General features: G+C 29.7%; 2 protein-coding genes and 1 long non-coding RNA gene across 3 annotated transcripts; 2 read left to right on the top strand and 1 right to left on the bottom strand.

Moving 5' to 3' along the window:
• Positions 1–61,588: 61,588 nt before the first annotated feature.
• On the bottom strand, positions 61,589–124,310 carry LOC136998798 (uncharacterized). Its single transcript, XR_010889335.1, has 2 exons — positions 122,059–124,310; positions 61,589–62,683 (listed from the first exon to the last, which is right to left on the bottom strand). It is a non-coding gene; the product is annotated as an uncharacterized lncRNA (long non-coding RNA).
• Positions 124,311–125,104: 794 nt separating this feature from the next.
• On the top strand, positions 125,105–128,193 carry LOC105670542 (A disintegrin and metalloproteinase with thrombospondin motifs 19-like). The gene is made up of 5 exons (XM_012364099.2): positions 125,105–125,504; positions 125,600–125,812; positions 125,937–126,664; positions 126,872–127,245; positions 127,304–128,193. Exons 1-5 carry the CDS (start codon positions 125,388–125,390, stop codon positions 127,480–127,482), a joined length of 1,611 nt encoding a protein of 536 aa, XP_012219522.2. The 5' UTR covers positions 125,105–125,387; the 3' UTR covers positions 127,483–128,193.
• An 829-nt stretch (positions 128,194–129,022) lies between these two features.
• Positions 129,023–134,474, top strand: LOC136998796 (uncharacterized). Its single transcript, XM_067351994.1, has 7 exons — positions 129,023–129,358; positions 129,446–129,658; positions 129,782–130,515; positions 130,754–131,440; positions 131,683–132,357; positions 132,566–132,939; positions 132,999–134,474. The coding sequence occupies exons 1-7, from the start codon at positions 129,242–129,244 to the stop codon at positions 133,598–133,600; spliced, it is 3,402 nt and encodes a 1,133-aa protein (XP_067208095.1). The 5' UTR covers positions 129,023–129,241; the 3' UTR covers positions 133,601–134,474.
• The last annotated feature ends 9,705 nt before the right edge of the window (positions 134,475–144,179 follow it).

Below are 144,179 nucleotides of genomic sequence, written 5' to 3'. Positions count from 1 at the left end.
CAACTAATTATAACGTTTATAATCCGCGCCGTATCAATCCGCGACGACAGTGTCGCTTCTCGATACTTTAAAACGAGCAACAAATTCATTTTCCTATATATTTCGATAGTACAGAGTCTGTAAATTAATTTGGTACCAAAAACATACAAGCAACAAATTTTTTTAACTAATTATAACGTTTTTAATTTGCGCCATATCAATCCGCGACGACAGTGTCGCTTCTCGATACTTTAAAACGAGCAACAAATTCAATTTCTTATATATTTCGATAGTACAGAGTCTGTAAATTAATTTGGTACCAATCACATACGAAAAACAAATTATTTCAATTAATTATAACGTTTTAATCCGCGCCGTATCAATCCGCTACGACAAAGTGTCGCTTCTCGATACTTTAAGACGAGCAAGAAATTCAGTTTCTTATTTTTTTAAATAGTATATTGTTCATAAATTAATTTGAGACCAGAAACATACGAAGAACAAATTATTTCAACTAATTATAACGTTTTTAATCCGCGCCGTATCAATCCGCGACGACAGTGTCGCTTCTCGATACTTTAAAACGAGCAACAAATTCATTTTCCTATATATTTCGATAGTACAGAGTCTGTAAATTAATTTGGTACCAAAAACATACGAGAAACAAATTATTTCAACTAATTATAACGTTTTTAATCCGCGCCGTATCAATCCGCGACGACAGTGTCGCTTCTCGATACTTTAAAACGAGCAACAAATTCAATTTCTTATATATTTCGATAGTACGAAGTCTGTAAATTAATTTGGTACCAATCACATACGAAAAACAAATTATTTCAATTAATTATAACGTTTTAATCCGCGCCGTATCAATCCGCTACGACAAAGTGTCGCTTCTCGATACTTTAAGACGAGCAAGAAATTCAGTTTCTTATTTTTTTGAATAGTATATTGTTCATAAATTAATTTGAGACCAGAAACATACGAAGAACAAATTATTTCAACTAATTATAACGTTTTTAATCCGCGCCGTATCAATCCGCGACACAGTGTCGCTTCTCGATACTTTAAAACGAGCAACAAATTCATTTTCCTATATATTTCGATAGTACAGAGTCTGTAAATTAATTTGGTACCAAAAACATACGAGCAACAAATTATTTCAACTAATTATAACGTTTCTAATCCGCGCCGTATCAATCCGCGACGACAGTGTCGCTTCTCGATACTTTAAAACGAGCAACAAATTCAATTTCTTATATATTTCGATAGTACAGAGTCTGTAAATTAATTTGGTACCAAGCACATACGAACAACAAATTATTTCAATTAATTATAACGTTTTAATCCGCGCCGTATCAATCCGCTACGACAAAGTGTCGCTTCTCGATACTTTAAGACGAGCAAGAAATTCAGTTTCTTATTTTTTTGAATAGTATATTGTTCATAAATTAATTTGAGATTAGAAACATACAAAGAACAAATTATTTCAACTAATTATAACGTTTTTAATCCGCGCCGTATCAATCCGCGACGACAGTGTCGCTTCTCGATACTTTAAAACGAGCAACAAATTCATTTTCCTATATATTTCGATAGTACAGAGTCTGTAAATTAATTTGGTACCAAAAACATACGAGCAACAAATTATTTCAACTAACTATAACGTTTTTAATCCGCGCCGTATCAATCCGCGACGACAGTGTCGCTTCTCGATACTTTAAAACGAGCAACAAATTCAATTTCTTATATATTTCGATAGTACACAGTCTGTAAATTAATTTGGTACCAAAAACATACAAGAAACAAATTATTTCAACTAATTATAACGTTTTTAATCCGCGCCGTATCAATCCGCGACGACAGTGTCGCTTCTCGATACTTTAAAACGAGCAACAAATTCATTTTCCTATATATTTCGATAGTACAGAGTCTGTAAATTAATTTGGTACCAAAAACATACGAGAAACAAATTATTTCAACTCATTATAACGTTTTTAATCCGCGCCGTATCAATCCGCGACGACAGTGTCGCTTCTCGATACTTTAAAACGAGCAACAAATTCAATTTCTTATATATTTCGATAGTACAGAGTCTGTAAATTAATTTGGTACCAAGCACATACGAACAACAAATTATTTCAATTAATTATAACGTTTTAATCCGCGCCGTATCAATCGGCGACGACAAAGTGTCGCTTCGCGATACTTTAAGACGAGCAAGAAATTCAGTTTCTTATTTTTTTGAATAGTATATTGTTCATAAATTAATTTGAGACCAGAAACATACGAAGAACAAATTATTTCAACTAATTATAACGTTTTTAATCCGCGCTGTATCAATCCGCGACGACAGTGTCGCTTCTCGATACTTTAAAACGAGCAACAAATTCAATTTCCTATATATTTCGATAATTCAGAGTCTGTAAATTAATTTGGTACCAAAAACATACGAGCAACAAATTATTTCAACTAATTATAACGTTTCTAATCCGCGCCGTATCAATCCGCGACGACAGTGTCGCTTCGCGATACTTTAAGACGAGCAACAAATTCAATTTCTTATTTTTTTGAATAGTATGTTGTTCATAAATTAATTTGAGACCAGAAACATACGAAGAAAAAATTATTTCAACTAATTATAACGTTTTTAATCCGCGCTGTATCAATCCGCGACGACAGTGTCGCTTCTCGATACTTTAAAACGAGCAACAAATTCATTTTCCTATATATTTCGATAGTACAGAGTCTGTAAATTAATTTGGTACCAAAAACATACGAGAAACAAATTATTTCAACTAATTATAACGTTTATAATCCGCGCCGTATCAATCCGCGACGACAGTGTCGCTTCTCGATACTTTAAAACGAGCAACAAATTCAATTTCTTATATATTTCGATAGTACAGAGCCTGTAAATTAATTTGGTACCAAAAACATACAAGCAACAAATTTTTTTAACTAATTATAACGTTTTTAATTAGCGCCATATCAATCCGCGACGACAGTGTCGCTTCTCGATACTTTAAAACGAGCAACAAATTCAATTTCTTATATATTTCGATAGTACAGAGTCTGTAAATTAATTTGGTACCAATCACATACGAAAAACAAATTATTTCAATAAATTATAACGTTTTAATCCGCGCCGTATCAATCCGCTACGACAAAGTGTCGCTTCTCGATACTTTAAGACGAGCAAGAAATTCAGTTTCTTATTTTTTTGAATAGTATATTGTTCATAAATTAATTTGAGACCAGAAACATACGAAGAACAAATTATTTCAACTAATTATAACGTTTTTAATCCGCGCCGTATCAATCCGCGACGACAGTGTCGTTTCTCGATACTTTAAAACGAGCAACAAATTCATTTTCCTATATATTTCGATAGTACAGAGTCTGTAAATTAATTTGGTACCAAAAACATACGAGAAACAAATTATTTCAACTAATTATAACGTTTATAATCCGCGCCGTATCAATCCGCGACGACAGTGTCGCTTCTCGATACTTTAAAACGAGCAACAAATTCAATTTCTTATATATTTCGATAGTACAGTGCCTGTAAATTAATTTGGTACCAAAAACATACAAGCAACAAATTTTTTTAACTAATTATAACGTTTTTAATTAGCGCCATATCATTCCGCGACGACAGTGTCGCTTCTCGATACTTTAAAACGAGCAACAAATTCAATTTCTTATATATTTCGATAGTACACAGTCTGTAAATTAATTTGGTACCAAAAACATACGAGAAACAAATTATTTCAACTAATTATAACGTTTTTAATCCGCGCCGTATCAATCCGCGACGACAGTGTCGCTTCTCGATACTTTAAAACGAGCAACAAATTCGATTTCTTATATATTTCGATAGTACAGAGTCTGTAAATTAATTTGGTACCAAAAACATACGAGAAACAAATTATTTCAACTCATTATAACGTTTTTAATCCGCGCCGTATCAATCCGCGACGACAGTGTCGCTTTTCGATACTTTAAAACGAGCAACAAATTCAATTTATTATATATTTCGATAGTACAGAGTCTGTAAATTAATTTGGTACCAATCACATACGAAAAACAAATTATTTCAATTAATTATAACGTTTTAATCGGCGCCGTATCAATCTGCTACGATAAAGTGTCGCTTCTCGATACTTTAAGACGAGCAAGAAATTCAGTTTCTTATTTTTTTGAATAGTATATTGTTCATAAATTAATTTGAGACCAGAAACATACGAAGAAAAAATTATTTCAACTAATTATAACGTTTTTAATCCGCGCCGTATCAATCCGCGACGACAGTGTCGCTTCTCGATACTTTAAAACGAGCAACAAATTCAATTTTTTATATATTTCGATAGTACAGAGTCTGTAAATTAATTTGGTACTAATCACATACGAAAAACAAATTATTTCAATTAATTATAACGTTTTAATCCGCGCCGTATCAATCCGCTACGACAAAGTGTCGCTTCTCGATACTTTAAAACGAGCAACAAATTCAATTTCTTATATATTTCGATAGTACAGAGTCTGTAAATTAATTTGGTACCAATCACATACGAAAAACAAATTATTTCAATTAATTATAACGTTTTAATCCGCGCCGTATCAATCCGCTACGACAAAGTGTCGCTTCTCGATACTTTAAGACGAGCAAGAAATTCAGTTTCTTATTTTTTTGAATAGTATATTGTTCATAAATTAATTTGAGATCAGAAACATACGAAGAACAAATTATTTCAACTAATTATAACGTTTTTAATCCGCGCCGTATCAATCCGCGACGACAGTGTCGCTTTTCGATACTTTAAAACGAGCAACAAATTCAATTTTTTATATATTTCGATAGTACAGAGTCTGTAAATTAATTTGGTACTAATCACATACGAAAAACAAATTATTTCAATTAATTATAACGTTTTAATCGGCGCCGTATCAATCCGCTACGATAAAGTGTCGCTTCTCGATACTTTAAGACGAGCAAGAAATTCAGTTTCATATTTTTTTGAATAGTATATTGTTCATAAATTAATTTGAGACCAGAAACATACGAAGAACAAATTATTTCAACTAATTATAACGTTTTTAATCCGCGCCGTATCAATCCGCGACGACAGTGTCGCTTCTCGATACTTTAAAACGAGCAACAAAATCAATTTCTTATATATTTCGATAGTACAAAGTCTGTAAATTAATTTGGTACCAAAAACATACAAGCAACAAATTTTTTTAACTAATTATAACGTTTTTAATTCGCGCCATATCAATCCGCGACGACAGTGTCGCTTCTCGATACTTTAAAACGAGCAACAAATTCAATTTCTTATATATTTCGATAGTACAAAGTCTGTAAATTAATTTGGTACCAAAAACATACAAGCAACAAATTTTTTTAACTAATTATAACGTTTTTAATTCGCGCCATATCAATCCGCGACGACAGTGTCGCTTCTCGATACTTTAAAACGAGCAACAAATTCAATTTCTTATATATTTCGATAGTACAGAGTCTGTAAATTAATTTGGTACCAATCACATACGAAAAACAAATTATTTCAATTAATTATAACGTTTTAATCCGCGCCGTATCAATCCGCTACGACAAAGTGTCGCTTCTCGATACTTTAAGACGAGCAAGAAATTCAGTTTCTTATTTTTTTGAATAGTATATTCTTCATAAATTAATTTGAGACCAGAAACATACGAAGAACAAATTATTTCAACTAATTATAACGTTTTTAATCCGCGCCGTATCAATCCGCGACGACAGTGTCGCTTCTCGATACTTTAAAACGAGCAACAAATTCATTTTCCTATATATTTCGATAGTACAGAGTCTGTAAATTAATTTGGTACCAAAAACATACGAGAAACAAATTATTTCAACTCATTATAACGTTTTTAATCCGCGCCGTATCAATCCGCGACGACAGTGTCGCTTCTCGATACTTTAAAACGAGCAACAAATTCAATTTCTTATATATTTCGATAGTACAGAGTCTGTAAATTAATTTGGTACCAATCACATACGAAAAACAAATTATTTCAATTAATTATAACGTTTTAATCCGCGCCGTATCAATCCGCTACGACAAAGTGTCGCTTCTCGATACTTTAAGACGAGCAAGAAATTCAGTTTCTTATTTTTTTGAATAGTATATTGTTCATAAATTAATTTGAGACCAGAAACATACAAAGAACAAATTATTTCAACTAATTATAACGTTTTTAATCCGCGCCGTATCAATCCGCGACGACAGTGTCGCTTTTCGATACTTTAAAACGAGCAACAAATTCATTTTCCTATATATTTCGATAGTACAGAGTCTGTAAATTAATTTGGTACCAAAAACATACGAGAAACAAATTATTTCAACTAATTATAACGTTTTTAATCCGCGCCGTATCAATCCGCGACGACAGTGTCGCTTCTCGATACTTTAAAACGAGCAACAAATTCAATTTCTTATATATTTCGATAGTACAGAGCCTGTAAATTAATTTGGTACCAAAAACATACAAGCAACAAATTTTTTTAACTAATTATAACGTTTTTAATTCGCGCCATATCAATCCGCGACGACAGTGTCGCTTCTCGATACTTTAAAACGAGCAACAAATTCAATTTCTTATATATTTCGATAGTACAGAGTCTGTAAATTAATTTGGTACCAAAAACATACGAGAAACAAATTATTTCAACTAATTATAACGTTTATAATCCGCGCCGTATCAATCCGCGACGACAGTGTCGCTTCTCGATACTTTAAAACGAGCAACAAATTCATTTTCCTATATATTTCGATAGTACAGAGTCTGTAAATTAATTTGGTACCAAAAACATACAAGCAACAAATTTTTTTAACTAATTATAACGTTTTTAATTTGCGCCATATCAATCCGCGACGACAGTGTCGCTTCTCGATACTTTAAAACGAGCAACAAATTCAATTTCTTATATATTTCGATAGTACAGAGTCTGTAAATTAATTTGGTACCAATCACATACGAAAAACAAATTATTTCAATTAATTATAACGTTTTAATCCGCGCCGTATCAATCCGCTACGACAAAGTGTCGCTTCTCGATACTTTAAGACGAGCAAGAAATTCAGTTTCTTATTTTTTTAAATAGTATATTGTTCATAAATTAATTTGAGACCAGAAACATACGAAGAACAAATTATTTCAACTAATTATAACGTTTTTAATCCGCGCCGTATCAATCCGCGACGACAGTGTCGCTTCTCGATACTTTAAAACGAGCAACAAATTCATTTTCCTATATATTTCGATAGTACAGAGTCTGTAAATTAATTTGGTACCAAAAACATACGAGAAACAAATTATTTCAACTAATTATAACGTTTTTAATCCGCGCCGTATCAATCCGCGACGACAGTGTCGCTTCTCGATACTTTAAAACGAGCAACAAATTCAATTTCTTATATATTTCGATAGTACGAAGTCTGTAAATTAATTTGGTACCAATCACATACGAAAAACAAATTATTTCAATTAATTATAACGTTTTAATCCGCGCCGTATCAATCCGCTACGACAAAGTGTCGCTTCTCGATACTTTAAGACGAGCAAGAAATTCAGTTTCTTATTTTTTTGAATAGTATATTGTTCATAAATTAATTTGAGACCAGAAACATACGAAGAACAAATTATTTCAACTAATTATAACGTTTTTAATCCGCGCCGTATCAATCCGCGACACAGTGTCGCTTCTCGATACTTTAAAACGAGCAACAAATTCATTTTCCTATATATTTCGATAGTACAGAGTCTGTAAATTAATTTGGTACCAAAAACATACGAGCAACAAATTATTTCAACTAATTATAACGTTTCTAATCCGCGCCGTATCAATCCGCGACGACAGTGTCGCTTCTCGATACTTTAAAACGAGCAACAAATTCAATTTCTTATATATTTCGATAGTACAGAGTCTGTAAATTAATTTGGTACCAAGCACATACGAACAACAAATTATTTCAATTAATTATAACGTTTTAATCCGCGCCGTATCAATCCGCTACGACAAAGTGTCGCTTCTCGATACTTTAAGACGAGCAAGAAATTCAGTTTCTTATTTTTTTGAATAGTATATTGTTCATAAATTAATTTGAGATTAGAAACATACAAAGAACAAATTATTTCAACTAATTATAACGTTTTTAATCCGCGCCGTATCAATCCGCGACGACAGTGTCGCTTCTCGATACTTTAAAACGAGCAACAAATTCATTTTCCTATATATTTCGATAGTACAGAGTCTGTCAATTAATTTGGTACCAAAAACATACGAGCAACAAATTATTTCAACTAACTATAACGTTTTTAATCCGCGCCGTATCAATCCGCGACGACAGTGTCGCTTCTCGATACTTTAAAACGAGCAACAAATTCAATTTCTTATATATTTCGATAGTACACAGTCTGTAAATTAATTTGGTACCAAAAACATACAAGAAACAAATTATTTCAACTAATTATAACGTTTTTAATCCGCGCCGTATCAATCCGCGACGACAGTGTCGCTTCTCGATACTTTAAAACGAGCAACAAATTCATTTTCCTATATATTTCGATAGTACAGAGTCTGTAAATTAATTTGGTACCAAAAACATACGAGAAACAAATTATTTCAACTCATTATAACGTTTTTAATCCGCGCCGTATCAATCCGCGACGACAGTGTCGCTTCTCGATACTTTAAAACGAGCAACAAATTCAATTTCTTATATATTTCGATAGTACAGAGTCTGTAAATTAATTTGGTACCAAGCACATACGAACAACAAATTATTTCAATTAATTATAACGTTTTAATCCGCGCCGTATCAATCGGCGACGACAAAGTGTCGCTTCGCGATACTTTAAGACGAGCAAGAAATTCAGTTTCTTATTTTTTTGAATAGTATATTGTTCATAAATTAATTTGAGACCAGAAACATACGAAGAACAAATTATTTCAACTAATTATAACGTTTTTAATCCGCGCCGTATCAATCCGCGACGACAGTGTCGCTTCTCGATACTTTAAAACGAGCAACAAATTCAATTTCTTATATATTTCGATAGTACAGAGCCTGTAAATTAATTTGGTACCAAAAACATACAAGCAACAAATTTTTTTAACTAATTATAACGTTTTTAATTCGCGCCATATCAATCCGCGACGACAGTGTCGCTTCTCGATACTTTAAAACGAGCAACAAATTCAATTTCTTATATATTTCGATAGTACAGAGTCTGTAAATTAATTTGGTACCAAGCACATACGAACAACAAATTATTTCAATTAATTATAACGTTTTAATCCGCGCCGTATCAATCGGCGACGACAAAGTGTCGCTTCGCGATACTTTAAGACGAGCAAGAAATTCAGTTTCTTATTTTTTTGAATAGTATATTGTTCATAAATTAATTTGAGACCAGAAACATACGAAGAACAAATTATTTCAACTAATTATAACGTTTTTAATCCGCGCTGTATCAATCCGCGACGACAGTGTCGCTTCTCGATACTTTAAAACGAGCAACAAATTCAATTTCCTATATATTTCGATAATTCAGAGTCTGTAAATTAATTTGGTACCAAAAACATACGAGCAACAAATTATTTCAACTAATTATAACGTTTCTAATCCGCGCCGTATCAATCCGCGACGACAGTGTCGCTTCGCGATACTTTAAGACGAGCAACAAATTCAATTTCTTATTTTTTTGAATAGTATGTTGTTCATAAATTAATTTGAGACCAGAAACATACGAAGAAAAAATTATTTCAACTAATTATAACGTTTTTAATCCGCGCTGTATCAATCCGCGACGACAGTGTCGCTTCTCGATACTTTAAAACGAGCAACAAATTCATTTTCCTATATATTTCGATAGTACAGAGTCTGTAAATTAATTTGGTACCAAAAACATACGAGAAACAAATTATTTCAACTAATTATAACGTTTATAATCCGCGCCGTATCAATCCGCGACGACAGTGTCGCTTCTCGATACTTTAAAACGAGCAACAAATTCAATTTCTTATATATTTCGATAGTACAGAGCCTGTAAATTAATTTGGTACCAAAAACATACAAGCAACAAATTTTTTTAACTAATTATAACGTTTTTAATTAGCGCCATATCAATCCGCGACGACAGTGTCGCTTCTCGATACTTTAAAACGAGCAACAAATTCAATTTCTTATATATTTCGATAGTACAGAGTCTGTAAATTAATTTGGTACCAATCACATACGAAAAACAAATTATTTCAATAAATTATAACGTTTTAATCCGCGCCGTATCAATCCGCTACGACAAAGTGTCGCTTCTCGATACTTTAAGACGAGCAAGAAATTCAGTTTCTTATTTTTTTGAATAGTATATTGTTCATAAATTAATTTGAGACCAGAAACATACGAAGAACAAATTATTTCAACTAATTATAACGTTTTTAATCCGCGCCGTATCAATCCGCGACGACAGTGTCGTTTCTCGATACTTTAAAACGAGCAACAAATTCATTTTCCTATATATTTCGATAGTACAGAGTCTGTAAATTAATTTGGTACCAAAAACATACGAGAAACAAATTATTTCAACTAATTATAACGTTTATAATCCGCGCCGTATCAATCCGCGACGACAGTGTCGCTTCTCGATACTTTAAAACGAGCAACAAATTCAATTTCTTATATATTTCGATAGTACAGAGCCTGTAAATTAATTTGGTACCAAAAACATACAAGCAACAAATTTTTTTAACTAATTATAACGTTTTTAATTAGCGCCATATCATTCCGCGACGACAGTGTCGCTTCTCGATACTTTAAAACGAGCAACAAATTCAATTTCTTATATATTTCGATAGTACACAGTCTGTAAATTAATTTGGTACCAAAAACATACGAGAAACAAATTATTTCAACTAATTATAACGTTTTTAATCCGCGCCGTATCAATCCGCGACGACAGTGTCGCTTCTCGATACTTTAAAACGAGCAACAAATTCGATTTCTTATATATTTCGATAGTACAGAGTCTGTAAATTAATTTGGTACCAAAAACATACGAGAAACAAATTATTTCAACTCATTATAACGTTTTTAATCCGCGCCGTATCAATCCGCGACGACAGTGTCGCTTTTCGATACTTTAAAACGAGCAACAAATTCAATTTATTATATATTTCGATAGTACAGAGTCTGTAAATTAATTTGGTACCAATCACATACGAAAAACAAATTATTTCAATTAATTATAACGTTTTAATCGGCGCCGTATCAATCTGCTACGATAAAGTGTCGCTTCTCGATACTTTAAGACGAGCAAGAAATTCAGTTTCTTATTTTTTTGAATAGTATATTGTTCATAAATTAATTTGAGACCAGAAACATACGAAGAAAAAATTATTTCAACTAATTATAACGTTTTTAATCCGCGCCGTATCAATCCGCGACGACAGTGTCGCTTCTCGATACTTTAAAACGAGCAACAAATTCAATTTCTTATATATTTCGATAGTACAGAGTCTGTAAATTAATTTGGTACCAATCACATACGAAAAACAAATTATTTCAATTAATTATAACGTTTTAATCCGCGCCGTATCAATCCGCTACGACAAAGTGTCGCTTCTCGATACTTTAAAACGAGCAACAAATTCAATTTCTTATATATTTCGATAGTACAGAGTCTGTAAATTAATTTGGTACCAATCACATACGAAAAACAAATTATTTCAATTAATTATAACGTTTTAATCCGCGCCGTATCAATCCGCTACGACAAAGTGTCGCTTCTCGATACTTTAAGACGAGCAAGAAATTCAGTTTCTTATTTTTTTGAATAGTATATTGTTCATAAATTAATTTGAGATCAGAAACATACGAAGAACAAATTATTTCAACTAATTATAACGTTTTTAATCCGCGCCGTATCAATCCGCGACGACAGTGTCGCTTCTCGATACTTTAAAACGAGCAACAAATTCATTTTTTTATATATTTCGATAGTACAGAGTCTGTAAATTAATTTATGGTACCAAAAACATACGAGCAACAAATTATTTCAACTAATTATAACGTTTTTAATCTGCGCCGTATCAATCCGCGACGACAGTGTCGCTTCTCGATACTTTAAAACGAGCAACAAATTCAATTTCTTATATATTTCGATAGTACACAGTCTGTAAATTAAATTTGGTACCAAAAACATACGAAAACAAATTATTTCAGCCTTCGACCATAACGTTTTAATCCGCGCCGTATCAATCCGCGACGACAGTGTCGCTTCTCGATACTTTAAAACGAGCAACAAATTCAATTTCTTATATATTTCGATAGTACAGAGTCTGTAAATTAATTTGGTACCAAAAACATACGAGAAACAAATTATTTCAACTCGTATAACGTTTTTAATCCGCGCCGTATCAATCCGCGACGACGGTGTCGCTTTTCGATACTTTAAAACGAGCAACAAATTCAATTTTTTATATATTTCGATAGTACAGAGTCTGCAAGTTAATTTGGTACTAATCACATACGAAAAACAAATTATTTCAATTAATTATAACGTTTTTAATCGGCGCCGTATCAATCCGCTACGATAAAAAGTGTCGCTTCTCGATACTTTAAGACGAGCAAAAAATTCAGTTTCTTATTTTTTTGAATAGTATATTGTTCATAAATTAATTTGAGACCAAGAAACATACGAAGAACAAATTATTTCAACTAATTATAACCTTTTTAATCCGCGCCGTATCAATCCGCGACGACAGTGTCGCTTCTCGATACTTTAAAACGAGCAACAAATTCATTTTCCTATATATTTCGATAGTACAGAGTCTGTAAATTAATTTGGTACCAAAAACATACGAGAAACAAATTATTTCAACTAATTATAACGTTTATAATCCGCGCCGTATCAATCCGCGACGACAGTGTCGCTTCTCGATACTTTAATTTAAAACGTGCAACAAATTCAATTTCTTATATATTTTGATAGTACAGAGCCTGTAAATTAATTTGGTACCAAAAACATACAAGCAACAAATTTTTTTAACTAATTATAACGTTTTTAATTTGCGCCATATCAATCCGCGACGACAGTGTCGCTTCTCGATACTTTAAAACGAGCAACAAATTCAATTTCTTATATATTTCGATAGTACAGAGTCTGTTAATTAATTTGGTACCAATCACATACGAAAAACAAATTATTTCAATTAATTATAACGTTTTAATCCGCGCCGTATCAATCCGCTACGACAAAGTGTCGCTTCTCGATACTTTAAGACGAGCAAGAAATTCAGTTTCTTATTTTTTTGAATAGTATATTGTTCATAAATTAATTTGAGACCAGAAACATACAAAGAACAAATTATTTCAACTAATTATAACGTTTTTAATCCGCGCCGTATCAATCCGCGACGACAGTGTCGCTTCTCGATACTTTAAAACGAGCAACAAATTCATTTTCCTATATATTTCGATAGTACAGAGTCTGTAAATTAATTTGGTACCAAAAACATACGAGAAACAAATTATTTCAACTAATTATAACGTTTTTAATTTGCGCCGTATCAATCCGCGACGACAGTGTCGCTTCTCGATACTTTAAAACGAGCAACAAATTCAATTTCTTATATATTTCGATAGTACAGAGCCTGTAAATTAATTTGGTACCAAAAACATACAAGCAACAAATTTTTTTAACTAATTATAACGTTTTTAATTCGCGCCATATCAATCCGCGACGACAGTGTCGCTTCTCGATACTTTAAAACGAGCAACAAATTCAATTTCTTATATATTTCGATAGTACAGAGTCTGTAAATTAATTTGGTACCAAGCACATACGAACAACAAATTATTTCAATTAATTATAACGTTTTAATCCGCGCCGTATCAATCGGCGACGACAAAGTGTCGCTTCGCGATACTTTAAGACGAGCAACAAATTCAGTTTTTTATTTTTTTGAATAGTATGTTGTTCATAAATTAATTTGAGACCAGAAACATACGAAGAACAAATTATTTCAACTAATTATAACGTTTTTAATCCGCGCCGTATCAATCCGCGACGACAGTGTCGCTTCTCGATACTTTAAAACGAGCAACAAATTCAATTTCTTATATATTTCGATAGTACAAAATCTGTAAATTAATTTGGTACCAAAAACATACGAGAAACGAATTATTTCAACTCATTATAACGTTTTTAATCCGCGCCGTATCAATCCGCGACGACAGTGTCGCTTCTCGATACTTTAAAACGAGCAACAAATTCAATTTCTTATATATTTCGATAGTACAGAGTCTGTAAATTAATTTGGTACCAATCACATACGAAAAACAAATTATTTCAATTAATTATAACGTTTTAAGCCGCGCCGTATCAATCCGCTACGACAAAGTGTCGCTTCTCGATACTTTAAGTCGAGCAAGAAATTTAGTTTCTTATTTTTTTGAATAGTATATTGTTCATAAATTAATTTGAGATCAGAAACATACAAAGAACAAATTATTTCAACTAATTATAACGTTTTTAATCCGCGCCGTATCAATCCGCGACGACAGTGTCGCTTCTCGATACTTTAAAACGAGCAACAAATTCATTTTCCTATATATTTCGATAGTACAGAGTCTGTAAATTAATTTGGTACCAAAAACATACGAGAAACAAATTATTTCAACTCATTATAACGTTTTTAATCCGCGCCGTATCAATCCGCGACGACAGTGTCGCTTCTCGATACTTTAAAACGAGCAACAAATTCAATTTCTTATATATTTCGATAGTACAAAATCTGTAAATTAATTTGGTACCAAAAACATACAAGCAACAAATTTTTTTAACTAATTATAACGTTTTTAATTCGCGCCATATCAATCCGCGACGACAGTGTCGCTTCTCGATACTTTAAAACGAGCAACAAATTCAATTTCTTATATATTTCGATAGTACAAAGTCTGTAAATTAATTTGGTACCAAAAACATACAAGCAACAAATTTTTTTAACTAATTATAACGTTTTTAATTCGCGCCATATCAATCCGCGACGACAGTGTCGCTTCTCGATACTTTAAAACGAGCAACAAATTCAATTTCTTATATATTTCGATAGTACAGAGTCTGTAAATTAATTTGGTACCAATCACATACGAAAAACAAATTATTTCAATTAATTATAACGTTTTAATTTGCGCCGTATCAATCCGCTACGACAAAGTGTCGCTTTTCGATACTTTAAGACGAGCAAAAAATTCAGTTTCTTATTTTTTTGAATAGTATATTGTTCATAAATTAATTTGAGACCAGAAACATACGAAGAACAAATTATTTCAACTAATTATAACGTTTTTAATCCGCGCCGTATCAATCCGCGACGACAGTGTCGCTTCTCGATACTTTAAAACGAGCAACAAATTCATTTTCCTATATATTTCGATAGTACAGAGTCTGTAAATTAATTTGGTACCAAAAACATACGAGCAACAAATTATTTCAACTAATTATAACGTTTCTAATCCGCGCCGTATCAATCCGCGACGACAGTGTCGCTTCGCGATACTTTAAGACGAGCAACAAATTCAATTTCTTATTTTTTTGAATAGTATGTTGTTCATAAATTAATTTGAGACCAGAAACATACGAAGAAAAAATTATTTCAACTAATTATAACGTTTTTAATCCGCGCCGTATCAATCCGCGACGACAGTGTCGCTTCTCGATACTTTAAAACGAGCAACAAATTCAATTTCTTATATATTTCAATAGTACAGAGTCTGTAAATTAATTTGGTACCAATCACATACGAAAAACAAATTATTTCAATTAATTATAACGTTTTAATCCGCGCCGTATCAATCCGCTACGACAAAGTGTCGCTTCTCGATACTTTAAGACGAGCAAAAAATTCAGTTTCTTATTTTTTTGAATAGTATATTGTTCATAAATTAATTTGAGACCAGAAACATACGAAGAACAAATTATTTCAACTAATTATAACGTTTTTAATCCGCGCCGTATCAATCCGCGACGACAGTGTCGCTTCTCGATACTTTAAAACGAGCAACAAATTCATTTTCCTATATATTTCGATAGTACAGAGTCTGTAAATTAATTTGGTACCAAAAACATACAAGAAACAAATTATTTCAACTAATTATAACGTTTATAATCCGCGCCGTATCAATCCGCGACGACAGTGTCGCTTCTCGATACTTTAAAACGAGCAACAAATTCAATTTCTTATATATTTCGATAGTACAGAGCCTGTAAATTAATTTGGTACCAAAAACATACAAGCAACAAATTTTTTTAACTAATTATAACGTTTTTAATTAGCGCCATATCAATCCGCGACGACAGTGTCGCTTCTCGATACTTTAAAACGAGCAACAAATTCAATTTCTTATATATTTCGATAGTACAGAGTCTGTAAATTAATTTGGTACCAATCACATACGAAAAACAAATTATTTCAATTAATTATAACGTTTTAATCCGCGCCGTATCAATCCGCTACGACAAAGTGTCGCTTCTCGATACTTTAAGACGAGCAAGAAATTCAGTTTCTTATTTTTTTGAATAGTATATTGTTCATAAATTAATTTGAGACCAGAAACATACGAAGAACAAATTATTTCAACTAATTATAACGTTTTTAATCCGCGCCGTATCAATCCGCGACGACAGTGTCGCTTCTCGATACTTTAAAACGAGCAACAAATTCATTTTCCTATATATTTCGATAGTACAGAGTCTGTAAATTAATTTGGTACCAAAAACATACGAGAAACAAATTATTTCAACTAATTATAACGTTTTTAATCCGCGCCGTATCAATCCGCGACGACAGTGTCGCTTCTCGATACTTTAAAACGAGCAACAAATTCAATTTCTTATATATTTCGATAGTACAGAGCCTGTAAATTAATTTGATACCAAAAACATACAAGCAACAAATTTTTTTAACTAATTATAACGTTTTTAATTCGCGCCATATCAATCCGCGACGACAGTGTCGCTTCTCGACACTTTAAAACGAGCAACAAATTTAATTTCTTATATATTTCGATAGTACAGAGTCTGTAAATTTATTTGGTACCAATCACATACGAAAAACAAATTATTTCAATTAATTATAACGTTTTAATCCGCGCCGTATCAATCCGCTACGACAAAGTGTCGCTTCTCGATACTTTAAGACGAGCAAGAAATTCAGTTTCTTATTTTTTTGAATAGTATATTGTTCATAAATTAATTTGAGACCAGAAACATACGAAGAACAAATTATTTCAACTAATTATAACGTTTTTAATCCGCGCCGTATCAATCCGCGACGACAGTGTCGCTTCTCGATACTTTAAAACGAGCAACAAATTCATTTTCCTATATATTTCGATAGTACAGAGTCTGTAAATTAATTTGGTACCAAAAACATACGAGAAACAAATTATTTCAACTAATTATAACGTTTTTAATCCGCGCCGTATCAATCCGCGACGACAGTGTCGCTTCTCGATACTTTAAAACGAGCAACAAATTCAATTTCTTATATATTTCGATAGTACAAAATCTGTAAATTAATTTGGTACCAAAAACATACGAGCAACAAATTATTTCAACTAATTATAACGTTTTTAATCCGCGCCATATCAATCCGCGACGACAGTGTCGCTTCTCGATATTTTAAAACGAGCAACAAATTCAATTTTTTATATATTTCGATAGTACAGAGTCTGTAAATTAATTTGGTACCAATCACATACGAAAAACTAAATATTTCAATTAATTATAACGTTTTAATCCGCGCCGTATCAATCCGCTACGACAAAGTGTCGCTTCTCGATACTTTAAGACGAGCAAGAAATTTAGTTTCATATTTTTTTGAATAGTATATTGTTCATAAATTAATTTGAGACCAGAAACATACGAAGAACAAATTATTTCAACTAATTATAACGTTTTTAATCCGCGCTGTATCAATCCGCGACGACAGTGTCGCTTCTCGATACTTTAAAACGAGCAACAAATTTATTTTTCTATATATTTCGATAGTACAGAGTCTGTAAATTAATTTGGTACCAAAAACATACAAGCAACAAATTTTTTTAACTAATTATAACGTTTTTAATTCGCGCCATATCAATCCGCGACGACAGTGTCGCTTCTCGATACTTTAAAACGAGCAACAAATTCAATTTCTTATATATTTCGATAGTACAGAGTCTGTAAATTTATTTGGTACCAATCACATACGAAAAACAAATTATTTCAATTAATTATAACGTTTTAATCCGCGCCGTATCAATCCGCTACGACAAAGTGTCGCTTCTCGATACTTTAAGACGAGCAAGAAATTCAGTTTCTTATTTTTTTGAATAGTATATTGTTCATAAATTAATTTGAGACCAGAAACATACGAAGAACAAATTATTTCAACTAATTATAACGTTTTTAATCCGCGCCGTATCAATCCGCGACGACAGTGTCGCTTCTCGATACTTTAAAAAACGAGCAACAAATTCAATTTCTTATATATTTCGATAGTACGAAGTCTGTAAATTAATTTGGTACCAATCACATACGAAAAACAAATTATTTCAATTAATTATAACGTTTTAATCCGCGCCGTATCAATCCGCTACGACAAAGTGTCGCTTCTCGATACTTTAAGACGAGCAAGAAATTCAGTTTCTTATTTTTTTGAATAGTATATTGTTCATAAATTAATTTGAGACCAGAAACATACGAAGAACAAATTATTTCAACTAATTATAACGTTTTTAATCCGCGCCGTATCAATCCGCGACACAGTGTCGCTTCTCGATACTTTAAAACGAGCAACAAATTCATTTTCCTATATATTTCGATAGTACAGAGTCTGTAAATTAATTTGGTACCAAAAACATACGAGCAACAAATTATTTCAACTAATTATAACGTTTCTAATCCGCGCCGTATCAATCCGCGACGACAGTGTCGCTTCTCGATACTTTAAAACGAGCAACAAATTCAATTTCTTATATATTTCGATAGTACAGAGTCTGTAAATTAATTTGGTACCAATCACATACGAAAAACAAATTATTTCAATTAATTATAACGTTTTAATCCGCGCCGTATCAATCCGCTACGACAAAGTGTCGCTTCTCGATACTTTAAGACGAGCAAGAAATTCAGTTTCTTATTTTTTTGAATAGTATATTGTTCATAAATTAATTTGAGACCAGAAACATACGAAGAACAAATTATTTCAACTAATTATAACGTTTTTAATCCGCGCCGTATCAATCCGCGACGACAGTGTCGCTTCTCGATACTTTAAAACGAGCAACAAATTCATTTTCTTATATATTTCGATAGTACAGAGTCTGTAAATTAATTTGGTACCAAAAACATACGAGAAACAAATTATTTCAACTAATTATAACGTTTTTAATCCGCGCCGTATCAATCCGCGACGACAGTGTCGCTTCTCGATACTTTAAAACGAGCAACAAATTCAATTTCTTATATATTTCGATAGTACAGAGTCTGTAAATTAATTTGGTACCAATCACATACGAAAAACAAATTATTTCAATTAATTATAACGTTTTAATCCGCGCCGTATCAATCCGCTACGACAAAGTGTCGCTTCTCGATACTTTAAGACGAGCAAGAAATTCAGTTTCTTATTTTTTTGAATAGTATATTGTTCATAAATTAATTTGAGACCAGAAACATACGAAGAACAAATTATTTCAACTAATTATAACCTTTTTAATCCGCGCCGTATCAATCCGCGACGACAGTGTCGCTTCTCGATACTTTAAAACGAGCAACAAATTCAATTACTTATATATTTTGATAGTACAGAGCCTGTAAATTAATTTGGTACCAAAAACATACAAGCAACAAATTTTTTTAACTAATTATAACGTTTTTAATTTGCGCCATATCAATCCGCGACGACAGTGTCGCTTCTCGATACTTTAAAACGAGCAACAAATTCAATTTCTTATATATTTCGATAGTACAGAGTCTGTAAATTAATTTGGTACCAATCACATACGAAAAACAAATTATTTCAATTAATTATAACGTTTTAATCCGCGCCGTATCAATCCGCTACGACAAAGTGTCGCTTCTCGATACTTTAAGACGAGCAAGAAATTCAGTTTCTTATTTTTTTGAATAGTATATTGTTCATAAATTAATTTGAGACCAGAAACATACGAAGAACAAATTATTTCAACTAATTATAACGTTTTTAATCCGCGCCGTATCAATCCGCGACGACAGTGTCGCTTCTCGATACTTTAAAACGAGCAACAAATTCAATTTCTTATATATTTCGATAGTACAAAATCTGTAAATTAATTTGGTACCAAAAACATACGAGCAACAAATTATTTCAACTAATTATAACGTTTTTAATCCGCGCCATATCAATCCGCGACGACAGTGTCGCTTCTCGATATTTTAAAACGAGCAACAAATTCAATTTTTTATATATTTCGATAGTACAGAGTCTGTAAATTAATTTGGTACCAATCACATACGAAAAACTAAATATTTCAATTAATTATAACGTTTTAATCCGCGCCGTATCAATCCGCTACGACAAAGTGTCGCTTCTCGATACTTTAAGACGAGCAAGAAATTTAGTTTCATATTTTTTTGAATAGTATATTGTTCATAAATTAATTTGAGACCAGAAACATACGAAGAACAAATTATTTCAACTAATTATAACGTTTTTAATCCGCGCTGTATCAATCCGCGACGACAGTGTCGCTTCTCGATACTTTAAAACGAGCAACAAATTTATTTTTCTATATATTTCGATAGTACAGAGTCTGTAAATTAATTTGGTACCAAAAACATACAAGCAACAAATTTTTTTAACTAATTATAACGTTTTTAATTCGCGCCATATCAATCCGCGACGACAGTGTCGCTTCTCGATACTTTAAAACGAGCAACAAATTCAATTTCTTATATATTTCGATAGTACAGAGTCTGTAAATTTATTTGGTACCAATCACATACGAAAAACAAATTATTTCAATTAATTATAACGTTTTAATCCGCGCCGTATCAATCCGCTACGACAAAGTGTCGCTTCTCGATACTTTAAGACGAGCAAGAAATTCAGTTTCTTATTTTTTTGAATAGTATATTGTTCATAAATTAATTTGAGACCAGAAACATACGAAGAACAAATTATTTCAACTAATTATAACGTTTTTAATCCGCGCCGTATCAATCCGCGACGACAGTGTCGCTTCTCGATACTTTAAAACGAGCAACAAATTCAATTTCTTATATATTTCGATAGTACGAAGTCTGTAAATTAATTTGGTACCAATCACATACGAAAAACAAATTATTTCAATTAATTATAACGTTTTAATCCGCGCCGTATCAATCCGCTACGACAAAGTGTCGCTTCTCGATACTTTAAGACGAGCAAGAAATTCAGTTTCTTATTTTTTTGAATAGTATATTGTTCATAAATTAATTTGAGACCAGAAACATACGAAGAACAAATTATTTCAACTAATTATAACGTTTTTAATCCGCGCCGTATCAATCCGCGACACAGTGTCGCTTCTCGATACTTTAAAACGAGCAACAAATTCATTTTCCTATATATTTCGATAGTACAGAGTCTGTAAATTAATTTGGTACCAAAAACATACGAGCAACAAATTATTTCAACTAATTATAACGTTTCTAATCCGCGCCGTATCAATCCGCGACGACAGTGTCGCTTCTCGATACTTTAAAACGAGCAACAAATTCAATTTCTTATATATTTCGATAGTACAGAGTCTGTAAATTAATTTGGTACCAATCACATACGAAAAACAAATTATTTCAATTAATTATAACGTTTTAATTTGCGCCGTATCAATCCGCTACGACAAAGTGTCGCTTCTCGATACTTTAAGCCGAGCAAGAAATTCAGTTTCTTATTTTTTTGAATAGTATATTGTTCATAAATTAATTTGAGACCAGAAACATACAAAGAACAAATTATTTCAACTAATTATAACGTTTTTAATCCGCGCCGTATCAATCCGCGACGACAGTGTCGCTTCTCGATACTTTAAAACGAGCAACAAATTCAATTTCTTATATATTTCGATAGTACAGAGCCTGTAAATTAATTTGGTACCAAAAACATACAAGCAACAAATTTTTTTAACTAATTATAACGTTTTTAATTCGCGCCATATCAATCCGCGACGACAGTGTCGCTTCTCGATACTTTAAAACGAGCAACAAATTCAATTTCTTATATATTTCGATAGTACAGAGTCTGTAAATTAATTTGGTACCTAGCACATACTAACAACAAATTATTTCAATTAATTATAACGTTTTAATCCGCGCCGTATCAATCGGCGACGACAAAGTGTCGCTTCGCGATACTTTAAGACGAGCAACAAATTCAGTTTCTTATTTTTTTGAATAGTATGTTGTTCATAAATTAATTTGAGACCAGAAACATACGAAGAAAAAATTATTTCAACTAATTATAACGTTTTTAATCCGCGCCGTATCAATCCGCGACGACAGTGTCGCTTCTCGATACTTTAAAACGAGCAACAAATTCAATTTTTTATATATTTCGATAGTACAGAGTCTGTAAATTAATTTGGTACCAATCACATACGAAAAACAAATTATTTCAATTAATTATAACGTTTTAATCCGCGCCGTATCAATCCGCTACGACAAAGTGTCGCTTCTCGATACTTTAAGACGAGCAAGAAATTCAGTTTCTTATTTTTTTGAATAGTATATTGTTCATAAATTAATTTGAGACCAGAAACATACGAAGAACAAATTATTTCAACTAATTATAACGTTTTTAATCCGCGCCGTATCAATCCGCGACACAGTGTCGCTTCTCGATACTTTAAAACGAGCAACAAATTCATTTTCCTATATATTTCGATAGTACAGAGTCTGTAAATTAATTTGGTACCAAAAACATACGAGCAACAAATTATTTCAACTAATTATAACGTTTTTAATCCGCGCCGTATCAATCCGCGACGACAGTGTCGCTTCTCGATACTTTAAAACGAGCAACAAATTCAATTTCTTATATATTTCGATAGTACAGAGTCTGTAAATTAATTTGGTACCAATCACATACGAAAAACAAATTAATTCAACTCATTATAACGTTTTTAATCCGCGCCGTATTAATCCGCGACGACAGTGTCGCTTCTCGATACTTTAAAACGAGCAACAAATTCATTTTCCTATATATTTCGATAGTACAGAGTCTGTAAATTAATTTGGTACCAAAAACATACGAGAAACAAATTATTTCAACACATTATAACGTTTTTAATCCGCGCCGTATCAATCCGCTACGACAGTGTCGCTTCTCGATACTTTAAGACGAGCAACAAATTCAATTTCTTATATATTTCGATAGTACAGAGTCTGTAAATTAATTTGGTACCAATCACATACGAAAAACAAATTATTTCAATTAATTATAACGTTTTAATCCGCGCCGTATCAATCCGCTACGACAAAGTCTCGCTTCTCGATACTTTAAGACGAGCAAGAAATTCAGTTTCTTATTTTTTTGAATAGTATATTGTTCATAAATTAATTTGAGACCAGAAACATACAAAGAACAAATTATTTCAACTAATTATAACGTTTTTAATCCGCGTTGTATCAATCCGCGACGACAGTGTCGCTTCTCGATACTTTAAAACGAGCAACAAATTCATTTTCCTATATATTTCGATAGTACAGAGTCTGTAAATTAATTTGGTACCAAAAACATACGAGAAACAAATTATTTCAACTCATTATAACGTTTTTAATCCGCGCCGTATCAATCCGCGACGACAGTGTCGCTTCTCGATACTTTAAAACGAGCAACAAATTCAATTTCTTATATATTTCGATAGTACAGAGTCTGTAAATTAATTTGGTACCAAGCACATACGAACAACAAATTATTTCAATTAATTATAAAGTTTTAATCCGCGCCGTATCAATCGGCGACGACAAAGTGTCGCTTCGCGATACTTTAAGACGAGCAAAAATTCAGTTTCTTATTTTTTTGAATAGTATATTGTTCATAAATTAATTTGAGATCAGAAACATACGAAGAACAAATTATTTCAACTAATTATAACGTTTTTAATCCGCGCCGTATCAATCCGCGACGACAGTGTCGCTTCTCGATACTTTAAAACGAGCAACAAATTCATTTTCCTATATATTTCGATAGTACAGAGTCTGTAAATTAATTTGGTACCAAAAACATACGAGAAACAAATTATTTCAACTCATTATAACGTTTTTAATCCGCGCCGTATCAATCCGCGACGACAGTGTCGCTTCTCGATACTTTAAAACGAGCAACAAATTCAATTTCTTATATATTTCGATAGTACAGAATCTGTAAATTAATTTGGTACCAATCACATACGAAAAACAAATTATTTCAATTAATTATAACGTTTTAATCCGCGCCGTATCAATCCGCTACGACAAAGTCTCGCTTCTCGATACTTTAAGACGAGCAAGAAATTCAGTTTCTTATTTTTTTGAATAGTATATTGTTCATAAATTAATTTGAGACCAGAAACATACAAAGAACAAATTATTTCAACTAATTATAACGTTTTTAATCCGCGTTGTATCAATCCGCGACGACAGTGTCGCTTCTCGATACTTTAAAACGAGCAACAAATTCATTTTCCTATATATTTCGATAGTACAGAGTCTGTAAATTAATTTGGTACCAAAAACATACGAGAAACAAATTATTTCAACTCATTATAACGTTTTTAATTCGCGCCATATCAATCCGCGACGACAGTGTCGCTTCTCGATACTTTAAAACGAGCAACAAATTCAATTTTTTATATATTTCGATAGTACAGAGTCTGTAAATTAATTTGGTACCAATCACATACGAAAAACAAATTATTTCAATTAATTATAACGTTTTAATCCGCGCCGTATCAATCCGCTACGACAAAGTGTCGCTTCTCGATACTTTAAGACGAGCAAGAAATTCAGTTTCTTATTTTTTTGAATAGTATATTGTTCATAAATTAATTTGAGACCAGAAACATACGAAGAACAAATTATTTCAACTAATTATAACGTTTTTAATCCGCGCCGTATCAATCCGCGACGACAGTGTCGCTTCTCGATACTTTAAAACGAGCAACAAATTCAATTTCTTATATATTTCGATAGTACAGAGTCTGTAAATTAATTTGGTACCAATCACATACGAAAAACAAATTATTTCAACTAATTATAACGTTTTAATCCGCGCCGTATCAATCCGCTACGACAAAGTGTCGCTTCTCGATACTTTAAGACGAGCAAGAAATTCAGTTTCTTATTTTTTTGAATAGTATATTGTTCATAAATTAATTTGAGACCAGAAACATACGAAGAACAAATTATTTCAACTAATTATAACGTTTTTAATCCGCGCCGTATCAATCCGCGACACAGTGTCGCTTCTCGATACTTTAAAACGAGCAACAAATTCATTTTCCTATATATTTCGATAGTACAGAGTCTGTAAATTAATTTGGTACCAAAAACATACGAGCAACAAATTATTTCAACTAATTATAACCTTTCTAATCCGCGCCGTATCAATCCGCGACGACAGTGTCGCTTCTCGATACTTTAAAACGAGCAACAAATTCAATTTCTTATATATTTCGATAGTACAAAGTCTGTAAATTAATTTGGTACCAAAAACATACGAGCAACAAATTATTTCAACTAATTATAACGTTTTTAATCCGCGCCGTATCAATCCGCGACGACAGTGTCGCTTCTCGATACTTTAAAACGAGCAACAAATTCAATTTCTTATATATTTCGATAGTACAGAGTCTGTAAATTAATTTGGTACCAATCACATACGAAAAACAAATTAATTCAACTCATTATAACGTTTTTAATCCGCGCCGTATTAATCCGCGACGACAGTGTCGCTTCTCGATACTTTAAAACGAGCAACAAATTCATTTTCTTATATATTTCGATAGTACAGAGTCTGTAAATTAATTTGGTACCAAAAACATACGAGAAACAAATTATTTCAACTCATTATAACGTTTTTAATCCGCGCCGTATCAATCCGCGACGACAGTGTCGCTTCTCGATACTTTAAAACGAGCAACAAATTCAATTTCTTATATATTTCGATAGTACAGAGTCTGTAAATTAATTTGGTACCAATCACATACGAAAAGCAAATTATTTCAATTAATTATAACGTTTTAATCCGCGCCGTATCAATCCGCGACGACAGTGTCGCTTCTCGATACTTTAAAACGAGCAACAAATTCAATTTCTTATATATTTCGATAGTACAGAGTCTGTAAATTAATTTGGTACCAATCACATACGAAAAGCAAATTATTTCAATTAATTATAACGTTTTAATCCGCGCCGTATCAATCCGCTACGACACAGTGTCGCTTCTCGATACTTTAAGACGAGCAAGAAATTCAGTTTCTTATTTTTTTGAATAGTATATTGTTCATAAATTAATTTGAGATCAGAAACATACGAAGAACAAATTATTTCAACTAATTATAACGTTTTTAATCCGCGCCGTATCAATCCGCGACGACAGTGTCGCTTCTCGATACTTTAAAACGAGCAACAAATTCATTTTCCTATATATTTCGATAGTACAGAGTCTGTAAATTAATTTGGTAACAAAAACATACGAGCAACAAATTATTTCAACTAATTATAACGTTTTTAATCCGCGCCGTATCAATCCGCGACGACAGTGTCGCTTCTCGATACTTTAAAACGAGCAACAAATTCAATTTCTTATATATTTCGATAGTACAGAGTCTGTAAATTAATTTGGTACCAATCACATACGAAAAACAAATTATTTCAATTAATTATAACGTTTTAATCCGCGCCGTATCAATCCGCTACGACAAAGTGTCGCTTCTCGATACTTTAAGACGAGCAAGAAATTCAGTTTCTTATTTTTTTGAATAGTATATTGTTCATAAATTAATTTGAGACCAGAAACATACGAAGAACAAATTATTTCAACTAATTATAACCTTTTTAATCCGCGCCGTATCAATCCGCGACGACAGTGTCGCTTCTCGATACTTTAAAACGAGCAACAAATTCAATTTCTTATATATTTGGATAGTACAGAGCCTGTAAATTAATTTGGTACCAAAAACATACGAGCAACAAATTTTTTTAACTAATTATAACGTTTTTAATTTGCGCCATATCAATCCGCGACGACAGTGTCGCTTCTCGATACTTTAAAACGAGCAACAAATTCAATTTCTTATATATTTCGATAGTACAGAGTCTGTAAATTAATTTGGTACCAATCACATACGAAAAACAAATTATTTCAATTAATTATAACGTTTTAATCCGCGCCGTATCAATCCGCTACGACAAAGTGTCGCTTCTCGATACTTTAAGACGAGCAAGAAATTCAGTTTCTTATTTTTTTAAATAGTATATTGTTCATAAATTAATTTGAGACCAGAAACATACGAAGAACAAATTATTTCAACTAATTATAACGTTTTTAATCCGCGCCGTATCAATCCGCGACGACAGTGTCGCTTCTCGATACTTTAAAACGAGCAACAAATTCATTTTCCTATATATTTCGATAGTACAGAGTCTGTAAATTAATTTGGTACCAAAAACATACGAGAAACAAATTATTTCAACTAATTATAACGTTTTTAATCCGCGCCGTATCAATCCGCGACGACAGTGTCGCTTCTCGATACTTTAAAACGAGCAACAAATTCAATTTCTTATATATTTCAATAGTACGAAGTCTGTAAATTAATTTGGTACCAATCACATACGAAAAACAAATTATTTCAATTAATTATAACGTTTTAATCCGCGCCGTATCAATCCGCTACGACAAAGTGTCGCTTCTCGATACTTTAAAACGAGCAACAAATTCATTTTCCTATATATTTCGATAGTACAGAGTCTGTAAATTAATTTGGTACCAAAAACATACGAGCAACAAATTATTTCAACTAATTATAACGTTTCTAATCCGCGCCGTATCAATCCGCGACGACAGTGTCGCTTCTCGATACTTTAAAACGAGCAACAAATTCAATTTCTTATATATTTCGATAGTACAGAGTCTGTAAATTAATTTGGTACCAAGCACATACGAACAACAAATTATTTCAATTAATTATAACGTTTTAATCCGCGCCGTATCAATCCGCTACGACAAAGTGTCGCTTCTCGATACTTTAAGACGAGCAAGAAATTCAGTTTCTTATTTTTTTGAATAGTATATTGTTCATAAATTAATTTGAGATTAGAAACATACAAAGAACAAATTATTTCAACTAATTATAACGTTTTTAATCCGCGCCGTATCAATCCGCGACGACAGTGTCGCTTCTCGATACTTTAAAACGAGCAACAAATTCATTTTCCTATATATTTCGATAGTACAGAGTCTGTAAATTAATTTGGTACCAAAAACATACGAGCAACAAATTATTTCAACTAACTATAACGTTTTTAATCCGCGCCGTATCAATCCGCGACGACAGTGTCGCTTCTCGATACTTTAAAACGAGCAACAAATTCAATTTCTTATATATTTCGATAGTACACAGTCTGTAAATTAATTTGGTACCAAAAAAACATACAAGAAACAAATTATTTCAACTAATTATAACGTTTTAATCCGCGCCGTATCAATCCGCGACGACAGTGTCGCTTCTCGATACTTTAAAACGAGCAACAAATTCATTTTCCTATATATTTCGATAGTACAGAGTCTGTAAATTAATTTGGTACCAAAAACATACGAGAAACAAATTATTTCAACTCATTATAACGTTTTTAATCCGCGCCGTATCAATCCGCGACGACAGTGTCGCTTCTCGATACTTTAAAACGAGCAACAAATTCAATTTCTTATATATTTCGATAGTACAGAGTCTGTAAATTAATTTGGTACCAATCACATACGAAAAGCAAATTATTTCAATTAATTATAACGTTTTAATCCGCGCCGTATCAATCCGCTACGACAAAGTGTCGCTTCTCGATACTTTAAGACGAGCAAGAAATTCAGTTTCTTATTTTTTTGAATAGTATATTGTTCATAAATTAATTTGAGACCAGAAACATACGAAGAACAAATTATTTCAACTAATTATAACCTTTTTAATCCGCGCCGTATCAATCCGCGACGACAGTGTCGCTTCTCGATACTTTAAAACGAGCAACAAATTCAATTTCTTATATATTTGGATAGTACAGAGCCTGTAAATTAATTTGGTACCAAAAACATACGAGCAACAAATTTTTTTAACTAATTATAACGTTTTTAATTTGCGCCATATCAATCCGCGACGACAGTGTCGCTTCTCGATACTTTAAAACGAGCAACAAATTCAATTTCTTATATATTTCGATAGTACAGAGTCTGTAAATTAATTTGGTACCAATCACATACGAAAAACAAATTATTTCAATTAATTATAACGTTTTAATCCGCGCCGTATCAATCCGCTACGACAAAGTGTCGCTTCTCGATACTTTAAAACGAGCAACAAATTCATTTTCCTATATATTTCGATAGTACAGAGTCTGTAAATTAATTTGGTACCAAAAACATACGAGCAACAAATTATTTCAACTAATTATAACGTTTCTAATCCGCGCCGTATCAATCCGCGACGACAGTGTCGCTTCTCGATACTTTAAAACGAGCAACAAATTCAATTTCTTATATATTTCGATAGTACAGAGTCTGTAAATTAATTTGGTACCAAGCACATACGAACAACAAATTATTTCAATTAATTATAACGTTTTAATCCGCGCCGTATCAATCCGCTACGACAAAGTGTCGCTTCTCGATACTTTAAGACGAGCAAGAAATTCAGTTTCTTATTTTTTTGAATAGTATATTGTTCATAAATTAATTTGAGATTAGAAACATACAAAGAACAAATTATTTCAACTAATTATAACGTTTTTAATCCGCGCCGTATCAATCCGCGACGACAGTGTCGCTTCTCGATACTTTAAAACGAGCAACAAATTCATTTTCCTATATATTTCGATAGTACAGAGTCTGTAAATTAATTTGGTACCAAAAACATACGAGCAACAAATTATTTCAACTAACTATAACGTTTTTAATCCGCGCCGTATCAATCCGCGACGACAGTGTCGCTTCTCGATACTTTAAAACGAGCAACAAATTCAATTTCTTATATATTTCGATAGTACACAGTCTGTAAATTAATTTGGTACCAAAAACATACAAGAAACAAATTATTTCAACTAATTATAACGTTTTAATCCGCGCCGTATCAATCCGCGACGACAGTGTCGCTTCTCGATACTTTAAAACGAGCAACAAATTCATTTTCCTATATATTTCGATAGTACAGAGTCTGTAAATTAATTTGGTACCAAAAACATACGAGAAACAAATTATTTCAACTCATTATAACGTTTTTAATCCGCGCCGTATCAATCCGCGACGACAGTGTCGCTTCTCGATACTTTAAAACGAGCAACAAATTCAATTTCTTATATATTTCGATAGTACAGAGTCTGTAAATTAATTTGGTACCAATCACATACGAAAAGCAAATTATTTCAATTAATTATAACGTTTTAATCCGCGCCGTATCAATCCGCTACGACAAAGTGTCGCTTCTCGATACTTTAAGACGAGCAAGAAATTCAGTTTCTTATTTTTTTTTGAATAGTATATTGTTCATAAATTAATTTGAGATCAGAAACATACAAAGAACAAATTATTTCAACTAATTATAACGTTTTTAATCCGCGCCGTATCAATCCGCGACGACAGTGTCGCTTCTCGATACTTTAAAACGAGCAACAAATTCATTTTCCTATATATTTCGATAGTACAGAGTCTGTAAATTAATTTGGTACCAAAAACATACGAGCAACAAATTATTTCAACTAATTATAACGTTTTTAATCCGCGCCGTATCAATCCGCGACGACAGTGTCGCTTCTCGATACTTTAAAACGAGCAACAAATTCAATTTCTTATATATTTCGATAGTACACAGTCTGTAAATTAATTTGGTACCAAAAACATACACGAGAAACAAATTATTTCAACTAATTATAACGTTTTTAATCCGCGCCGTATCAATCCGCGACGACAGTGTCGCTTCTCGATACTTTAAAACGAGCAACAAATTCAATTTCTTATATATTTCGATAGTACAGAGCCTGTAAATTAATTTGGTACCAAAAACATACAAGCAACAAATTTTTTTAACTAATTATAACGTTTTTAATTCGCGCCATATCAATCCGCGACGACAGTGTCGCTTCTCGATACTTTAAAACGAGCAACAAATTCAATTTTTTATATATTTCGATAGTACAGAGTCTGTAAATTAATTTGGTACCAAGCACATACGAACAACAAATTATTTCAATTAATTATAACGTTTTAATCCGCGCCGTATCAATCGGCGACGACAAAGTGTCGCTTCGCGATACTTTAAGACGAGCAACAAATTCAGTTTCTTATTTTTTTGAATAGTATGTTGTTCATAAATTAATTTGAGACCAGAAACAGTACGAAGAACAAATTATTTCAACTAATTATAACGTTTTTAATCCGCGCCGTATCAATCCGCGACGACAGTGTCGCTTCTCGATACTTTAAAACGAGCAACAAATTCATTTTCCTATATATTTCGATAGTACAGAGTCTGTAAATTAATTTGGTACCAAAAACATACGAGAAACAAATTATTTCAACTAATTATAACGTTTTTAATTCCAGTGCCGTATCAATCCGCGACGACAGTGTCACTGATACTTTAAAACGAGCAACAAATTCAATTTCTTATATATGTCGATAGTATAAAATCTGTAAATTAATTTGGTACCAAAAACATACGAGCAACAAATTATTTCAACTAATTATAACGTTTTTAATCCGCGCCATATCAATCCGCGACGACAGTGTCGCTTCTCGATATTTTAAACCGAGCAACAAATTCAATTTTTTATATATTTCGATAGTACAGAGTCTGTAAATAATTTGGTACCAATCACATACGAAAAACTAATTATTTCAATTAATTATAACGTTTTAATCCGCGCGCCGTATCAATCCGCTACGACAAAGTGTCGCTTCTCGATACTTTAAGACGAGCAAGAAATTTAGTTTCATATTTTTTTGAATAGTATATTGTTCATAAATTAATTTGAGACCAGAAACATACAAAGAACAAATTATTTCAACTAATTATAACGTTTTTAATCCGCGCTGTATCAATCCGCGACGACAGTGTCGCTTCTCGATACTTTAAAACGAGCAACAAATTCAATTTCTTATATATTTCGATAGTACAGAGTCTGAAAATTAATTTGGTACCAAGCACATACGAACAACAAATTATTTCAATTAATTATAACGTTTTAATCCGCGCCGTATCAATCGGCGACGACAAAGTGTCGCTTCGCGATACTTTAAGACGAGCAAAAATTCAGTTTCTTATTTTTTTGAATAGTATATTGTTCATAAATTAATTTGAGATCAGAAACATACGAAGAACAAATTATTTCAACTAATTATAACGTTTTTAATCCGCGCCGTATCAATCCGCGACGACAGTGTCGCTTCTCGATACTTTAAAACGAGCAACAAATTCATTTTCCTATATATTTCGATAGTACAGAGTCTGTAAATTAATTTGGTACCAAAAACATACGAGAAACAAATTATTTCAACTCATAACGTTTTTAATCCGCGCCGTATCAATCCGCGACGACAGTGTCGCTTCTCGATACTTTAAAACGAGCAACAAATTCAATTTCTTATATATTTCGATAGTACAGAATCTGTAAATTAATTTGGTACCAATCACATACGAAAAACAAATTATTTCAACTAATTATAACGTTTTAATCCGCGCCGTATCAATCCGCTACGACAAAGTGTCGCTTCTCGATACTTTAAGACGAGCAAGAAATTCAGTTTCTTATTTTTTTGAATAGTATATTGTTCATAAATTAATTTGAGACCAGAAACATACGAAGAACAAATTATTTCAACTAATTATAACGTTTTTAATCCGCGCCGTATCAATCCGCGACACAGTGTCGCTTCTCGATACTTTAAAACGAGCAACAAATTCATTTTCCTATATATTTCGATAGTACAGAGTCTGTAAATTAATTTGGTACCAAAAACATACGAGCAACAAATTATTTCAACTAATTATAACGTTTCTAATCCGCGCCGTATCAATCCGCGACGACAGTGTCGCTTCTCGATACTTTAAAACGAGCAACAAATTCAATTTCTTATATATTTCGATAGTACAAAGTCTGTAAATTAATTTGGTACCAAAAACATACGAGCAACAAATTATTTCAACTAATTATAACGTTTTTAATCCGCGCCGTATCAATCCGCGACGACAGTGTCGCTTCTCGATACTTTAAAACGAGCAACAAATTCAATTTCTTATATATTTCGATAGTACAGAGTCTGTAAATTAATTTGGTACCAATCACATACGAGAAACAAATTAATTCAACTCATTATAACGTTTTTAATCCGCGCCGTATTAATCCGCGACGACAGTGTCGCTTCTCGATACTTTAAAACGAGCAACAAATTCATTTTCCTATATATTTCGATAGTACAGAGTCTGTAAATTAATTTGGTACCAAAAACATACGAGAAACAAATTATTTCAACTCATTATAACGTTTTTAATCCGCGCCGTATCAATCCGCGACGACAGTGTCGCTTCTCGATACTTTAAAACGAGCAACAAATTCAATTTCTTATATATTTCGATAGTACAGAGTCTGTAAATTAATTTGGTACCAATCACATACGAAAAGCAAATTATTTCAATTAATTATAACGTTTTAATCCGCGCCGTATCAATCCGCTACGACAAAGTGTCGCTTCTCGATACTTTAAGACGAGCAAGAAATTCAGTTTCTTATTTTTTTGAATAGTATATTGTTCATAAATTAATTTGAGATCAGAAACATACGAAGAACAAATTATTTCAACTAATTATAACGTTTTTAATCCGCGCCGTATCAATCCGCGACGACAGTGTCGCTTCTCGATACTTTAAAACGAGCAACAAATTCATTTTCCTATATATTTCGATAGTACAGAGTCTGTAAATTAATTTGGTACCAAAAACATACGAGCAACAAATTATTTCAACTAATTATAACGTTTTTAATCCGCGCCGTATCAATCCGCGACGACAGTGTCGCTTCTCGATACTTTAAAACGAGCAACAAATTCAATTTCTTATATATTTCGATAGTACACAGTCTGTAAATTAATTTGGTACCAAAAACATACGAGAAACAAATTATTTCAACTAATTATAACGTTTTTAATCCGCGCCGTATCAATCCGCGACGACAGTGTCGCTTCTCGATACTTTAAAACGAGCAACAAATTCAATTTCTTATATATTTCGATAGTACAGAGCCTGTAAATTAATTTGGTACCAAAAACATACAAGCAACAAATTTTTTTAACTAATTATAACGTTTTTAATTTGCGCCATATCAATCCGCGACGACAGTGTCGCTTCTCGATACTTTAAAACGAGCAACAAATTCAATTTCTTATATATTTTGATAGTACAGAGCCTGTAAATTAATTTGGTACCAAAAACATACAAGCAACAAATTTTTTTAACTAATTATAACGTTTTTAATTCGCGCCATATCAATCCGCGACGACAGTGTCGCTTCTCGATACTTTAAAACGAGCAACAAATTCAATTTCTTATATATTTCGATAGTACAGAGTCTGTAAATTAATTTGGTACCAAGCACATACGAACAACAAATTATTTCAATTAATTATAACGTTTTAATCCGCGCCGTATCAATCGGCGACGACAAAGTGTCGCTTCGCGATACTTTAAGACGAGCAACAAATTCAGTTTCTTATTTTTTTTTGAATAGTATGTTGTTCATAAATTAATTTGAGACCAGAAACATACGAAGAACAAATTATTTCAACTAATTATAACGTTTTTAATCCGCGCCGTATCAATCCGCGACGACAGTGTCGCTTCTCGATACTTTAAAACGAGCAACAAATTCAATTTCTTATATATTTCGATAGTACAGAGTCTGTAAATTAATTTGGTACCAATCACATACGAAAAACAAATTATTTCAATTAATTATAACGTTTTAATCCGCGCCGTATCAATCCGCTACGACAAAGTCTCGCTTCTCGATACTTTAAGACGAGCAAGAAATTCAGTTTCTTATTTTTTTGAATAGTATATTGTTCATAAATTAATTTGAGACCAGAAACATACAAAGAACAAATTATTTCAACTAATTATAACGTTTTTAATCCGCGTTGTATCAATCCGCGACGACAGTGTCGCTTCTCGATACTTTAAAACGAGCAACAAATTCAATTTCTTATATATTTCGATAGTACAGAGCCTGTAAATTAATTTGGTACCAAAAACATACAAGCAACAAATTTTTTTAACTAATTATAACGTTTTTAATTCGCGCCATATCAATCCGCGACGACAGTGTCGCTTCTCGATACTTTAAAACGAGCAACAAATTCAATTTCTTATATATTTCGATAGTACAGAGTCTGTAAATTAATTTGGTACCAATCACATACGAAAAACAAATTATTTCAATTAATTATAACGTTTTAATCCGCGCCGTATCAATCCGCTACGACAAAGTGTCGCTTCTCGATACTTTAAGACAAGCAAGAAATTCAGTTTCTTATTTTTTTAAATAGTATATTGTTCATAAATTAATTTGAGATCAGAAACATACGAAGAACAAATTATTTCAACTAATTATAACGTTTTTAATCCGCGCCGTATCAATCCGCGACGACAGTGTCGCTTCTCGATACTTTAAAACGAGCAACAAATTCATTTTCCTATATATTTCGATAGTACAGAGTCTGTAAATTAATTTGGTACCAAAAACATACGAGAAACAAATTATTTCAACTCATTATAACGTTTTTAATCCGCGCCGTATCAATCCGCGACGACAGTGTCGCTTCTCGATACTTTAAAACGAGCAACAAATTCAATTTCTTATATATTTCGATAGTACAGAGTCTGTAAATTAATTTGGTACCAATCACATACGAAGAACAAATTATTTCAACTAATTATAACGTTTTTAATCCGCGCCGTATCAATCCGCGACGACAGTGTCGCTTCTCGATACTTTAAAACGAGCAACAAATTCAGTTTCTTATTTTTTTGAATAGTATATTGTTCATAAATTAATTTGAGACCAGAAACATACGAAGAACAAATTATTTCAACTAATTATAACGTTTTTAATCCGCGCCGTATCAATCCGCGACGACAGTGTCGCTTCTCGATACTTTAAAACGAGCAACAAATTCATTTTCCTATATATTTCGATAGTACAGAGTCTGTAAATTAATTTGGTACCAAAAACATACGAGAAACAAATTATTTCAACTAATTATAACGTTTTTAATCCGCGCCGTATCAATCCGCGACGACAGTGTCGCTTCTCGATACTTTAAAACGAGCAACAAATTCAATTTCTTATATATTTCAATAGTACGAAGTCTGTAAATTAATTTGGTACCAATCACATACGAAAAACAAATTATTTCAATTAATTATAACGTTTTAATCCGCGCCGTATCAATCCGCTACGACAAAGTGTCGCTTCTCGATACTTTAAGACGAGCAAGAAATTCAGTTTCTTATTTTTTTGAATAGTATATTGTTCATAAATTAATTTGAGACCAGAAACATACGAAGAACAAATTATTTCAACTAATTATAACGTTTTTAATCCGCGCCGTATCAATCCGCGACACAGTGTCGCTTCTCGATACTTTAAAACGAGCAACAAATTCATTTTCCTATATATTTCGATAGTACAGAGTCTGTAAATTAATTTGGTACCAAAAACATACGAGCAACAAATTATTTCAACTAATTATAACGTTTCTAATCCGCGCCGTATCAATCCGCGACGACAGTGTCGCTTCTCGATACTTTAAAACGAGCAACAAATTCAATTTCTTATATATTTCGATAGTACAGAGTCTGTAAATTAATTTGGTACCAAGCACATACGAACAACAAATTATTTCAATTAATTATAACGTTTTAATCCGCGCCGTATCAATCCGCTACGACAAAGTGTCGCTTCTCGATACTTTAAGACGAGCAAGAAATTCAGTTTCTTATTTTTTTGAATAGTATATTGTTCATAAATTAATTTGAGATTAGAAACATACAAAGAACAAATTATTTCAACTAATTATAACGTTTTTAATCCGCGCCGTATCAATCCGCGACGACAGTGTCGCTTCTCGATACTTTAAAACGAGCAACAAATTCATTTTCCTATATATTTCGATAGTACAGAGTCTGTAAATTAATTTGGTACCAAAAACATACGAGCAACAAATTATTTCAACTAACTATAACGTTTTTAATCCGCGCCGTATCAATCCGCGACGACAGTGTCGCTTCTCGATACTTTAAAACGAGCAACAAATTCAATTTCTTATATATTTCGATAGTACACAGTCTGTAAATTAATTTGGTACCAAAAACATACAAGAAACAAATTATTTCAACTAATTATAACGTTTTAATCCGCGCCGTATCAATCCGCGACGACAGTGTCGCTTCTCGATACTTTAAAACGAGCAACAAATTCATTTTCCTATATATTTCGATAGTACAGAGTCTGTAAATTAATTTGGTACCAAAAACATACGAGAAACAAATTATTTCAACTCATTATAACGTTTTTAATCCGCGCCGTATCAATCCGCGACGACAGTGTCGCTTCTCGATACTTTAAAACGAGCAACAAATTCAATTTCTTATATATTTCGATAGTACAGAGTCTGTAAATTAATTTGGTACCAATCACATACGAAAAGCAAATTATTTCAATTAATTATAACGTTTTAATCCGCGCCGTATCAATCCGCTACGACAAAGTGTCGCTTCTCGATACTTTAAGACGAGCAAGAAATTCAGTTTCTTATTTTTTTGAATAGTATATTGTTCATAAATTAATTTGAGATCAGAAACATACAAAGAACAAATTATTTCAACTAATTATAACGTTTTTAATCCGCGCCGTATCAATCCGCGACGACAGTGTCGCTTCTCGATACTTTAAAACGAGCAACAAATTCATTTTCCCATATATTTCGATAGTACAGAGTCTGTAAATTAATTTGGTACCAAAAACATACGAGCAACAAATTATTTCAACTAATTATAACGTTTTTAATCCGCGCCGTATCAATCCGCGACGACAGTGTCGCTTCTCGATACTTTAAAACGAGCAACAAATTCAATTTCTTATATATTTCGATAGTACACAGTCTGTAAATTAATTTGGTACCAAAAACATACGAGAAACAAATTATTTCAACTAATTATAACGTTTTTAATCCGCGCCGTAATTAATCCCGCGACGACAGTGTCGCTTCTCGATACTTTAAAACGAGCAACAAATTCAATTTCTTATATATTTCGATAGTACAGAGCCCAAAAATTAATTTGGTACCAAAAACATACAAGCAACAAATTTTTTTAACTAATTATAACGTTTTTAATTCGCGCCATATCAATCCGCGACGACAGTGTCGCTTCTCGATACTTTAAAACGAGCAACAAATTCAATTTTTTATATATTTCGATAGTACAGAGTCTGTAAATTAATTTGGTACCAAGCACATACGAACAACAAATTATTTCAATTAATTATAACGTTTTAATCCGCGCCGTATCAATCGGCGACGACAAAGTGTCGCTTCGCGATACTTTAAGACGAGCAACAAATTCAGTTTCTTATTTTTTTGAATAGTATGTTGTTCATAAATTAATTTGAGACCAGAAACATACGAAGAACAAATTATTTCAACTAATTATAACGTTTTCAATCCGCGCCGTATCAATCCGCGACGACAGTGTCGCTTCTCGATACTTTAAAACGAGCAACAAATTCATTTTCCTATATATTTCGATAGTACAGAGTCTGTAAATTAATTTGGTACCAAAAACATACGAGAAACAAATTATTTCAACTAATTATAACGTTTTTAATCCGCGCCGTATCAATCCGCGACGACAGTGTCGCTTCTCGATACTTTAAAACGAGCAACAAATTCAATTTCTTATATATTTCGATAGTACAGAGCCTGTAAATTAATTTGGTACCAAAAACATACAAGCAACAAATTTTTTTAACTAATTATAACGTTTTTAATTTGCGCCATATCAATCCGCGACGACAGTGTCGCTTCTCGATACTTTAAAACGAGCAACAAATTCAATTTCTTATATAATTCGATAGTACAGAGTCTGTAAGTTAATTTGGTACCAATCACATACGAAAAACAAATTATTTCAATTAATTATAACGTTTTAATCCGCGCCGTATCAATCCGCTACGACAAAGTGTCGCTTCTCGATACTTTAAGACGAGCAAGAAATTCAGTTTCTTATTTTTTTGAATAGTATATTGTTCATAAATTAATTTGAGACCAGAAACATACGAAGCACAAATTATTTCAACTAATTATAACGTTTTTAATCCGCGCCGTATCAATCCGCGACGACAGTGTCGCTTCTCGATACTTTAAAACGAGCAACAAATTCAATTTCTTATATATTTCGATAGTACAGAGCCTGTAAATTAATTTGGTACCAAAAACATACAAGCAACAAATTTTTTTAACTAATTATAACGTTTTTAATTTGCGCCATATCAATCCGCGACGACAGTGTCGCTTCTCGATACTTTAAAACGAGCAACAAATTCAATTTCTTATATATTTCGATAGTACAGAGTCTGTAAATTAATTTGGTACCAATCACATACGAAAAACAAATTATTTCAATTAATTATAACGTTTTAATCCGCGCCGTATCAATCCGCTACGATAAAGTGTCGCTTCTCGATACTTTAAGACGAGAAAGAAATTCAGTTTCTTATTTTTTTGAATAGTATATTGTTCATAAATTAATTTGAGACCAGAAACATACGAAGAAAAAATTATTTCAACTAATTATAACGTTTTTAATCCGCGCCGTATCAATCCGCGACGACAGTGTCGCTTCTCGATACTTTAAAACGAGCAACAAATTCAATTTCTTATATATTTCGATAGTACAGAGTCTGTAAATTAATTTGGTACCAATCACATACGAAAAACAAATTATTTCAATTAATTATAACGTTTTAATCCGCGCCGTATCAATTCGCTACGACAAAGTGTCGCTTCTCGATACTTTAAGACGAGCAAGAAATTCAGTTTCTTATTTTTTTGAATAGTATATTGTTCATAAATTAATTTGAGACCAGAAACATACGAAGAACAAATTATTTCAACTAATTATAACCTTTTTAATCCGCGCCGTATCAATCCGCGACGACAGTGTCGCTTCTCGATACTTTAAAACGAGCAACAAATTCATTTTCCTATATATTTCGATAGTACAGAGTCTGTAAATTAATTTGGTACCAAAAACATACGAGAAACAAATTATTTCAACTAATTATAACGTTTATAATCCGCGCCGTATCAATCCGCGACGACAGTGTCGCTTCTCGATACTTTAAAACGAGCAACAAATTCAATTTCTTATATATTTTGATAGTACAGAGCCTGTAAATTAATTTGGTACCAAAAACATACAAGCAACAAATTTTTTTAACTAATTATAACGTTTTTAATTTGCGCCATATCAATCCGCGACGACAGTGTCGCTTCTCGATACTTTAAAACGAGCAACAAATTCAATTTCTTATATATTTCGATAGTACAGAGTCTGTAAATTAATTTGGTACCAATCACATACGAAAAACAAATTATTTCAATTAATTATAACGTTTTAATCCGCGCCGTATCAATCCGCTACGACAAAGTGTCGCTTCTCGATACTTTAAGACGAGCAAGAAATTCAGTTTCTTATTTTTTTAAATAGTATATTGTTCATAAATTAATTTGAGAGCAGAAACATACGAAGAACAAATTATTTCAACTAATTATAACGTTTTTAATCCGCGCCGTATCAATCCGCGACGACAGTGTCGCTTCTCGATACTTTAAAACGAGCAACAAATTCATTTTCCTATATATTTCGATAGTACAGAATCTGTAAATTAATTTGGTACCAAAAACATACGAGAAACAAATTATTTCAACTAATTATAACGTTTTTAATCCGCGCCGTATCAATCCGCGACGACAGTGTCGCTTCTCGATACTTTAAAACGAGCAACAAATTCAATTTCTTATATATGTCGATAGTATAAAATCTGTAAATTAATTTGGTACCAAAAACATACGAGCAACAAATTATTTCAACTAATTATAACGTTTTTAATCCGCGCCATATCAATCCGCGACGACAGTGTCGCTTCTCGATATTTTAAAACGAGCAACAAATTCAATTTTTTATATATTTCGATAGTACAGAGTCTGTAAATTAATTTGGTACCAATCACATACGAAAAACTAATTATTTCAATTAATTATAACGTTTTAATCCGCGCCGTATCAATCCGCTACGACAAAGTGTCGCTTCTCGATACTTTAAGACGAGCAAGAAATTTAGTTTCATATTTTTTTGAATAGTATATTGTTCATAAATTAATTTGAGACCAGAAACATACAAAGAACAAATTATTTCAACTAATTATAACGTTTTTAATCCGCGCTGTATCAATCCGCGACGACAGTGTCGCTTCTCGATACTTTAAAACGAGCAACAAATTCAATTTCTTATATATTTCGATAGTACAGAGTCTGAAAATTAATTTGGTACCAAGCACATACGAACAACAAATTATTTCAATTAATTATAACGTTTTAATCCGCGCCGTATCAATCGGCGACGACAAAGTGTCGCTTCGCGATACTTTAAGACGAGCAAAAATTCAGTTTCTTATTTTTTTGAATAGTATATTGTTCATAAATTAATTTGAGATCAGAAACATACGAAGAACAAATTATTTCAACTAATTATAACGTTTTTAATCCGCGCCGTATCAATCCGCGACGACAGTGTCGCTTCTCGATACTTTAAAACGAGCAACAAATTCATTTTCCTATATATTTCGATAGTACAGAGTCTGTAAATTAATTTGGTACCAAAAACATACGAGAAACAAATTATTTCAACTCATAACGTTTTTAATCCGCGCCGTATCAATCCGCGACGACGGTGTCGCTTCTCGATACTTTAAAACGAGCAACAAATTCAATTTCTTATATATTTCGATAGTACAGAATCTGTAAATTAATTTGGTACCAATCACATACGAAAAACAAATTATTTCAACTAATTATAACGTTTTAATCCGCGCCGTATCAATCCGCTACGACAAAGTGTCGCTTCTCGATACTTTAAGACGAGCAAGAAATTCAGTTTCTTATTTTTTTGAATAGTATATTGTTCATAAATTAATTTGAGACCAGAAACATACGAAGAACAAATTATTTCAACTAATTATAACGTTTTTAATCCGCGCCGTATCAATCCGCGACACAGTGTCGCTTCTCGATACTTTAAAACGAGCAACAAATTCATTTTCCTATATATTTCGATAGTACAGAGTCTGTAAATTAATTTGGTACCAAAAACATACGAGCAACAAATTATTTCAACTAATTATAACGTTTCTAATCCGCGCCGTATCAATCCGCGACGACAGTGTCGCTTCTCGATACTTTAAAACGAGCAACAAATTCAATTTCTTATATATTTCGATAGTACAAAGTCTGTAAATTAATTTGGTACCAAAAACATACGAGCAACAAATTATTTCAACTAATTATAACGTTTTTAATCCGCGCCGTATCAATCCGCGACGACAGTGTCGCTTCTCGATACTTTAAAACGAGCAACAAATTCAATTTCTTATATATTTCGATAGTACAGAGTCTGTAAATTAATTTGGTACCAATCACATACGAAAAACAAATTAATTCAACTCATTATAACGTTTTTAATCCGCGCCGTATTAATCCGCGACGACAGTGTCGCTTCTCGATACTTTAAAACGAGCAACAAATTCATTTTCCTATATATTTCGATAGTACAGAGTCTGTAAATTAATTTGGTACCAAAAACATACGAGAAACAAATTATTTCAACTCATTATAACGTTTTTAATCCGCGCCGTATCAATCCGCGACGACAGTGTCGCTTCTCGATACTTTAAAACGAGCAACAAATTCAATTTCTTATATATTTCGATAGTACAGAGTCTGTAAATTAATTTGGTACCAATCACATACGAAAAGCAAATTATTTCAATTAATTATAACGTTTTAATCCGCGCCGTATCAATCCGCTACGACAAAGTGTCGCTTCTCGATACTTTAAGACGAGCAAGAAATTCAGTTTCTTATTTTTTTGAATAGTATATTGTTCATAAATTAATTTGAGATCAGAAACATACGAAGAACAAATTATTTCAACTAATTATAACGTTTTTAATCCGCGCCGTATCAATCCGCGACGACAGTGTCGCTTCTCGATACTTTAAAACGAGCAACAAATTCATTTTCCTATATATTTCGATAGTACAGAGTCTGTAAATTAATTTGGTACCAAAAATACGAGACACAAATTATTTCAACTAATTATAACGTTTTTAATCCGCGCCGTATCAATCCGCGACGACAGTGTCGCTTCTCGATACTTTAAAACGAGCAACAAATTCAATTTCTTATATATTTCGATAGTACACAGTCTGTAAATTAATTTGGTACCAAAAACATACGAGAAACAAATTATTTCAACTAATTATAACGTTTTTAATCCGCGCCGTATCAATCCGCGACGACAGTGTCGCTTCTCGATACTTTAAAACGAGCAACAAATTCAATTTCTTATATATTTCGATAGTACAGAGCCTGTAAATTAATTTGGTACCAAAAACATACAAGCAACAAATTTTTTTAACTAATTATAACGTTTTTAATTTGCGCCATATCAATCCGCGACGACAGTGTCGCTTCTCGATACTTTAAAACGAGCAACAAATTCAATTTCTTATATATTTTGATAGTACAGAGCCTGTAAATTAATTTGGTACCAAAAACATACAAGCAACAAATTTTTTTAACTAATTATAACGTTTTTAATTCGCGCCATATCAATCCGCGACGACAGTGTCGCTTCTCGATACTTTAAAACGAGCAACAAATTCAATTTCTTATATATTTCGATAGTACAGAGTCTGTAAATTAATTTGGTACCAAGCACATACGAACAACAAATTATTTCAATTAATTATAACGTTTTAATCCGCGCCCTTTCAATCGGCGACGACAAAGTGTCGCTTCGCGGTACTTTAAGACGAGCAACAAATTCAGTTTCTTATTTTTTTGAATAGTATGTTGTTCATAAATTAATTTGAGACCAGAAACATACGAAGAACAAATTATTTCAACTAATTATAACGTTTTTAATCCGCGCCGTATCAATCCGCGACGACAGTGTCGCTTCTCGATACTTTAAAACGAGCAACAAATTCAATTTCTTATATATTTCGATAGTACAGAGTCTGTAAATTAATTTGGTACCAATCACATACGAAAAACAAATTATTTCAATTAATTATAACGTTTTAATCCGCGCCGTATCAATCCGCTACGACAAAGTCTCGCTTCTCGATACTTTAAGACGAGCAAGAAATTCAGTTTCTTATTTTTTTGAATAGTATATTGTTCATAAATTAATTTGAGACCAGAAACATACAAAGAACAAATTATTTCAACTAATTATAACGTTTTTAATCCGCGTTGTATCAATCCGCGACGACAGTGTCGCTTCTCGATACTTTAAAACGAGCAACAAATTCAATTTCTTATATATTTCGATAGTACAGAGCCTGTAAATTAATTTGGTACCAAAAACATACAAGCAACAAATTTTTTTAACTAATTATAACGTTTTTAATTCGCGCCATATCAATCCGCGACGACAGTGTCGCTTCTCGATACTTTAAAACGAGCAACAAATTCAATTTCTTATATATTTCGATAGTACAGAGTCTGTAAATTAATTTGGTACCAATCACATACGAAAAACAAATTATTTCAATTAATTATAACGTTTTAATCCGCGCCGTATCAATCCGCTACGACAAAGTGTCACTTCTCGATACTTTTAAGACAAGCAAGAAATTCAGTTTCTTATTTTTTTAAATAGTATATTGTTCATAAATTAATTTGAGATCAGAAACATACGAAGAACAAATTATTTCAACTAATTATAACGTTTTTAATCCGCGCCGTATCAATCCGCGACGACAGTGTCGCTTCTCGATACTTTAAAACGAGCAACAAATTCATTTTCCTATATATTTCGATAGTACAGAGTCTGTAAATTAATTTGGTACCAAAAACATACGAGAAACAAATTATTTCAACTCATTATAACGTTTTTAATCCGCGCCGTATCAATCCGCGACGACAGTGTCGCTTCTCGATACTTTAAAACGAGCAACAAATTCAATTTCTTATATATTTCGATAGTACAGAGTCTGTAAATTAATTTGGTACCAATCACATACGAAAAGCAAATTATTTCAATTAATTATAACGTTTTTAATCCGCGCCGTATCAATCCGCGACGACAGTGTCGCTTCTCGATACTTTAAAACGAGCAACAAATTCAATTTCTTATATATTTCGATAGTACAGAGTCTGTAAATTAATTTGGTACCAATCACATACGAAAAACAAATTAATTCAACTCATTATAACGTTTTTAATCCGCGCCGTATTAATCCGCGACGACAGTGTCGCTTCTCGATACTTTAAAACGAGCAACAAATTCATTTTCCTATATATTTCGATAGTACAGAGTCTGTAAATTAATTTGGTACCAAAAACATACGAGAAACAAATTATTTCAACTCATTATAACGTTTTTAATCCGCGCCGTATCAATCCGCGACGACAGTGTCGCTTCTCGATACTTTAAAACGAGCAACAAATTCAATTTCTTATATATTTCGATAGTACAGAGTCTGTAAATTAATTTGGTACCAATCACATACGAAAAACAAATTATTTCAATTAATTATAACGTTTTAATCCGCGCCGTATCAATCCGCTACGACAAAGTCTCGCTTCTCGATACTTTAAGACGAGCAAGAAATTCAGTTTCTTATTTTTTTGAATAGTATATTGTTCATAAATTAATTTGAGACCAGAAACATACAAAGAACAAATTATTTCAACTAATTATAACGTTTTTAATCCGCGTTGTATCAATCCGCGACGACAGTGTCGCTTCTCGATACTTTAAAACGAGCAACAAATTCATTTTCCTATATATTTCGATAGTACAGAGTCTGTAAATTAATTTGGTACCAAAAACATACGAGAAACAAATTATTTCAACTCATTATAACGTTTTTAATCCGCGCCGTATCAATCCGCGACGACAGTGTCGCTTCTCGATACTTTAAAACGAGCAACAAATTCAATTTCTTATATATTTCGATAGTACAGAGTCTGTAAATTAATTTGGTACCAAAAACATACGAGAAACGAATTATTTCAACTCATTATAACGTTTTTAATCCGCGCCGTATCAATCCGCGACGACAGTGTCGCTTCTCGATACTTTAAAACGAGCAACAAATTCAATTTCTTATATATTTCGATAGTACAGAGTCTGTAAATTAATTTGGTACCAATCACATACGAAAAACAAATTATTTCAATTAATTATAACGTTTTAATCCGCGCCGTATCAATCCGCTACGACAAAGTCTCGCTTCTCGATACTTTAAGACGAGCAAGAAATTCAGTTTCTTATTTTTTTGAATAGTATATTGTTCATAAATTAATTTGAGACCAGAAACATACAAAGAACAAATTATTTCAACTAATTATAACGTTTTTAATCCGCGTTGTATCAATCCGCGACGACAGTGTCGCTTCTCGATACTTTAAAACGAGCAACAAATTCATTTTCCTATATATTTCGATAGTACAGAGTCTGTAAATTAATTTGGTACCAAAAACATACGAGAAACAAATTATTTCAACTCATTATAACGTTTTTAATCCGCGCCGTATCAATCCGCGACGACAGTGTCGCTTCTCGATACTTTAAAACGAGCAACAAATTCAATTTCTTATATATTTCGATAGTACAGAGTCTGTAAATTAATTTGGTACCAATCACATACGAAAAACAAATTATTTCAATTAATTATAACGTTTTAATCCGCGCCGTATCATTCCGCTACGACAAAGTGTCGCTTCTCGATACTTTAAGACGAGCAAGAAATTCAGTTTCTTATTTTTTTGAATAGTATATTGTTCATAAATTAATTTGAGACCAGAAACATACGAAGAACAAATTATTTCAACTAATTATAACGTTTTTAATCCGCGCCGTATCAATCCGCGACACAGTGTCGCTTCTCGATACTTTAAAACGAGCAACAAATTCATTTTCCTATATATTTCGATAGTACAGAGTCTGTAAATTAATTTGGTACCAAAAACATACGAGCAACAAATTATTTCAACTAATTATAACGTTTCTAATCCGCGCCGTATCAATCCGCGACGACAGTGTCGCTTCTCGATACTTTAAGACGAGCAAGAAATACAGTTTCTTATTTTTTTGAATAGTATATTGTTCATAAATTAATTTGAGATCAGAAACATACGAAGAACAAATTATTTCAACTAATTATAACGTTTTTAATCCGCGCCGTATCAATCCGCGACGACAGTGTCGCTTCTCGATACTTTAAAACGAGCAACAAATTCATTTTTTTATATATTTCGATAGTACAGAGTCTGTAAATTAATTTGGTACCAAAAACATACGAGAAACAAATTATTTCAACTAATTATAACGTTTTTAATCCGCGCCGTATCAATCCGCGACGACAGTGTCGCTTCTCGATACTTTAAAACGAGCAACAAATTCAATTTCTTATATATTTTGATAGTACAGAGTCTGTAAATTAATTTGGTACCAAAAACATACGAGAAACAAATTATTTCAACTCATTATAACGTTTTTAATCCGCGCCGTATCAATCCGCGACGACAGTGTCGCTTTTCGATACTTTAAAACGAGCAACAAATTCAATTTCTTATATATTTCGATAGTACAGAGTCTGTAAATTAATTTGGTACCAATCACATACGAAAAACAAATTATTTCAATTAATTATAACGTTTTAATCGGCGCCGTATCAATCCGCTACGATAAAGTGTCGCTTCTCGATACTTTAAGACGAGCAAGAAATTCAGTTTCTTATTTTTTTGAATAGTATATTGTTCATAAATTAATTTGGTACCAAAAACATACGAGAAACAAATTATTTCAACTCATTATAACGTTTTTAATCCGCGCCGTATCAATCCGCGACGACAGTGTCGCTTCTCGATACTTTAAAACGAGCAACAAATTCAATTTCTTATATATTTCGATAGTACAGAGTCTGTAAATTAATTTGGTACCTAGCACATACGAACAACAAATTATTTCAATTAATTATAACGTTTTAATCCGCGCCGTATCAATCGGCGACGACAAAGTGTCGCTTCGCGATACTTTAAGACGAGCAACAAATTCAGTTTCTTATTTTTTTGAATAGTATGTTGTTCATAAATTAATTTGAGACCAGAAACATACGAAGAAAAAATTATTTCAACTAATTATAACGTTTTTAATCCGCGCCGTATCAATCCGCGACGACAGTGTCGCTTCTCGATACTTTAAAACGAACAACAAATTTAATTTCTTATATATTTCGATAGTACAGAGTCTGTAAATTAATTTGGTACCAATCACATACGAAAAACAAATTATTTCAATTAATTATAACGTTTTAATCCGCGCCGTATCAATCCGCTACGACAAAGTGTCGCTTCTCGATACTTTAAGACGAGCAAGAAATTCAGTTTCTTATTTTTTTGAATAGTATATTGTTCATAAATTAATTTGAGACCAGAAACATACGAAGAACAAATTATTTCAACTAATTATAACGTTTTTAATCCGCGCCGTATCAATCCGCGACGACAGTGTCGCTTCTCGATACTTTAAAACGAGCAACAAATTCAATTTCTTATATATTTCGATAGTACAGAGTCTGTAAATTAATTTGGTACCAATCACATACGAAAAACAAATTATTTCAATTAATTATAACGTTTTAATCCGCGCCGTATCAATCCGCTACGACAAAGTGTCGCTTCTCGATACTTTAAGACGAGCAAGAAATTCAGTTTCTTATTTTTTTGAATAGTATATTGTTCATAAATTAATTTGAGATCAGAAACATACGAAGAACAAATTATTTCAACTAATTATAACGTTTTTAATCCGCGCCGTATCAATCCGCGACGACAGTGTCGCTTCTCGATACTTTAAAACGAGCAACAAATTCATTTTCCTATATATTTCGATAGTACAGAGTCTGTAAATTAATTTGGTACCAAAAACATACGAGCAACAAATTATTTCAACTAATTATAACGTTTTTAATCCGCGCCGTATCAATCCGCGACGACAGTGTCGCTTCTCGATACTTTGAAACGAGCAACAAATTCAATTTCTTATATATTTCGATAGTACAGAGTCTGAAAATTAATTTGGTACCAAGCACATACGAACAACAAATTATTTCAATTAATTATAATGTTTTAATCCGCGCCGTATCAATCCGCGACGACAGTGTCGCTTCTCGATACTTTAAAACGAGCAACAAATTCAATTTCTTATATATTTCGATAGTACAGAGTCTGTAAATTAATTTGGTACCAAGCACATACGAACAACAAATTATTTCAATTAATTATAACGTTTTAATCCGCGCCGTATCAATCCGCTACGACAAAGTGTTGCTCCTCGATACTTTAAGACGAGCAAGAAATTCAGTTTCTTATTTTTTTGAATAGTATATTGTTCATAAATTAATTTGAGACCAGAAACATACGAAGAACAAATTATTTCAACTAATTATAACGTTTTTAATCCGCGCCGTATCAATCCGCGACGACAGTGTCGCTTCTCGATACTTTAAAACGAGCAACAAAATCATTTTCCTATATATTTCGATAGTACAGAGTCTGTAAATTAATTTGGTACCAAAAACATACGAGCAACAAATTATTTCAACTAATTATAACGTTTCTAATCCGCGCCGTATCAATCCGCGACGACAGTGTCGCTTCTCGATACTTTAAAACGAGCAACAAAATCATTTTCCTATATATTTCGATAGTACAGAGTCTGTAAATTAATTTGGTACCAAAAACATACGAGAAACAAATTATTTCAACTAATTATAACGTTTTCAATCCGCGCCGTATCAATCCGCGACGACAGTGTCGCTTCTCGGTACTTTAAAACGAGCAACAAATTCAATTTCTTATATATTTCGATAGTACAGAGCCTGTAAATTAATTTGGTACCAAAAACATACAAGCAACAAATTTTTTTAACTAATTATAACGTTTTTAATTCGCGCCATATCAATCCGCGACGACAGTGTCGCTTCTCGATACTTTAAAACGAGCAACAAATTCAATTTCTTATATATTTCGATAGTACAAAGTCTGTAAATTAATTTGGTACCAAAAACATACAAGCAACAAATTTTTTTAACTAATTATAACGTTTTTAATTCGCGCCATATCAATCCGCGACGACAGTGTCGCTTCTCGATACTTTAAAACGAGCAACAAATTCAATTTCTTATATATTTCGATAGTACAGAGTCTGTAAATTAATTTGGTACCAATCACATACGAAAAACAAATTATTTCAATTAATTATAACGTTTTAATTTGCGCAGTATCAATCCGCTACGACAAAGTGTCGCTTCTCGATACTTTAAGACGAGCAAGAAATTCAGTTTCTTATTTTTTTGAATAGTATATTGTTCATAAATTAATTTGAGACCAGAAACATACGAAGAACAAATTATTTCAACTAATTATAACGTTTTTAATCCGCGCCGTATCAATCCGCGACGACAGTGTCGCTTCTCGATACTTTAAAACGAGCAACAAATTCATTTTCCTATATATTTCGATAGTACAGAGTCTGTAAATTAATTTGGTACCAAAAACATACGAGCAACAAATTATTTCAACTAATTATAACGTTTCTAATCCGCGCCGTATCAATCCGCGACGACAGTGTCGCTTCTCGATACTTTAAAACGAGCAACAAATTCAATTTCTTATATATTTCGATAGTACAGAGCCTGTAAATTAATTTGGTACCAAAAACATACAAGCAACAAATTTTTTTAACTGATTATAACGTTTTTAATTCGCGCCATATCAATCCGCGACGACAGTGTCGCTTCTCGATACTTTAAAACGAGCATCAAATTCAATTTCTTATATATTTCGATAGTACAAAGTCTGTAAATTAATTTGGTACCAAAAACATACAAGCAACAAATTTTTTTAACTAATTATAACGTTTTTAATTCGCGCCATATCAATCCGCGACGACAGTGTCGCTTCTCGATACTTTAAAACGAGCAACAAATTCAATTTCTTATATATTTCGATAGTACAGAGTATGTAAATTAATTTGGTACCAATCACATACGAAAAACAAATTATTTCAATTAATTATAACGTTTTAATTTGCGCCGTATCAATCCGCTACGACAAAGTGTCGCTTCTCGATACTTTAAGACGAGCAAGAAATTCAGTTTCTTATTTTTTTGAATAGTATATTGTTCATAAATTAATTTGAGACCAGAAACATACGAAGAACAAATTATTTCAACTAATTATAACGTTTTTAATCCGCGCCGTATCAATCCGCGACGACAGTGTCGCTTCTCGATACTTTAAAACGAGCAACAAATTCAATTTCTTATATATTTCAATAGTACAGAGTCTGTAAATTAATTCGGTACCAAACACATACGGGTAACAAATTATTTCAACTAATTATAACGTTTTTAATCCGCGCCGTATCAATCCGCGACGACAGTGTCGCTTCTCGATACTTTAAAACAAGCAACAAATTCAATTTCTTATATATTTCGATAGTACAGAGTCTGTAAATTAATTTGGTACCAAACACATACGAGCAACAAATCATTTCAACTAATTATAACGTTTTTAATCCGCGCCATATCAATCCGCCACGACAATGTCGCTTCTCGATACTTTAAAACGAGCAACAAATTCAGTTTCTTATTTTTTTGATTAGTATATTGTTCGTAGATTAACTTGAGACCAAAAACATACGAGCAACAAATTATTTCAACTAATTAAAACGTTTTTAATCCGCGCCGTATCAATCCGCGACGACAAAGTGTCGCTTCTCGATACTTTAAAACGAGCAACAAATACAGTTTCTTATTTTTTTGAATAGTATATTGTTCATAAATTAATTTGAGACCAGTAACATACGAAGAACAAATTATTTTAACTAATTATAACGTTTTTAATCCACGCCGTATCAATCCGCGACGACAGTGTCGCTTCTCGATACTTTAAAACGAGCAACAAATTCAATTTCTTATATATTTCGATAGTACAGAGCCTGTAAATTAATTTGGTACCAAAAACATACAAGCAACAAATTTTTTTAACTAATTATAACGTTTTTAATTTGCGTTATATCAATCCGCGACGACAGTGTCGCTTCTCGATACTTTAAAACGAGCAACAAATTCAATTTCTTATATAATTCGATAGTACAGAGTCTGTAAATTAATTTGGTACCAATCACATACGAAAAACAAATTATTTCAATTAATTATAACGTTTTAATCCGCGCCGTATCAATCCGCTACGACAAAGTGTCGCTACTCGATACTTTAAGACGAGCAAGAAATTCAGTTTCTTATTTTTTTGAATAGTATATTGTTCATAAATTAATTTGAGACCAGAAACATACGAAGAACAAATTATTTCAACTAATTATAACGTTTTTAATCCGCGCCGTATCAATCCGCGACGACAGTGTCGCTTCTCGATACTTTAAAACGAGCAACAAATTCATTTTCCTATATATTTCGATAGTACAGAGTCTGTAAATTAATTTGGTACCAAAAACATACGAGCAACAAATTATTTCAACTAATTATAACGTTTCTAATCCGCGCCGTATCAATCCGCGACGACAGTGTCGCTTCTCGATACTTTAAAACGAGCAACAAATTCAATTTCTTATATATTTCGATAGTACAGAGCCTGTAAATTAATTTGGTACCAAAAACATACAAGCAACAAATTTTTTTAACTGATTATAACGTTTTTAATTCGCGCCATATCAATCCGCGACGACAGTGTCGCTTCTCGATACTTTAAAACGAGCATCAAATTCAATTTCTTATATATTTCGATAGTACAAAGTCTGTAAATTAATTTGGTACCAAAAACATACAAGCAACAAATTTTTTTAACTAATTATAACGTTTTTAATTCGCGCCATATCAATCCGCGACGACAGTGTCGCTTCTCGATACTTTAAAACGAGCAACAAATTCAATTTCTTATATATTTCGATAGTACAGAGTATGTAAATTAATTTGGTACCAATCACATACGAAAAACAAATTATTTCAATTAATTATAACGTTTTAATTTGCGCCGTATCAATCCGCTACGACAAAGTGTCGCTTCTCGATACTTTAAGACGAGCAAGAAATTCAGTTTCTTATTTTTTTGAATAGTATATTGTTCATAAATTAATTTGAGACCAGAAACATACGAAGAACAAATTATTTCAACTAATTATAACGTTTTTAATCCGCGCCGTATCAATCCGCGACGACAGTGTCGCTTCTCGATACTTTAAAACGAGCAACAAATTCATTTTCCTATATATTTCGATAGTACAGAGTCTGTAAATTAATTTGGTACCAAAAACATACGAGAAACAAATTATTTCAACTAATTATAACGTTTTTAATCCGCGCCGTATCAATCCGCGACGACAGTGTCGCTTCTCGATACTTTAAAACGAGCAACAAATTCAATTTCTTATATATTTCGATAGTACAGAGCCTGTAAATTAATTTGGTACCAAAAACATACAAGCAACAAATTTTTTTAACTAATTATAACGTTTTTAATTCGCGCCATATCAATCCGCGACGACAGTGTCGCTTCTCGATACTTTAAAACGAGCAACAAATTCAATTTCTTATATATTTCGATAGTACAGAGTCTGTAAATTAATTTGGTACCAATCACATACGAAAAACAAATTATTTCAATTAATTATAACGTTTTAATCCGCGCCGTATCAATCCGCTACGACAAAGTGTCGCTTCTCGATACTTTAAGACGAGCAAGAAATTCAGTTTCTTATTTTTTTGAATAGTATATTGTTCATAAATTAATTTGAGACCAGAAACATACAAAGAACAAATTATTTCAACTAATTATAACGTTTTTAATCCGCGCCGTATCAATCCGCGACGACAGTGTCGCTTCTCGATACTTTAAAACGAGCAACAAATTCATTTTCCTATATATTTCGATAGTACAGAGTCTGTAAATTAATTTGGTACCAAAAATATACGAGCAACAAATTATTTCAACTAATTATAACGTTTCTAATCCGCGCCGTATCAATCCGCGACGACAGTGTCGCTTCTCGATACTTTAAAACGAGCAACAAATTCAATTTCTTATATATTTCGATAGTACAGAGCCTGTAAATTAATTTGGTACCAAAAACATACAAGCAACAAATTTTTTTAACTAATTATAACGTTTTTAATTCGCGCCATATCAATCCGCGACGACAGTGTCGCTTCTCGATTCTTTAAAACGAGCAACAAATTCAATTTCTTATATTTTTCGATAGTACAGAGTCTGTAAATTAATTTGGTACCAAGCACATACGAACAACAAATTATTTCAATTAATTATAACGTTTTATTCCGCGCCGTATCAATCGGCGACGACAAAGTGTCGCTTCGCGATACTTTAAGACGAGCAACAAATTCAGTTTCTTATTTTTTTTTGAATAGTATGTTGTTCATAAATTAATTTGAGACCAGAAACATACGAAGAACAAATTATTTCAACTAATTATAACGTTTTTAATCCGCGCCGTATCAATCCGCGACGACAGTGTCGCTTCTCGATACTTTAAAACGAGCAACAAATTCAATTTCTTATATATTTCGATAGTACAAAATCTGTAAATTAATTTGGTACCAAAAACATACGAGCAACAAATTATTTCAACTAATTATAACGTTTTTAATCCGCGCCATATCAATCCGCGACGACAGTGTCGCTTCTCGATATTTTAAAACGAGCAACAAATTCAATTTCTTATATATTTCGATAGTACAGAGTCTGTAAATTAATTTGGTACCAAACACATACGAAAAACAAATTATTTCAATTAATTATAACGTTTTAATCCGCGCCGTATCAATCCGCGACGACAGTGTCGCTTCTCGATACTTTAAAACGAGCAACAAATTCATTTTCCTATATATTTCGATAGTACAGAGTCTGTAAATTAATTTGGTACCAAAAACATACGAGAAACAAATTATTTCAACTAATTATAACGTTTTTAATCCGCGCCGTATTAATCCGCAACGACAGTGTCGCTTCTCGATACTTTAAAACGAGCAACAAATTCAATTTCTTATATATTTCGATAGTACAGAGCCTGTAAATTAATTTGGTACCAAAAACATACAAGCAACAAATGTTTTTAACTAATTATAACGTTTTTAATTCGCGCCATATCAATCCGCGACGACAGTGTCGCTTCTCGATACTTTAAAACGAGCAACAAATTCAATTTCTTATATATTTCGATAGTACAGAGTCTGTAAATTAATTTGGTACCAATCACATACGAAAAACAAATTATTTCAATTAATTATAACGTTTTAATCCGCGCCGTATCAATCCGCTACGACAAAGTGTCGCTTCTCGATACTTTAAAACGAGCAAGAAATTCAGTTTCTTATTTTTTTGAATAGTATATTGTTCATAAATTAATTTGAGACCAGAAACATACGAAGAACAAATTATTTCAACTAATTATAACGTTTTTAATCCGCGCCGTATCAATCCGCGACGACAGTGTCGCTTCTCGATACTTTAAAACGAGCAACAAATTCATTTTCCTATATATTTCGATAGTACAGAGTCTGTAAATTAATTTGGTACCAAAAACATACGAGCAACAAATTATTTCAACTAATTATAACGTTTCTAATCCGCGCCGTATCAATCCGCGACGACAGTGTCGCTTCTCGATACTTTAAAACGAGCAACAAATTCAATTTCTTATATATTTCGATAGTACAGAGCCTGTAAATTAATTTGGTACCAAAAACATACAAGCAACAAATTTTTTTAACTAATTATAACGTTTTTAATTCGCGCCATATCAATCCGCGACGACAGTGTCGCTTCTCGATACTTTAAAACGAGCAACAAATTCAATTTCTTATATATTTCGATAGTACAAAGTCTGTAAATTAATTTGGTACCAAAAACATACAAGCAACAAATTTTTTTAACTAATTATAACGTTTTTAATTCGCGCCATATCAATCCGCGACGACAGTGTCGCTTCTCGATACTTTAAAACGAGCAACAAATTCAATTTCTTATATATTTCGATAGTACAGAGTCTGTAAATTAATTTGGTACCAATCACATACGAAGAACAAATTATTTCAACTAATTATAACGTTTTTAATTCGCGCCATATCAATCCGCGACGACAGTGTCGCTTCTCGATACTTTAAAACGAGCAACAAATTCAATTTCTTATATATTTCGATAGTACAGAGTCTGTAAATTAATTTGGTACCAATCACATACGAAAAACAAATTATTTCAATTAATTATAACGTTTTAATCCGCGCCGTATCAATCCGCTACGACAAAGTGTCGCTTCTCGATACTTTAAGACGAGCAAGAAATTCAGTTTCTTATTTTTTTGAATAGTATATTGTTCATAAATTAATTTGAGACCAGAAACATACGAAGAACAAATTATTTCAACTAATTATAACGTTTTTAATCCGCGCCGTATCAATCCGCGACGACAGTGTCGCTTCTCGATACTTTAAAACGAGCAACAAATTCATTTTCCTATATATTTCGATAGTACAGAGTCTGTAAATTAATTTGGTACCAAAAACATACGAGCAACAAATTATTTCAACTAATTATAACGTTTCTAATCCGCGCCGTATCAATCCGCGACGACAGTGTCGCTTCTCGATACTTTAAAACGAGCAACAAATTCAATTTCTTATATATTTCGATAGTACAGAGCCTGTAAATTAATTTGGTACCAAAAACATACCAGCAACAAATTTTTTTAACTAATTATAACGTTTTTAATTCGCGCCATATCAATCCGCGACGACAGTGTCGCTTCTCGATACTTTAAAACGAGCAACAAATTTAATTTCTTATATATTTCGATAGTACAGAGTCTGTAAATTAATTTGGTACCAATCACATACGAAAAACAAATTATTTCAATTAATTATAACGTTTTAATCCGCGCCGTATCAATCCGCTACGACAAAGTGTCGCTTCTCGATACTTTAAGACGAGCAAGAAATTCAGTTTCTTATTTTTTTGAATAGTATATTGTTCATAAATTAATTTGAGACCAGAAACATACGAAGAACAAATTATTTCAACTAATTATAACGTTTTTAATCCGCGCCGTATCAATCCGCGACGACAGTGTCGCTTCTCGATACTTTAAAACGAGCAACAAATTCATTTTCCTATATATTTCGATAGTACAGAGTCTGTAAATTAATTTGGTACCAAAAACATACGAGCAACAAATTATTTCAACTAATTATAACGTTTCTAATCCGCGCCGTATCAATCCGCGACGACAGTGTCGCTTCGCGATACTTTAAAACGAGCAACAAATTCAATTTCTTATATATTTCGATAGTACAAAATCTGTAAATTAATTTGGTACCAAAAACATACGAGCAACAAATTATTTCAACTAATTATAACGTTTTTAATCCGCGCCGTATCAATCCGCGACGACAGTTTCGCTTCTCGATACTTTAAAACAAGCAACAAATTCAGTTTCTTATATATTTCGATAGTACAGTCTGTAAATTAATTTGGTACCAAAAACATACAAGCAACAAATTTTTTTAATTAATTATAACGTTATTAATCCGCGCCGTACCAGTCCGCGACGACAAAATGTCGCTTCTCGATACTTTAAAACGAGCAACAAATTCAATTTTTTATATATTTCGATAGTACAAAGTCTGTAGATTAATTTGGTACCAAAAACATACGAGCAACAAATTATTTCAACTAATTATAACGTTAATAAAACTGGTTAATAAAAATTCTTTAATATATATTTATAAAAATGGAGAACGTGTGGAATATGGAAACGCGCATAAGCATAGCAATACATATGTTACCGTCTGCGACGAAGCAACAAATATAGGCCGTTCGAGAATCGCGCAATCGCAATCGAGACGCATCCTGGCAGATGGATTGGACACTAATAGCGAATTATTATATAACAATTAAAAATGAAATGCAAACAGGCGCACGCTTTCGATTGATTGCGCGATTGTGCGGCCGACAATAACCATAAGCGAACAACGGAAACTTCGAGCCGCTTGACATAAAATAATTCAGTGCTTAACAAGCCGAAAAAAAGAAACACTAATTATATCTTCACATAAATATCCTATAATATATTCGAAACCAAAGCATTGTAACCTTCTAGAGGCAAAGAAGAAATAGAAAAGTACCTAATCTTGTATGGTTTAGTTCGACCACTGATTTGTCCGTGTGTGTTCGTTACTAAAATATGTTTCTTTAGTAAAAAAATTTTGAAAAATTTTTACCAACGTGTTTTAGATTTTCCAGTTTAATGTTCCTCAATCCTTTCTTTGTTATGCAAATTTATATAAAAACAGATGGCAAATTGTTAATAAAGATTGAAGTTTATCTAACAAATAAAACTAAAATTGTAATTAATGAACGACAATTATTAAAATTAAATATTAGCAAAGAAATATAAGATATTTATATGTACCAGTTTTGGCCATTATATTTATAACTATTTAAAAAATTATTTTTTTTATAGTTGGAGATTGAAATGTGTCTAGCCATTGAGACATTTATCTTATTACATTTTCTTTTAACAACAATTTAACAAATAAAATTTGAAAAAAATCTTTTAAGATGATGTTTCTTATATGCAAGAAACTTCTTCCACTCTCACAAAAGAGAATCTTGCTGAGAATCTTTACCTACCCACAGTCATTATCTTTGTCAATAAACAGCAATCTAAATGCCAAAACAAAAGTAAAAAAGTTTAAAAACAGAAAAAAAAAAAAAAAAATATAGAAATAATAAAAAGTTTTTAAATTCTTATATGCAAGGAACATTCGCTCTCGCGGAAAAAATCTTGCTGTTTGCCCACCCAAAGTTATGTCATTATCTTTGTTATCAATAAACTGCAAACTAACTGCCAAAGCAGAAGTTCCAAACTTTATCGACAGCAAAGAATTAAAAAAAAGAAGTGATAAAAATTTTTTAAATCCAAACTATCTGAAAATTCTAATGGAAAATCCTACCTAATAGAAATTCTACCTAACACAAAAACTTATCTATAAAAAAATTCTATACCTAGGAGTTCGTAAGAAACTATAAACCAACAAAGTTTAATAAGATTGAATTCTTCGCGGAATCGTTTGGGAGTTTATCGCAGAATCATTTAGGAATTTTTCGCAAGATGCTTAGCGCAGAGCTCAGCTCAGTTACCGCTATTTACATCTAAAATTCGAGAGGGAGTTTTTCGCAGGACGCTAGCGCAGAGCTCAGCTCAGTTTCCGCTAGGCGCGTCTGAAATTTATGTTGATAGTCAACCATTAATCAATGGTTGATCGTATCAACGTTATTTCGAGATTCGTGCTCGACCATCATCGATAGGACCACGAATATCGAATTTCCGTGCTCAACCATGGGATCAATTAAGCCATAGGACCACGGATGCATGGATAAGCTAGGAAAGATTGCGAGGAAATTGGCGTATAGCAAAAAATCATACATACAATATATTTAGTAATGGTTAACTGTAATTGCGTTATTTATTAAATAAATCATTTCAAATATGATGTCAATTCTTAAATTATATGTTTTTGCAAAACATATGCTTTTTATTTTTAATTTATACTCATTTGCAATAAATGTATATGAATTTTGAATTTCTTTGACTTGCTTTTCTACGCCAATTTGAACAAAATTTAACCCTGGATATAAAAATGCAAATCACTTACCGTGTTGAAGGAAAAGGAAGAAGGGAACAAATTTGTTGTCATTCATTTTCTCATATAAAAATATATATAGCAAAATATATAAATAAAAAAAATAAAAATAAAATTTTATTTAAGATTATTATTATATTATTTTTCTCTCTTTTTGTTATTTCCTCATACATAAAAAAATATGAAAAAAATTTAAATAAATATACGAATAAAATTCAATATTATAAAAATAAATATTATATAAAAAATTATATAAAAAAAATTAAATAGTATATAAAAATTAAATATGATTCAAGTTAATCAAAATATATTGAGATATTCGAAGAGTTCGTAGTAATTTTTATAACAAAATTAAAAGCAATTTTTATATGTTTAAGTCCATTTTTATTCAACAATGTATGTATCGTTGTTTTCGGCAACTTTGAGTCATCTCTAACAACAGAGCATACATTAGTGAATAAAAATCGACATATAAACATGTAACGATTGTTTTTAATTTTGTCCTAAAAAAGATCTACAAACTTTACGACTTACTAGCCCAATATATTCGAGTTTGATCTATAAATAAATAAATAAAAAAAAGTACATACACATGTAATATGAATATCATGAAAAATTATAAATAAAAACTTAAATAAACCTTGTGTAAAATTAGTACTTTATTGTACATTATTATAAAAGAATTTAAATATGCAATAAACTAGAAAATTTCATGAATTAAAGATAAATGTTTAATCTATTATACAAATAAATAAAAATATATGTATCATATTAAAATTAATATTTTTTCATGGTCTTCATATTAAAATTTGGCGTACGTACAGCCTTCTTGGCGTGCAATATACGCTTTAATTTATAATTTTGTATGTGCATTATAACGTGCACATATTCCAGGGTTAAATTACGAGCAACTAATCTAAGTCCTAGCCTCTCCATTTTAAAATAATGGATCAAAGAAATAGTTTTATTTCTTATAATTTTATGTAAAATATTCTTATATATGATTATATTTTTAATATTCTGCTATCGTTCTACTTATTTATAGGCCTATTCATAATAAGCCTTTAAATTTTAACACACTAACAATATTAATTCAAAAGACTATTAGGCCAATACAAGTTGTCCGTGTTCAAATTTATATGTTGAATAATATGAATAATAATATGAATAATATGAAAAATTAAACGGCAAAGTCTGCAAAATGTCTTAAAAGTATATTTATTGTACCATTGTTCGATCCACTATTTTAATAAGACAAATTGGACTGACTCACCGATCGATGCGCAGCAGCGGAGTTGTTGTTCTGTTGATCTGCAAAGCTGATCTGTAACACAGAAAAGTAAATCGGTTAAAGCTGCATTCAAAATGATTAATATTTGTAAAATAATAATTGTGCACATTCAACTTTTTAACTTATTTATTTAAGCAAATATTTAATAAAAAATTTATTGAAAAAAAGGTTAATTATATCAAAAATTTCTAATAATTAAATATAAATATTAAACATTACAAATATTTCATTAAATATTTCTAATATTTTGTGCGCATTTTGCAAATAATAAATAACAAATAATTACTTACTTTAAAGTTGCTCCACCGGCGCCCGATGCTCCTCCTGAGCCTCCTCCTTCTCTCAGTGGTCCTTCGAAGCACTCACATTGAATCTCACGCGTTCGCGGCGCATGCATTGCTCGCATGCGTACCTGAATACGAAAATCGCGCGATACTTAAAACGGCACTCCCGACATCACAGGCGAATCGAACCGAATTGTCCAAGCTGTGACGTTACGCGCGAATTCCGTCCGCGTTTCAGACGACCACATTTACCAATTGGGGCACGATTCTCTCAAAACAGAAGGCAAAGATAAGCTCGAAGAAGATGAGGTGATTAGTCATCCAATCAACCGACTAGATACAAGACATCTGAAAAGCAATCGGTAGCGTTTGACTAACTCCGGTAGCCGTCCTCGACTACCTTCGACAGTCCGGCTATCTGTACAACTAGCGCGCTGCACGTAGAACCGAAGATTGCCCTGCCGTAGTGGAGATTTTATGATTGAAACCGACCTTTCCCTCCCCCGAGCCAAGCCTAAAGTCAAAAAAAATCGTGTCCCAATATTTGTCATACAGCAAAAATGCGTTCATCTATAGATTCGCTATAACTCTCGGCATTAACGGCACTCCCGACGCGCATTTTGTTACACTATACGACGGAACGAATATATTTTGTAGCACCGATTACGCGCACAAAGTTGATCTGTAAAATAAAAAAATAAATGCAGATTAGTGTTTGGAATAATTAATATTTATAAAATAATTACTGCGCACATTAAACTTTATATTCGTTTATTTATGCATACGTCTAAACAAAGAATTAAAATTTTCAAAAATATATTTTTTGAATAAAGAAAAAAGTTTAATTAGTTGAATAATAATAAATATGTAAAATATTTCTAAGAATAGTGAATATCAACTATTGTAAATATTTTACTATATATTTAAAGTATTTTAAATATTTTATGTGCGCTACATTATATTAATATTTTATATGCAATATTTTATGCAAATAAGAAATAAGAAATAAATGATTAATTACGCAAACGTTGTCCCCCCGCGCTCGATGCTCTTCCTGAGTCCCCTCCTCTTCTCAGTTCTCGCAGTCCAAGGCACTCACTCGCGTTCGCGTCGCGTATATGAAAATCGCCCGATATTTTAAACGAGATTCCCGACGTGTACTTTGTCATTTTAAGACAAAGATGTAACTCAAATATTACATGTTTGACACTCTGCGCGACAGATTAAGACGGAAAAGCATGACATGGAAAACTGTGAGAAATAGTAAAGGTATTATTGAAAATAATAACGCGCCGATACGCCGATTTACCATTCGTATGAGTGCCGCCGTGCGAATAATAACGGTATAATAGGAAACACAAGGTCGCGCCGATTCCGACTTAAAGGAATGCGAGAAGTGGGGGGCAACAATGTTTACGCTGATACACGAACGTGCGCACGAGAGAGAGAGAAAGAGGATGTGCGCGCATACTAAGCGTAACGACGAAAACAACCCCAACGCTACGAGTCGGTTTCGAATAAATAAATGTTTGATAATTGCTCTGTTTCGAAACCGACTATCGGAAGAAAATTAACCCGTATACTTTATGCGAATTTACATCACGAATTTGACACGCTACGGTCCGCGAAACGAATACAAGTTAAACGTACTTTGTGCCGCGACACATCCATACATATAATTATAGTATAAAACGATATAAATTCAACGATTGATTCTACAATGTACACTCATAATATGTATGTTCCTACACATCGCGTTTCACAGCTGAGATGAATGGACTGAAGGATATCGAGTACATTTTTGATTCTGGCAATGACTTGAAATGTTATCAATTTTGACAGCTTATAAATAGCTCGTGTTTCTACCGCTAGTATTGTTCCCATATTGTCATTTTTAAGCAGTAGAAAAGTTAAAAGTATATATTAATTTAATCCAAAAATATATTTTTTAACCAATCCAAAATTATTAATTTGCAGTTTGTAAAAGTTCATAAATAGCCTCGGAAACATTTTTTTCTTTTTTTATAAGATAGAAGAAGAGAGCAGAGTTGAACAGAGTAGTTTCCAATTATGTCGTAGGACAAGAGAAAATGACCGAATTCGCTCACCCTGGTTTTATTTCCGCGTGCTTTACACGTATTTCTACATTATTTCTTTTTCTTCTTCTCCTTTTAGTACACTTTGTTAGTGTGCCAGTAAATGAGTTCTTTTGACGATTTATTTTCAAAGCTTTTCTATTAAGTATTTACAGTTTCTATTTTGTTTTCTTTCAAGTAAATTTTTTTTCAATATTTGGATAATGTTTTGACCATATTCTATTTTCAATAACTTTTAATTTTATAATTAAACATATATATACCACATACATATGAGACATTATTGTCTCCACAAACTCATCTCTTTCTACTACACAAATATAGAAGCGCAGCAAATCATTTACTCGAAGAAGCCAGTCAATAAATAACGTTTTTGTAATAAACACGCAGCCACCTGGGACCTTTTGCTCCAAATAAACACGATCCATATCGAAATCCGGCCGGTACCGTCATGATGTTATCGTGATAATCGATGTGATAACTGCAAAAAAATGATCTCTTAGAATATAGGTATATTTTATTTTTTATAAAGGAAAGAACTCTGAATAAATTAATAGGCTTGTTACTTAAAAATATACCAAATTTAAATAATGTAGATTATATTAGAAACAATTACAATTCATTAAAAAAATTACAAGAATATATTAAAATTGACAAGATAGTTCCAAAGATAAGTGAAATATCAGAAAATAATATACTTAAATAAATATGACATTAAGGATAATTGATAGTCATAAGAATATAGGAGAAATATTAAATGAGAATATTAATAAAAATTATAAACATGTAATTTTTCTAGATTGGGACGATACTGTTATAAGTACAAGTTCACTAAATAATTATAAGTTTGAATTTCGAAATCAAAGAGAAAAGTTTGATATAATTGAAACATTTAAAGCTTTTTATATAAATGATTCGTGCCTTGCATTATATATATTGACATACAGATAGAATCCATACGATGTTCAAGGAGAAGCTACAGAATTAAAAATAATGGAATATTTAAAATCAGATTATAAATGTAGAAGGACAGATACATATAATAGAATAGGTCCTATAATTTCTGTAGACTATGGATGTCCTAAAATAAACGTAATTCAAGAAATCATTAATGAAGATTTTAATAAAATAACTAATAATGTTCTTTTATATTTTGTAGATGATAACTATAAAAATATAGTAGGATGTTTATTATCAAGTAAATACGAAGATAACATGTTTATCTATTTTTTTCCAGACTCAAATGAAGACCTAACAATATCAAGAAATATAAACAAAAAAGCTAAAGAAATATTAAAATATTTAAAATAAAAATATATTAAAATCTATTGAAATTTAGTACATTGTTTTACAATCATTCCTAAGATATTTTCAAATTCTTCTATTGTCATCTTTTCAAATTGATAACTTTCGTCTTTAAACTGTTTTAATTCAAAATTATCATTTTTATATACTATATTATTGATTGATTTTATTTTTAGATTTTCCTTCGGATTTGGTATCAACATGAAATTTCTTCCTATAATATATTCCATTACTGCTGTAGTACTATCAATAGATTCGATCTTATCGTCATCTTTCTCTTTTTTTACAGGCTTAAAAAATTTCAAGTTAGAATTAACTTTAAAGAATATAACAATGGGTCTATTTTTTTCACTGAATACAGTCTTTTTACTTCTCACAATTCTTTTTTTTCCTTTTGTATTGATTTGTTTGAGATATATTATATTTTTATTGTCTGTATTTCCAAAAATCAATGGGATATAATCCCCGTTAAATATATATTCAGAGATATGCTTTTCAGTTAACTGTTCCTGAGACAATTTAGCTTTGACTAAATTACTGTCGATAATAGCTGCCATTACAATATCCTTGCCACTAGGTTTAATACTTTCAAACTTATAGTTTTTAAAATTCTTCTTAAACTTAGGATTTTTCTTTATTTTATTAATAAAAGTCTTTACTATATCAAATTTATAACCTCCCTGTAGACATTCCGAATCTGATGTGTCGTCAACAGAATCTACAGAAAAAGAATTGATATAAAATATTCTTTTTTTTCTATCATTTTTTTTTTCATTAATATGTTGCTTATCTTAATATCTTCAATTAAAATACTATCGTCTGATTCTGAAGTATATTCCTTCATAATTCTATTTAAATGCGAATATTTTTATAAAATCTAGTAAAATTAGTTCCTATAGATTCGTTACTTGATTTGTATATAACACCAAATATATCATTATATCTCTCTTTAGTATAAAATATTTTAATCTCTTTATCATCGTCAATATCTTTTTTAAATACCGTTTTTACTGATTTTTTTTAGTGAATTTACTATTCCTTCCATTTTTTGCTTATCCATTAATATAAACGTATTATTTCCTATTTTAATATGTAATTAAACGAAAGTTCTCTCTCATAAAATATATTTAACTCGTGTGTTTTTGTATCTTTCTTTGACAAATTTGCCTTAGATGTTAATATAATAGGTTCTGGATATACGTTTTTTCCAAATTCTAAATTATTTAAGCCTGTAACTTTATCTATAAATACATAATATATATATTCAAAATCTTTACAACGTGTAATTATTTTATAACACGTGTTCAATTTCTCTTTTTCATAAGTCATATCCGTAATAGTATCTTTATTGTACATAATAGTACTCAGTTTATCATTATATCCCTTTATAATTTTAGTTTTTATTAATAAAATATCAATTAAATTATCTAGCAAATGTTTATTAACTTCCATACTAAAAACAGTTCAATTTAATAATTTATATTTCATATTTTATTTAAACTATAAAAAATCGGGATACAATATTTTCTCTTTCACAATTTTTGGTATTATAATTTTTCCCCTGCAATTTAAAGATTGTAAGAATACTTTACATGCATATGTAAAATTAAACTTATTCAATTCTGGAGAGTAACCCAAATTTTCACATCTGGTACACTTCCATCTAGAATAGTCAGGATTACTCTCATGAGTTGCGAAATCTCCGCATCTAGTACATATAAACGATTCAATTCTGTCTTCCACTGAATCTGATAGTAAAGAGAGTAATACATCTGAAGCTCCATGGCACGCAATTCCGTCTCCCTCCATTTCTCCGAATCTTATTCCTCCTTGTCTTTTTTTTCCACTAGGTGCTTGAAGTAATTTTGTCTTCTTTCCTCTGTTTCTCACTGTTATTTTCTCAATAGCCATCTGAGTGAGTAATAGGTAATACTCCATACCCATAAAATGTTTATTTCCACCATCACATTTTATCAATTCGTGTGTATAAGGATTGTATAGATCAACCAAACAAGATGCCTTTTCATTATACTCCTCGTCTGTAAGATTATCATTATATCTCTTGTATCTATTTATTATTTAAGAATGATAAGAATCTAATCCTGTATTTGCAAAGGTTGATAATTTATAAGTTTAATACTTCCCTCGTTGTCTCCGAAAGGATTCGAAGAATAACTACTGGTAAGTTTTATCTGATTGTAGAAATTAAATGTCTTCCTAGATATAATAGAAACGCTGTTTATAATTATATCCGGAGTTACCCCATTAATAGTATGAGGCAACATCTTGTGTTTCCGTCAATTCTGTTAATAGTTCTCCAACATTATCATATACGTCTTTCAACCCTCCTTTTGGATTATCATCAATGTATTTCAGGAAATCAGATAAAGTCTCGTACACTTTTTTTCCTCCGTTGTTTTTTATTTTTTCATTCAGTTTATTTGTAAATTTCTTCTTGTAATATATATTTAGTGGAACTATATCAGATATAGTATCTATATTAATATTATCTGATTCATTGAGGTATTTTAGACCTTTATAAAAATCAATATCTTCAGATGCAAAAAAATTATATTTTCTTAAATCATCATCATTTATAAAATTATTGATATCTTTATGATTCAGATCATTATATAATGATATTGGATCATGACTTTCGTTAAAATGTAATTCTTCGCAAGTTTTATTTCTTCCTTTTTCTTCTTCTATAGTAGAAAAACTATTAATAAAATTTATCAAAGGACCCAATTTTTTTATACTATTGTTAATATCTGGAACATTTTTTTTTGTAGATAAAATGTTTTTAAAGCAAGTTACATTTGGCAGTGGACTGACATCCAATTTGACTACTTCCTTGTTACATCTTATCATTTTAGTAGATTTAACTTTAAATCCAAGTTTTCTAAGTATAAATTCTATAAATCTTTGTTTTTCAACATTATTGCTGAATATTTCGTCGTTATTTACATTTTGATAATCATCGAATAAATATAGATATATATTTAGTATTTGGTAAGGAGATTTTGAAAGTTTTGCATTTTCTATAAATTTTATAGAACCTTTCTTATCAAGACCAAAGTTGTTTTTTGTACCGCACTTTATCTCAACAGGCTTTTCGATCTTGTCATCATATTTGTATTTTAAATTTTTAAAGAAATCAAACATTGTAATTTTATCATCGAATGGAATTGGAATTATAGATATTAGTTTAATATCATTTTCATCGCCTATCCTATCAAGTATATCAGAAAGAGGATATGTGTACGTAGAGCCTTTATGATTAAAAATAGCAAATACATAATTTACATTTTCTAAAAAATATCTAGTAAATATATCTAATTTTTTATAGTCAGAATACTTCATTGTAGTCTGATTTAAAGGTGATGCTTTTCCAATATCGTCTCCTTCTATTTCCATACTGTATAAAAATCTTAACGGATCTATATACTCAAACATTTCACTTATATTCCTATCGTCAATATTTTTATAACTTTCGTATTTAATATTTGATCTATTATTCCTAATTAAATTTATAATATCGTCATTAACATTCAAATTATTGAAATGTTTTGACAACACTTCTCTCAATAAATATTTATCATTGTCTGACGTGGTAATATTAACACAATTATTAACATCATTTTTTTAAAAATTATCATATTCTGTATTTCCAATTTTGTTTTCGTGTTTGTTAAATATATTTTTTATGAAAAGAGAAAATAAATAAAAATCAGGATTTTCCTTTATATTATTAAATTTTGGATCAGTAATATATGACGTGATATTTTTTAAAACTTCTATGTTTACAGGTGTTAAATAATAGTTATCAGATATCATATCAAGAATAGATGTTTTCTTACTATCGAAAAAATTGAAATTCGGAATGATCTCTGGAAAAAGATCTTTTAAACATTTTCCGTCTGAATTATTTTCTCCCCAAGCAATTCTAGATATAGATTCAGGATATGTTGTTCTTACAAACTTTAAAAAATTATTTGTATTTTCATCCAACAGTGTGTAGTTATCATCATGTTTTTTGTAAGGATTTATTATAGATAAGTCTGGATTTAACTTTATTCCTCCTCCTAATTTAATTTTGTACGGAAATATATTTTTAACATAAAATGATAGTGTGTTAGATACTAAGTTAGCTAATCCTACGTCATCTTTGTTATCCTCTAGATGACAATTGTTTTCATTTAACTTTAATAACTTTTCTATTTCATCAAGTTCGTTCCTTTTATAATTATACGATAATAAATTTATTTTATCACATATAAAATCTAGTTTTATTTTTTCTAGTTTACCCATTTAGTAAAGAAAAAAATACTAAATAAATAATTTATATATCAATATGTTGGACAAAGATAGTTATATCAATTCTGATTCTATAGATAATAAGACTTTATTGAAAGCTCATGATTTCAAAAGAGATGAAAATCCATTCAAATTGAATAAATATGATGTGGTTTACGGATCTCTTGATTATGAATATGTAAAGAATTGTATTGAAAATTCTTCAGACAATAACGAAGATCGATTAATTGGAAGAGATATGATAAGAAATTTATTTTTTTATTTTTATTTTTTATTCGGACTTGAAGAAAAGAATATCTTACGAGTCAAAGACTTATTTGATATATGTGAGATAAATACGGAACATGGTACTGAAAACAATAAGGTTCTTGATAATATAATCGATGATAGTATAACTGATGATAATATAGCCGATGATGATATAATAGATAATATAATTTTAGATTATAAAAATGAAGGAAAGGATTGTACGTTAGATTTTAGTGTATTGGAAGACATAGATGAGATAAGTAGGTTGTACGATGAAGATATAGTTGATAAAGTAATTGAAAAAAATGTTCAAATGATCGAATACAAAAATACTCCAAAGATAGAACAAAATGTCGATCCAGAAGCTTATATTAAGATTCAACGTAAGTATAAAAGCGATAAACTGAATAAATTAACAGAACTTTTAGAAAATCAAAGTATTTCTGAAGTTATAAGAAAGAAAAGAGATATTGTATATTTCTGCAAGAACAATAATCTTAATATGGAAATGTGTGATTTGGATGATCTATCAAATTCTGATATTAATAATATATACAACAAAATCTCAGAAAACGAATCATCTGATCTTACAACCATATTAATAATAGGATCGATAAACTTGTTAGAGTTTATAGCTGTAAAAGTATTTGAGATAGAAAGTCTTAATGGATTTACAAACGACGAGTTCCTTAAAGAGACAAATAAATTTAGAACAAAATTTAAATCGACAGTTAATTATATAGATGATAAGGTAGGAAATCCTAATAGACCTGGGATGGATATAATTATATATATAGGTTTCAGAATTCTACAGAGACTAACTATGAAGTAATTGTTTACTTTTTTTTGTATTCCTTTTTCCTCCCCAGCTATCGATGTCTTCAACTTCATCTATTCCGTCTAGTACATCTGATTTTTTTGAAACTTTTAATCCTCCGTTATTTTCTGAATTTGGATGCTTTATTAGATCGCTAGTGATTATATATTTAGTACCGGAATTAGTTTTGTCCTCGTAGTACGAAAAATATTTGTCTGTACCTTTAACATGTCCCCATTTTATTTCTTTTCCAAATCCTTTGTTTCCTCCTTTTGTAAAGTTCATTTTTTCACGAAAAGCAGGCATCTCTGCTATAACGTTCAATCTCTTAATGGCCAATGATTGTTTGTCTATTTTTTCTTCCATTTATATATATTAAATAAGTTAATATTTAACTAGTCTCTCTTAAAATAATTTCTTCTTTCACAATCTTATTTACAGATGATAGAATTTCTTCTTTCATACTATTGATTTTTTCATTAATATCTTTTATCTCTTTTACAATATTTATATTAATCTCTTTCTTTAAACTATCTAGTTTATCATCCATATCTGACTCCTTGCTGCAGTCACTAATGTACTTTTCGTAAAGTTTGGGATTTTCTTTGAAAAATTCTTTTGTGTGAACAAAATTATCTTGAACATTTATAATATCCCTTGATGTAATCTTGATATACAAGAATAAAATCACTGTTATTAGCACAACAATAGATACAATTAGTAAAATGCTCATTTATATAAATGAATAATTACAAAAGCTTATTTTTCCTCTAAAATTTTTCTTTTAAGCACATTAATATCGTCATTCTTTTCATTTATTTTAATTTCTATATCATTAACTTTTTTTTCTACATCATTTATTTTATTTGACACTTGTGTTATTTGAGATGTTAAATCTAGAGATAATTCATTTAAATCTTTAACCAAATCTTCCAATTCTTCTATATTTTCAACTTTAAAGTCAAATATTTGTGTCTCTTTTTGTCTTAAATCCTTAAAATATTCGTCGTTAAATTTATCTATTTCCTTTCTAGTTTCTTTTATAATAAGATGTTCATTATAATTAAAAAGAAATATTATAATAATTATGACTATGATTACTACAGAAGTTATTGGAATAAAAAAATTTTCATTCATATTATTTATATAAATAATAAGCTTCTACATTTTTACAGATCCGTATCCTATGCATAAATTAACGAACAAGAACATACATAATATTACTGATAATATATCAAAGTAAGTGGCTCCTAAGAGATAATTATCTCCATTTTCAATATATTTATCGCATATTGCCATTAGGAGTGTTATAAATATAGCTAAAATAATAATTCCTAATGTAATCCATCTTGTGTTTTCGCGTAAAAAATTCGATGATTTTTTTACATTATCAGATATAGCACTAGAGTACTTATCCATTTATATGATAACAAATTAGATTGATGTCATTCATTTACTGTATATCATAGGTACAATTTTATCATATTCTTTAACAATATCTAACTCTATTCTAGTCCCGTTTATTGTAAATATAACATTATCACCTACAATATCCATTATACCATCAGAACTATGTATATTATCATTACTACTAAAAACTGTAAATTTTTTGACAATGGGTAGATTATATTTTTTTTTTATCTTATTATCCATATTCATAACAACAGATCTTACTACAAGTTCATAAATACTTAGTGGATATACACTAAGTATAATGAATATTATAGATATACATGTAAAAATAATATTGAAAATATTTAGAAATAGCATTTATATCAAATATTAATATCATTAAATGGGTGAATTGGAAAAGATAGTTGCTCAACACATTAATTATGCAATAGAAAACACAAAAAGTCTAGACATTAATATGAAAGATAAAATACTGACAGAATATCAATCTTTTACGTCTAGAGTTTTCATAGGATTGAAGACACTATCTAGTTTACTTGTATTTTGGGACACTGGATTTGGAAAAACTTTATTAGGATTATATATAATTAAGAATATCACATACATATATCCTTCGTGGAGAATATTTATATTTGTAAAAGCTAGTTTACACAAAATTTGGGAGGAAGGAGTATCTGATTATTGTAATAAGAAAGTTGAGATACTACATTATGATGATAATAACGTTTTTTTTTAAATTTAAAGGAAAATTAGAAAATTATAAGAACAAAAGAGACAGAGTATTAATTATAATTGACGAAGCGCACAATTTCATACTACGAAATAAAGAAAAGGATTACGACAACAAAGAGAGAAAAATAAACAGATTATACAGACTTATAAGTAATGTTTGTAATGAAAAATACAATAAACTACTTCTAATGTCTGCAACTCCGGTTGTAAACGATATAAAAGAGTTTAATATTCTTGTAAATTTGCTTAGAAAAAATATTGTAAATTTTGACGAAAGATATTTTGATGACAAAAAGTTAGTTAACAGAAATAGGTTGAAGAACGGACTACTTTCAATAGTTTCGTACCAAAAAGTTGAAAACGATTCGTTAACAAATACAATTGAAAATGATAATTTTGCATCTAAACGCATTCACATATACAAAATACTAATGACAGATTATCAAGAATCATTTTACAACGAGGCAGAAAAATATGAGTCCTTGAACAAAGATTTGTATAAATTGAAACCTATAAGGAGAATGGTTTCAACATTTGTATACGACGGTTTGAAGATCAGAGAGAAAATGACAGAAGAGGAATTTAATAACTTTATAAAATCAAAACTTTCTTCTTTTAGACGCAATATAGAAAATATGAGTTTTGATGATAAAATTATCCAGAAATTTATAAATAATGATGATGACAATATAAACGATGAAAATTTTTATAAACTAAAACAATATTCATGTAAATACATAGAAGCATGTAGACTTATATTAAAGTTAAAAGGTAAATGTTTAATATATGAACTATTTGTAAGTTACGAAGGAATATCCACACACACACACACACTTAAAGAATATTTAAAATTATTTAAAATTAGTTTTATAGAATATTCCAAATTATCAAATATTAGGGAAAGAAACTTATCAGAGTTTAATCACATTAATAACGACAGTGGAAAATACGTAAAATGTTGTATTTTTACTAATGCTGGTAGTGAAGGAGTGTCTTTTACATGTGTTAATGATCTTGTTGTTTTGGATATACCGTGGTCAGAATCTCAATTGAGACAAATTATAGGAAGATCATTGAGATATGGATCTCATTATAATATAGATAGAAAGTATGTAAATGTTCATATAATATTAGCATTTACAAAAAATGGAAAATCTTCTGATAACGAAATGTTTCAACTTATAAGAAGAAAATTAAATAGAATAACTCAATTGTACTCTTCTCAAAGAGTCGTCAATTGAATTTATTTATAACAAGTACAATACATTAGAACCTATAAACGAAGAATATATTTTTGATACTATAAAAAATAATAAAATAGAATATGTAAATGAATCTAAAACATATAAGATCAAAAAAGTTATCAAAATAAAGTACGTTATTTCAGATATTATTGAAGACGGATATTTTGATTCTGAATCAAAGTATATATATGACAAAGATATAAATTTAGTTTGTAAGGCTAAAGAAACTAATGGTATTTTGGATTTGTTCGTTAGAAATGGAGAATTGATTTATAATGTTGATAACTTATAAATAATGAAGAAATCACATTTTTGGAATAAATATAAGTTCGAAAATGTTGATGGTATTATAGATACAAATGATCCTATAATTAAAACAGATAATAAAAATTTTATAGTTGAATTAGCATCTATTAATGATTATGTATGTATTTATTTATTTATGAAATACAACTATCCTATATTGTATGACGAGATATATTTTATGAATTTTCTTAAGTCAGAACATAACTTAGTACTAAAATTAAAACATAATAATAATATAATTGGAATTATAACTGGTAAATTGTGTAATCTTAATATTGGTAAATCATATATAATTAATCATTTATGTATTAAGAAAGAATACAAGAACATGGATCTCTGTACTATATTAATAAGCAAAATATCACGAATTATATTTGAAAAAAAAATTTATTATTCAATATTTTCGTGTGAAAATCAAATATTTAATTTAAAGTCTTTTTCTATAAAATCGAATTATATATTCGTAATAAACAAGATTAAATTAAATAGTAAAACAATTTGTTTATCACAAAAAGATAAAAAATTTAATTATAAATTATTAAATAAGATAATTTCAAAAAAATATAGTATAAATTTATATGATAGGAATTGTTTAGATGATATTCATAAAGAAAATATTATAAAAAATTATAAAAAAGAATGTAAGAACAAAAATTTATATTTAAAATTTGAAAGTGTTGAAGATCTAGACTTTGAATTTAAAGATTGTATATTATTATTTGATAATCAATATAACTTTATTTATTTATCTTTTAATACTATTAAGGATATCAGGAGGTGTTTTGCATCAATTTTTTACATAGATCATTTCACGTTTATAAATAAAGTAATATATCATTTAAACATTAATAACGTGTGTGATATTCTACAGTTCAATGTTAAAGAAGATGAAAAATTAATGAAATATTTCATAAAGTTGGAAAGTGAATTATACTATTACTTTTACAATTATAATATGACATGTGAAGTACACGACAATATATATATAACGTAATTACAGTGGCATCTAATAATCTCAAGGATTGTAAAGTACTTGTTTTTTGAAAGAAGTACAAAGACTTTAATAATATTAATTTCTTATAAATTGTATTTATATATATAATCATTATATGTATAAATGATATTTTTCGTTTTTAATTTTCCGCATTTTTTGCATATCCTACAACAATAAAAATATTGTAATTTACTTTCATCGTTTTGTGATAAATACTTATTATCATGATACTTTTTTATTAAATTTGAAAGTTTATCTTTATCATTCATTTATAGCCTTGAAATTTTGAAGTACTAATTTATTGAAAAATTACAAAAGTTATTAAACATTAAATTCTCGGCTTTGTAATTAAATAAAAATATTAATTTTGGTAATTACTTGAAAAATTAATATAAATAAGTAAATTATGAGTGACAATCAAACTTTAAATCACTATCTTGGAGACAGAAAATTGTCAGATAACGAGTGTACAATACTCCAGGGATATTCAAATAAGATTTCAACCATATGTAAGTTTGATAAGTAAAAATTAAAAAGTCTACTTAATAAATTTTCGGAAACGTTTTTTCAGAATGAAATGTCTATAGACAAAAATATTATTACTTATAACAGAATCAATGATAGAGTTAATGAATATTTTAATAGACAAAAGAATTGCAAGTATGATTATAGGGGGATTATAAATATTATAAAATATCAATTTATAGTTGTTACAAAATATACAAGACTACTGGGAGTTTTAACTAAAGAAGATAATCAAGATATATCAAGGACTCACGTAGATGTATCAAGTATTTATAAAACCAGTAAATCGAAAGAATACATAAAGAAAATATCTACTGAATACATAAATAATGTAAAAATAAAAGGAAATACTAATGGTAATGTAAAAAATGGTAATACGGACGACGAAGAATTCAAATCGTTGGAATCTATTATCATCAACATTATGAGAAAATTATTATATATACATTCGTATTTAATATGTTATGGATCGTATACAAATCACATAATACATAACGTAAAGTATGAAGATATAGATGTATATTTTCCAGAATCATTCTTCTATATGATTTTACTGATGTTTGCTGTTAAGATGATAACTGGTTACAATCTTCATATTCTTGGTTATCCATTTATTAAAGGACACTTGTCTTTGTTTTATAATAATAGAAAATTGATAGATTGCATATATCTTAGTAATTACACACTCGAGAAAATAAGAACAACAGATATAAACGGAATTAAATTTATAGATCCGTTATTTCAACTGTTAAATCAAATAAGAATGAATAACGAATTATTTAGATGTCATAAAATATATGAAAATAGTGAGAAATATGAATCTGTTTTATACTCTTTTTTACTTTATATCAAAGATAAATATAAGAAGTTTGATCTTAAAAAAGTTAAAGAATATAGAAATTCTATTGACTTAAATAATATTAGTTATAAACTATATGGAAATAATATATGCATGCTTAATATTGACAATTTTATAGATATTGAAGATATAAATGATAGATTCGATAAATTAATTGTAATATTATCTGAACCCGAAGTTATAATAGATGAATTAAATAGCGTCAATGGAGTATATTAAATAAAATATAACGCGTTTCTAAATGAAATCTTTTTCGAAAGTAGGACTGAGAAAGGTGGAAAAAAATCAGAAAATATTAAGAAATCAAAAATCAACAGGAGAAACTTTGGTAAGTATAGTTTCTCGAATATAATAGATAACAACAAACAATATCTGATAATGTCTAACCTAACAAATACATTTTATATAGATATAGACAAGAATAAAATATCAATAAAAAACATACAATCTATGTTGGCTACACTAGCATTATACTCTTTTCTAAAAGATAAAAATGAATACGGATGGAGAATATTCAATTATCTTATATCATTGCTTAAATTTAAAATTGAAGACAACTTCAGCGACTATCAAGAATTATCAAGATACAGAACAGATGGCAATCAAAAGCATATAAAATTGAACATAGAAAACAATACTTTTAACGACTTTACCACAGATAAAAATCAAATAACATCAAATTATTTAGATAAATCAGTCTTTATAGCTACATATGGAAATAATGGAGGATTTTAAATCGCTCTTTTATTATAAATAAATGAATAATGAAAAATATATATTTAGAATTTCTCGAGATGACATTTGTAACTGTAAAGATAAAAATACATTGGATAATTTTATATCAAAAATAAAAGAGAATGAAGAAAATAATATAGATAATTCAATTAATCATTACCACATGTACGATCAATGTCAAAACAGATGTGATGTATGCAGAAAGATCTATATGCTCGTCAATAATATGGAGGTTTCTAATGAAGATTATGAAAAGGGAGGTAAGAAAAAACAAAAAAGAAAGCCTGAAAAAGAAATTGACTTCTTAGAAAAACCAAGTTATTTTAACATTCAAAATATAGACACTTCCAAGATAGAACGATTGGGGAAGAAGGCTATATATGATTTAATCAATCAGAATATTTTATTATCCGCAAACACCTTATCTAAAGATATCATAGAAACTATTTTAAGAAATTACAGTACTGATATAAATAATTTTGAATATGACGCGTTGGTAAAATATATAGAGGACAACACTCCTTATGTCTTGAAACAACAGATATTAAAAACACATCCATATTTTTCTCTTTCGAATCTTAACAAAATTGTTTTGGATAAACAAATGGAACTCTTGGAAGTGATATATAAATCACATTCGTATCAAACATGTAATTTTAACAGCAGAATAGTCTCAAAACAGTATAAAAATCTATCTAGTTTAGATAGTGGATTTATAAGAGATGTAGTTTCGTTCGGAAATAATAACGATTTTATAGAGCCTGTTATATTTTGTTTATTTGCAAATAAATTAACATTTTTGGACGATTTAATAAACAACGTTGATCCTCTTACTGTACTGACAGACATGATAGTTAACAAGAAAATAACTGAAGAGAATAAATTTAGAATGTTTTTGAAAGCGTCTGATCCTACAGATTTTATAACAGGAGATACTAAGATAATTAACGGAGAAGTAAGATTAAAACACGAATTATATAGATTAATATATCACAATATGTTAAAGATGATTGTTTTAAACTTGAGACAAGGTAAGTGGTACAGTCAACTGTCAGGAGAGTTATCAAAGATAACAAACAAAATAGGATTCAGATCTTACAAAACCGAAGAAGAAAAAATATTATCAACAGTCCTATCGTGTGTTCCATTTAAGCCTATACTTGTAACAAAAACAACAGACCCTATATCGTCTGTACCTGAATCCGTTGAATTTGTAGAGTTTGATATCATGAGAAATAGATTAGGCAGTATTAAAGAATCTTTGAAGTTAGATAGTTCTGTATTTAATAATATAAGTTACGACTCTCTTACTAAAAGATTGTGTATAGTTAGAAAATCTATTGTAAAGGAGGAAAAAAATTGTGCGTATCTTGGAGAAATTGGTAATTTAGGTCCATTTTTAGGTAATAAACTGTCATTTGATATGTTTAGAAATATAAATAATAATTCTGTTTTATTTGCAAATGGTGTCTTCTTTATTAGTATTCCTAGAATTCACAAGAAATCTTTATCAAGATTTTATAATTCTGGTGCAAAAAACATTGTACTAGACGATCCTATAGATATACCTAATGATCCAACAATCGGAGGCGAAGTATTCTCTCTAATAGGAGCTGTATGTTGTAAAACACTAGAAAATTCAGGAATATATGAAATGTGTTCATCGAAAAAATATATCGGACGATATTCATATAACAAAATTGATGACGATACGTGGATAAAGTATGACCCGTTTGCAATGTCAGTTCCGTATATGAAAAATAAGATCATAGAAGATTCTTTGAGAAAATTGTTTAGAGAACAAAATGTAGAAATAGAAAATTTCGTAATAGATAATGATACTCCTTATGCTATAAAAGAGAAAATTAAAAATATTTCTAATGACAAATTTTCAATAAAAGATTTTCTATATAATGGTGGTCATGTTAAAGACGATATTTCTAGATACGCAACATTATTGGTATACAACAATGCTGGATTTGAGAATATTATTTGTGACGTATATTAGGTTACATATTTAATTTTTGTTTAATTTCATTCATTATCTTCTTTGTAACTTTTGTTTTCCAAAAATTATTTTAAAAACAGAAATAATACATTTAAATTGAAAGATGGATTCGTCAAATAATAAATTAAAAATCTTATACTGCGAACTTTATTTCGACGAAACATACGTGTATAATTTGAAGGAAAAATATGATAAGTTAAGTAAAAATGACAAAGAAATTATACAAAAATGTTTGAAAAAAAAATTGAAATATAAAGTAAATGAATTATTAAATTGTAAAAATCTTTATGTTGTAGACCAGTGCTCGGAATTAGTCTGAACATTTCAGCCGATTTCCGTGGTATACGCCTCCTTTCCTCTTCTTACCGCGCGCGCCGCAGCCGCTAGGGCCAGCGCCGCCGAGCGTTAGGAGCGACACTATCTGATTATGAGTGGGTTCTTCTCCCTATTTATTAAAATTTAAAAAAATGTATTAAAATTTATTAAAAATAAATTTTTTATTTTTAAATTTATTAAGTGGAAATATTTCAATAGATTTCTATGTCACCCATGAGGTACTAATACTGACACGTTTTTCAAAAAGTGGTTTTTATCTACATTATTGCATCAATTGTTCATTCCCATAAAAGGCCAAGAAAATCTAATTAAGAAAATCTCTTTTATATATATTTTTTTTTAAATTAAGAATTTATTTTTATCTTTAGTGGAATAGGTCTACGGGGGAAACCACTTAAAAAAAAACGCGTCAGCATTAGTATCTCATGGGTGACGTCAAAATCTATTGAAATATTTACACTTAATAAATTTAAAAATAAAAAATTTATTTTTAATAAATTTTAATACATTTTTTTTAATTTTAATAAATAGGGAGAAGAACCCACTCACAATCAGATAGTGTCGCTCCTAACGCTCGGCGGCGCTGGCCCTAGCGGCTGCGGCGCGCGCGGTAAGGAGAGGAAAAGAGGCGTATACCACGGAAATCGGCTGAAATGTTCAGACTAATTCCGAGCACTGTTGTAGACTATATATCTAATATAAAATATGAAAGTATAGTAAAAAACATAAACAGTTTTAAAACTATTATAGATTTATATAATAAATACTACAATGATAAAGAATATGTTAAATGTATTATTTAAAAGTAATAGATTGTTCTATACATTAAAACTGGAAGAATCATATTACCATTTATTTTGTATTTCATGTAATAGTATATGTGAAAAAATAAAGGTAAATTCAGATTTGAAAGTTGTTATATGTAATATATTTTGTATACATCTCTCAAAATATAAATACTATTGTAAGTGCAACTATTAACACAATAAATTATTACAGATATATATATGATAGAATAAATTTTGATAAGGATTTAATACTTAAAATTAAATTAAATTATGATAATCTAGACATCTACATCAAAGAAAAAAAAATTACAGAAATACATATTTACAAACAATAAATCAAAATTATCAAATATCATTAATAAGAAATCAACAAAAATAATAGAAGCTGAAAAAAAAATAAACGTATTCTTACAATAGAGGAATTTATTACAGAATTTTCTACATAAATTAGTTTTATATTAAAAAATATCGGTTTATTTTTATTACTTATAAATGGCAGATTTTGATACACTACTAAATGGACAAACTAGTATATACGATACTTTATATTTATTCACTATTTTTATACTTCCATTTTTAGGATACATATCTTCTATCATATACAGCCCAGAGTCTGGGAGAAAATGGTACAAAAGTAATAAGTTTGTTCTTTTGGATTTATCCAATAGTAGTTATGGATTATTTTTTACATTATTCATATATTTATTCGCTGGAATGGGAATCATATATATAGCCAATCATTACCTAGAAAACGATAACTTAAAACTTTCTCAAGGAAAACATTTTACAAGAATTAACGATCCTCTTTTCAATATTAGTAAATTTTGGGACAGTATAATATTAAGCTTACTTCCAGTAGGATTTTTATTGATATGGATATCCCAACCTTTAATGTTACAATTTAATTCATTAACAATACCAGGATCTCTTTCTATAATATCAACAATTCTATTCCTATTATTTTCAATATATATGATTAAAATACATTGGATTATAATGATTTTATTCCTTCCGTTGTGTATATGGTGTATATATATGTCTGCATTCTACTTTCTCACTCAAGACGAAACATGTAAAGCTAATCAAGATTCTAAAAATGAAGATGAAAAAAAAATAAAGATGATAATAAGACAAAAGACGAATCTAACGACGAGTTAAGACAACCATAATTATTCTTTTTCTATAGGAGTTCCATCTATTGTTGCTTTCGAAACTGGAGTATAAAAGTTTACTGTTATATTTTTATCTAATTGATTTTTATCTAACTCATACAATTCTGATAAAGGAGTGATTCCAGTACCTATACTTTTTAAAGCATCTATTAAATTCAATGTATATAATATATCTATGTCTTTCTCAGTAAAATTAAATGAATTCTCGAAATTTTGATTATTATTTGAGTTGTTTTTTACAGGCGATGAATTATTTATATTATCTTTATAATTTTCAAGATTGTTAACAATATCGTTAGCAGACATATTATATTTATCATTAAATATCTTCTGTATATTTTCAGACGCTTTGTTTCCAAATACCACGTTTAGAATATCGTTTCCACTTTTAGTTACAAATTTTTCTTTATCAACATTATAAGGTTCTAGTTTAGAAATTTTTATCTCTCCTAAAGAAACATTGATAGCACCGCATAATTCTGGGTCTTGAAGTAATTCTTCTTTTGAAATTGTTTTATTCTTTATCTTATTAATAATATCGTGAATACTTTTACTTCCTCCTTGAAATTCGTCAGTTATACTATTTGATATGCGTATGAAAATATTTTTGAAATCGTTTCTGTATCTTACATCATTTCTTGATATAAGCTCGTATAACTTATTTAAATTATCTACAGTTGTTCTCTCAACTATCATTCTACTTCCTCCTTTTTCAAGTGTTTTAGACATAAAATACAAACTTAATAATTTTGTTAATACTTCTGTAATTATAAGATATTCTATCCCGTAATACATATCTATGTAACATCCTAAAGAGTCATTTATCTTTCTTGAATCAAATTTTACAAATAATTTATTAATTTTAATTTCTCCTTCTATAGTTTTTATTATGAAAAATCTTAATATATTTTGAATAATATTAGATAGTAAAACCTTAACACAATCCAATTTAATATCTGATATATCACTAAAACTTAAAATTTTTTCAGATAATAATACATCTCTTATGTTTTTATTTTTTATTTCTTGTGGAATAATATTATGATACAATAGTATTTTTATTCTTTTAGATATTTCGATAAGATTAAACTTTCCATTATAATTTATTTCATTAACTATAAAGTTACTTAATTTCTTGTTGTCATCTGATTTTTTATATTTTTTTGAAAAGCTTCCAAGTATACTTTTTAACGAGCTATTTTTTTATATCTTTTTTGTTATTAATAATATCACTATATATTTCTAATATTTCCTTGTTTATATTATTTAAAAAAATACCCTCCATTTATTTATAATATTTGTTTAAAATTAGAATTGATTAATAAATGGAAACATATAAGTGCCATAAATGTTTATCATACTCGTGTATTAATGTCAATAATGGTTATCTCTGTAAAGAATGTAATGTTCTGTTTTCAAGTACAACTAAAAAATCTAGCAAAAGTAAAACTTTCAACAATAAAAAAATCCATTTTAACAATGTTATGAAAGATATTTCAAAACAATATAATATTGAAGATATTATGGAGATAATATATGATTCTATAGAAGAAAACAATATAGAAAAAAAATTTATAAATCAATCATTGATATGTAGTATATTAAAGAAAAATTCCAACAAGTTAAAAGATTACAAGATGGTATATAATATTTTAAATAAGTTAGAAAAAAACGAGAAGAAAATATACATACCAACTAATATGAAAAACAATATAGAGATATTATTTTTGTCTTTTATTAATTTCCTATATTCAAAAAATAAGCTTGATTCGATAAGCTATAACCTAATATTAAATAATATGTTTAAGCTTTATGGGTTGAATAATACTTTAAAACCAACTGTAAAAGACGAAAAAGAAGATTTGTGGAATATGTTTATTTATACTATAACTAATAATTATTTTAATAACGTAATTGAGGTAGACAAAATAAAATATACCAATTATAAACCAAAAATGATAACCAACTCTTTATATAAAATTGAAAATAGCACAGACTATCAGTAATTTTTACCTTTTTGTCAATATTGTTATTTTTATTTTATTATCTGACGTTATACAATCCAACCCTCCATATATATACGTGTCAGAAACATTTTTTATTATGTTGATAATTTCACTGCTTTCTTCAAAAAATATTATTGGTGGTATGTAAATATATTAATTTGTTCATCTATATATATATATCGTTCTAACAATTTTAAATACGAGCCTTTACAAATCACCGAACAAAAACTTATAAATAGATTATCACATTTTAGAATATTATGATTGTTTTCTATTTCACTATTGCATGATAAACACCTTTTATTATTATATATCAATACTATTTTAATTAATTTATCATATAAAATATTAAAATCTTTAAATGCTTTTAAGTAAAAATAATAATTATTATTATTTTCATAGAAATATCCTTTGAATTTAGAAAAATCTTTTGTGTCATCTATAAGTCTGAAGATATCATCTTTATTTTCTATAATATTTATGGGAACCAAATTTATATCTACTTTATCTACATAATTAAACATAGTCCATATATTTCCAAAAAACACTTCACTGCACATTATAGAGCAGAAAAATCCATACCTTTTTCTATCCCAAATATATTTCTCTATTTTCCTGTTACAGTACCAGCATATATCTTTATTGTAGTTAAAATTTAACTGAGAATTATATACTTCATCAAATTCACTTTTTTTTTTAATATTAATATAACTAAACACAGCTTCTTTTATTTCGTTTGTAGTAAAGTCTGTTCTGAATATATTTTTATTCATCTTAAATGAGTTTGTTTTATTTTCCGGGAATTTTTAATATCAGTTTTCCTAATTTAAATAATATTATAAAAAAAAGAGTGAATTAGATACTTATAACCTTAAAAATATTATTTCTATTAATAATGTAAAACATTTAATTTTAAATGCTTTAGATGAAGAAGATAATAGTATATATAAAGAAATATATATACAATACTTAGAGTTTTATAAAAAAATAAATAATATTATACAAGATATATTTACAAAAAAAGAAATGCAAGATATATCAAAACTGGAAAATGAATATTATAATTTCATAACAGAAATAAGGAAAAAAGGTATTGATAAAAAATTAGAAGACATATCTAATTTTTTAGAAGATGTTTATTTTAAAAAACATTTTAAGTATATTAAAAAATATATTAATAACGAAATAACACTGGATGATTTTACGAAAGAATTGCAAAAGCCTATTATTTCAAGTAATGTAATATTAAATAGTATAAGGAATATAGACAATACCAATATTATGAATAAATTGTTAAAATACAAGAAAAAAATCTATTATTTTGAAACGATAAGTACTATTAGTTATTTCTTTGTACTCGGTGATTATTGCAGAAAGAATAATATGACAATAAACAATTCATTTAAGTCAGTATATAACAGTTTTATATTAGATAATTTTGATAACTTTAATTTACGATATTATTATATTTTAAAAATCTATTTTAGTTTGAATGAAAATTCCAACCATATAAATAATATTGAAAAAGATATAAAAGAATATGAGAAATTAATTGATAACAGTATAATATCGAACTTGAAGGATAAAAATTACGAGTACTCTTCGATATATAAAGATAATATGCTTGTAGATTTATATGAAACAAATGAAAAACTAAAGGAAATGATTACCAAATATGATTTATATCCAGAAGAAATAAAGAAACTCAAGAATGACATCGAAATATATTTCGAATCAGAAAAGTCAAAATACAATAGTTTCTTATCATCAATTAGTTCGATAGAAGATATAAAACATATATCTGATCATATTAAAAAGATTAATGAAGATGAAAAAAAATTATCAGATAAAGTTGATATTCAATTTACAAACATAGAGAAAAAGTTAAATGAATTAGAAAGTAAATATGATAGTGAGAAACCAAGATTGGAACAATACATCATTGATATTGTAAGTGAAATAAATACAAGAAATAATTCTTATTTTGATAAAATATACAAAATTATAGAAGAGTTAAAAGACAGAGTAAATAAATCTGAAAACGAGTTATCTATTATGAAAAATAACATTTCAAACGTTAGTGAGAAAAATTTTAATTTATTAAAGGATATAAATACAGGTGCGAAGGAAATACAACGGATAATTGATAAAGACAAAGATAATAGTAAAAAAATAAAAATATTGGAAAAAAATATTGAAGAATGTTGTAAAACTAACAAATCTCTAGAAATATTTATAGAAGAGACTTCAGATCATCATAAAAGAATAGATGAAAGACTGAAACTAATAGAAAATTTTATTAGAGTCAGATTTGGAGAGTGCAGTGATGAAAGTGATTGTAAAGGAGGAACGAAACATATTGATTATAAGAAGAAGTATGAAAAGTTTTATGATAAAGATAAACTAATAACTGATGTAATAGATAAATATTATTTTATCAATGAATACAACAATAGAAAGAATTTATTTAACACCAAGTATTTTAATAACTGTAACTTTGAAAATTATTTGAACGTAAAGAAGTATTCATATATTAAAAATATAAATAACGAAATAGAAGAGGAAAAGAGGAAAAGATTTTTTGACAAAATATCAGATTGTGAAATTCTCGACCATTATGATGAAATAGTAGATAATGATGGTATAAAGAAAATGTCAATTTACGGAATAAAAATAAATACTATAAAATATGGAAATTATAGTTTTTATAAATATTGTTTAGAATTACCATTCGATGATGAAGAGTTTGATATCGTGAATATAGTACACTCAGAAAATATAAAACCTTTAGATATAGAATTATCTTACAAATATATTGATACAATAACTAGGAAGAGAATTTTCATCAGAGAAACTTTGCTGGTCAAAATATATAATGAATTTTTGATAAGATTGAATGAACATATTGAATATATTAAACAATTGAAGTGTAAATTACTTATTTTATATAAATCTGATGATATCGATGAAATAATAGTTTGTTCAAATGATAGAAAAAAAAAAAATCGTACATTATATAAGATGTATAAAGAAATCATTAACTTATCCAGTAAAATAATATCTTCAAGTATAATCTTAAGGACAAGAGTTTTTTTTTTTTTTTTCAATGTATACAACTATTGCCTAAAATTTATTAAAGTAGACAATGACTGTGTAATCACTGACAAGAATAAGTATTTTAACTTTATATTCCTAAAGAGTAAAGAGAAAACAATAACAAATAATATTTCTAATATAATAGGAGGATCATACTCCATTTATGTTTTTAACGAAGAACTTCCATCAAACGAAAATGAGATAGATTTTGTAAATATGACAACTTTAGATATTCCTGAATATTCTGATTATATAGAAAAAATTAAAGATATTAACTTCTACTTTCCTTATAGAAAGGATTTCAAACTTTTAAAAAATTACTTTTTGTACAAAAATGAATATTATTTATATAAAAATAGTATGTACAATATAAAAAAGGAAATGATAGAATTACATAATAAAATTTATAAAATACTACTAGATACTAAAACGAGCAATATAAGTGACTTTATTTCATTAAAGAATAAGTGTATTGAACTTTCAAAAAAAAAGGAAATTAATAAATAATAAATTTTATCAATTAAAGGACGAAAAGAATAAAAAAGATAGATATATATTTTTAAAATACATGAATAAAGAATATAATAGCAAAAATTATTACATAGAACTTTCAGGACAATTTAATGAACTTATTGAGAAGTTATATCTGTAATATATTCCAAATATTTTTATTTGTCTCTAAAATATTCGTTAAAATTAACCTCATACATATTTATATAGTATCTATACCTATATATAAAATCTTTATCTATGCTATAGTATAACGAAACATACTTCCAAGGAATTATGTCCTTAAAATTATATATGAACGAGTTTGATATGTTTTGGTATTTTAATACTATTCTCCAGTCTACATAATCTATATTATCTACAATAAAGTCTTCAGGCATTTTATGATATTGTAAAATATCATTAAGTATAAATACATTGGAATGTTTCCTTAAAAAATTAACAGAAAGTTTTTGATTACGTATAATTTCGTAAATATACAACTTATCAATATTATTTTCTATAAAGTCTTCGCTTAAAGAGTATTCTCTACTGAGGAACATATAATCTATAGCATAATCACTGTTTTCTATATCACATAATTCTAATTTCTTATTTAGGAACAATAACTTAAATATAGTGTGATGATACTTACGCACAGAATTGTCGTTTAAAATTTCTTTAGTTATGTTATTTCTTTTGATAAGCATATCTATATCTAGATAGTCAATACTTTTTATAATATTCTCATATGGCACTGTATAATCTAATTGACTAGTAAAATTATTATATATATGACAATCTAAATTAAAATATAAGTAGTCAAAATATATATATTTATTAAATCTTAATAGGAACGATTTATCAATATTTTTATAACATTTTGACAGGTTTTTTTAGTTTATTTTATGTCTAAATTCGTATATAAAATCGTGACTTAAACTATTATCAGACGAAGATATATAATTCCAATTAACTTTTCTTTTAAATTTTCTTATAAAGTTTTCTGATAAATTTTGATATTTTGATATATATTTCCAATTAACTTTATCTTTAAAACTTTCTATAAAATCTTCTGATAAAACTTGATATTTAGATATATAATTCCATTCAACTATATCGTAAAACCGTCGTATAAAATTTTCTGACAGATTTTGAAATTTACACACATCTTTAATACTTACTCTATCTATTTCGTCAATTATAATACTTTCAGGTAGTTTTTTTATTCTAGATAGTAAAGTCATATCAAATTTACTTGAATACTTTCTTAAAATACATTCGCTTATATCGAAAATTGACAATAAGTTAAAATCAATATAATCGATATAAAACTCTATGAAATCACATAAATATTTATAGTTTGTTTTAATCATAATTCTCGTTAGAGTCGTGTGTATATTATTAACATCTACTAAGTCTCTTAAATACTCATATTTATATGCGTATACATAGAGCGACACATGAGCATTTTTTATATTTTTGGAATGTGAAAATAGTTTTTGTAAGAACACTTTATTATTATCATTGCAATCATAATATTTTATGTATGAATTTATAATTGCACTCAAACATATACGACTAAGCTCCATTATTCTTATTTGATAGTTAATTATCCCATGTGGGAAATGACTACCGGCGAGATAATGGCCCAGTACCGATTTCTGGTACTGAGTATTGGCGCGTTACTAGATGCCAGTACTGATGTGGTGCTGGAGAAATACTGGGATGATAGAATTGGGCCAAGACTCGAATTACAGTACTACTTTGGTACAGGATTTCAGTATTGCTGCAGTATCGATTTCCAGTAGTGCTGCAGTATCGATTTCCATTATTGTTACGGTATTAAATCAGTACCGATTTTCAACATAACAGTACTAAAAATCAGTACCAATCCCCAATACAGTAACAGTATTAAATATCTGTACCGATTTCAAATACTATTATAGTATCAAAAATCAATACTGATTCTTAATACTGTAACAATATTTAAGATCAGTATCAATTTCCAATAATTATTATCAATTTTGTGCGCGATAATCAAATTAAATTACAGTATTATTATTAGAATTATTTATTATACACATATAAAATCAATTAATTGACATTAATAAAACATTATTAAATTGACCTAATCAAACAGATGAGTATTATTTTTCATATTAAAAATAATTTTCTCTTATCTATAATATAACATAATTAATTAATTAATTCACATTTTTTCCAACATTTTCTCTTTCTTTGCGACCTCCGCACCGATCTACTGCTCCCGAAAACCATCGACTCAAGGAAGAATTTATTTCTCTTTCTTCCTTAGTTCCAAATTTACTTACGAGAATATCTATCAAATAATTTTTTATTCTTACATTATAAAATATATCAATTGATAATTAATATTAATTTAATAGAAGCTGAAATAACGCATACCCATAAGTAAGCTATAAATTTTCGTTTTGCTGAAGTTTAATTTTTTTGTTTCATTTTTTTGTCGACCAAAAGCAGTAAATAATATCTGGACATCTTTAGTCATTACAGCTGATAAAGCATTATGTATAGCTTTTCTGTGTGTTGAAGCTACATTAACATATTTTTCAAATAACGTACGCTGTAAAAAATATAAACCTATAAAATATTTTATTTATTAAATAAAATATTAAAATAATCTAAAAAAATTAATTACCAAGGCATTTTTTTTCGTCAACGTCCATTGAGGCATCCAAAGTATCAAAATCATCTAATATAGATATCGGTAATGTAAAACCAATAATTTGTTTTAAAGCAGAAACTGGATTCATTTCATCTTTGTGTGATAAATTTAATAATAAATTGTTTTGTAATTCTTCAAATCCTTTCCGTATATCGTATAAAATACTTTTTTTTATGTTATCCATCTTTTTTTGTATAAGTACTTTTACTTGTTCATAGCAAGCATTAGCAATGACTTGAGTGCATTCTAAAATAGGAAAACAAATAAGTATTTATTCTTAATTTATTAATTTATTTATTTATTAACTTATTTATTTATTTATTTATTTATTTATTTATTTATTTAGTTATTTATTATAAGAAAATCTAAGTTATATTATTGTAAAATTTTTTTAAGTAATCTTAATTGTTAAATAATACTACACCATTATTTTCTATACAATTATTGTGTAATTTTGTTCTTTGCACAGGATTTAAATTTTCGGCTTTGTCAGAGAGAGAGAGAGTCGCTTTACGCTTGTTACTTTTTTTACTTTTGTTATTTTTAAAAGTAACTGATTCTGATGAACTGCTTGGAACGTCATTATCTACGAAATAAAAATATCAATTATAAATGTATAAATTTACGAATTTCAAACATGTTTACAAACAATAAATACCTTCTTCTATTTCCGTAATTTTTTCTTTTACAATTTTTTGACTTGAGAACGATTGAAATTCTAAATCACTGATATTACTTGATTTATCTGATGCTGTATCTGACAATTCTTCAGCATCTATATCAGATACTTCACTTGAAAGTACAACAGTGTCTTCTGTAATGCGTGTCATACGACGTAGTCCCTGATCGAAATTATCTATAATATAACGTAAATAATTCAATGCATTTTTTATTTTACTTTTTTTAACTTGTACTTACTAGCATTTTTCATTAATTTAACAGGATATTTCTTCCATGTTAATTCTAGAGTTTTATTTTCTTTACTCCATTCTTGTACTTTATCGTACTCTAATTTTGGCGGATATTTGCAAAACCATGTGCGTTTAAGTTTTAATAACCATTCTTTTGGTACAAGATCTATACATAATTTTTTATCTTGACGCCGAATACTAGTAAAGCAGACGACTACGTGCGTAACATTATCACTTAGTTCAGTTCTATATAAATTACATAAATAATAAATTACGATTATTTTTCTTTATTGGTAAAAAAAGCTTTTAAGTCAATAATATTACGTATTTTATTTTGAAAATTAACAATAACATAATTACCAATAAATTGAAAAAATACGTGTACTCACAAATATGAAAAATCATTCATGGTTGATGCGAATTATAGCACTGCACTGCACTAGACTTAATACTAGACTGGACTAAAATATAGTTTTACTTTTTGTCACGTAAATCAAGAGACACGGTAGTGTCTCGCGCCAAGTTCACGCGCAGCGCAAGACCGACCGTGTATCTTTACGCGAGCACATGAGCTGATAGGAGTCGAGATTTTCATATCTCAATAATGCGTGGACCGATCGAATTTATAATAGGCTCAATCGATAGAGCACATGCGATTTACATAATAAAAGTATCTTTACTTTTTTTGTACATGCTTTCTAAAAAAATATATTAATTGCCAAAGTTTGCCAAAGTCGAAATATGCCGAAATCTATGTAAGTCTTGGTCGTCGTCGTCGTCGTCTGTTCGTCATCCTTCTCTAATATATAAGTTTTTCCTTTGTCAACTAGAAGCATCAAAATGCGACATGGTTGTCCTTTTCTACATCCCGTGAAATGTCGATTCCCGCATAAGAGCGTCTTTTTTCTTTCCTTTCTTTTTCTAAAAGATGTCTGTTCTTTTCCAACATGGCGGCGCTCAGACCTGTCAGCTCGCAGCTTTGATGATACTAATCACATTGATATAATTAATATCGGTCGTAAAATGTATATGTAACGTGTTGTGGAGACGAATAGAGATAGTGTATATCAAAATAATAGTATTCTTTATAAAAAAAATTTTCTCGTCTTGAAGTGCAGAAGTGTAGCAACACACATGCTGACAACACTCTTAAAGGGAACGTTCACAAGTGTCCCCTCCCGATTTGATTCTCCTTGAAATATGTTGTAAAACATACAATTTGAGAAGACACGTATTTTTTTATAGTGGCCCTAACTCAAATTTAAAGGGTGAAACACCCTTTTGAAAAAAACGAGTTTTTTCTTTATGTGTAACTATCGCCAAAACCGTAGGAGATATAAAAAAATGTTTCAAGTAGAAGTTGTATGGCTTGTAATGGGCTTTATAACTGTGTAGTTGGATTTTCAAAAAATGTAATTTTTTTTAATTTACTCTTACCCCTTGGTATTATTTTTTCGAATTTCAAAATTTTTGTAATGACAAAAGTTGTAGCATTTTTTACGCTGAATTCAACCATATATGATTTTATTATGTTCCGAAATCGCATCTTTCAAAAATAAGTCATCAGTATCATATTATATGCGTCGCGCTGCATGACGCATTGTTTATACCGCACTTGTGTTGCGCAATAGTCGTTAAATAAATATAAAAATGACATGTTATCACATATTTAAGGAAGAAAAGTTAACTAAAATTGTTGCTAAAGCATCCCTTCCACATTACACTCTTATAGATAATCGCTGCATTTCGTATGCAGCGCGTTGTCATATACAAGTTAGCTATCAGCGCATATTACACTTTGAAGTTTTGCTTGCAGTGACCACAGGAAAATAATTTATGAAACGAAAACAGTGAATGAATCAATCTATTCAACATATATCCACCCTGACTCTACTCTCTTGGCCCGACTTGACTGACAATGAATAAAATTCTGTACATACTCTTTTTCAATAATTTTAATATACTGCGATATATTCTACATACTATTACATTCTATTAAATTATTACGATTTTTTTAAACTATGGTATATAAAATCTTGAAATATAAAATGTATATTATAAGTATAATTATAATATATTGATACAATAAATAAGCTTTTATATATATATATAAGCTTATTTATATATATTATAATTATACTTATAATATACATTTTATATACCATAGTTTAAAAAAATCGTAGTAATTTAGTGGAATGTAATAGCATGTAGAATCACAGTATATTAAAATTATTGAAAAAGAGTAAACTGTACAGAATTTTATATTTTATTTCATTCTCAGTCAAGTCGGGCCAAGAAGGTAGAGTCAGGGTAGATATATGTTGAATAGATTAATTCATTCACTGTTTTCGTTTCATAAATTATTTTCCCGTGGTCACTGCAAGCAAAACTTCAAAGTGTAATATGCGCTGATAGCTAACTTGCATATAACAACGCGCTGCGCACGAAATGCAGCGATTATCTATAAGAGTGTAATGTGAAAGAGATGCTTTAGCAACAATTTTAGTTAACTTTTCTTTCTCAAATATATAATAACATGTCATTTTTATATTTATTTTGCGACTATGCACAACACAAGTGCGGTATAAACGGTCATGCAGCGCGACGCATATAATGTGATATTGATGACTCATTTTTGAAAGATGTGATTTCGAAACATAATAAAATCATATATGGTTGAATTCAGCGTAAAAAATGCTACAACTTTTGTCATTACAAAAATTTTGAAATTCGAAAAAATAATAACAAGGGGTGGGGGTAAATTAAAAAAAATTTCATTTTTTGAAAATTTAACTACACAGTTATAAAGTCCATTACAAGCCATACAACTTCTATTTGAAATATTTTTTTATCTCCTACGGTTTTGGCGATAGTTACACACAAAGAAAAAAACCGTTTTTTTTTCAAAGAAGTGTTTGATCCCTTAAATTTGAGTTAGGGCCGCTATAAAAAAATACGTGTCTCCTCAAATTGTATGTTTTACAACATATTTCAAGGAGAATCAAATCGGGGAGGGGACACTTGTGAACGTTCCCTTGTTAGTATTCTGTAGTTAGTGGACAGAAAGTGTACTTTGTGCACATTGGTGGAATCGGCAGGTATGTAATGTTTATAGAGAAGAAATGTCTAACACTTGGATTGAAGCTGACGATACGCTAATTAAAAAAAGACAATGGCCTAGAGGTGCTAAAGATGTTTTTGTCATTCTTACAGAAATTTGATCAAAAGTAATCTGTTTTTATATATGAAAAAAAACGCAATAACTTAGAAATACAGATGGTTTTTTATACCCTTTTTATGATCACTAATAATTTTCTTATAAAACATGTTGTAAAATATAAAAAAAAATTATTAGGTTTGTATAAATTAAGATTTCTATAATCAAAAAGAGGATCGTCGTATTGAAAATATGACGGGAGTGATGGTGGGATATTATTACCATTATTTTTACTAAAAAAAAGAATCATATTTATTAAAATTATTTTTACTAAAAAAAAGAAATGATATCTCACAAAAAAACCTTTTTTTAAAAAAAGGTAAAAAAAGGGCGCCAAGTACACGCCTTGTTATATTAAAAAAAAGTTTTCCTCATAAAAAAACCTTTCCAAAAAATTATTTTTTTAAAAAGTTTTCCTCATAAAAAACCTTTTCAAAGAACTGTACTTTCAAAAATATATTATATTAAAAAAAAGTTTTTCTCACAAAAACCTTCATAAAAAAATTGTACTTTTAAAAAAACTTGTATATTTTAAATAAAAATTTGCTACATATTCTGTCTATAAAAGAGGTGATATCAGAAAATGACGCCAAGTTTAAATAAAGAACCTTTCAAAAAAAGTTGCATGTATATCTAATTATTTATTTAAAAATGATATTTATGTTTATATCTATAGTTAATTCTTCTTAAGTATACTTTTTAAAATAATTGCATCTGTATCTAGTTATTTTTTTTTATATCTGTATCTAGTTAAATAAAAAAATTTTTCAAATTTAATCAAAATAAAAAAATATTACAAAATTTCGCAAAAAACTTGGCGCTGCTATAAAATAGCCTTAAAATATTATTATACATCTTAAAATATTATAGAGCAATGAAGGCTATTAAAATATTATTATACATCTTAAAATATTATAGAGCAATGAAGGCTATTTTATAGCAGCGCCAAGTTTTTTGCGAAATTTTGTAATATTTTTTTATTTTGATTAAATTTGAAAAATTTTTTTATTTAACTAGATACAGATATAAAAAAATAACTAGATACAGATGCAATTATTTTAAAAAGTATACTTAAGAAGAATTAACTAGATATAAACATAAATATCATTTTTAAATAAATATAAAATATACAAGAAAAATATACAGTTATACGCTTTGACACATAACAGCAATGATGCCAGAACGAGGTTCCGCAGTCAACAAACAAATGCATATACAGAAACTATCGATAGTGAAATCAAAATGTATTGAAATATTTATTTATACGGTAATGAAAAATTAAATGTACATATTGATTACATTTATGTACATTTATTAAAATATTTACAAACATTTACAAACTAAAAAAATTTAAGCGTGTAATAATTTTGTACAATACGTAATATTCTTAATGTTTAAAAGTACGCATTTATGTTTAATTTCTTTAACATGAAAAACGCAACGGTATTTGCTTAAATTAACTTGCCATAAACCGACATTAGATGATTTATAAGGATAGTTAAAAACATCTCTTGTATCATAATATAACGATCCTTTTAGTGATAACTTTTCTTGATTTAAAACATCATTTTTTAACGAATAAATTTTATTAATTTGTATGATATTGCCATTTTTTAGTTGTACAACGTTATTAGGAGATGTATTTGTGATAATCATTTCATTCCATGTTATACTTTTAAATATTATTTTTGTCATATGATTGCCTAAATAAATTGATTTTTTTTAACATAATCTGTAACTGATATAGATTGAACAATCTTTATATTAGTATTTAAATTAATTTCTTTTAAACGATTTGCAACTTGACTTAAAGGATTATTTGGTGTACGAACTAATTTTTTTAAAGTCATCAAAAAATTTTCAAATGGAAATGCCGAAAATGATGTCAATGAACATCCTATATGAGTTACATCATCTGCTATATGAATTAAATTATGAAAATTAATACTTTGAATATGAGAACCATAAAATTTAGGCAACAAACGAAAAAATAATATTAATAATTTTTTTGCATTTTCTGCGTTTAATATTGCCAAATCATCACTACATAATAATCGACATGCTACATATAAAAGAGAAAAGTGCTTATATTTATCAGTTGGAAGAACATGACGAAGTACTAATATACCACTGTATAACAGAAAGAAACGAAATTGTGTCGCTTTCCAATTTTTTAAGTTACCAATATCAAAAGTTTTTCTTTGGAATTCTGAGGGAATTTGACCAGATAAACCATGGAGTAAATTGCTTAATAATAATCGATTTCGTGGCCCAATACCACTATTCTTGGGACCACCGAATACAATATTGTTTAATAAAGTTTTTGTAATACCAAGAAATAAAAGGTGCATTGAATCTAGAACAACTGATTTTACTGGATCAAATCCTGGAATTTTTAATAAAGGAGAGATTTCGTTATCAAGATGATGCTGAGGCTGCCTACGTTCTTTGAATGATTGTTCATTGCGTTCTTCACAAGTAGTTCTCGAATATATGCGTTTATTTTTACCAACTGTTTTGCCTTTTACGGTACAACGTTCGCATGCATAAAATGCTACGTGAGATTTTACACATTTAATAAATGACCTAGCCGGTGTATCACATATAAAACCTAACACTTTAATATTATATATTTTATCTGACAATTTAATTTTATTGGTCATTAAACTTAATAGTTCTTCTATAAATTCATTTAAAAACTCCGTTGGTGATTTTGGTTTAGATTCACCGTGATATATAGCAACAACTTGCGGTTTGACAATGTATTTCTTATCATGTAACATAATCAATATAGGCCAAAATTGTTGTTTTAAATTTTTATAAATTTGTACACCGTCGATGTTAACAAAAATTTCAATTACATCTTTTACATATACTTTAGGATTTATCATCAATTTAAGAGCTTTTTCTAAACCAAAATAAATGTAAGTACCAAACGATCCATTAGCACTTAACATAAATTTAACAACATTTCTGGAATTTTTAGTTTGCAGAAATGTTGCAGCTGTTTTTGGAAATTCGTCATGTTCAGTTTTCAAAATACATAATAACTCAGATAACATTTTGTTATTGAGACATGCAACATTTTTAACAGACCAATCAAGTATCTTTTGTTTAAAAGAAATATTTTGATCTAATTTTTCTAATTGTTCTTCGACTTCGTTGTCGTGACATAATTCTTCACTTGATGAAGATGATGTAATTTCATTATCAAAGATGCTAAAGAATTGAAGATTATACTTATTTAATTAGAAAAATATATTTAATATTCAAAAAGATTATTTATTATTATTATTTGTTTATTTATTTATTATTATTTATTTATTTTTTAAATAATAAATCCAAAAATTTCATCAAAATTAATCATTACGTTGTTAAAAAGTATAAATTGTATTAACAGATAATTTCAATATCATCATCAAATAATGATGAACAGATAATTTTATCATCAAATATGTAAAATATTTTAAATTATAAATATGTGTGCAATTACTTGGTATTTCTATTATCATGAGATAATGCTGAAGAAGAAGGCAAAATTTGTGCACGTTGTTTTTCAACTTCACTTTCGGTCACCCAAACATTGTCAGATTGTAACTGATTTTTTTGATTCTCGTTTTCATATATTTCATTATCATCCGATGATGACGATAACGATGATGATGATATAGTCTTTAGTTTCTTTAAATCTCGATATTTTTTGGTATAAAAGTACTTCCTTTTCAGCATTTTCTATTAAATTTTTACCACTGGATATAGCTGTAACTATGAGTTATAAAATTGATAAAATTGCAATTAAAAAATTATTTTCCATAATATAAAAAAAAGAGAGAATTTGACAACTAGTAAAAATGATAAATAATAGAGTTATCACTCACAATAACTGTTATTACTCCGTTTCTCGGCCAATTATTAAGTTTATCTAAGTTTATCCGTTTTGTTAATAACGCAATGGACTAGAATATAGTTTTACTTTCTGTCACATTAAAATATACAACGGTTATACTTTTTAACACTGCCTCCTATGATGTATACTAAGTATTCGATGTTCATCTTTTGCCAATTTTAGTGCTAAAAAATTTACCGGCATTGTACCATTTCGGTACTGGCATTTAACGCTCTTCTTTTGCCAATTCCAGTACGGGCACAGTACCTTGAATTTACCGGCAGTATACCGTTTCGGTACTGTAATTTGACATTTCTTTTACTAATTTTTGTACAGGTATAGTACAAAAAAATCCACCGGCAATATACCATTTCGGTACTGGCATTCAACGCTCTTCTTTTGCCAATTCCAGTACGGGCACAGTACCTTGAATTTACCGGCAGTATACCGTTTCGGTACTGTAATTTGACATTTCTTTTACTAATTTTTGTACAGGTATAGTACAAAAAAAAACCACCGGCAATGTACAATTTCGGTACTGGCATTCAACGCTCTCCTTTTGCCAATTTCAGTACGGGCACAGTACCTTGAATTTACCGACAGTATACCGTCTCGGTACTTGACATTTGACATTTTCTTTTATTAATTTTTGTACAGATACAGTACCGTAAATTTACCGGCAGTATACCATTTCAGTACCATTATTCAATACCGATTTAGATAATGGGTTAGTACTAAACCATTGTTATTTTAATACTGGTTTTGTACTATTTCAGTACCGAAATGTAAAACCCGTTTTTCGGTACTGGATCTGTATCTCGCCAGTATCTAATACTAGTCTGATGTATGAAATTCCCACATGGGATATTATTTCAAAATTTTATCTCTTAATAAAAAAGATAAAATGAAAGATATACTTATTAAAAACATTGTAGTTGATAATAAGAATAATGATATATACAGAATTCCTATAAAAGATTTACCAATTAATTGTCCTCAAATAGTAAATCTATCACAATCTTATATAAGAGGATGTAGATACCATTTCAATATAATAGATTCGAGATTGGATGGTATAGACTTTCCTTGTGTAGGTATAAAGATACCAGAGATAAAAGGCAAGGGATCAATAAGATATACGGATTATCCTGGGTTAAAACTTATAAAGTCTTTTGAAATCAATATCAATGGAAAATCTATATTAAAATTGAGTGGATTCGATATATTTAGTTCTTATTTTTCTCCAAATGTATATAAGGACGATACTATAGTAGGACACAGAGAGGATTACTGCAATTACAAAAAAGGTAAACATTTAGATTATACAATATTTAACCAATTAGACTTATTTATACCTATATTCACGCAATTCGATAAATCTCCTCCTCATTCGATACTAAGAATTCCAAAGAACAACAGAGTAGAGTTTGTAGTTGAAATTGGTCAATTGACAGATATAATAAGTTATGATAGAGAATTTGCTAGCGAGTCACTTTCTCTGATTGAAAAAATTATTCCAGAAGTTAAACTGTTAGTCAGAGTCTACAATATTCAATCTTCATATCAAATTGAAGATAAGTATATAGAGGAAAACAACTTTTCCCATATAAGAGACGAATATTATTCTGTGAATCCTAAAGAAGAATTCTTTACAAATACATTCAAAAAAATTACTGAAATAGGATGGTTTTGTAAGACATCACAATTCAATAATATGTATTTTATATCTCATCCAGGCTATAATGCTACAGAAAAGGATTATATAATTTCTTTTAGGAATAGAATTTTTCCGGACTTAATTAGAATATCTGAGAGTTTTGAAAATTTCAAAGCTGAATATCCGGGAGGTTCCGTTTTTGTTAATATTGAAAACAACACTAGTTATAAATTTGATAACCTAAATTACTGTAAAATAATTATAAAAAATGTCCCAAAAAATAATAAAATATGGTTTCATACTAATGTACTTGAATTTAATAGAGGAGGAAGATCGGACAATTATAACATTTCAAAGAAATTTAAATATATATTAGGTGATTATATTAAGGAAGAAAATAGAATAATTCCTCTAGAGATAATCGATGAATTAAATATAGAAGATGTTAGTATTCCAGTAGATTTATGGGATCACACGTATAATACAGCAGGTAAAGATCTAAGAAGTTACAAATCAAAAAAATACGATGTTTTAATATACGAGCCATATATATTTGGATTAGATTTTGTATCAAAGAACATAGGTTTTGAAAAAGATACAACAGTAAAGGCTGGACCTTCAGAAAGAATAATAGAAAACAATAAATATAATTTCTATTTACCTTATTTTGGTTATAATCATTTCAGAAACTATTACTTTTTAGAAAAATATAAGTATCCGTGTATTGGAAACGCTAACTTTAATATAGCAAATATTCTTCTGAATCAACCTTCGTCGTTAGACTTTAATAAGGAAAAAAATATACTCAATTGTTCTGTTGAGGTAAAATGGAAAGATTTCGACGAAAATCTTTCCATTGAAATTGGTTAAAAAATCTCTTAATGTTTTTATTAAGAAAGTGAAAAAACTAAGATATACTAAAGATTGTATCGAAGTGATTGAATAAATGAAAATATATAATGAAAATAAAAATCTCTAATGGAGTATAACAAAGATCAACAAAAAGTTGTTGATTATATTAAATATAAACTAGATAAAGATGAAACTTTGCTTTTATTTATACACGGAATGGCTGGTACTGGCAAGTCTTTTTTAATAGAAAGAATAGAAGAATTATTCTCTAACAATCTTAAAATTATAAAGACATCTTATACTGGAGTATCTGCAAATAATATTGGAGGAAACACATTACACAAGACATTTCACATTAATGTTAAGTCAAATACTGATGAAAAAGAGAATTATTATAACTTTGTATGTAATTTAGAAAGTAAGAGTGTAGTGATAAATGAAAATACGATTAGGTACATATATACTTTACGTATCATCATTGGTACATTAGGTATGACGTTTAGATATAAGGTTCCAATCCACTCTGTCCTCGAACTCTCTGATAAAATCTTCTGATAATTTAAACATAGATATTGATTCCCAATTAACTTTGTCCTTAGGTACATTGTATAATTGGTACATTAAGGTCCATACACGTCCTTGTGTATTATATCGATATCAAGCAAATCAGATTGTTTATATTCGTAAGAATCTCTGCTTACTTTTAATTCGTTATTATCTTTTGTACTTGAAATTTTATAGCTATTATCTTTTATCAACTCTTTAAATAATAGTAATGATTTTTGTCTATTCCTCATAATTTTATTATTAATAGAGTGTATGTAAAACGGGTATATCACCTTTTTGTTTTCTACTTTTACATATTCTCCGACACCAACTAATTTTATGTCTTTGTTAATGTTAGTCTTCAATGTATATATTATATTATTTAGTATCATGTAACATATACCGTTTTTAACTTTAAATTCTACTTTCTCTCCGTCTACTTTTGTTGTTATCAAAATATTAGTTTCATTTTTCTGAAGCAGATTTTTAAACGTAATGAAATTAGTCTTCAAAATATTAGGCATTCTATTTTTTAAAATTGAAATGTTAAAAATATTAGAAACCCCATAAATTAGAGAAAAACAATCTATTAGATTTTTCCTAAATAAGTCTTTATCAAAATGTTTTACATTTCCAATATACTCTAATTCTATGTACCATGAAGTATTATTAGGAATTCTAGTATAATTTGTTACAGACGGAATTATAATTATGGACAAGGACAACAACAACGAACCTGTAGATGAGAAATTCAAACTCGACAATACAATAGATGTATTAGCATGCATAAAACCAAACTTAATACTTATGTCAGATGGTATATATATAGAAATAGACTTGATAAAGTTTTCGTCTACAGGAGATGAAGTATTTAAGAGGATAAATATAAAAAACAACGAAAGTTTCTATTTTGATGAAATATTATCATTCGTTGTAATACAAAATACAAAATCGTTAAATCCTAAATTTTATGTAACTCCTTACTGTTTAATTTATGAATATTCACTTGCGTACAACAAACTTGTAATACCTAGATGCATAAAAACCAATAACTTCTTTTATCACAGTTATTATGGAAATAGTTATGAAGTTATAACTAAATCTGAAGACATCCATACTTTAAATAAAGTACCTCCAATAGAAACATTTAAAGAACTCGGAAAGAATTTCGATTTAAATAAAATTTATAACTTGGCTGTTACCTCAAATGAATATTTAAATATAGATAAAACTAAATATTTTATAGAAAATAATAGAAAAAGAATATCATTAAATTTTATAACAAATTTTATTAAAACACAAGCTATTTTAAATTCGTTTTCCCCTCAAGTTAAAAGTGTCAAGTATGATAGGAAAAATAATAATTATTTATCCATAGATATAGGAAGAGGAGGAGATATGCAAAGGTATTTTTACATAAACGCTAACTCTGTGACTGAAACAGATCCAAGTGAATTATCGCTTGACGAATGTAGATCGAGATACAATAAACACGTCAAGAAGTCAAAATCATCATTATTTAGATTATATTTGTTTAAAACATACTTCAATGACAAAGATTATATATTTACAGTTAACTCTTCGGGGATTGGAAAATATATAGGTATAGATTGGAACATGGCAATACATTACAGTTGGAAGAAAAACAAAAAAAGTGAAATAGTAAAAAAAATTAGAGAATTATTGCACGACAACGGGAAAATTGTAATCACAACAATAGACGGAGAAAAAGTTAAAGACGAGATGAAGAAAAGATCAACGGAAGAATTAAATTTTATGATAGACGATGTAAATATAAAAATTGTACTATCTCAGGATTATGAAGGAAATAGTATATTTAAAGTATACATACCAACAATGACATCGGAATCACAAGACGAATACGCAATAGATATAAATGAAATGATAGATGTATTCGAATCGAACAAGTTTGTTCTTCTAGACTGCTATCATTTTGATTTAATAACTTCTTATCAGGATATATTCGATACGCTAACAGTAGTAAGAAACGAAAGAGAAGATTCTAGACATTACTTCTTTAAGAATTTATCCAATTCAAATATAAAAAAGTGTTCTGATTTGGAAGTTTTGTGTTCAATGTATGTATCACTTATATTCGAAAAGATTTAACTTCATTAATATTTTTATTTTAAATGCAATGGTCATATGACAATTTTGGAACTATTGTATTATTGAATAAAGAAGCATGTAATTTTTTAGATTTTTGTGTGAATCACGAAACATGCTCTCTTTTGTATAGAAATTACGATGAGAAAACTTTCGGGTCTGTATATTACATAGATTTTAATAAAATGATAATGTATAATGAAAGATATAGATCTAAATTTTATCTAATTAGAGATTACGTTTCTAAAAATAATCAAAACGAATTATTTTTAAAAAATAGTAACAAATTAATAAATACAGTGTTAAACAGTAATCAATTTATACCTTACTGTAATTATACACCATATTATACTGACGATTATTTTAACATACAGTATCCTGATATTGCCAGCATTGTGATATTAAAAACTTGTAATCATAAAGAATGTCATCTAAGGACTTGTAAAACACATAATGGAGAGTTGAATGACTGGAATAACGAATGTCACGATTATTTAAATATTTCATTGATTAACAAGGAAAATTGTAAGTATATATATAATATATAATAAAACTGAAATTTAATACAGTCTAAGTATTCTAATGTAACAATATTTACTTACATTATAAATCGTAAAAATGAAAATCTTTGATATTTTATCAAGTTCATTATTTAATATAATTATACTATACATTATTGATATTTCGTTTATTTGCGTGTTAATTATAGATAAATATAAACATAATGATGTGTGTATTGCGAATATGAACGAATCTGAAGAAAATAATAATACTATAGAATTACAACAAAATTATACTGAAAATTTTAACAAATATATTACTTTAGAAAATATTACATATTTACACAAAACTATATATCTACTGCATGATTATAATATACAACACAATATAAAACTTTTACACGACGAGATTTATCATTTTATTAATAACAACGGAAGCTTTGGAGAAAATGTAGATCAAGACGTGTTATATGAAAAAATGAATACACTTTTATACATGTTAAAATATATAGGAGGAGATTTCGAACTGAAATCCCAAGACGTTAAACATCTTTGTGTTGTACTCAGAAGATATGTTCTAAATGGATATCCGCGACCAAATAAATCAAATATAGAAACTATTAATAAACTATTAGAAATGACAAAAAGTAGAAAGGTATATCAGTTATTATAGATGTAGTATTTTTTATATTTTACTATAGTATATCAAGTTGTTGTAGTTGTAGTATTTTTATATTGTACTATTAATATTTTTAATAAATGAATTTTAAAAAAATTTGTTTGAATAACGATACAAAAATTATTGTAGATAATTTTAGTCCATATGATATTTTTATAGGAATAACAGATAAAGGATTCGATTATGATTATAAAAACAATACAACAGGACTATCACATTTATTCGAACATTCCATTTTCAGACACAGAGGAGAGAACGATAATATAATATATAACGGTTCAACATGTTTCAACTTTATGACATTCTTTAGTAAGAGAAGAAACAATAGTATTACATATAATGATGTATGTAAGAATCTAATTTATAAATTCTATGACAAATTTAGTAATATCCCTTTTATATACAATTTTGATTTCGATGATAAATTAAGTAAAATAGTAGATGAATTAGAAAATGAATATTATTTTAGAAAAAATTACGATATTGACGGAATTTCTCTATTTTTTATAAACTATGGAAAGAAATATTTAGGAGGCACGTCTATAGATCTGTCAAACGAAGAAGTTATAAAAAAAAATTAATAAAATTATGGGAAAATATAGATCCGTCTGATATCTTAATAATATTAAAGTATAATAATGATGAAATAATAGATATTATATATATTAATCATACATTTGGTTCAAAAAAAAAAAAAAAAAATCTACGTACAAAAATTCTACAAACGAAATTCAAAAAACGTTAAAGGGATATTCGTGTATACTAACTAAGTGTGAAAATGATTTTAATATAAACATTAGGGTGGACAACGATAAAAAATTGTTCAAAGGACTATTCCTGTTAACTACATTTGGTATAAAAGTAAATTGCATAAATGATTATTTTTATATATCAATTAGTTTTGATAGAAATCCATTGAATATAGTTAATTATATTCTAAATGAAAATATAGAGTCAATTGTTAATAATATATTAAGTAACAACGATAGAAGAATATATATAGAGGACGTTTTTCATTTTTACAAATATTTTGATATAACTTCTCTACTAGAAGACTACTTGTACAGTGACGATTATGTAGATAAATATTCTGAATATATTTATTCGGTCATTGAAAATATTAAAGAGAATGTTTTAACATACGGGAATTTAATAATTAATACTCCTCCTGACAATATATTAGTAAATATGATTGACTTGAATAACGACAAGGTTTTCGTCACAGAAGTTTTATTAGATAAAGATTACAAAAAAGAAGAAAAGATTAATATAAAAAGAAAAAAATTTAATAATAAGGAAGAAAGAAAAACAAAAAATTACGTAGAATTTCCACAAATAATTAAAAATGTTGAAAATTACGAATTGGATTTCAACAAGACTTTAAACAACTATTGCTACTTAATATTGTTTTATGTTCACAATTCGGTTTATAATATAAAAATAAGTAATAATGTAAAGATAATAGGAGATAAGTACGAAATAAAATATATACTAAAAAGAATCAAAGGAGAAAATATTAATAACGAATACTTGTATAGAGATTTTTGTCCTTATTTTTACGAAGCTCTGTTTCAATTTTATTTGTTCGACAGGGAATGTCCAGATATCAATAGTATAGTAAAGTTATTCAAAAGAGAAAATGAATTAAGATATATTATAAAGAAAATTCAAAACGAAGAGAGTAAACGTGAGCTTATCTTGAACAGTAAGATATATAGTATAAAAACAGAATATAATTTTCTTATAACATTGACATGGACAGAAAACAAAATATTATATGGATATATGTTGAACTACTTAAAAGATAAAGGATTGATATATTCAATGAACATATACGAATCAGATGATTATGCAATGTTCTTTAATTTAACTACTGATCCAGATAGATGCGTATATGAATTAGACAGATATATATCGTCGTACGAAGATATAGACGTGCTTTATATAGTTTCTTACAAATCTAAAAATTTAGATTTTAGTAGTATTTTTTTTATTTGAGAGATATTAGTGGAAGAAAAATATTCGGAGATATCATATAATAATTTTTATATACGTTTTAGAAGTCATGGTTTGCCCATAAATAATATCACATCCATCTACTAATTGATTTAAAACTTCAACTGATATGCTAATCAATTTATCATTTTTATTTGGTTGTTTAATTTTTTTTAATTTACATACAAAATTAATACTTGTAAGATTTTTATATAATACATTATTACTCATAACATATTCTATTTTTTTTCATTACTATCTATATTTTCAAAATTTTCTAGCATTTTGTTAATACTATTTTTTAGATAAATAGATATATACTCTATCATATCACAAGGATATGTGTTATATATTCTATATATATGCTTCATAAATTTTCTGTTGTCTACAAATATATCATTTTGCCTTAAATACTCAATAGTCCTTTCGAATCTTGTAGCATCGTCTGGAATTATAAATATATCATCAAATTTTATTTTATACATTTTAAGAAATATTACATACGGATATAAAAATTCATTGTTAATTTTCTTAAAATCTTTTTTTAATTTATTTTTATCATATAATACTATGTAATTACCCGGAAGTTTTCTACCAACTCTACCTTTTCTCTGTTCAGCCATTCCATAAGTGATATTATCAACTTCTCCTCCAAAAAATCTTTTAGAAAAAAATGTTCCTGTATCGTAAACATATTGAGCATTGCACAAAGTAAGCGACGATTCCAATATATTAGTTGATAATGCTATAACGCTTTTATTATGACTTGATTCTATTTTCTTAATTATATCAGATGCAGATGGGTACACTTTACTATGAATAGGTATAAATACCAAATTTTTATCATTTTCAAATACAGATGATAAATGTTTAAACGCACTTGAAATATCAGATATCCTAGAAAAGAAAAATATTCCAGCTTTTCCTTTATCGGGTCTATGTTTAGTTATTACATCCTCGATCACATATCTATCTCCTATTATTATCTCTTTTACAGGATGTAATTTATCTCCCTCTATATGAATAAATTCAATATTTTTATTAAAATATTTATATATTCTGTCTTTATCTTCGTCTATAGTAGCACTCATAAGTATTATATTATTATATCTTTTTCTTTGATTCCTGAGGATTGTTATACATATATCAGAAAAAGTTTCGTGTTCATGTATCTCGTCAACGAACACTGATGCCAATCTATCGTCATTCAATTTAATTGACGCAGCTATTCTATTGATACAGAAATTTAATTCGACGCTTTGAGGGTTTTTATTATAATATATAGTGTTTGAAACATTCTTAAAGTTCATAGTGACAGGACTATTTTCTATTATTATGTTACTCTCGGTTCTATAACCTAAACTTCTTAAGAAATTTTCTCCATTTGACACAATTAAAGCCTTTCTGGGAAATATTATCATAGTTTTGTCTTTTTTGTTAAAATTATCAAGATCGACACTTGATAGATTAAAATCGTAACCTCCGAATAAAAAATTGTACCAAAAAAATACTTTTGGAACTTGAGACGTTTTTCCAACTCCTGTACTTCCGGTAATTACACAATCTTTTCTATTAACCCATATATCAAAAAATCTAATCTGGTTTATAGGTTCCAAAGATTTAAGACTTATTTTTTGGAAATACTTAATATCGGAATCAAGAGGATTTACTAACTTTTGTCTAAATGTTATATCACCTTTTTTCTCTATTCCAGTTGATAGAAAACCAAATCTTATTGCAGCTTTAACTGTTCCAAAAACTTGATAAAAAGTAAGATCATCGAATACTACTTTTCTTTTTATTGATAAGTAAGAATATGCTTCGTATGAAAATATATATCTATCATCTCCTATTCTAATCGAAAGTTGATTATCTGGAATGTTATGGTATATTATATTGATATCATTCTGAGGAATACTAAAGAACGTTCCTTCTGTTATTTCATAATTTAGATAAATATAATTTCTTTGAGACACTATCACTTTTTTTAAGTAAGAATATTTCCAAAAATGTTTATATACAGGTACTATACATAATTTGAAATACTCTTTATTTCTAAATATAAAATCTTCATCAATATAACCTACTTGATGAATAGTTTTTAAATTTGGAAATAAAAAAAATTGTATACATTTCAAGTTTTCTATAATTTCTCTGTACATAGAATATTCATTTTTATCTACGTTAAATAAGCTAAAGAAATCTGTATCCATTATTTAATAAATTATTTTTTATCAATAATTTAATAATATAAATGGATATATCACCAGTATATTGGGGAAGAGGAGCTTGGGCTATTATATTCACGACAATTTATCATTATTATAAAGATTTTGATCAGTTAATTTTATTATTTTGTTGTATTGTATTATTTGGAACATTTCTATATTCCTTGTAGAGTATGTAGGGAAAACTTATCGAAAAAGAAAAATGATATTGGATTCAAATCATTTTCAGGAGCTAATAGTTTAAGAAAATTTTATATAGACATATATAATGATCATCATTCTGATAAGATAAACGAAAAAAATTTATCAAATTTAGAAGTATAGTATATTAATAAAATATGAAAATGTTTATATTGAATTTCATACAATAATAAATGGAATCTATACAATCAATAGATCCTAAGAAAATTTATATTGAGACTCCAGGTAAATGTATGAAAAGTTTGATACAATTTTGTGTTGAATTTGATAAACAATTGGCAAAAGAAAATGAAAAGGCAGGTAAAAAATTGAAAACTACAAAGGCAAAAACAAAGGAAATAGGTTCAAAGAATTATAGTGAAAAAATTATGTGTTTATCATGTAAGAAAGAAACAATGAACAAACAACCTGTCAAGTATTATCAAAGTTTTACAGATACAGGAGCTTCTAAGTATTCAATTAAAGCAATGTGCGTAGAATGCGGAAAATGTAAGAGTAAATTTATTAAATTATCAGATCTTCCAAAAGATATGAAAAAAACAACGAAAAGTAGTAAATTATAAGAAAATATATATTGAAAAAATACGAATATTACATTAAAAATCAACATGAACGCATCTATTGAAGTATTGTCATCTAAAGAACATATAGAGAGAAATATATCTATGTATGCAGAAGATATAAGTAATAAAACAGAAATATATTACGACTTTGAAGGAGAAAATTTTAAAAGTTTTAATTTCAACGGAGCGTTAGTAAAGATATACTCTGAAATTGTTGATAATTCACTAGATCACGTATTATCATCAAATATAGATTCTAAAAAAATATATGTAAATATAAGTGACGATTTAATAACTGTTGCAAATTTTTCTGTATTAAAAGTATTTGGAGATGTAAAGTGTAAAGGGAAAATAATAGAAAATTGTTGTAGACCAAAATATATTATAGAGAAAACCTTTTCGTCTACTAAATTTAAAATAAACTCAAAAACTATAGGTATTCATGGTTTAGGAATCAAAATACTTCCAGTTTTATGTAAATATCTAGAAATAACAGTGTCAGATGGATTAGATTATTATAAGTATATAAAAGATGACGAAACATGTTTATTACAGGATATTCAATCAGCAGTGTAGAAGGAATTATTAATTATTTTTATAAGTTCGAAAAACTCATAAGATTGGATAAAATAGTTCTCTTCCATGTTAATGATTCTAAATGTGAAATTTTTTCAAAGAATATTTCTCACGCCGGTATAGGGTATAATATTTTTAAAGATTTTCAGTTCTTGTATGATAAAAGTCTTACAGAAAACGAGATATTATCGAAGTTAAAATTACAGAAAAAAACAAATCTTAATATTATAAAAGCGATTTCAAACTATATGAATATTCCTATAATAATAGAAGATGGTGTTGTTGTTAAAAATTCAGAAAAGGAAAATTATGTGTTTTTACAATTGTACGTATATAATAGTTTAAATTATAAGTATTACAATTTCGATAAAATAATCAATTATATATATTACAAGATTATATTGAGTGAGTTTAAACGTCTTAAAGATATATATGATACTTTAGGAGACAAGAGAGAAAACAATTGTCAAAATATAATAAATTTATTATATAGTTTTAAAGATTATAATTGGTGTCATGTAAAATATTGTGACGGAAAACTAATAGTAAAAGCTTCGAATGTTATATATGACGATTTGATAAAAATTAAAGGATTTGGTGATAAGACAATTAAGAAGATTATAGAAATAATTGAAAACAAAACTCTTGGTTCTATAAGTAAACTAGAATCATCTGCTGGATATAAAAGTATTTTGAGTTTAAAATCAATACCCATAATAGGATCAGTAACTGCTAAAAAGTTGCTAAGTCTAGGAATTAAAAATTTTGATGATCTAAAAGTGTATATTAAGGGAAATAATAAGGTCTTAAATAATTCTCAGAAAAAAGTAATAGAAATAAGCGATAAAATAGTTAAAAATATTGGTAGAAAAGAAGTAAAAAATATTATAGAAAGAATAGATAACAATATTAAAGATATCGAATATTATTTCTTAGGATCATATGCTAGAAATGATGAATTTATATCGGATATTGATATATTAATAATCTCTGACAATAATGATGATAAAACCTTATTTTTGAAGAGTCTTAGTAGATTATACGACTTAATATATGTTATTGACGGAGCTGTAAAAAGTACTGTATTTATAAAAGTTTTCAAAAATAAGTATTTGCAAATTGATATAATTATAAAGCCTTTTACCTCAAAGTTTGAGAGTATATTATATTTTACAGGACCAAAAGAATTTAACGTGTGGATTAGAAAAATAGCAAAATTGAATGGATTTAAACTTAGTGAGTATGAACTATGTTTCGACAATAAAAAAATTAAATTAAAAAATGAGAAAGATATCTTCAAGCATTTAAAAATAAATTATATAGAACCTAGTCAGAGAAGCTTGTTTAAAATATTATAGTCTAATCGTCTTCATAACTATCTCTTATATTTTGTTGTTTATTTGATAATTTTCCTCTTTTCATTGAAAAATATATGATTATTCCTATTAAAATTATAACAATTGCAATTATAATTATAAATGTCAACATGTTAAATTGAGTTTGATGATCATCGTCGCTTTTAATCTCTTTTCTATATTGTTGTTTGATAGATTCATCATGATTTTGTTCCTTAACTCCACCGTAGAAACCATTTAATATACCTAAATCCATTTATAAGAAAAAATCTTTATTAGTTTAATTGATATTGAAAATAACTTGCAATAAATAGAAATGGGTGCTAGTGCTTCTATTCAGACTATCGTCAATGATATAGTAAATGAGATGAAAATTGAATTAAAGAATACAGCTAAGGCAGATGCAAGCGCAAAATGTTCTATTCAGTTTGGACATGTAAAATTTTCAAAATCAAAGGGATGTACGTTAAGATTACAAAATTTCTGTAGTGCTGAAGCAAAAGCGTCTATTGATTCAGTTGTAGATGCATCGTTTAAAATTTACAACAATTTAACGAACGAACAAAAAGAAGAAGGAGCTAAATTATTTACAATTAAGACTAACATACAAACTACGGTAAATAAAATAAGAAACGATTTTAAAACATATATAGAAAATACTTGTAGTGCAAGTACCAGAGTAGAGAACGGTATAACAGTTCAGGATTTTATTGTCGACGAATGTGTTGCCCCCGATGGACAAGTTTTGGTGTTCGAATTTTTGAACTCTGGACAGGCTAAAGCATCTTGTGGAATAAAAACTGTAATGGACATAGTAGCAACTGCGTCTACGGAAATCGCTTCGTCTCAGAAATCGTTCAATGTTAATACCATAATTTGGATATGTCTTGGAATAGGAATACCTCTTATAATAGCGTATGTGTTGTATTTATATAAAGGTATGTTCATAGTTAAATCGAAGGATAAGATAGAAAAAGAGTTAGCAAAAAAAAACTCTACATATATAAATCTACTAGCTTTAGCTAGGGGACTTAATAAAGTCAAGGATTAATATATTATTTAAAATATTTCAAGTTACACTGAGGAATATAATCATAGTCGATTGTTTCTACTTTATTTTCCTTTTTTAATAATTCTTCGAATTTTACATACGATTTGTCTATATATGTATTATTTAAATAGTATTTATCCAGTATATTTGTGTAAAAAATGTCATAATTTATATTGTATATTTCGTTAATTTTGAAATCTTGTTTAGGTAATTTCTTAAAATTTTTGCTTAATTTTATCAAATATGGATATTTCTCTTCGTTATTTAAATCTTTATAATAATATAATTTAATAATATTATTATTATCATCTATGAACATATTATATCCTATGTTAAGATGCAGTATATTGTTTATTATTCTTACTACAATAACATCTTTTATGTCGTTTGAAATTAAATTTAATCCAGTAATTATGGATGTATTAACATTATTTAATTTATCCATTCTTTAATTTATTTATAACGTAATTATAAAATTTCGTAAAGTCTGGATCGAAGTTTTTTACAATGTCACTAATGTTTTCTTTATCAATTAATATATCAATTACATATGATCTTTTTGAAATAGATTTTGAATGTCCTATCGTATCGGCTGTGTTACAAAGTACAACTTGTAACATTTTTTTAATATCTACCTTATTTATATTATTGTCACCAATAGAATTTATGAATTTCCACATCTCTCGTAATAATATAAGATTTGATCCATATGTTCTTATATCTTTTAATGTAATGCCTAAACTTTTTAATACATTGTAAAATTTCGATTCTCCTATAAAAACTCCGTTGATTGAAAATAAATAATCATTATCGTCTTTACAGTTATCGTACAGAACAGTTATAAATTTATATACATATTCATCAAGAATTTTACTAATTACAAATTTATGGATTATTTTTTTTTTCCTATAAAAATTATAAATATATTATTCTTGTCTACTGTTATATTTTTTTTTTTAACGTTAGAATGCCAACAGTATTATTTTCATCATTGTATTTTTTCTACCAGTTCTTATATAAAATTTAAATTCTAATATTATTAATAACGACATTAAAGATTCTTTAGTTAATTTATTAAAATCTGACACTTTATTATCATTAATGTACTTATTTATTATATCTTTTTTACTATCTATTCTTAAAAATGATTTAAGTTTATTATTTCTTCTGAAGTTTACATATATATCTCCATAAAAATATTGTGTTTTTCCAGTTTTGTCTTTACCGATAAATAATAAGTTGTAGTCTGCACATTTGAATTTTTGTTTTACTACTTTTACGTCAGTAATATGTTTGGGTATTTTATATTTTTTTATTATTTTATAGCAATCGTCTTTCTCTCCAACAAGTTTATCATTATCGTATAATTTTCCATCTTTGTATAAATAAAAAATTTTGTATTTCATTTCAATACAAAATAAAAATAATTTAATAGATTAACAATAAAATAAAAATTAAATTCATTTATTACTTCTCTTTTTTTCTCTAATTAGTTTCTGTCCAATATCTTGTTTCTGAACTCTTTGTTTTTTAAGTATTCGTAATATAGATGTAAAATTGCATCCTCCTTCTGTGTCGTAATACCATTCGAGGAAGTTGTTGTATGTATATGTAAATATTTCAGATACTTTGAATGTTTTTACTATTCCATTATAAACGTTAATATCAATCATTTCTAATATACTAAGTGCTATAAAGAGTAAATTCCACGCGTGTATAATTTCCTTTTAAACTCTTTTTTCTTCTTTGAACGATTGTAATGTGTAAATATTAAGATCTTTATTTTTTGTATATGATTTAGAATTTCCACTTTTGTCAGATGATTTAAGTTTAATATTATTATCAAATAATCTTTTATTGAGAGTTATCATATTATCTATCTTATCTAATATAGATGAAAGATCTTTAGTATTATGGATAAATCCAAAATAAATAAGACCTATGCTATGATTCCATATAATATTGTACATTTTTTTCAACTCTGTTTCTTTATATGTATCTTTTTCTAGAAAAGTTCTAAATTTAATTGCCACTCGTTTTGTAATGAATTCATCGCTTATTTCATCAAATACGTTAGCGTCATACTCTATTTTATTATATAAATTAACTTCTTTTTTATTAACTTTTTCTTTATTATTTATATCTTGCTTATTTATTTTAGTCTTCTTTTTTGCTCCTTTATCAGATATTTTAATGTCTTCGTCGCTTTGATTCTCTTCCACACTTTTAGTTTCTTCGTCACTTTTAATTTCTTCATCACTAGATTCAAGGCTTGATGATTTATCGTATCTTTCAGTTGAAACATCACTATTTTTCTTAGTTTTAGTTTTAATTTTAGTTTTAGTCTCTAACGATTCGATAATTTCATCATCATCAGATGACAAAGAAGAATTATCAGATTTCTGATTCTTTCTAGCTTTGCTCATTTTTGAGTTTTATTTGAATATAATTTTTATAAATACTTTTATTAATTTCTTATAATTTTTCAAAAAATAAATTAGATAAATACTACTATGGAAAATAACATTGGTGGACTTATAGCTAGTATAGAAGAATACATGAAAACTACATTAGAAGATGATAAACATAATTTTGATGATTTTATAAGTAAAAATAGAGGAATATTCAGCATTAATTTCAGTGAAGATTTTTTTGTAAACGAGGAAGATGTCAGATTCTTGTATAGTTTAGTTTCAAAGAATATCAACAGAGAATTAATAATAGATTATTTTAATAATTCTAGAATTAAAGTTGAAAAAGAAATTTTATCAAGCACGGATGAAAGCAATTATGTAGATTTTTCCAAATTGAACTTTTTCAACTTAATATTGAAATATGGTAGGATAATTGTAAAGCCGAAAAAGATGGTTTTTTTATGGAATATCGAAAGGGAAAAGGATATAGAATTAAGCAAATTATTTAAGTCAGATGATCCGTTTGTCATAAAATATGTATCGTACTCAGAAATTAATAGATTGTTTAACAAGAATAAGGAATATTTTATTAATACAAATACGTTAGTGAACTTTGGTAACTTAAGTAGAATAGTTGGAACATCACTATCAAGCAAGTTTTTAAAGTTAAATTATATTGTACCATTTGATAAAGAATTAAAGTTTAATATATTTATATATGATAATATTAGTTTTAGTAATTTTACAATAATTATAGATAACGTAGAATTTGAATATAAAGAGATTAATATAGAAACTATTATAAATGACTTTATACATATACTCGTGAGAAAATTAAAAACAGACGAAAATTTAATATCATATTATAGATTATTTTTGATAAATATAAGACTGTCCTATTATCTACTTTATATATTGGTACATTAGGTATGACCTTTATATAGGTACGATTAGGTATAATGAAATTTTCCGAAAGATTTTGGTGTTCAGATATTAATGTCCAATTTATTTTAAACCTATATTCGTTAATAAACTTTTCTGATAGTATTTGATTTTTAGATACAATATACCAATCAATTTTATCTTTAAATTCTTTCATGAAAGTCTCTGATAACCTTTGATACTTAGATATATATTTCCACTCAACGTAATCTTTAAATCTTCTCATGAAATTTTCGGATAATATGCGGTATCTAGATATTATATTCCACGAGAATTTATCAGAAAAGCTTTCAATTATATTTGGAGATAATTTCACATATCTACACATGTATTCCCAATCCATTTTATCGTAAAATTCTAAAATTATTCTATCGGATAAGTTTATATTTCTAATTAGTTGTTTCCATGATATTTTATCATGAACTTTACATATAAAATCTTCTGATATGTTTTTTGTCTGATATTGACATAGATTATCCCAATTTAGTTCATTTCTAAATTCAAAAATAAAGTCGTTTGACAACGTTTGGTATCTAGATACTAAATCCCAACTAATATATTTTTTAAATTCCCTCATAAAGTTCTCTGACATTATCTGATATTTAGATATACATTTCCACAATACACATCCTTTAAATTCGCGTATGAAATCTTCTGATAATTTTTGATATTTAGAAATATTCTTCCAATCTTATATTACTTTTAAATTTTTTTATAAAATTTTCTGATAGTTTTTGGAATTTAGATATATCTTTCCAACATATTTCGTTTTTAAATTCTTCCATGAAATCTTCTGACAATGTCTGAGATTCCGATATATACTTCCATTCAATCTTATGTACAAATTCTCTTATTATGTTTTCAGATAAACTCTGACATTTGCATAGACTATACCAATCTAATTTATTTTCGTATTTTCTTATAGTATCGTCATTTAACCTTTGGAATTGAGACACAACAGTCCATATGTGATCTGTAAAATAATGAGAAATTTCGTTTATGATATTGCTAACGTCTTGATACTTTACTGCTAAACATATATTATTTTCGTCTAAAATTAATTTTAGAGTTTTATCATTCATTTTGTTATAAATAATAACTAGTTGTATATTAAGTTCATCGATGAATTCTATAATAAATTCATCCTGTAACATTCCCGTTTGCGTAATACGGTTCCAATTGAAACTGTTTCGTTTTAATCTTATATAGTCTGTAACGCTTAATCTGAAATAATCTATACTATAAAGACTTAATAAATCTGTGTATTTTAACTTATTATATATGTTAGAATATATGATATGATTGCTCATTACCTGTTCCATTTTAATATTGTTTGTTGTTATGATATTGTTACATTTGCGCATAAATATTCAAATTTAACATTTATTTATTATTGTAATGTATTTTTTCTAAAAAGATAACCATATTATTAAGGAAATTGAAATATTTTATCATTAAATTCATTAAGGAATTCTTTAGAAAATTTATTGTTAGTATAAGATATAAATGTTTTTAGATTTGCGGAAAAATCTGTAGACGTATTCATTCCCCTGGATTTAAATATACATATCCAATTAATTTTATCCTTAAATTCTCTGATAAAATCCTGTGATAATTCTTGGTATTCAGATATACAGGGTGTCTGGCAATAATCGCCCCACCGGTCATATACAGGTAGAGGAGGTCAAATCGAGTAGAAAAGTTCTTTACCATTTTTTAATTTTCATAATAAGTACTGAGTAATTAACGAAAAAAGATCGGCGAATCCGCGCGAGTAAAGCGCGCGCGGTGAGAAGGACGTCCCACTGCTACGCGATCACTAGGACACAAGGATCTAGCGTTACGCGCCGCTCGTATGTTGCCATTGTCATTTGTAGAGCGCTCCTCCCAACGCTTCATCGCGCGCCTAGTGATCGCATAGCAGTGGGATGTCCTTCTCGCTGCGCGCGCTTTACTTGCACGGATTCACCAATCTTTTTTCGTTAATTACTTAGTACTTATTACAAAAATCAAAAAATGGTAAAGGACTTTTCTACTCGATTTGACCTCCTCTACCTGTATATGACCGGTGGGGCGATTATTGCCAGACACCCTGTATATATTTTAAAAGAACAGCGAAAGTTATTACGCAATAAAGCCCTTAAAAAACAAATAGGGCTAATTTAAAAATTTACTGGTTAATAAAAATTTTTTAATATATATTTATAAAAATGGAGAACGTGTGGAATATGGAAACGCGCATAAGCATAGCAATACATATGTTACCGTCTGCGACGAAGCAACAAATATAGGCCGTTCGAGAATCGCGCAATCGCAATCGAGACGCATCCTGGCAGATGGATTGGACACTAATAGCGAATTATTATATAACAATTAAAAATGAAATGCAAACAGGCGCACGCTTTCGATTGATTGCGCGATTGTGCGGCCGACAATAACCATAAGCGAACAACGGAAACTTCGAGCCGCTTGACATAAAATAATTCAGTGCTTAACAAGCCGAAAAAAAGAAACACTAATTATATCTTCACATAAATATCCTATAATATATTCAAAACCAAAGCATTGTAACCTTCTAGAGGCAAAGAAGAAATAGAAAAGTACCTAATCTTGTATGGTTTAGTTCGACCACTGATTTGTCCGTGTGTGTTCGTTACTAAAATATGTTTCTTTAGTAAAAAAATTTTGAAAAATTTTTACCAACGTGTTTTAGATTTTCCAGTTTAATGTTCCTCAATCCTTTCTTTGTTATGCAAATTTATGTAAAAACAAATGGCAAATTGTTAATAAAGATTGAAGTTTATCTAACAAATAAAACTAAAATTGTAATTAATGAACGACAATTATTAAAATTAAATATTAGCAAAGAAATATAAGATATTTATATGTACCAGTTCTGGCCATTATATTTATAACTATTTAAAAAATTATTTTTTTTATAGTTGGAGATTGAAATATGTCTAGCCATTGAGACATTTATCTTATTACATTTTCTTTTAACAACAATTTAACAAATAAAATTTGAAAAAAATCTTTTAAGATGATGTTTCTTATATGCAAGAAACTTCTTCCACTCTCACAAAAGAGAATCTTGCTGAGAATCTTTACCTACCCACAGTCATTATCTTTGTCAATAAACTGCAATCTAACTGTCAAAGCAGAAGTTCCAAAGTTTATCGACAGCAAAAAATAAAAAAAAAATATAGAAATAATAAAAAGTTTTTAAATTCTTATATGCAAGGAACATCCGCTCTCGCGGAAAAAATCTTGCTGTTTGCCCACCCAAAGTTATGTCATTATCTTTGTTATCAATAAACTGCAAACTAACTGCCAAAGCAGAAGTTCCAAACTTTATCGACAGCAAAGAATTAAAAAAAAGAAGTGATAAAAATTTTTTAAATCCAAACTATCTGAAAATTCTAATGGAAAATCCTACCTAATAGAAATTCTACCTAACACAAAAACTTATCTATAAAAAAATTCTATACCTAGGAGTTCGTAAGAAACTATAAACCGACAAAGTTTAATAAGATTGAATTCTTCGCGGAATTGTTTGGGAGTTTATCGCAGAATCATTTAGGAATTTTTCGCAAGATGCTTAGCGCAGAGCTCAGCTCAGTTACCGCTATTTGCATCTAAAATTCGAGAGGGAGTTTTTCGCAGGACGCTAGCGCAGAGCTCAGCTCAGTTTCCGCTAGTTGCGTTCGAAATTTATGTTGATAGTCGACCATTGTTCAATGATCGATCGTATCAACGTTGTTTCGAGATCTGTGCTCGACCATCATCGATGGGACCACGAATTTCGAAAGTCCATGCTCAACTATGGGATCAACAACACTAGAACTACCGACGATTAACATATACCAATTTCTATTTCTTTTTTCTTTTTTTAATAAAAAGTGATAAAGAGAAAAAGTAAATTAATCAATTTGATCATTTAACACAATGCAACAAGTCACAGAAAAAATCTCAGGAAATACAGCATTATAAATTTAAGTAATTGTTCTAAAGAAATAAACCGGTTATTTTAACCGCTTTGATAGTTCTAGTTCTGTTAAGCCATAGGACCACGGATGCATGGGTAGGCTAGGAAAGATTACGAAGAAATTGGCGTATAGCAAGAATACAAGAATAAATATATTTCAAAATTCTTAATAAAAAATGTGCTCCTTTTTTTTAATTGATAAATTGTTTCAAATATACCATAATTTATCAGTATATTTACGTTTGTGTAAAAGAATTCTTTTTTTCATTTTTAATTTATATTTGTGATACGTACATATGTATGTATTTAAAAATTTTCTCATTTTTGCTTTTCAACGCCAATTTATATATTTAACCCTGGAAATATATAAAAAGATAAACCACTTACCGTAAGGAAGGAAGAAAAAAAGTACACATTTACACAGAAAAAAAGAATTTTACTATTGCAATAAAATAATCGTTGCTATTGCATGTTAAATATGTTAGCAATAAAATTTCGCTATTGTAACTACTTTTACAGATTATTCGATATGCAACAAATCTGTTTCGTTCGAAAAAATCGACAAATTTTAAAATGAGAAACAAGTTAAAATTTGCTGTTACAACAAAATAAGTTATTTTAAAAAAATTTATTTTACTGTTGCAATGAAATTGTCGTCACTAATACAAATTTTGACAATAAGATAAAAATAAATTTTTTATTATACATATATTAGCAATATAATTTGCAGATTTAACAAAACTAATTTCGGTAAATAAAATTATTATCTATAACAAATCTCTTTGCTGTTCAAATAATAATTAACTGTAAGAAATTTTGCTACGATAGCTTATATAAAATTTACTGCGGCATCAAATACTTTTTTTCCATGTTTAACAAGTTTTTTTCTTTAATTTTATGTATAATCTTTTTTTTAAATATTTTTTTTTTCTATTTTTTCTCATATAAAAAAAATATAAATAAATATATAAACAAACATAAGTACATTATTCAGAATAAAAATATATTGGGTTATTTAGAAAATTTGATATAATTTTTATAAAAAAATTGAAAACAATTTTTATATGTTTAGAGTCATCTTTGTCTGTAATATATGCACCATTATATTCAACTTTTGGCCATCTTAAACAACTTGTGCATACATTATTAAATAAAGATATATGAACATATAAAAATTGTTTTCAATTCTGTCATAAAAAAATTCTACAAACTCTCTGAATAATTCAATATATTATGTTCTGATCTGTCAATCATGAAATACATTTAGGAAATATTCCAGGATTAAATATTCATTAACGCATCTAAGTCCTAGCTTATCCATTTTAAGATAATGAATCGAAGAAATAGTGTACTTTTCATAATTTTATTCAAAGTATTCTGGTGTATGATTATATTTTTAATATTATATGATTAATATTTAATATATATAGATTCAAAGGGTTATTAGGCTGATGAAAGTTGTTTCAACTTCGGGCTTAATCAAAATCAAAATTAGAAACACTTTGTTTCTTTTTAATGTACAACGCATTTTGCAGGTTACATATTTTTTAATAATTTTTATAATTATAATCTAATATAACATGTATCTTTTCTAGATATATATAATAATATTGGTAACACATAATTAAATTTAATATAAATTAACTAAAAAAATAAGTACTTTGTTCTTTTAAAAACAAATGCACGCACAACTCCAAATACTTTTAAAAAATACGAGAGAATAAAATTTTGATATAATTACTATAAGACAATAAAAATTATACGACCTGCAAAGTGTCTCGCGTCTATATATCTTCACACTATTATTCGATCCATTATCTTAATAATAGAAGACAAATTAAATTAACTCACCGATCGATGCGCAGCAGCGGAGTTGTCGTTCTGTTGATCTGCATAGTTGATCTGTAAAACACGAAATAAATCAAAATTATAGCAGCGTTCACAATATAAAATATTTGTAAAATCATAAAAAATATTGAGTACATTGAACTTTTAATTCGTTTTCTAAGCAAATATGTAATAAAAGAATTATTAAAAAAGTTTAATTATTTAAATAAAAAGTAAAAAAATATGCGAATAAATTCTAATAATGATAAAAATTAACTAATGTAAATATTTTGTCTTTCAAATATTTTAATGTGTACAATATTTTCAACAAATAAATGAATTATTGCTTACCGTAAAGTTGCTCCGCCGGCGCCCGATGCTCCTCCTGAGCCTCCTCCTCCTCTCAGTGGTCCATCGAAGCACTCACATTGAATCTCACGCGTTCGCGGCGCATGCATTGCTCGCATGCGTACCTGAATACGAAAATCACGCGATACTTAAAACGGCACTCTCGACATCACAGGCGAATCGAATCGAAATGTTCAAGCTGTGACGTTACGCGCGAATTCCGTCCGCGTTTCAGACGACCACATTTACCAATTGGGGCACGATTCTCTCAAAACAGAAGGCAAAGATAAGCTCGAAGAAGATGAGGTGATTAGTCATCCAATCAACCGACTAGATACAAGACATCTGAAAAGCAATCGGTAGCGTTTGACTAACTCCGGTAGCCGTCCTCGACTACCTTCGACAGTCCGGCTATCTGTACAACTAGCGCGCTGCACGTAGAACCGAAGATTGCCCTGCCGTAGTGGAGATTTTATGATTGAAACCGACCTTTCCCTCCCCCGAGCCAAGCCTAAAGTCAAAAAAAATTGTGTCCCAATATTTGTCATACAGTAAAAATGCGTTCATCTATAGATTCGCTATAACTCTCGGTAAAAGTCTATAACTCCTCCTCCTCTCAGTGGTCTATAAAGTATTTACACGCGATCGCGACGCGAATATGAAAAGCGCACGTCACTTTAAACGGCACTCCGCGTTTTATATTACTGCGAAATTACAGCGGAACAATGTTACAATAATCATACGATATTTTAGCCGACACTCCCGACGCGTATTTTGTCATATTAGAATGAAATTTAAACTTGAATATCGCTCATTGCATGGAATACGCGTTCGACACGCTGCCATGTACGCAACAGGTAATGGTAGAAAGGGGGAGGAAGGTGAAAGACTGTGAAAAGTAATAAGAATTGGTGGTAGTTGAGGGGGAGGGGGAATAACGCGCCGATACGCGAACGGTCTGCCTCGCTCAAGTCCCGCCGTGCGAATAGTAACAATTCATAGGCAAGGATTTATTCGTATAAGGTCGTGTCCAGTGATGCCAATTCGAGCTCGCTGGTACCATGGGTACCGTAGTGGAGGGGATACTCACCGTGTGCTCGCCGAGCAACACGGACATGTGACGTCAGCGATTTCGCTTGTGTGGGTATCCCCTCTTCTACGGTACCCATGGTACCAGCGAGCTCGAATTGGCATCACTGGTCGTGTCGAAGGATTCAAGTGTGATTTAGGAGTAGGGGAAAGGAATGTGCATGCCGATACGCGTGCGAGAGAGAGAAAGCGTGGAAGTGAGGGAGAGAGGACATAGAGCACATAGGCTACAGAGCGTATGTAAACAACCCCACCAAACCTTCCCTTGCCGTGAGTGAAAGAAATTCCTAATATGATATATAATATTTTGCACATTACAAGATATTCTTTTTGCATTCAGAATTTTAATTTTGTTAAATAATTTACTATTTTATTTTTCGCCTTCTATCGTATTTCGTGTCGTATTTTTTAAATTTTGTTTGTAGATTTGTCAGCGTGATCTAATATAAAAATTAATTTTACTTGATAAAAATTCTGTGTTTTAAAGCTTTTTGAGCGCTTTTCAATTCCATATTGTAGTACAAATAAATAAATATACGAGTAAAAATTAAAGATAAATACTCACGTAAAATAAATAAATGTTACAAAATACAAAATATCGTTTTACGTGAACACTGCTACTCGCGCAATTAAATTCGATCGAAATAAACCTTTCAAAATACGCGATGTAATCGATGTACATTCCCGATGCGTCCCGACTTACATAAGAACAAAGACTATATAGTTTTTGGTATCACACGAATACACTCGGCATTCTGTAGAAAACAACAAAGGGTAGTTGTAAGAAATAATTGTATCTCATCAAGATAGAGGGAGTAATTTCGGAGGTTAACTGTAATGAGAAAGATACAAGGATGACCAGAATTATTACTGTCGTCAGCATTATTGCCCGCCGGAAAACTACTCAATCTAAGAATAATTGTCGAGAGCTTCTTGATATGTGTGGCATAAGATTTAAGAAAAAATGAAATTGCAAACACGCATAAATCAATTTGAAATCATTTACAATTTGTTAAGCGTCAATCCTAGAGCCCGTTGAACAAGCGATGTTACGTTTTATTTTACGTAATAAATTTATTTTTTATTATAAAACACAAATTTATAAAAAAATACGTATCATTATCGACATAAAACATAAATTCTATCAATTACATTATTATGATGGCAGAAGGAAAACAAATTAATAGTTATAAATTGACATATTTATAAAAAAGAATATAATTTTAAATAAGTGTTCCGAATTAATTCAGCATCTGTATCTATATTCGTCATTAGTACCTGTGTTTTATTCCTCATCAAGTGCGCCGTTACAGCTACGGTTAATGCAACCAAGCGCATTAGAAATTGTGCTACCGAAGTAATAAGTAAGTTCCTCTGTCATAAGAATATCGATTACTTAATGTTCAAACCTCATGAATTTTATAACAAACTATTAAAATATATATATATATATTACTTATACAAAATATTGGTTTCTCTATATTTATAGATATTGTATTGAATTACGTATCACATGATTGGATATTTCTCAAATAATTTATTGCAAATAAAAATTATTGCTTTTATTGCACTTATGAGTGTGTCACATCGCCTGATTTGCATTACGTTAGAATGATGTTACAAGTGATTGATTTCGATATATTTGGAAACTCAATATTACTACTCAATAAATATTTTTTAACTCTTAATATTTTTTACCAACAAATTTTATTAGACAGAATAAATGTATAAAAATATTCATTTTTAATAATCTTTATCGCAATATATATAATTTTATTTAATTGTTTCTTTTCTTCGTTTAATTTCCATTAATCCCAAATTTTAACGTAACTTACAAGACATTACGAATATGCATAAACGGCAATTTTATATACCAACAATAATTATCCACATTTTGAAATTAAATTATTGAAAATTAAACTTTTACGTTTCCGATTAATGTTACATATTATACATATTAGTGATAAATTACATTTTATAAACCTAGATCTTATACCGTTATCGTAAATACTACATCTAAACTTTTAAAACATAAATATGGATTTTAAAACATAAATATTTATACATATACATGTAGCAAAGAGAGAATGTGTTATAAATGTCACATGACACAAAGGATATTCCTCATACGCCAGTTCGTGTTTCATACGCGATCATATCAGATATAACGAACTCGACAGTGCAAATGCGTGTGTGTAAATTATTTAATTAATTGCTTGAAACTGAAAAACTTATAAAATAACATGTTCTTTATATCGAAATTTGTGATAATAGTCTTATTAAATAAAACTTACGCACATCTCACGCGAGATATGGAAACAATATTACTGCCAACATTAAGTCCGACAGGAGTAAAGGAGGTACGTACGTTTTGCAGTTATTATTCCATTTATTACTCGATCGTCGTTATTTAAAAATTTTAAAATTTTTTTCTTAATTGTTATCTATTTTACAGATATCTATAACACTAAAAGTTTTTGGACGATTGATTCAACTGAATCTGCATGGAAGTGATAGAGTTGTACCACCTGCGTTCGAAGGATGGAAATATAATGTTAAAAACGTTACAGAAAAATTGTTGGAATTAAACGTATCAAGTCATTGCTATTATTATCATGAAGATCATATCAGCTCTGCGGCCATCGACTTTTGTCATGAACATAGATTGGTCAGTAATATTACAAAAAAAACAAACTGTTTTAAAATTTTTATGTTTTTACTTGTATACTGCATTACTTTTCGTTTTAAATACAAATATAACATGTAAAAAAAATATATCTTCTTAAAATTAGGAAGGACTTGTTTTTATGGAAAACAACACAATAGAGATTCGGCCCTTGCGGAACGAGTTTACGCCTATGTGCTTAATCGACGATTTTAGAGGACAATCAAATCTTTCATTTGGCAAACCTTATGTTATCAAAAGATCACTGCAATATTTTGCTGATTCAAAACTTTACCACCGGGACATGTTTAAACTGAAGCGACGTCACGTACGCAATGCTCGACAAAATTTAACTATAGAACTGGCCGTTTTTTTCGACGAAGCAGCATATCATATGTACATGCCTATTCTGGACAATGATGAGGATAAGTTACGCAATATGATATTAGCATACGTGAACCAAATTCAAGCCTTGTTGCATCATTCAAGTTTCGGTGCTCCTGTTGATATTTCATTGGTAAAGTTGGTAATAATGGATAAACAGCTGTCAAATTTGTCTGCTTTTGACGGTGACCATAAAAAGATGATCAATTCATTTTGCGATTACGTGAATTTTTTGTATTCTGAATACGGGATTGATTCGCTTCAGTGGGACATTGGCCTTTACCTGACCGGAATAAATCTATATGAGTCAGAAAAGGAACAAAAGCATTATGGTGTTGTAGGAAGTTCTTTCTTTAATTCCTCGTGTACACAGAATTCATCGTGCGCCTTAGTAGAAATCGGTTCTACCGGTCCTTACGCAGTCTCAGGTTTTGCGACGTCTCGTATTGCTGCTCATGAGATCGGTCATCTGTAAGTGTATGTATACTTTTTTTATACAATTAGGTATATGATATTTATTAGAAGAATTTTTATATTTGTGCAATTGAAAGATAAAACTGCTCAGAGTTTTTAAGAGATTTAGTTTTTTAAAGTGTAAAACTTTTGAGTAACAACAAAGTATTAAAAATATTGCAGATAAGGCATATTTTCAAACGTAATAATTTAATTGTTCAAAAGATTAGGAATGGAACACGATAATGGCTCTATCGATTCGACGTGTCCGAATGGCAAATACATAATGTCAGATTGGCAATATCTACGGGGACAAGTAACATGGTCCGCATGTAGTCGTAACATTACGAAAAATCTGTGGAAAGAAAAACCGTGTCTTTTTGATCACACGAGACGAGAAGAGACCGATGATCCATATGTACTGGGCCATTCACGTTATCACGATTTACCTGGAAGGGAATGGACTGCCAAAGCACAATGTGAATTATTTTTATGCGACAAAGATGCAAACGTAGTCACGTTGCATGATGTATGTCAAGTCTTACAATGCGAAACGCCTAACAGAAATAGGAATTTCTTCGCGGGACCTGCGTTGGATGGTATGTCTTTTTTGTAATTAGAAACTTTAATTAAAATTTTGAACTAAATTTTTTTCAGGAACTAATTGTGCACTCGGAAAGGAATGTCGCGGCGGAGAATGCATGGCCGTTATCACACCACCATACATTTTTTCGTATTGTGAAGACGATAATTGGAGTGAATGGAAAGAAGACTCTTGTAAAAGCAATTGCTTGACGAAATCTAAAGGCGTGGTAATCAAACGACGTTTTTGCTAACATGGTATTTTCAAAACGGCTAGTTGTGATGGGCCATATTACGACGTGGTTCTGTGTAATGACTCCAGCCTTTGCACTGAAGAACGCTTTACGATTGCCGAATATACTGCTCTAAAATGTACTGAACTTAGCCTAAAAATAAAAAGACAGGGCAAAGAATATTTCAAGTACGAACCGTTAAATGAGCCAGGAAAGCAGGCCTTCCATGTCGTCGAGGAACCATGGAGAGCCTGTACCATACACTGCCTACGTGAAGAAGAAATATCTGCTAATTACAGTCTGTTTTTTTCCTATGCACCACGCCAGGAAATGCTCGACTTAAAAATTGAACCATACTTTCCAGATGGAACGTGGTGTCACGAGAAAGATGGGCAAAATTATTATTGCCGCCAGCATTATTGTCTGCCGGAAAACAATTCAATCGAAGAATAATTACCGAAAGCTTCTCGACATGTGTGGGCAAGGATCTAAGAAAAAATAAAATTGCAAAACAAAAGTAATTCAATTTAGAAATGTTTAGTATTTGTTCAGTATAAAATCTAGGATCCATTAAATTATCGTCGTTACTTTCTATTTTAAGCAATAAATCCATTTTTTGTTAGCATATAGTAAATTTATACGAGAAGAAATATGTCGAATTATCGACATGAAAAATTCCATCTAAAATCCAAATAACTTAATAGTTAGTAATTGCATAAAGAAAAAAATAAATATTTGTTAGTTGACAGGGATTTGAAAAAAATATAATGATAAATCAATGCTCAGAATTAATTAAGCATCTGAATCGATTTTCGTCATTGGTACCTGCTTTCCTTCTTCGTCGGACGCGCCGTTACAGCTACAGCCAATGCATTACATGTTGCTATCGAATTAATTAGTAGATTCTTCTTCCATAAGAAGATCGACTACGTAAACTTTAAATCTCGTGAAATTTAGAATATACTACTTAAATATATATGTATATTACTTAAACAAAGTGTTGCTTTCTCTATAGTTATACTTGTATATATATTTATAATTGTATTGTACAATGTATCACATGATTGGATATTTCTCAAATTATTCATTGCCAATAAAGAATCCCTTATTGCACTTATGAGCGTGTCACATTGTTAAATTTACATCACGTTAGAATAATGTTACAAATAATTGATTTCGATATATTTATTAACTGAATATTACTACTCAATATATATTTTTAACTTTTAATATTTTTTACCAACAAATTTTATTCGACAGAATAATTGTATAAAAATATTAATTCTTAACAATGTCTGTTGCAATATGTATATATTTATTTAATTGTTTCTTTTCTTTGATTTCTATTGATCCTGAATTTTAACGTAACTTACAAGATATTACGAATACGCATAAACGACAATTTTATATACCAACAATAATTATCAACATTTTGAAATCAAATTATTAAAAATTAAACTTTTACGTTTCCGATCAATGTTACATATTATACATATTAGTGATAAATTACATTTTATAAACCTACATTTTATACCGTCATCGTAAATACTAGATTTAAACGTTTGGATTTAAAAACATAAATATTTATACATATACATGTAGCAAAGAGAGAATATACAATAGGTGTCACACTACACGAAAGATATTCCTCATACGCCAGTTCGGGTTTCATTCGTGATCATATCAGGTATAACGAACGCGACAGTGCTAGTGCGAGTATATAAATTATTTGATTAATAGTTTAATAGTTTGAAATTGAACGAGAACTTAAGAAAATAAAATGTTTTTTTTATTGAAATATATGATAATAATTTTACTAAATGAAATGTACGCGCAAATTACGCATGATATTGAAACAATATTACTGCCGGCATCGAATCCGACAGGCGCAATAAAGGTACGTGCGTTTTACAGTATAATTCTATTTGTTGCTCGTTATTCGAGAATTATCAAATTTCTTTTTTAATTGTCATTCAAATTACAGATACCAATAACACTGAAAGTTTTCGGACGATTGATTCAACTGAATCTGCGTAGAAGTGATCGAATTGTATCGCCTGCGTTCAAAGAATGGAAATATAATGCGAAAGGCGTGACAGAGAAATTGTTTAAATTAAACGTATCAAGTCATTGCTTTTATTATCATGAAGATCATATCAGCTCTGCGGTTATTAACTTTTGTCATGAACATGGATTGGTCAGTAATATCACGTGAAAAACAAACAGTTTTTAAATTTTTATGTGATTACTTGTGATCTTTATTATTTTTCGTTTTATATACAATGACACATAAAGAATAAATATATCTTTTTAAAAGCAGGAAGGATTTGTTTTTGTGGAGAACAACACGTTAGAGATACAGCCTTTGCGGAACGATTTCATGCCTATGTGTTTAATCTACGATTTTAGAGGACAATCTAATCTTTCACTTGGCAAACCTTATGTTATTAAAAAATCAATGGAATATTTTGCTGATTCAAGTCTTTACCACTGGGACATGTTTAAACTAAAGCGACGTCACGTGCGCAATGCGCAACAAAATTTAACTGTGGAACTTGCCGTTTTCTATGACGAAGCAGCATATAATACGTCCATGTCAATTTTGAACAATGATAAGGATAAGTTACACAATATGATATTAGACTATGTAAATCGTATCCAAAATGCTTTCAGTCGTCCGAGTTTGGATGCCTTTTTCAATATTACGTTAATAAGTTTAAAATATCTGAAAGAACAGCAGATAAATTTGCCAATTTCTGATGGCGACGCTAAAGAATTGCTCAATTCTTTTTGCACATACGTGAATTTTCTTAATCCTTCGGACGATAATGATCCGCGTCACTGGGACATTGGCCTTTACTTAACCGGAATAAATCTTTATGAATATATTCACGTATTGCAACCGTATTACAGAACCAAAAAGAATTATGATATTAAGGGAAGAACCTACCAAGATGGCGCATGCAATCCGCTTTTATCTTGCGCAATAGTAGAATTCCGTGATTCATCTGAAATCACATCATCTCTTGAAGCTATTTATAAGATCGGAAATCTGTAAGTTTTTGTATATTAGTTTTACGTATAGAGAATAAATTACATTTTATAATAAAATTTATTTAATTGTACAATTGCACAATAAAATCAACAAGTAAACAGTCATTATTAAAAAAATTTATTCTTTAATTGTTTGCCATGTTAACTATTACTAAATCATAAGATAAATACGAATATTTCAATCAAATAATGCAAAGTGAAACATATATTTAAAATTAATAATTTATCTGATCAACAGTTTAGGATTAACACAAGAGCAAAGTTCTAGCGATTCGCAAAAGTACGTAACATGGTCTAAGAATAGTAACAAAATTGAAAAACTCTGGGAAACAAAAACGTGTCTTAGAGATCAAGCAAAAACAATGATTTCCAAACCGGAAAACATCAATAATGACAATGCGGGACAGAACTTAATCATAGAACTTGCCGTTTTTATCGACGAAGCAGCATATAATAAGTCCATGTCTATTTTGGACAATGATGAGGATAAGTTACACAATATTATATTAGCGTACGTGAATCGCATCCAGGCTGCCTTTAATCGTCCGAGTTTGGATGTTTTTATGAATATTACGTTAATACGTTTAATTATGCTGAGAGAACAGCCGTCAAATTTGCCAATTTCTGACGGCAATGCTGGCGAATTGTTCTTTTCGTTCTGCACATACGCGGATTCTCTAAATTTTCCGAACGATAATAATCTGCATCACTGGGATATTGCCCTTTACTTAACCGAAATAAAACTTTATGAAAATGTTATGGTAAAATTTAAAACGCATGACAGAGATGAGAAGAATTTTCAGATTACGGGATATACTTACTTCGATAGCGTATGTAAGCCGCTTCTCTCATGCGCGATAACAGAATTCCGTGACAAATCTGAAGTCGAATACCCTCTCACTGCTATTAAGATGATCGGAGAGCTGTAAGTTTTTAAGAACTAGTTTTACGTATAAATTGAAAATAAATAACATTATATAATGGAATTTATTTAATTGTAGAATTGTACAATAAAATCAACAAGTAAACAATCATTTTAAAAAAATTTCATTCTTTAATTGTTTGTTATATAAACTATTAATAAACTAAAAGATATTTAAGAATATTTTAATTAAACAATGCAAAGTAAGGCATATACTTAAAATTAATAATTTATCTGTTTTACAGTTTAGGATTAATACCAGAGCAAAGTTCTAGCAATTTGGAAAGGAATATAACATGGCCCGAGTATAATCGTAATGAAATGGAAACACTATGGGAAAGAAAAACATGTCTTAGGGATCAAGCAAAAAGGATGAACTTTAAAAAGGAAAACATTGATAATACGCAAAAGAAATTGATCATAGAACTTGCCGTTTTTTTCGACGAAGCAGCATATCATATGTACATGCCTATTCTGGACAATGATGAGGATAAGTTACGCGATATGATACTAGCATACGTGAACCAAATTCAAGCTTTGTTGCATCATTCAAGTTTTGGTGTTCTTGTTGATATTTCATTGGTAAAGTTGGTAATAATGGATAAACAGCTATCAAATTTGTCTACTTTCGACGGTAACCATACAAAGATGATCAATTCATTCTGCGATTACTTGAATTTTTTGTATCCTAAAGACGGGATTGATTCGCTTCAGTGGGACATTGGCCTTTACCTGACCGGAATAAATCTATATGAGTCAGAAAAGGAACGAAAGCATTATAGTGTTGTAGGAAGTTCTTTCGTCAATTACTCGTGTACCGAGATTTTATCGTGCGCTTTAGTAGAAATCAGTTCTACCGGTCCTAACGCAGTCTCGGGTTTTGCGACGTCTCGTGCTGCTGCTCATGAAATCGGCCATCTGTAAGTTTATGTATACTTTTTTATACAAATTAAGTATATAATATTTATTAGAAGAATTTTCATATTTGTTCAATTGTAAGATAAAACTACTCAGAGTTTTAAAGAGATATAGTTTTTTAAGGTGTAAAACTTCTTAGTAACTACAAAGTATTTAAAAATATTGCAGATAAGGCATATTTTCGAAAGTAATAATTTAATTGTTCAAAAGATTAGGAATGAAACACGATAATGACTTCATCAATTCGACGTGTGCGAAAAGCAGATACATAATGACAGATTTTCAATATTTGCGGGGACAAGTAACATGGTCCGAGTGTAGTCGTAACATTACAAAAAATCTCAGGAAAAGAAAACCGTGTCTTCTCGATCATACAAGACGAGAAGAGACCGAAAATCCATATGCACTGGGCCATTCGCGTTATCACGATTTGCCAGGAAGAGAATGGACCGCCAAAGAGCAATGTGAATTATTTTTACGCGACAAAGATGCAAACGTAGTCACGTTGCATGATATATGTCAAGTCTTACAATGCGAAACGCCTCGCAAAAATGAGTATTTCTTTGCCGGACCTGCGTTGGATGGTATGTCTTTTTTGTAATTAAGGAGTTCAATCTAAAGTTTTGAACTAAATTTTTTTTAGGAACACGTTGTGCACTCGAGAAAGAATGTCGCGGCGGAGAATGCGTGGCCGTTATCGAACCACCATACATTTTTCCGTATTGTGAAGACAATAATTGGAGTGAATGGAAAGAAGACTCCTGTAAAAGCAGTTGCTTGACGCAATCCAAAGGCGTGGTAATCAAACGACGTTTTTGCATACATGGTACTTACAAAACGGCTAGTTGTAATGGGCCATATTACGACGTGGTTCTTTGCAATGACTCAAGACTTTGCACTGGAAAACGCAAAAGAATTACCGAATATGCTACCATAAAATGCACCGAATACAATTTAAAGGTGAAAAAGGGAGGCGGAAAATATTTCAACTATGATCCAGAAAATGGGCCGAGATGGAAGGTCATTCATGATAAGACGAAACCGTGGATAGCCTGTACCGTATATTGCCGACAAATTGTATCTGCTGCAAAAAAGCAATATGAATATGTGGCACGCCTGGAAATGCTCGACTTAGATATCGACCCATACTTTCCAGATGGGACACGGTGTCACTACGAAGATGGCCAGAATTATTACTGCCTCCAGCATTACTGTCTACCGGAAAACTACTCAATCCAAGAATAATTGTCGAGAGCTTCTTGATATGTGTAGAGTAGGATTTAAGAAAAAATAAAATTGCAAATACGCATAAATCAATTTGAAATCATTTACAATTTGTTAAGCATCAATTCTAGAGCCCGTTGAACAAGCAATGTTACTTTTTATTTTACGTAAGAAATCTATTTTTTGTTACAAAAATCAAATTTATAAAAAATACGTAACATTATCAACATAAAAAATAAATTCTATCAATTACTTTGTTATGATTGCAGAAGGAAAACAAATTAATAGTTATAAATTGACATATTTATGAAAAAAGAATATAATTTTAAATAAGTGTTCCGAATTAATTTAGCATCTGTATCTATATTCGTCATTAGTAGGTACCTGTGTTTTATTCCTCATCAAGTGCGCCGTTACAGCTACGGCTAATGCAACCAAGCGCATTAGAAGTAGCGTTATCGAATTATAAGTTGGTTGTTCTTTCATAAAAACATCGATTACTTAATGTTCAAACCTCATGAATTTTATAACGAACTATTAAAATATATACAGGGTGTCTGGCAATAATCGCCCCACCGGTCATATACAGGTAGAGGAGGTCAAATCGAGTAGAAAAGTCCTTTACCATTTTTTAATTTTCATAATAAGTACTGAGTAATTAACGAAAAAAGATCGGCAAATCCGCGCGAGTAAAGCGCGCGCGGTGAGAAGGACGTCCCACTGCTACGCGATCACTAGGACACAAGGATCTAGCGTTACGCGCCGCTCGTATGTTGCCATTGTCATTTGTAGAGCGCTCCTCCCAACGCTTCATCGCGCGCCTAGTGATCGCATAGCAGTGGGATGTCCTCACCGCGCGCGTTTTACTCGCGCGGATTCGCCGATCTTTTTTCGTTAATTACTCAGTACTTATTATGAAAATTAAAAAATGGTAAAGGACTTTTCTACTCGATTTGACCTCCTCTACCTGTATATGACCGGTGGGGCGATTATTGCCAGACACCCTGTATAATATTAAATAAAACTCTGCTTCCAATTATTATGGAATAATACCCCAATAAATAATTTTTAAAAATGTCGGAATCAGTTTTACCTAAAAAAAAAAATAAAATAAAATACAATTAATTTTCATGAACAAAAAAATCCAATAAAAACTTTCATTAAAATTATAAATGAAAAAATTTTTGATAATTTTTTTTTATTTAAATACATAAATATTAACCCTAAAATTCATATTCCAAAAATATTTATGTGTTTGAATAAAAAGGAATTATCAAAGATATTTTAATTTATAATTTTAATGAAAGTTTTTATTGGATTTTTTTGTTCATTAAAATTAATTGTATTTTATTTTCTTTTTGAGGTAAAACTGATTCTGACATTTTTAAAAATTATTTATTGGGGTATTATTTCAGAATAATTGGAAGCAGAGTTTTATTTAATATTATATTTATTATTTATTTTTTTGCCATCCATTCCGCGCTGCTATCGATCCCGCTTGCCAATTTACTACCGCCTAGAGACCAGAGACTGTGTCCTTGAAATAAGGACCGGCAACAATGTCCTTCGTGCAATGATATCGGATCTGTCTGGCCATTACAAACGTAACTTAGAATTTTAGTCTGAAAGCGAAGAGTCGTTCCGTATTATGGATCCTCCGGGATAGAACATCTCGAGCTTATCGAGCTGGTGTTCGACAACTTCCTCGAATTCGCGCGTTTAAGATAAGATAAATATCGTCGAATCGTCGAGGGGTAGCGGGATTTATGAGTGGGGACCGATATAACTAACGCGCACAGCTTCCGTTAAATAAAACTGATTGTGAGTAAAGCCAGATAATGTGTTTGATCTAACTATGTTCGGCAAATGGAATTTTTCACTTCGGTGCTTCTCGCCGCAACCGCGATTCGTCGACGAGCTTTACTCGAGAATCAATAAGGCGCCGCTTAATTGGCCCTTTAAAGTCCTGTGGCCGGCGATGATGTAATTACTAACATGAACTCAAGTGGGCAAGTGTATTCGGGCTACTCGACTATGCATAGTCTCCGGATCAATCGGGGCGGACTGTGCAATTGACTGCTAGCAGGTCAGCATCAAATTAGATTCACAGTAATGAAGTGGCGTTGCGGCGAAGTTGCATCGGGAAATTCAGAAACGCAACTAATATCTAAGAGAAACTGCAAGGCAATACGTTTGATTTGATCAATTCAATTCGAAGATCAGTAATCACTTTGTATCACTTAAATCTACAAATCTCCATAATATCGTATTTGAATTTATTGGAGATGGAAAGGCGTTTTAAAATGCGTTAAATTTTTTGCTAAACAGTGTACGTTTGAATTTTCCCAACAGTTTGAAAAATTTCAATTTCTTCAAAATATGCCACTTTTTTATATGTCAGAGAAAATGTAAATATATTTTCTTTGTATTCTGAAACGTTTGAGCATTATTGTTTACCAAAAATAATTACAGAAATAATATCGGCGACCTTAAAACGTCGAAATTGTGATCACTGTTTCGTTCGGCACAGGCTAGAAAATAATGTCAAAGATATTTCCACGTTTTCCTATTTCGGTTTATATCCTTCGAGTGTCTCTTAGTAGGTAGGATACCTGGCGCAAAAGCAATAAAACGTCAAACTTATATATCGTTTCACCAATCGTGCAATGTATCGCGCGAGAAATATGTGTGTGCACATAAACGGCATAGAGCTACGTGGAGAAACAAATTTTTTTCTGCTGGTGGAACATCGAATCGCACGTGAAGCATATTTGCCGCAACGAGTTCGATATTTCCGCTCAAGTGACTATGTGCGGAAGCGATATTCATTTATGTGGTAGATTATACGTACCTGTCTTCTTACTTTATCAATATTTTTTAGTCGTTGTTTCCTGGACCACTTGTTTCTTCTTTGTAATAATTAAGAAGAAAAAAGGCGCAATTTTGCCATTGATTAATATTAAAAATTAAAAAAAAATTAAAAAATTAAAAAAAATTAAAAGCTGGAGAATGAATTTTTGAGACTCTTGAAACTCTTGAAATCTTGTCTTTGTAAGAAGAACTCAAGTTCTTTGTGCGAACTTCAATATGATTTCCTGCGCGATGGAGAACGGTACTATACAGAGATATCGACAACGCTTTTAAAACGATTGTTCTCCTATATAAAAAAATTGACCGATATCATAAAGCACTTTGGTGCAGCGTTTCCTATTAAAAATTAGGTACGCAGGAAAAAGGTGAAACGATGGATATCGATGCAAAAAATTCAATATGACCACGAACGGTTATAAACCTTTATTAATAATTGCGTATTTATATATCCTTGCACGAATTACACAACTGTTCCTTATGAAACGTAATATAGACGTCAATGTCAAAAGGCGGAAAGGTATAACAAAACGAAAAGAAAGAACTTGCGAAAGAAAAGTTGATGGATCGGGCATCATCGCGTTATTTCTTGTACGTCTCTTTGGTTCTTATATCTCAGTGTTATATTCACCATTACATCCTTTCTGCCCGCCTGCAACAGTTGTCCGCTTCCATTTTTCGACGTGCATTTTATTTCCTTGCTATTCAACTACCCACTAACGTCCCTTTACTTTACGCTTTCTGTCCCATCTGCTCTCATCTCTATTCCCATCGTGCCGCTCTGCTCGACGTTTCTTTCTTTCCATCTCTTGACAATAGCGGGACGCGGCTGGATTGAAAGGAAATCGAGTGCGGATATTAAAAAAATAAACAAAATGTCGTTTAATATAAAAAGGGCCGAGAGCAAATAAAATGCGATTTATTAAAGGTTTTGTTAAAGAACCGTTCGTTCGGAGAGGTTTTCGTTAGTGGCCAGAATATCAAAATAAAAAATCGACATTTCCGCAATGGTTAAATTGACTACAAGTTCGCCAAAGAATTTGTAGTTGAAAGAACATACAGTGGCTCACCGGAACACCCTTTATAAAGAAGAAGCGCATTTGTTCTACGTTAACGATCAAGAAATCTCTTGGTTTTTATAGTCCGCTTTTACCGCTGCAATCTTTCCGTGTGCGCTTGTTGCACGCTTCTATTCTCAAACGTGTACTTTATTTCTTTACCACGCAACTGTCCGTTCTTACCAGCGTCAGAATAACGATCAGATTGAAAAGAAATCGATTATACGAATATTAAAAAAAGAAAACGATATACCGCGTATGCATACATTAAGGAGAAAAAAACAAGCGGAGATTAGATGGAATTCGATTTATTATAAATCCACTTTGTTGAAAGTTATTGGAGAGCTACGGCGAAGTGCTTGAATAAAAGAGATGAGAAAGAGAGGGAGAGAGAGAGAGAGAGAGAGAAAGAGAGAGAGAGAGAGAGGAGGGGGGGAGAGAAAGAGAGAGAGAGAGAGGGAGAGAGAGAGAGAGAGAGAGAGAGAGAGAGAGAGAGAGAGAGAGAGAGAGAGAGAGAGAGAGAGAGAGAGAGAGAGAGAGAGAGAGAGAGAGAGAGAGAGAGAGAGAGAGAGAGAGAGAGAGAGAGAGAGAGAGAGAGAGAGAGAGAGAGAGAGAGAGAGAGAGAGAGAGAGAGAGAGAGAGAGAGAGAGAGAGAGAGAGAGAGAGAGAGAGAGAGAGAGAGAGAGCGCAAGAGAGCATTTGCCAAGCTAACGATCACCCCATTAAGCAGCGAATTAAACCTCGTTTGCTTTCGAGAGAGGGAGACTCGTTTACAGGCAACTTGATTTTTCCACGCTTTGCGCTTTGAGTGCCAGCACGAGTCGGCTGGAAGTTTATTTTGGTCTCAGCGATTTTCGCATACTTGTCTATAGCTCAATAATCCACGCAAATTCAATGCCGAATGGAGTTGGAGCAATACAATAAACCGCGTGGAAAATATATATTATATATAAGACAACTATTTGTACGGGGTAAATTTTCAACCAAAGTGTGTTTCTCTGTAAACAAAGAGGAGAATTTTATTCACTACTTAACGATTGTTATTTACACTATTTACAATCTTACCTGTAAACAAAGAAACGACAATTAAAGTTTACAATTACCGCTTCTCTATTCACACTACTTAATTTACTCTTAACTTTAATTATCCGTAAATTGCACGTGTGCTTTATTCCGTAATGACTATCTGTCTCTCTCCAACTGTGTGTCCGTGTCTATTTACAATCATCCTCGTGATCGTACATATCGCTCCATCCAACGGTAATCAATCAGAAGACGCGCGGAGCATGAGAAGCGCGGCCAATTCGCATTAAAGAAAGTATACTTTCTTTACATCTTCCCCCCCCAGGGTACGACTTGTTGGGGTGCTTTTATGTTGGATATGTTATTTATTCTTCTTCTTCTTCTTCTGTGTCTTCTTTTTCTGTTGGTATTAGTTTTGATATATGGAATATACTCGTTTCTGATTTCTTCTTATTAGTTCTGATTTGGTATAGGGAGTTTGATATTTTTTTTATTATTTCGAATGGTCCAATTCTCAGATGGTCTAGTTTTTTCCTGTTTAATTTGTTTCCGTTTTCTATATATACCATGTCTCTTGCATTGTACTCCTGATGTTTTCTATTTTTGTCATACAGTTTTTTATTATAATTATGTGATTGTATTGACCTTTCCAAAGCTAATTTTCTATCCCTGGTCCAATCATCTTTGTTTCTCTTTCTTTTTAGTTCTTCTGGTATGACACTTGTGTCTATGCCATTTAATAAGTACTCTGGTGCAAAACCAGTGACTGAGTGTTCTATCTTGTTATATTTATCTACACATTCTCTAGCAACCGTTGTCCAAGCTTTTTTTCCTTCTTTTTCATTTATTTTACATCTTATTTTATTAACTAGAGTCTGATTTAGTCTCTCGTTAAGACCATTCGAGAACGGCGCATTAACTGCTGTAAATATCAGTTTAACGTTCTTTTTTTTTAGAATTTCTTTAAATTTTGTTGAATTTATTCCCGGATATTGATCCGTTAGAATCATCCCAATTTTATCTGTTTCTAACACGTTTTTGACTAATTTGATGAAATCTGTGGCGTTTTGTGTCTTTGAGGTTAGAATAAATGCGTATCTCGTGTAATGGTCGACCAATAAGTGGAGGTATTTTTTTGTTGATCTTCGTCCTCCAAATCCTCCGATGGTGTCTATAGACATTATTTCATATGGTTCAGTCGCTGGTCCCAAGTGAGACATTAATCCAAATTTGCTTTGGCCTCTTGTTTTATTTTTTATACATATGTCGCAATTCTTACACATTTTTTTAATATTTTCTGTCAGATTCTTTGATGTATAGTAGGGACATATCCTGTTCATAGTTTGTCTAATGCCTGTATGGCACCATTCCCTGTGTATGTCTTTCATCAATTTGATGCTCAATTCTTCTGACAAGATTATTTTCTCTTTATTTTTTACTTTCTTATAAAATATTCCATTCTTTTTTATTAGTTTTGGTTTCATTTTTCGTATTATTTCGTTCTTTTCTTGGTCCGTTCTTATTTCGTCTATTTGTGTCATATTTACTATTGTTAGAGCCTCTTCAGTGTTTTCAGTCGGTTCTAGTACCGGATTTCGACTTAAGCAGTCCGCTTCAGCGTTATCTTTACCCGGTATATATTTTATTTTGAAATTATATTGTGACAGGTAATACGTTAATTCACCTAATTCTTCGTCCGTTCTCGCCTTTATGTTCAGGTTTTCAAGCGGTTTGTGATCTGAGTATACTTCAAACGTTCTTCCAATTAACCAATGTTGCCAGTATTTCACTGCTTCTTTGATTGCCAGGCACTCCAGATATATTGCTTTTTTTCTTTTTTGAGCCTCATTCAATTTCTTCGAGAAATATGCTACTGGTTTTTCTCGTCCATCTATTTGTACTTGCTTTAGTATTGCTCCAATTCCTTCTAGCGATGCATCTGTGTAAATTTTTATTGGCAAATCCTTATCGAATATTTCTAGAACTGGTTGATCACATAATAATTTCTTTATTTTTGTAAAAGATTTCTCACATTCTTCTGACCATATAAATTCTATATCTTTTTTTAATAATCTATGTAATGGATTTAGCGTTATTGAGCTATTTGGTATGTATTCATGGTAAAAATTGATCTTTCCCAAAAATTGTCTGATATTTTTTTGAGTTTTCGGAGTTGGAAAATTCTGGATTGAAATTAGATTATCTTTTATTGGTCTTACTGTGTTATCTTCTATATGATGTGTCCTAAGTATTTTATTGAATTCGCAGCGAATGAACATTTTTTGAATTTCAGTCTAAATCCTTCTCTTATAATTGCTTCTAATACCTGCTCTATATGTCTGATGTGTTCTTCAAAATTTGTTGAGTAAATTAATATATCGTCGATATAATTTATTGTAAATTCTGTTAATTTATGTTTCCTTAATATGTTGCTCTGGATTCTTTGGAATATTGCCGGTGACGTTTTAAGACCAAATGGTAAACACGTCCATTGATAGTGTCCTTCTTGCGTTACGAAACCAGTCTTTTTTTTGTCTTTGATTCGGAGTGGGATTGACCAAAAGGCGGAGTTTATATCTAGTGTTGTGAAATATTTACAGTTTCTAGTTTTAATTATTAGATCGTCTATAAGTGGAAATGGTTGAGCTTGTGGTACTATATTCTTGTTTAGGTCTCTGAAATCAATGCACAGGCGATTTTTTTTTCCTTCATCTCTTTTATATGCAAGTGTCACTGGTGCCGCAAATGGACTGTAGGATTCTTCAATTAGATTCTTTTCTAATAGCTTTGCCACTTGTGTTTCTATTTCCTTTTTATCTTCTATTGAACACCTGTATGGTCTTTTACTGCAATATTTGTCTACTATTAATTCAATTCTTGCCTCATAATCCTTTACTGTGCCGATATCGTATTTGTCTTTCGCAAATACAGTTTTATATTTTTCTATTAGTTTTTCTATCTTAATTTTCTTTATATTATCTAGATGTTCTAGCTTTATCTGAAATTCATCTGGTTCTATGTGTTCATTAAAGTTTATTGAACACTGTTTAGTTTTATTATCTTTATTATCTATTTTAGTCTTCTGTTTTTTTGTATCTATCATTATTTTTTTTTGTGATATTTGTAAATTTTCATCTTGAATTAATTTGAATTTTTTTATCATATCCAATCCTATGATGAAATCTTCAAAATCATCCCTCTCTGTAATGAATACATCAATGTATTCTTCTATGTCAAAGATTTTTATTTTTATAGTTACTAAACCTTTTGTATGTGTCACACCATTGACTGTTTTTAAAAATATTTTATTTACATCTTCTGTTTTTTTCTCTATTTTAATTAATTTTGGATTTATTAGGGAAACTTGGGAACCTGGATCATATGTTCCTTTTACCTCTAATTTATCTTCTAATAATATTTTTATTTTAATCAATGGTGTGATTATTCGTTTTTTTCTTCTGTGTTTAGATTTACTTCTATGACTGAGTTGCTGCCTATTACTCTACCTTCATTTCTTTCTTTCCTTTTAAACCAACATGAGTCTTCAGGGTGATATCTAATGCCTTTATTTAGGCTTTCACAATTCTTGCATGGCTGTTTTCCTTCAAATTTCTTCTTGTTGTCGTATTTGTCTTCTTTCTTTTTCGTAAAACTATTTTTATTCCCTAAATTTTCACATTTTTTGATTTCATGCAATAATTCGGTCGAGTTCTTACAATTTTCTTTGTCTATCTTATTTCTAACAAATTCAGGTAATCCTGCTGCTATGAGCAATACTAGGGTTTTTGAACTGATGTCCTTGTCCATATCTAGTAGCAGCTTTTCTTTCCTCATAGCATATTCACTCAATGTGTGTGAACCTTCTTTATACCTATAATATATAGCATATATTCCTGTAGTCCATCCTTTGTCTGCAAATGATTCTAAAAATCTTTCTTTCCATTCAGACCATCCAGCTTCCACTGTCAATAATGTGAGGGTTGCTGAGTGCCAATCTAAACATGACTTGTCCAGGAATAGTCTTAATATTTCGATTTTTGTATTATCTTCATTGATTTCAAACCTTCTACATTCTTTCTCAAATGTCTCCAGCCATTGTTTTGCATTTGAGTGTTTAGATGTAAATTTTTCAATCATGAATTTTTCTGCTATGTGTTTTAAATTAAGTTGACTTTCTTTTTTCTGAGTGGATTCTACTATATCTGTTTTTATTATTTGTTCTAAATATAAGTCGTTAAACATTATATTACCCTCTTCATCAAAGTATGTCTGCTCCATTTCTTTTGTTAGTGTAATCCACACTGTTCTGTCTTGACCTCTTTGAGTCAAACTTTTTTTTACTGTTTTGTAAACATCTGTCTTCATCAGATCTTCATGTTCGCTTACAAATCTCATTTCTTGTGGCAACACATATTCCTTGTCATCCTCTGTTCTAATTGAGGTTATGGCGATAATACTTGTCTTCTTGTCCCTCGGCGATGCCACATATTGAAATGCGAACTGCAATTTTCTCGACATTATAAACAAAAATTGTCGTTTTATAAGACAACTATTTGTACGGGGTAAATTTTCAACCAAAGTGTGTTTCTCTGTAAACAAAGAGGAGAATTTTATTCACTACTTAACGATTGTTATTTACACTATTTACAATCTTACCTGTAAACAAAGAAACGACAATTAAAGTTTACAATTACCGCTTCTCTATTCACACTACTTAATTTACTCTTAACTTTAATTATCCGTAAATTGCACGTGTGCTTTATTCCGTAATGACTATCTGTCTCTCTCCAACTGTGTGTCCGTGTCTATTTACAATCATCCTCGTGATCGTACATATCGCTCCATCCAACGGTAATCAATCAGAAGACGCGCGGAGCATGAGAAGCACGGCCAATTCGCATTAAAGAAAGTATACTTTCTTTACATATATATATAGGTTCTTTATATATATATATAGGTCGTCGAATCGATATATCGGGCGCGCTGTAAATTAAATAAATGAATTTATGTACGTGCGGATAAAACATTCCTTCGCAATTCCAAAGCTCACAGTTTTACGAGTCTCGTAATTTCATCGTGCTCGTCTCCGGGTATTTTCAGATAGATCGAACCAATGGCATTTATCGAAGTTTTATATCAGAGTGATAAAAGGATTTTTCTTTACAAGTACTCCGAAATGCAAAATTCCACGACCAAGCTCCATCTTACTTATATTCCATTCTGATTAATTCGATCGATAATCATATTTAAATTAATTCGAAATCAAAACAATAACGAAATATCGCTGTCCGAGATAAGATTTCAATCGCATCCTTCTTTGCGGCGTTGTATTAATCGCGACCGGTTGTGCCATTAGAAACGATGCGCAATAAAGAACGAAACTGTCCAGATTGTTGTAATCCGCGTATAATGACTACGATATCGTTGTCGTAGCGTGGAATGATAATGGAACCTCGAAAACCCATTATCTCGCTGCGCGAGAGGCCATTACTCGCCGGCTCCCAACTTGCCGTTGATCTTTTTCACTGTTCTCTTGTGATAATCGGAGGTAACTGGACGAGGCAGGCTTAATCGGCCGGCATGAAATGACCCAACATATTCGGACCCCGCTAAGAGATCGTTGGTAACTGCTGGCCGCAGGCGGGTGTCCA

Source organism: Linepithema humile, chromosome 3 (assembly GCF_040581485.1).
Source record: "Linepithema humile isolate Giens D197 chromosome 3, Lhum_UNIL_v1.0, whole genome shotgun sequence".
Lineage (NCBI taxonomy): Eukaryota > Metazoa > Arthropoda > Insecta > Hymenoptera > Formicidae > Linepithema > Linepithema humile.
Note: the sequence above shows the minus strand (reverse complement) of the source record. Positions and strands in the feature narration are given on the sequence as shown.

What these genes read in the sequence shown, in the direction of transcription:
- LOC105670542 (XM_012364099.2), top strand. Translation starts at nt 125,388, where the DNA reads ATGTTCTTTATATCGAAATTTGTGATAATAGTCTTATTAAATAAAACT. An exon ending in GTCCGACAGGAGTAAAGGAG is followed by an intron (nt 125,505 to 125,599) that starts GTACGTACGTTT and finishes TCTATTTTACAG; the next exon opens with ATATCTATAACACTAAAAGT. An exon ending in GCTCATGAGATCGGTCATCT is followed by an intron (nt 126,665 to 126,871) that starts GTAAGTGTATGT and finishes ATTGTTCAAAAG; the next exon opens with ATTAGGAATGGAACACGATA.
- LOC136998796 (XM_067351994.1), top strand. Translation starts at nt 129,242, where the DNA reads ATGTTTTTTTTATTGAAATATATGATAATAATTTTACTAAATGAAATG. An exon ending in TTTGTCATGAACATGGATTG is followed by an intron (nt 129,659 to 129,781) that starts GTCAGTAATATC and finishes TTTTAAAAGCAG; the next exon opens with GAAGGATTTGTTTTTGTGGA. An exon ending in GCTCATGAAATCGGCCATCT is followed by an intron (nt 132,358 to 132,565) that starts GTAAGTTTATGT and finishes ATTGTTCAAAAG; the next exon opens with ATTAGGAATGAAACACGATA.